At 36.3% G+C, this 110,419-nt stretch overlaps 8 protein-coding genes and 1 long non-coding RNA gene across 16 annotated transcripts; 4 read left to right on the plus strand and 5 right to left on the minus strand.

Moving 5' to 3' along the window:
• Nucleotides 1-7,180: 7,180 nt before the first annotated feature.
• Nucleotides 7,181-12,435, minus strand: LOC140173341 (uncharacterized). Its single transcript, XR_011861963.1, has 3 exons — nucleotides 12,031-12,435; nucleotides 7,549-8,511; nucleotides 7,181-7,441 (listed from the first exon to the last, which is right to left on the minus strand). It is a non-coding gene; the product is annotated as an uncharacterized lncRNA (long non-coding RNA).
• Nucleotides 12,436-37,713: 25,278 nt separating this feature from the next.
• Nucleotides 37,714-38,718, minus strand: LOC112805417 (zinc finger BED domain-containing protein RICESLEEPER 2-like). The gene has a single exon (XM_025847806.1). The coding sequence runs from the start codon at nucleotides 38,716-38,718 to the stop codon at nucleotides 37,714-37,716; it is 1,005 nt and encodes a 334-aa protein (XP_025703591.1).
• Nucleotides 38,719-41,782: 3,064 nt separating this feature from the next.
• Nucleotides 41,783-42,910, plus strand: LOC140173636 (uncharacterized). The gene is made up of 2 exons (XM_072198130.1): nucleotides 41,783-42,473; nucleotides 42,720-42,910. Exons 1-2 carry the CDS (start codon nucleotides 41,783-41,785, stop codon nucleotides 42,908-42,910), a joined length of 882 nt encoding a protein of 293 aa, XP_072054231.1.
• Nucleotides 42,911-65,813: 22,903 nt separating this feature from the next.
• On the plus strand, nucleotides 65,814-67,912 carry LOC112696405 (glutamate-1-semialdehyde 2,1-aminomutase, chloroplastic). The gene is made up of 3 exons (XM_025749161.2): nucleotides 65,814-66,320; nucleotides 66,395-66,568; nucleotides 66,675-67,912. The coding sequence occupies exons 1-3, from the start codon at nucleotides 66,138-66,140 to the stop codon at nucleotides 67,740-67,742; spliced, it is 1,425 nt and encodes a 474-aa protein (XP_025604946.1). The 5' UTR covers nucleotides 65,814-66,137; the 3' UTR covers nucleotides 67,743-67,912.
• A 344-nt stretch (nucleotides 67,913-68,256) lies between these two features.
• LOC112696404 (calcium-dependent protein kinase 29) lies at nucleotides 68,257-72,710 on the plus strand. 3 transcript variants are annotated; one of them, XM_025749160.3, is made up of 9 exons: nucleotides 68,257-68,820; nucleotides 70,066-70,254; nucleotides 71,150-71,293; nucleotides 71,377-71,529; nucleotides 71,613-71,728; nucleotides 71,829-71,996; nucleotides 72,089-72,216; nucleotides 72,302-72,401; nucleotides 72,472-72,710. In XM_025749160.3, the coding sequence occupies exons 1-9, from the start codon at nucleotides 68,352-68,354 to the stop codon at nucleotides 72,562-72,564; spliced, it is 1,560 nt and encodes a 519-aa protein (XP_025604945.1). In that variant the 5' UTR covers nucleotides 68,257-68,351; the 3' UTR covers nucleotides 72,565-72,710. The 3 variants fall into 3 exon arrangements, with proteins under 3 accessions (XP_025604945.1, XP_025604942.1, XP_025604943.1); XM_025749157.3 differs by lacking the exon at nucleotides 70,066-70,254 and having other exon boundaries at nucleotides 68,258-69,003; XM_025749158.3 differs by lacking the exon at nucleotides 68,257-68,820 and having other exon boundaries at nucleotides 69,219-70,254.
• A 652-nt stretch (nucleotides 72,711-73,362) lies between these two features.
• LOC112805419 (uncharacterized) lies at nucleotides 73,363-74,885 on the minus strand. Its single transcript, XM_025847808.1, has 4 exons — nucleotides 74,684-74,885; nucleotides 74,402-74,518; nucleotides 73,822-73,983; nucleotides 73,363-73,650 (listed from the first exon to the last, which is right to left on the minus strand). Exons 1-3 carry the CDS (start codon nucleotides 74,883-74,885, stop codon nucleotides 73,844-73,846), a joined length of 459 nt encoding a protein of 152 aa, XP_025703593.1. The 3' UTR covers nucleotides 73,363-73,650; nucleotides 73,822-73,843.
• Nucleotides 74,886-81,012: 6,127 nt separating this feature from the next.
• On the plus strand, nucleotides 81,013-84,076 carry LOC112696407 (uncharacterized). 6 transcript variants are annotated; one of them, XR_003150712.3, is made up of 5 exons: nucleotides 81,044-81,667; nucleotides 82,034-82,191; nucleotides 82,840-82,922; nucleotides 83,502-83,620; nucleotides 83,829-84,076. XR_003150712.3 is itself a non-coding variant. In XM_025749162.3 (4 exons), the coding sequence occupies exons 1-3, from the start codon at nucleotides 81,332-81,334 to the stop codon at nucleotides 82,871-82,873; spliced, it is 528 nt and encodes a 175-aa protein (XP_025604947.1). In that variant the 5' UTR covers nucleotides 81,013-81,331; the 3' UTR covers nucleotides 82,874-82,922; nucleotides 83,832-84,076. The 6 variants fall into 6 exon arrangements, 2 of the variants coding, with proteins under 2 accessions (XP_025604947.1, XP_025604948.1); XR_003150711.3 differs by having other exon boundaries at nucleotides 83,832-84,076; XR_003150714.3 differs by having other exon boundaries at nucleotides 83,537-83,620.
• Nucleotides 84,077-89,289: 5,213 nt separating this feature from the next.
• Nucleotides 89,290-91,772, minus strand: LOC140173637 (uncharacterized). The gene is made up of 5 exons (XM_072198131.1): nucleotides 91,553-91,772; nucleotides 91,389-91,507; nucleotides 90,411-90,812; nucleotides 90,092-90,171; nucleotides 89,290-89,614 (listed from the first exon to the last, which is right to left on the minus strand). The coding sequence occupies exons 1-5, from the start codon at nucleotides 91,770-91,772 to the stop codon at nucleotides 89,290-89,292; spliced, it is 1,146 nt and encodes a 381-aa protein (XP_072054232.1).
• An 879-nt stretch (nucleotides 91,773-92,651) lies between these two features.
• On the minus strand, nucleotides 92,652-93,740 carry LOC112805420 (uncharacterized). Its single transcript, XM_025847809.1, has 3 exons — nucleotides 93,268-93,740; nucleotides 93,081-93,144; nucleotides 92,652-93,014 (listed from the first exon to the last, which is right to left on the minus strand). The coding sequence occupies exons 1-3, from the start codon at nucleotides 93,738-93,740 to the stop codon at nucleotides 92,652-92,654; spliced, it is 900 nt and encodes a 299-aa protein (XP_025703594.1).
• Nucleotides 93,741-110,419: the final 16,679 nt, after the last annotated feature.

Genomic DNA, 110,419 nt, shown 5'->3' on the forward strand with positions numbered 1-110,419 from the left:
AATATTGGTGTTTGATGTCTCTATAGAAGAAATGCACTGTTGCTACAAGTTTTAATTTTATTAGCTATTACTTATTACAATAAATGTGGGTTACCAGGTTAGTAACAAATTTTTTATTGACAACAAATCACCAATATTTTTTATGAGAAAATCACCAATAATTACAATCTTATATCTTTTGATAATTCATTAATTAATATAAACGAAGTATCAAATCACATTATCAAAAAAATAAACGAGGTATCAAATCTAAATTTGATTGAAATAGTTTCCTTATATATAAACTTATTTGAATGTTGAATGTACTTTTATTAGATTTGCACCACCCTTTTTTATATGATAAAAAATCATGCTACATTACTAACATTCTTTCTGCCAAGATTTGCTAATTTGAGTTGGGATGGACACCAAGTTCATTCACTTACAAAAGACACATCTAAGTTAATCCAGATTAAACCTAATGTATCCCGTTAAACCTAATTTACCATAGACCCACATTGACTTACCGTGGACGATCTCTCCCAACCTCCCTATATGCATCTAACATCGCATAGTCTCCATTGATGCCGTCTCCGTTGGTCTCCGCTGTCAAGAGAAGTCAACGCCGGCGAACCACCTGAACACGACGTCAAGAGTACGATCTTATAGTCACCGTGAAGCCGCCGGGTCTGGTGCATGTTATCATCGGAGGTGCCTCGAAGACGCATCTGGCTGTCTGGCCTTGAACAACACGCAGCAACCCAGGGCTGCCTCACCACACGCGGCGGCTGAATTCATCGGACTATGTGGGTTCACTAGAAACCCCGTGGCTTTCTGGATTCGATCCTCCCACCGAGCGCCACTCCTTCATTCGCGGATGAGGCCGAATATAAGCGTGACTTCCCTTCGGCACCACCGCGACACTACGAGGTTAGTGAGTCTTTGAGATTTAAATTAGGTTCTTGTATAGATTTCTAATTCTGAGCATTACATTTGGATTGAGAAGGATTAAACATGGGTCTGTGTCTGTTGGCTGTGAAAGAACTTGGAAATTGGTGAATGATGTGGGTTTTTTTTTGTTGAACTTGGTCCCTGTACCAAGGTGGTTTTCTATCAGTTCTTTGACAAAAATGGTGCTATCAGTTATTCAATAGTTTTTGTCGTTGTGACGATTTTCAGGTTATTCCTTGTGGTTGTGTTGTGTTATTTGGAGACTGGAAAGCATTGTTTGGTGTAGTGATTTTGTGGTCACCCTTCCTGTCAAAGTTGTTATCGCTGTCATACTTTTTAGTACCTTTTCCTTATCTTTGGGATTTAATATGGTTTCAGGTACTTTAGTAATATAATGATAATTTATTTATGATAGAAGCATGTGATAATATAATTTATCAAATCTAACATAATTTAGTAAAATAAATTATTCAGATGTGTCTTAATCTTTTTAGAAATTTGGTGAGTGATAGTATTCTATGGCTAAGTTTCTGTTTGTATTATTGTTGTTCAATATGGGTTTATGTTGAATTAGAAAACACAAAAGTTGAAACGTGGTCTTAATCTAATGCATTAATGATTTTTTTTTAATTTTGCATAGCTTATTGTGTCTTATGCTGAACTTTCTTATGACATATAAAACACGAATTTGAGTTACAAATTGGCGTTTCTTTTGGGGCATATTTGGCCTTTTTGAAGAATTGGTGTCTTTCTTGGGGCATATTTGGCCTTTTTGAGGTGTGCGTAAAAGTATTTTTTCGTACTCAAGTTGGACATGTTATTATACAAATAGACTAAATAATTGTTGTCCTCGTTTTTTGTTTTTAAAAAATGCATTAAGATCTATGTTTTTTTATTAAATAGTTGATTTCTTCTTGATTTACCGAGCGAAAGCTATAGCGGTGCAAATTGATTATATAATTGGTGTGGCCTGGATTAACATTTAGCTTTTATGGAAATGTTTATATGAGCTTTTTATTAGCAAATTGAATTTGTAATTTGTGGGTCTATTAATTTTCTATTGAGAGTACACCAACTTAACATCAGATGTGTCTTGCTCAATTTAGGAATATTTTCTGATATTTTTTTCCGGTTTAATTTGCTTAATGTGTCTTATGGTGCATTTTCTTGTGATACACAGAGCAACAAATTCAGTTGAGAATGATTATATATTTTGAGCAATGCATTGAGATCTATGTGTTTTTTATTAAATAGTTGGTTGCTTCTTGATTTACCGAGCTGACAACTGCAGCGGCACAAGTTTATTGTATAATTGGTGTGGCCTGTGTTAACATTTAGCTTTTATAGAAATGTTTATATGAGCTTTTTATTAGCAAATTAAATTTGTATTTTGTGGGTCTATTAATTTTTTGTTGAGAGTACACCAACTTAAGCTCAGATGTGTCTTGTTCATTTTAGCAATATTCCCTAATTTTTTTCCAGTTTAATTTGCTTAATGTGTCTTGTTCATAGTAACTTAATGTGTCTTGTGGTGCATTTTCTTGTGATACACAGAACAACAAATTCAGTTGAGAATGAGTATATATTTTGAGCAATGCATTGAGATCTATGTATTTTTTATTAAATAATTGGTTGTTTCTTGATTCACCGAGTGACAACTGCAACGGTACAAATTTATTATATAATTGGTGTGGCCTGTATTAACATTTAACTTTTATGAAAATGTTTATATGAACTTTTTATTAGCAAATTGAATTTGTATTTTGTGGGTCTATTGATTTGTTGTTGAGAGTACACCAACTTAAGCTCAGATGTGTCTTATTCATTTTAGCAATATTCTCTGATTTTTTTCTCAGTTTAATTTGCTTAATGTGTCTTGTTCATAGTAGCTTAATGTGTCTTGTAGAGCATTTTCTTGTGATACACAGAGCAACAAATACAGTTGAAAATGAGTATATATTTTGAGCAATGCATTGAGATTTATGTGTTTTTTATTATATAGTTGGTTGCTTCTAGATTCACCGAGTAACAACTGCAGCAGTACAAATTTTTTATATAATTGGTGTGGCCTGTGTTAACATTTAACTTTTTTGAAATATTTATATGAGCTTTTTATTAGCAAATTGAATTTGTATTTTGTAGGTCGATTAATTTTTTGTTGAGAGTACACCAACTTAAGCTCATATGTGTCTTGTTCATTTTAGCAATATTTCCTAATATTTTTTTCCACAAATTTAATGGTGCATATTGATTTTTTAATTGGTGAGTACTATCATCACGTTTAGCTTTTATGAAGTGTTTCTAGGGACTTTTTTGCCGCCTCAGTTTGATTATGTTACTATACATCTAGGTGTTACATGGTTGGTATGACAAATTGGATTTTCGCAATCTGAATTTATGTGGGTGTTTTCAGTTTTTTTCACTATCCATTCAATTATAATAGATTCGTATATGATGACTGTGTTTTCCCCAATATTTTGTACTTCTAGCTTAGTTGACTTTGGACAACACAAGTGAAGTTTCTACTTGGAATCAATTTCTACTCTTTTCGTAGAAACCACCTTATATACACGGGAAAGTCAATAAAATTCCATCCATAATTTTGTGCTCTTGTTATAGTTCCTATTCAGTTGTTTGCTTCTGACATTCTCGTGGTATATTTTACAGAAATTACTACAGATAAGATGCTCACCATGTTACATTTCGGACTTGTTCAAAGAACTAGAAACCAATCAGGATCAACAAAGCTTGATGAGATAGAAGAAATTGGTTTTGGTTTCCTGAAGCTTGTCCCAAAGTCGCAAGTGAGGCAAGGCATAATGGTGATGTTGGCCAAAGCCTATGACACTAAAACAAGCACCCTCAAGCTAGAAAGTGGGAACATCTGCATTGTGCCGGAGCTCTTCCAGCGTCTTTTTGGTATCCCGCTAGGGGTGAGTATACCTTTACTTATTACACACCACTGAATTGGTTATATTTGTTTCGGTCTTCATGTTCATTGCTATGTTCTACCTATCACATTGCTCATTTTACCCTATTTTATACATATCCATGTTGCAGTTGACGACTTCCCACCGTTCGACGGCACGAATGCTGCTCGTGTGTCAATTAAAAAAAGGTATCACCGATTGAAAACTGTATAGCTGAGCCATTTTGTCAAGCATTGTGCAATGGATACTGAAGATGACAAGATGGAATTCAGGAGACACTTAATCCTACTGGTGCTGAAGATGTTTTTTTGTGCCTGACCGTGCAACATGTAATCTCGTCGTGGCACATTGACACAGTACTTGATGTATCTGATCTGGCGAGATATCATTGGCCATTGCATATTTTTAATTCTCTAAAACAGGAAATTAGGAAGTACCAACATAAAAAGAACAAATCCTGTGAGGGCTGTATGCTTTGGTTGCTGGTAATATTGTTAATTTAAAATGTAATTTAATGTGACTAAGATGTGCATCCCTGAAACTAATTTGTTTATATAATATTTCTAGGTGTTGTAAGCACGATGAACTCGAGGGTTGTCAATAACCTGAGCCATGGCTTTCTGCGTGGACTGCTAAGGAGCTTAGCGCTATGGCAGAAACTATTCAACCGAAGGTATTCATTGACGCATTGTTATCGGTGTCCTGTGTCCTGCATAAGTTGTTTAATTTTTCAAGTTATTAGTTATGTGTTAAAATCGTCAATTTTTAATTTGAAGCTTGTTTTCGAATGTAATTGAATACAAATGGACTTTTTGAATTCATGAAAATCATGGTTTTGCATTTTATTATTAAGCACTGGAAGATGTCGCTAACGGGTGTGTCGTTTATTATGTCCGTATTTTTATGTTATCGAACATCATGTTGTTTTAGCTGTATATGTTTTTTGACCAGTTAATGGCCAACAACAGGATTACAGCGAACCTAGCCGGAATGAAGATGTGGACAAGGAGGGTGCCACCGTAGAGGACACAAGTGACCTAAGCCCTGAACGAGAAGACATGGACCACAGAAAAGTAAGTTAGGAATAATATTTACTAAGTATTTCTTTTTCATGTTTAAACGTAGATCGAGTAAACTGTTTAGTCAATGTTTTACCTTTCATTTATGTTGAAGTTATGTTGTTGATGTGATTTCAGGAATCTACTCACAGGAAAGGAGTTAGAGAGGTTTTGAAGCACCCGGATACACATGCAGTTGCATCAGACGGTGATGACGATAACGACGAGTTGCAAAGAGATTGCGCCAAAGATCTAATTCAAGGAGGACACCTCAACCACGTATGAGGGATGGGGATGCAGGCACGACTAATAGAAAATGGGTACGTATGTTTGCAGTATAATAAGTTACTATAATCATAGCACCATCACAATAGATTATGTGTTTTTCTTTGTAAATGCAAGTAATATACCTAGTTACAATTGTTGGTTGTGCAGTGGTTTTTCCCTGTATGTATCACCCGTGGGTGTATGCATTTGATGTCCCTGGAAAAAAGGTTGTTCGTACTAGATAGCATACACAGTAAACCTGATACAGCACGGAGCAGGCTAGATTCATATGCGGTACCACAATAGTTCATCACTATTAAGCTCTATTTAACCGTTCTTGTTGTATTCCGTTTAAGTTTAGTTGTTTGTGTCTTAGGCGAGGCTCATTGAAGACATTGCACAGGTGGCTATCCCGACTTACAAGTCCACTCAAAAAGGGTTGCCTTACACTTATGCCTCTATTCCAATACAATCAAATAGGTGATTCTTCCCTCCAAAATCTTGCAATGTATTAATTATTTAGTTACATTGAGATGTTCCACTAATAGAATTGCATTTTTCCGTTCACTTAGATTTGACTATGGTGTGTATGCAATAAAATACATGGAGTACCAGAACAAAGGTGGAAAACTAGATGACTGGCATTATGTGAGCTTCCAAACCTATATACCTTATTACTATATTTTTTATACACAGGTAAATGTCAGTACCTACAAGCAGTTCTTTAACATTGATTTTTATATGCAGGACATCAAGTTATACAGGTTGGAAATAATACTGGACATCATCCTATCTCACAAGAATATAGCCATTGGAGCTGCCTTGAATGCCCTTGACAGCCGTGCTCGACCTCCTGTACGCCGCAACCAACCAAGGAACAAACGTATGGAGGTTAGGACTCCATTCACAGCACCTGATACAAAGAGCATACTTCAGTGAGCTGGAGGAAAGCCGAAAAAAAAGTCCACCAGAAGGAACTAAACATGGGAAGAAATAGGCTCTATATTACGTCCTTGTTTACATGGGGAGGGAATATCATCACATCTATGCTATATTTTGTTGGGACTAGACAAATTACTTGTCTTACACAATGTGACTATTTCTTTTTTATTGTTAGGTTGTTTATGGGTAGTTGCACTTTAGACCTTGACGAATTTTGTTGGTTAATTCAACGATAATGCATGTATTGTTGATATGAATTTTGTCTTTTGCACCTCAGTTTGAGATAATTTTGTGCACATGCTCAACAACCTATGCATTTTGAAGTATATTTTTTTCCAATGAATAAACCTGTTGAGGTTCCTACATGTCTCTGGATGTCTCTACTTATCTTAGTCATGCATTGTTAGTCATACTTTGCTCGTAGCCGACTGAAAACGAAACTGTATTCTGGTGGAGGTGTAACTTCTGCTTTATGTGTCTATTTTAGTCGTGCATCGTTAGAGGTGTCTTTTCGCAGATGTGTCATTCGGGAGAAGTGTCATTTGCCAAAGTGTTGTTTTGGATGTTGTTTAAGTTCGGATGTGTCTTCCACAAGAAGTGTCTTTTTGCTGTGATTTCCTCGGACCTATATATAGACGAATGTGTCTTCCACTAAAAGTGTTTTTTGGGAGAGGTGTTTTTTTCTGTGACTTGTTGCAGGTGTCTATAGATGGATGTGTCTTTTTCATGAAGTGTCTTCTAGCAGTGAATTTTTACAAGGTTTCTACATAGGGATGTGTCTTTTTCAGGAAGTGTCCTCTAGCAGTGACTTTCTAGATGTCTTTATAGGGATGTGTCTTCTGCAAGATGTGTTTTTGTGAGTGTGTCTTTCGTGTCTTCTACGAGATGTGTCTTTTGCGAGTATGACTTTCTAGGAGGTGTATTCATCGGGATGTGTCTTTTACGAGATGTGTCTTTCATGTTTATTCATCAATATCACGTAACATTCATTGGTATTTTGTAAAGTAAAATTCAAACTTAAAAAACTTGTCAGGGTTTGACAATATTAATCAATGAACATAAACTCAATAAATAATGATATATCGTCAGCTTAACAATGTTTATTTCTTTAACAACCTGAATAATTTGTCAATAATAAGTGTAAAAAAGTTACTAATAAAGAAAGGGATATCTCCATACAAATCTATAATCAAAATTCTTCTAAGTAGGCCGAAATGAGTTTAACAACGACAAGAACCCGCCATGTTCCTGTGATTCATTCGCTCTCCCAGCATAACCCCCCACTATATCTTGATTCATTGCTTGATCAACTTCCTAAAAAGAACAAACATGCATAAACAAAAAGTGAATAACAGTTACAACTTTATCCATCTGGTCATGTTAACAAGTGGTTCGAAACTAACGAAAAAAGAAACATATACCGGTGATGGATTCTTTTTCTATCTTCGCATATATTTCTTGATTGAGGTGTCGAGTTCAGATCCAAGCCTCTTCAATCTCGGCCGACCTTTCGTTGAAACCTTTGAAGGACCTTGAATGTCAGATTCACCAAGAGCGGGGTCACGCTGTGTGACCGTGCTATTTTGTATAGTTGGAACACGCCTGGACCCCAAGTTCGCACGATAATCAAGCAACTTTGACCTTAATTGATCAAGACCCGAATGTAACATGGCCGCTTCTTCTTTGCATATCACGAAATCTTGGGCAACATTATAGAAGTGTTAACACAGTCGTCTAAATAAGTTGTGGATTTCGTCAGATCGTTTCTCATCGTGGCTGCTCTTGATGAAAGTGTGTTTTCGCTGTACATTCTTGCTCCATCGAGGGATCACATAGCAAGATGGTATTGTGTCGACTCCATAATAAAAGAACACAGCCAAAAAGTGGCAACAAAGAATACCTCTTGATCCAAACATATTGCATTCGCACCGAACCTTGTGTGTCTCGGGGTCAAACTCGACACTGTATGTCCAGGACCTAGGCTCCCCATATAGTAGGTATTGCTCGTTTACGGTCACCCGAAATAAATCACCCTCTTGAGTGACACCATGGACTAAACAATCCCTTTTTTTCCTAAATTCATGTTGAACTTCCCTAAACTTAGAGGTTGTGTACTCACGCTGAAATTGTCTTTTAATTATAGAGCTCGATGAACATGGGACAACTCCTTTAGAGTCTGCAGCATCGTCCTCCAGTTTTTTTTTACTCTTTGTTCCCAAGCACATTGTCATACTTATGCACGAACTGAATCAGTCCACTTTTGCAATGCAGGTAACCACCGAAAAAGGCGTGCATACTCTCACTCCGTTGGGTACTTCTCATACCAGCCTAAAATTCATCTTGAAAATATATTGAAACCCACATTCGACGCTCATCATAAAGGTCTACAAAACCATAACATATCAAAGCAAGAATCATCATCATGAATAAATAGCTACATCACAACACACAACTAAAGACTTAGTGAAGCAACTATACATCGACGTTTCAAACAGAGATATTGCATAAAAGTATCCAAATAGGTTACCAATCATCTGATGACAACAGAAACTAAAATCGAGTAAAGTAAAAACAGAACCTGCATAACAAACCTACCATCCAAAAAGAACATAAGAGCACAATAAAGCACAAACCTAATAGCCATTTATTTTTCTCTAGGTTAAACTCATTAATGAATGCACACCAATCCTTCTCAAAAGATTCTTCAGAATGGGCATTCCAAGCAGTGTCATGCATTTTAACATCTATTTCTCTGTACTAAGCATATTCTCTGAGCTTATGTGGTATCTTCTTCATTATGTGCCATATTCACCATCGGTGTCTAGTATTTGAGAAGACATTCCTAATAGCACCAAACATGAATTTGCACTGGTCCGTGATGATGGCCTGTGGGTAGTTCCCATCCACTTCAACCAGTGTTTAAAGATCCACTCAAGGCTACGAATTTCCTTATTTCCCAACAAAGCACATCCGAGTAGAGTGGACTTGCCGTGATGGTTGACACTAATGAAAGATGCAAACAGAAGTCCATGCCTGTAATAAACACAACCAAAAACTACTAAATCACAATAGTTTGCAAAAAAAAATAAACCCTTACAATGGAGGCATAGACACAAACATACTTGTTTCTACTGTACATTGTATCAAACGATACCACATCTCCAAAATATTCATAGGACGCCCTGCATCTTGCATCTACCCATAGCGCACTCTTAAACTTGTTAGTTTTGTCCACATCAACTACATATATAAAAGAAATTCGAGTTTATATCTCTCATTCGCATGAAATAGCTAATCATTTCCTTCACATCTGCGTTTACGTCAGCACAGTGCAGATTATTTGTGATGTAGTTCTTCACATCCTTTTCTGAGTAACCCAACTTTGATGACCCACCAACCTCATTCGCTAGTGCGAGATAAGTCTTGTTGGCTCGTATGCCAGCCTCATTGTTGTTCTGAATCACACACTTGGCATGCATGGTCAGTTTCCTGTACTCACTGTAATGCACAGCTTGCTTTGCAGAACACGTGTGGGTGTGTTTTAATTCTAATTTGGACACCATCTAATTATCGTTCTGCCTATCAAGCATCACGTACATCCTTACTTTGCACCCGGTTGTTGTTATTCTCTTTACCCGCGTTGCTGCCTGATAAACCCCATTTTGAGGGTTTATCTTGTGTCGATTTCAGGGGTTTTATCAATGATTCCATACACCTTTCACATGAAAATACAAGACTTTGTGTTCCTTTCCTAATTTTGCCTCATGAATGAAAACATGCTTATTTTGCACTAAACTAGATACATTTCTAATCTTCTCTTGGTACCATTCGATGCCATAACCTGTGTGTTAAGTGGTTTCAGGATATAGGGCAGGGATGAACCGGAAGAGAGAAGGAGAATGGGTGCAAAGGAAAGGAGCATGAGAAATTGAGTTTTGGGAACTTCAGCAAGGGCGCGGGCGCGCCAAGCCGCTAGAAGTCAAAGCTAGAAGCTAAGCCACGAGCCGGCATGTGTAGCGGCTGGGCCCTAATCTCCATGGGCGCGCACGCGTACGTTGCGCCTCCGCTTGCATTGTAAGATATCCCAGTGGCGCGCACGCGTGCTTTGCGCGTGCGCGCCGATGCTCGAATATGATTTTTTTTAGAAGTCACGTGATCTGGGTGTGGAGACACTTGGAGATCTCATCTTGGGGAAGTGCCTTGGCGGGAAGAGCTTAAGAAGACCAAGGGTTGAAGGGTTAAGGGACTTTTTGCTCATTTTTTAGATGTTGCTAGATTTTTTGGTCATTGGTAGTTACATTCTTGGGGGTAGAGAAAGAGAGATTCCAAGCTTTCATTAAGGTTCATCTTCTTCCATTTCTGAATTCTCAATTACTCTTTGGTGAGATCTATTGCAATTCTCAATTTACTTTGTTCATGTTATAGATCTTCTTCTCTAATCTCAATTAGTGCTTGTAATTGCTCAAGTCTCATAGATCCTAGATTCAACTTTGTAGTTTTGGTTAATTTCTTGAGAAGTTTATTTCCATTGTTGTTTTTGGTTAATTTTTGTTAGTTCCTTGTGTTGAAGCACTTTCAACTCTACTTTCTTCTCATTTTTTACTATGCCTTTCATTCTTGCTCATCAATTGTTTGATAAAATGCCAACACTAGTTATGGAGTAAAAGTTCTTACTTGGCATAGGGTTTGGACCATTAGGAAGAGTTGAATAGTTTATGTCAATTGTTGATTTGGAATTAGAAATTGCTAATTAACTTGGAGTGCACTAAAGCTAGATTTCTCTAAGGTAAAACTAGGACTTGTGACTTAAGTTAGTTACTCTCATTTGACTTTCCTCTATACCTAGAGGTTAACTAAATGAAGCAAGGCCTAATTGTTATCATCATTGAAGGAACTATAGGGATAGAATTCTTGATGCCAACCCTAGGCCAAGCTTTCTAAAGATTGATTGTTTGTCACCTATTTTGCTAAACCTTCAAAGAATCATAACAAGACTTCCTAATCAATAAGATGCATTCTCTAGCAATTCCAAGGGAGGACGACTCGGGAGACTAGTACTCTCGGTTATAGATTGTAGGATTGTTTGATACGAAATTTAAGTGTCGGTTAGACTATACTCATGATCATATTCATCATTGAATTCTAAATCGACATGCTAAAATTTCGTTTATCACTGCCTTCACTCGAGACTCCCGATAACCTTCACGACTGCAATGTATCGATTGGTTAATAGGTACCTTTGATTCCTTCTTGGTCTTATCAAAGTTGGTATTCTTAATCCTAGTCACAAACCCAACTTTCTTTACATAATTACAATAGGACTCTTGTGCCAACTGCAATGAATCAAATCTCAATCCTACGTACGGGATTTTCTTTATTAGAATTCCAATGTGATCCGGGAACTACAACTCCATTCAGAAAATGTATCATTCAACACAAAATACAGTAATCTAATTAATTTCCAATATCTCGCTAATTTTGTGACAATAATAAAATATGTTTCACAACTCATTATTACTTACCGTAGCATCATTCTTTTTCTGAATAACGACTTCAAATTCTTTTCCCTAAAATCGATAAATGAAGACATATCACCAAACAAGATAAACATCGACCATTCGACACTCATAAAAACTCTTCCAACCAGGTAACTTTTGATAATACCTACTAATAAACAAACCAAACTAAACTAACAGAAAACATTAATATCCATGGTCACAACCATAAAAAAAAAGAAAAAAATTTACTCAAAGCTGCAAACATCATCTCCACATGATGAACTAAAAAATAATAAAACACAATTCTTGCAAGAAAGTGTATCCTTGTTAATAACTCAAAATTTAAAACATTAAATACAAGTTGCTGGTAGGCATAACCAAATACGCTACTAAAACATGAATTACCTGTTCCACAAGTGGTGTGTCATCTTCACTCAAAGACAGAACATTAACGTTGGTGGAATTAGAATGCTCACTCACGTCGTATGCAATATCGTACAATACTTCTTCAAAAATTAATGTATCCATGGACGTAATGTGATACACTCGCCTTCAATGGAGACATATACACCGAAAATCGGTTCTCGAGGAAGGGTCTGTGTTGCAAATGAAACGACTATTGCAGATTCTTATTGACGTGAATAAAATCAAGACGGAGAGATTACCGGCCGGATATGGTTGACGAGACAACGGTTGTGCGACACCTACATGCACGTACGTCGCATCTATCTTTCACGGGACTGTTGGTGCATCTAATTGGGATCTGGGAGAAGAGGCGGTCACCGCAGACTGGTCACGGCGACGTCTCGGTGACTGGAAATGTTCCACGATGGAAGGAAACACATTCAGCGATGAGAACTAAAAATAGGGTTGCGTGATAAGATTGGTGTCGCGGACTTCTCTATCAAAGTTCTACGTACCTCATGCACGGTCAGAAGTTTCGCACTCTTTCAAAATATTATTCATGGACTCCACATTAAACCTAATTAAGCCATATAAAATTATTTTAATTTTTTTTTAATTTGTGTTAGTAATAGTTGGTAGACACTCCTCTTGGTAACGTATACTTTTTCTATGATAAATTCAATGAAACTAAATCCATCTTTTCAAAGTGAGCTAAATGTTTATCAGATACGTTGAGGAGTAATAACTTTTTCCTTATATTTATCATGCATATTTAGGTTAATATTTTTGTTTTCGCTAAAAATATTAGTATCTTGGTATTTTCCATTGTTTATTCCCCGTTTAAGCAATATGCCGTAAGGTAAAAGGATTTCTAGCTAGTTTCAAATTTGCAAGTTGCTATCCAAATTATTGTTTGTTTGTTGTTTGCATTGTCAAATCGATTAAGAGTCAAACATGCATAAGCAACGACAAGAACACAGCGTTCTTTATACTTATTCAAAATCCGCGGCACTCTGCTTGCAGCAATCGATGGATTACAATGTTCCTTGATCCATTGAGTGGCACAAAGTGGATTATAGCGCCTTTTTTTTTTTTTTTTTGGCTGAAAGGAATCCACTAGCATAGAAAGGAAAGAAAATGTGAATTCCCTTTGTAAAAGCAACGTCGTACTACACTTCAAGTCATGTGAAGTTTGATTGGTTCAAATGGCTGCAAAGGTTTATCCGCACGAGCACAAATTGAAGCAAGTAAACGAGTTGGATGCATGCATGGCTGCAACTTGCTTGCAAGTGATCGTACACTCATGTTTCTTCAACAAAAAGAAACTTAGTACATGTGGAACAAAGAAAATATCTGCCTATATATATATACACAAAAATGCTTTTCGTAAATTAAAATTAGTCACTAAAATTAGTCACTAATGTATTTGTGTATAAATACATATGTGGTTTAGTTTATTTTAAATGTATATTTGTATTTTAATATGTATTTTATACTAGTCGCTAATTTTAATAGCTGATTTTAGTGTACGCATAGCATTATATATATATATATATATATGAAGATTATTGTTGTCTGCTTTCTGAACAACATGAACATCCACTAATCAAATTAAAACACACTACATTTTTAAATTATCCACTTAAAACTTAATATTAGAATAACCATTCACACACCTAGTAAAATGAACATCTAATATATCAATTATTTACATTATTTAATATTTTTATTGTCTATCTATACTTTTTTCTATGCTAAACACCATAAATTTCGGCACTTGTCTTTTAATATATTTGACTACTACTGCATGCAATTGGTACGAAAATTAAAGAAAAACAAACGGAATCTCTATATATATAAAATAAAAAGTAAAAGGAGTTCCCAAATAACGGAATAAACCCTTTTTTTTTTTTTTTTGCAACAACAACTGACTGAATAAAGCTTTTAGTTTATTTTAACGTATATAAGCATATATGAAGACAGATTTATAGAAAAGAATTATATTAGAAGCATAAATTTAAGCATGCATATAGATGTGAATTCAATCATGTGTCATCAGCCTGTAGCTACAGAGAACAATCAAAGCACCAATATCTAACAAGCAAGAAGGCAACGAAATAAAGTTGATAGATCGATAAAAGTTAATGAAAGACATTTTGCGGCAGGCATGGAGATAGAAGAATAATATGTCATAAAGGCATAAACAGATTCGGAATAATGGCATCTCAATGCTTTGGGCTAATTAAGCTACGAATTGCTATGCATTTCTGTATCCACGATCGATCGATGTGCTTATTAGAGTGGATTTGAAGTTACGTTGAAAAACAAAGTCTTTGCTTGTTTGTTATTAACGCACCCAATATATTCTCAGGATGTATACAGTAGCATAATATATAAGCGTCAATCTAGTATGTTGATATTAAGGTGATTACAGGGATTATGATATTTTAAAAAATATTATTAAAATTAAAATAATATTTTTTAATAAAAATGTTATTAAAATTTTAAAAAATATTACTTTAATTTTAATAACACTTACATAGTTACTATATAAATATAAGTATATTAGAGTCCACCGTACCAATATATAATGATACGCGAACATCATATATTTTTATATAAAATAAATAAATAAATAAATTTATTCTTTTTTGAGTTAGTTAAATTGGAAAAAAAAAATCAGCCCAAGCAAAAAGTGACAATATTAGAGAAATGCTAATATTTGATAAGAAAAAGTGACAATTTTTTAATTATAATTGTAAGTTGTTGTACTCTTTTTCTAATTGTTAAATTAGCATTTTTATATATGAATTTGACATCGTCACGTATTTTTTAACGAAATAAATAAATATAAAATTAAACTTTAATTAACTAATATTAATTAATTTTTTATTTTAAATATTTTTAATCATAATGTTTTAAAAGGTTAAAATTTCAAATTTCAAATTTAGAGTATAACATTTATAATAGAAAGTAATTTCAAATAATTAATTAATAATTTAATATTGATTAAAAAGGTTCGCTTAAAATAAACTTTTAGAATTAATTAAATTCAAAAATAATAAAATACAAAGTGCATACATCTTCCTTCCTAATCACAACATCAAACTAAAACTCTTAATAATTTGTATCATATACATCCAATCACATACATACATCACATCACATACGTACTAATTTAAAACCTTAACAAATCATTGTTAATAAAATTTGCTAATTTTTCTTATTCAGCATGTTAATGGGATGTCACCTAAAAATATACTATGTTTAAAAAAATATGTTAAAAGTGATACTTAATTTAACCTATAAAAAATATGTTAAAAGTGAGTCGCGAATCAAAAACCTTTTATTTATATAAAAAATCTTTAATTACTTAAATTATGATCTTTAATTAAAAATTTAATATTTTTATTTATATAAAAATCAAATCTATTTAATAATATATAAATATTAAATTATAATTTTAAAATCTCATTAAATTATTAAATATTATATTTTTTATAACCCGAAAATATAATTAAAGTTGGCATATTATAAATATGTGGGTCAGATAGAATTGAATTTTAATAAAAAATTAAACTCGTAAATAAAATTAAAATTAAATCTAAATCCTATTCTACCCTACTTATTCCTAAGCACGTCTTATTATTATAAGCTTTATATAGTATAGATATCATAAATTAGTATAGAATGGAGCTTTTATTATCCCCACGCAAGAAAAATAAAATCAAAACGCCAAAGCCTAATAATTACCAACACAAAAAGCATTGGTGAAAGAGAAACGTCACTGGAACCTGGCCATCCTCCATTCACACAATTTGGCATATCCTCGTTATAAGAATGGAGATTGGAGAATGAAAGCACGATACTATATAATATTATCAGGATGGGGAAGGAAAAAAAAAAGGAAAAGAAAGGTGGGGCTTGAATGTCAAAAACTGACACGGCTCTGACTCATCCCGCATAACTCAAGGTTCAGAAAATAAAAAATGTACATGATATATAGGGTTTTAAAAGTGTATCTTAATACTACAGTGAAAAACAGGTTGATATCTATGCCTACAATATATGGCCTGCTCTTTTTTCCCTTTGGATGTGGAAACATATGTTTGTGATTGCTCCATAGTCCATACATCACATTACGCATCTATAACCTCTCGGTCTCCCATTCAATTACATATTTTACTTCTAATTCATTCTTAGCCGCTTTAATGTTTAATTGAAAAGAAAATGAGATATTTTTATAACATATGTTGAAAGGTGTTTATGATTACAACAATTTTGCCAGTTTTATAAAGGCACAGCTTTTTACCTACTTGAACTCTAATCATTGTTAAATATAAAAATGAAAGTATCTTGAATGAGAAAGAAAATACAATAGACTAACACTAAAAAATCAACGCTATAATAACTAGTGTCAGTCAATATTATAATAGATTATCAAACAAAATATGAATCTATTAAGATTAAGCTTTTATTAATTTTAGATTTTAAATATTTTTTCTAGTTGAGTTTTAGAAGAGGTTGTTTTTTCTAATGTTAAATGTTAGCTTTAATATTAGCTGTGCATTATTAGCTATGAAGAGTTTCACAATACAGTAATTTGTTATTTGTTTTTTTGTTAATGTATTTTCAATTTGACCATTACCTGAACTTCATTTAAAAATTAAAGTGACAAGTGAACTAGTAACAAGTGTATGAGCCAAAATTGGTGGTTCCATCTCGGTACAATAATATTATTAAGTTGGTAAAGTTGAAAGAGGTCCGCCGCGCAGCCCATGGAAGACGAAAGAGAAAATTGAAGGGTAGATGATAATGATCCGTAGCACGGCCGCGGAAGGAGAAAAGGAAATACAAACAAAAGGGGCCTTCGGCCTTAGGCGGTTTGGCCTTCTTCAGGTTTATACGGGGACCACCATTGAAGAAAACTTCATGCCCTAAGCTATTCAAGCTGTGATGTTGATGGCCAGAAGGGACTGAGAGAGGAAAAAGAATAAGTTGTTCTCATTTTGAAAAGAATGAAAAATCCCTTAAAAAATATTTGAGTTATAACCCCTTATATACTATGTACTCCTTATGTACTTCTACTATATAAAAAAATACAAATAAAAAAAAAATCTAGGTAACACCCTCCCGCAAGCTAGAATTGTATAAATCTAACAATCCTAACTTTGGAAACATTAGTAGAGAAGGGACCCGGTGGTAGAGCTTTGGTAAGAAAATCAGCAAGTTGGTCTTGGGACCGAACCGGCATAAGATGAATGAGACCAGACAGATGTTTTTCACGAACAATGTGGCAGTCTACTTCAATGTATTTGGTTCTTTCATGGAAGATGGGATTGTTGGCAATATGAATAGCTGACTGGTTGTCACAGAATAGGGTGATAGATTTTTGAAGCGGCAAACCAAGAAAATCCATTAAGAAAGACAACCAGCTAGCTTCACAAGTGGCAGCTGCAAGAGATCTATATTCAGCTTCTGCAGAGGACTTGGCAACAGTGGTTTGTTTCTTACTCTTCCAACTGACAAGAGAGCTTCCAAGCATGAAGCAATAACCAGAAACAGAGCGACGAGTATCGGCACAGGTAGCCCAGTCAGCATCGGCAAATCCGGTGAGATGCATATCAGAAGTAGAGGAGAAGAATAAACCAGTTGCAGGTCTACCTTTTAAGTATCGGAGCACACGGAAAGCAGCCTGCAGGTGAGAGGTGGTTGCACAATCCAAAAACTGACTCAAACGCCCCACAGCATAGGAGATATCAGGTCTAGTGTTTGTGAGGTAAAGGAGTCGGCCAATGAGTTGTCTGTAAGTAGTGTTGTCTGTTAAAATGGTACCCGACTCCTTCGTGAGTTTCTGACTATAATCAAATAGAGTGGAGAGAGGCTTGCAATCCAGATAACCAAAATCCTTGAGAAGGTCCATGGCATACTTCCGTTGATAAATGTGAATTCCCGAGTTGGAGCGTGCGACTTCCATTCCCAAGAAGTACTTGAGATCACCAAGGTCTTTTATTTTAAACTTGTCATCTAAAATCTGCTTGATGGAATTGATTTCACCAATGTTATCACCGGTTAAAACCAAATCATCCACATATACTAGGATGGCAGTGAAGCCTTCAGAAGATTTCTTGATGAAGAGAGAATGATCATCAAAAAACTGCTTATAACCAGCATCAACAAGAGTCTGAGTGAGCTTAATATTCCATTGCCTGCTAGCTTGCTTAAGTCCATATAGAGACTTTTGTAATTTGCAGACCAAACCTGGTTGTGACACATCCAAACCGGGTGGTATCCGCATGTAAACTTCCTTGTCCAAATCTCCATGAAGAAAGGCAGTGTTGACGTCCAGCTGTTTCAAATGCCATTTCTTTGCCGCTGCCAATGCCAATATTACTCGTAGAGTAGTCATTTTGACAACTGGACTAAATGTATCACCATAATCCACTCCTTGCACTTGAGTGAATCCTTTTGCAACTAGTCTGGCTTTGTGCCTTTCTATGGTGCCATCGGGATTGAATTTCACCCGAAAAATCCATTTGCAACCCACAGCCTTCTTGCCTTTTGGGAGTTCAGTGAGACACCAAGTTCTATTCTGATCCAGAGCTGCTAATTCAGCTTGTATTGCCTTTCTCCAGCATTCATGTGCAGCCGCTTCCTCATAGGTGCTAGGTTCTGAATTTGAGGTGATAGCTAGAGAAAGAGACTTATATTCTGGGTTTAGTTTATCATATGATAAATATTGTGAGATAGGATATAAAGTGTTAGAGTTGGCAAAGTTGCTAGGATGCGTTGTGTGGGTTATCATACAATGGTAGTTCTTCAAATAAGCAGGCAATCTCTTGACCCTTTCAGATTTTCTAGTGATGCAGTCATGCGGGATGATGTAGTTTTGTGATGCAGGTGCAGTGTTGGTGTGTGGGGTGCTAGTGGGTGCAATGGTATGTGAGGAAATAGGTGAATGCATTGAGCTTGAGAGATCTACAGTTGAATCTGTGAGTGTGGTATGTGTAGGTGATGGCAAATGATGTGTGGATGGTGTATCATATTAAAAAATGTCAATGCATTGTGGAAGAAGAGTGGGTGTCATAGTTTCAGTGCTTGTGGAATGTGAAAATGGAAAATGAGTTTCATAGAAAGTTACATTTCTAGATATGAAAATTTCTTTTGACTTCAAATCAATAAGTCGAAAACCCTTTGTTCCAAATTTGAAACCGAGAAATGCTGCTTTTCTAGCTCTTGGGTCCAATTTTGTTCTTGAATTTGTTAACGTGGAGGCATATGCAAGAGAACCAAATACTCTTAAATCTGAAAGATTGGGTAATGTACCATACAAAACCTTATAAGGACTGACATTATCCAATTTAATACTGGGCAGCCTATTAATTAGGTGAATAGCGTGAGCAACTGTGTATTGCCAAAAACAAAGTGGAATTCCTGATTGAAATAACAGTGCTCGAGCAACACCTAAAATGTGCTGGTGTTTTCTCTCTACAATTCCATTTTGCTCTGGTGTTTCTACACAAGAAGTTTGGTGTAGAATGCCAGTTGATGCAAAATAGGACTTTAGAGTGAATTCTGGTCCATTGTCAGTTCTTATACACTTAACTTGTTTTTCAAATTGTACTTTGACAAAATTTACAAAGTTAATAACCAATTGTGATGCCTCAGATTTTGTTTTCATAAAAAAAGTCCAAGTAAATCTACTCTTGCCATCCACCACAGTCAAAAAATATCTATGTCCTTCATTGGAAGGGAAAGAAATGGGACCCCAGATATCCATGTGAACTAAATCAAAACAATTCTTTATTTCAGTTGTGCTAAGATCAAAAGATAGCTTCTTTTGTTTTGCAAAATGACATGAGTCACAAGGAAATGTTGAAGCAGTGCAATCTATAAAAGGATAATCTTTTTTCATTAAAATTAGTCTATGCATAGGTATATGTCCTAATCTAAGATGCCAAATTTTGTTATGCTCAGTTTGTGAAGATGCTATGTTACGAGTAGTGGTAGAAGCTGCTGCCAATGAAGCTTGCTTTATTGAAGGGGATTGAAGGTGAAAGCATTCTATTTCTCTACTCATTGTATATAGCCCATCTCCGCACTTAGCAATGCCAATCATCTTCGATGTGGATTGATCCTGTATCTCACAACACTTATCATTGATTAACATTTGACAATGTAAATTTGAGGTTAATTTTGACACAGAAATCAATTTGAAATCAAAGGAGGGAATGTACAAAACATTTTTGAGAAAAATTTTTTTAGAAAATATGATTGTGCCAACAATGGTGCTCACAGTTTTGGTTCCATTTGGCAATATCACATTTATTGGAGCAATATTTTGAAAACTTGCAAAATCTTTTAAGTCAAAAGTCACATGATCTGTCGCACCAGAGTCAATGACCCATAGTGCAGATTTTGGAGTTATAATACTCATAATTCTTGTATTAAATTGTAATACAATGATTTTACCTGGAGTGGAGGTCTGAATAGAATTAACCTGATTTGCATTATGAGGTTGTTGCTGCACACTTTTACCTTTGATCAGCTCCAACAAGGCAAATTTTTGTTCTGGAGTGAATTCAGAGCTTGACATTCCAATGTTCTCTTGGAGGCAATTGAGCTGGGGGTGTTTATCATTGAGTACATTAGCAATTGGGGTGGGATGTTGCTGCCGCTGCTGGAAATGAGAGGGGTACCCATGTTTCTTATAGCACACATCTTCTATGTGGCCAAGTTTGTTGCAATAAGAACATACTATCTTAGCTCCACGCCCTCTACCACCTTGACTTGATCTCCCTTGCCCTCTTCCTCTGCCTCTATTAGATGAGGAATTGAGCACTTGTGATGTAGTTGTATTTTGAGTGGAATTGAACAAAATTTTATTGTTGTCCATGTTGGTCAACTGTCTCTCTTGCTGTGTTAGCATAGAAAATACTGTGTTTAGGTCTGGTAGGGGTGACATGAGCATGATTTGTGATCTGACGGTAGAGTATTGTTCGTTCAATCCTCTCAAAAGTCTGACTACTTGATCTTCATCTCTGTATTCTCTTATTTTTGATAGTCTGCAAGAGCATGACTCTGCACATCCGACACAGTTTGGAATGGATCTGAAATTGTTGAGCTCCTCCCAGATCTGTTTGAGCCTTGTGTAATAATCAGTGATGGTCAGATCACCTTGCTTGATGACAAAAAGTTCCTCCTGTCTGCAATTCTGAACCTGTCCCCTTGGTAGTATCTGTGCTTAAGTTCCTCCCACAAATCAACAGCAACATTGTTCCACAAACACTATCACGAATTCCAGGACTTAATGAAAGATTGATCCAAGAAACAATCAAATTGTTGCATCTTTCCCATGCCTCAGATTCAACATTATTATTCTCAGGTTTTCTTATGGTACCATCAATAAATTTCAATTTGTTCTTCAAACTCAGTGCTCTAATCATAGCATGACTCCAACTACCATAATTGTTAGGTGTTAACACGATTGAAATAATCGGTGTACCTGAATTTTCTCCCGGATGGATAAAATAAGGGCTTGATTGATCTTGAATTGGACTTGTGTTGTTCTTCGAAATCTGAGACTGAAGAGTAGTGAGTTGATGGAGGAGATTGGCTAGTGCGTTTACATCCATCTGTACTGCGTTGCTCTGATTGTCAGCCATTGTTGAGAAATCAATGAATCACAGAATAATGGGGATCCAGATCTTCTTCCTTTTAACTCGTTGATCGGAACAGCTATATTCAAACAAGAAAGAATCTTGTGAAATAGCCTCTCATCAAACTCTATTGGGTGAGTCTAAAGGAAGAGGTAAGAAAAGGGAAAAGAAAATTTCGAAAGAAAAATTAGGAAAAGAAAGAAAATGGCAAAATTGGCAACTAGATTCACAGCTTGATTGCTTTCCACGCTCACCGCACCATGAAGAAAACTTCATGCCCTAAGCTATTCAAGCTGTGATGTTGATGGCCAGAAGGGACTGAGAGAGGAAAAAGAATAAGTTGTTCTCATTTTGAAAAGAATGAAAAATCCCTTAAAAAATATTTGAGTTATAACCTCTTATATACTATGTACTCCTTATGTACTCCTACTGTATAAAAAAATACAAATAAAAAAAATAATCTAGGTAACAACCATAATCTTATTTCCCATTGCTATCTGAATAATCACTCTTTTTTCCTGTGGGGTTCTTTACAGTTTTACACTTTTACTTTCCAGTTTACACCACTACTCAACAAAATTCGAAGATCATCAATGTTAAATATTTACTATAAATCATATACGTAATATTATGTTCCTTCATTATATTATTGCATAGAGGTTGTTGAAGCTTCTGAAAATGGACTAGATATTCAATTAAATAAATCAATTCAGTTAATTATTATTAAGCTTTATTTCTCTAATTGTTTCAACTATAATTGGATTGTTAGCTTTAGTAATAATTCAAAGTTTAAGCAAACAAACATGAGAAAAAGAGGGAGGGTGGGGGGAAGACAAATTGACCGATTATTGATTATTGAACTAGCACTATACAGTAACAAACAAGCTGAGTTTTGGTAGTTTCAACACTTAGTTTGGTAAAACTTTTATTTTTTAAAAGTAGTTTATGAAAATTGCTTTTTAAAAGACAACTTTTTAAAACCTATAACACTTGTATTTGGTAAAATCACGTTAAAAATAACTTTTAATAAGTATAAGCATTATAATTGTGTTTGGTAAAACAGCTCTTAAAAGTTAAAAAAATTATAATAAACATATTTAAATTATTTATAATGAAAAATAATTTTTTTTAAATTTTAGAGATCAATAATTTAAATATTTATTTAATTTACTCTTTATATTAATATAAATAGAATTATCATTAGTTAATAATAAAGGAAGATGTTCACGAATACTATTGTACTTACTTAGAATATGATATTTCAATTTTTATAACCATTCAGATTTATATTAAATAATATATATGGTCAAGATTCATCGAATAAAAAATACTGTATACATTAATCATTGAAAGTCCACGAAAAATCTGCAAGGACTTCTTCACTTTTTCAGTTTGAAATGGATGAAAATGTCCAATTTACCCAACTTAAATTGTTGCATCCTATACAATGACATCTGTCTAACTGTCAAGCCATATTTTCTCTTACAACAAATAAAAGCTATTTTTTTCCGGTCAATTAATTTCTAAATATTTTGATTTTAGATTAATTAATTTTTTAAATATTAATTTAATTTTTAAAGATAGTAAATAATAGACATATTATATTTTTTTATTAATTTATCAATTAAAATTTAATAGTGATATTTATATATACTGTTAATTATTTTGATGTACTTATCTATAAAAGATATAGCCATGTAAATAATAACTTTAGAGCAAAATTTTACTTATTTTAATAAAATTTGTGATAAATAAATATGAGTTGATAAAAAAATATATAAAAACTCAAAAGATAATAAATGTTTCACTGTCCAAAATTACATCATTTTCAAACTCACGTGACAATAACAAGACATACACGATAAATAACGAAATACATGAACAATTCTATTTCATTTTGTACTATTCATTGACAAAATGACATATATATCCACCATGTTATTTTAGAGGACCTACTTAATACTTTTTTTCCTTTAAAAATTAATTAATTCAAGGTTAATATTTTTGAGAATCTAATTGTCATTGTATTCTTTTTAATTTTTATTTTTTTTAAATTAATCTTTTAAATGCATGTGTTATAATGAATTTTATGATATTGAAAGTTTATTTAAAAATATACAAAACAATGTTAAAATTCTTAATTTTAGTTTATTTTTTATTTATCTAAATTTATTTAATTTGTGTAAAATTTTAAAATTTATTATTTTATATATAATTTTCATATTTCATTGACAAAATAAGGAAATATATATATATATATATATATTTAAAAATTTAGTCATATTTTGCTAACTTTATGTATGAAAAAGGTAAATAATTCACTTAAATATTTCATTTCTATATACCTGAAATATTACAAATCCAATCAAACTAAATAAAATCGAAAGAAAGAAAAAATTATTTCGGTTCTCATTACAAAAAATTGCATTCCTATTATAAATGTATTTTTTTTATTTCTTATTTTCAATTAAGTCATTTCTTAAACATTACATCAAATAGCTTAAATTGATTATTTTATCTTTTAAAATTAAATTAATTGAGTCATTCAATTTATCTTACAAATCTAACCCTTTCTTATAACTTTTATTTATTATTAAAACCTTTTCATAAGCTTATTAAAACTATTTCCAATATATATCATGTGTTTAATACATGTTTTTTATTTTCATTTTTAGCATATTTTTTTTCTTTTTACGAATAACGGATTTATCTTAATTAAAGTGTATATTTAAGATTAATAATTAAGAAATATTCTTTTTATATAGAATTTGTTGATTTGTTAATTTTCTTTTATGTATTATAATTTATATATATGTGTATACATGAGTGTGTGTAAATAAAGATTATAAAAAGTAAAGTTGTTAAACTCTCAAGTTAATTCTTAAATACTTACTTACAAATTTATGAATTTAAATAAGCTCGAGTCAGTTCGAGTAAATTCAGTAAATTCGTATAACTTGTATAAAATTGATAATCCTTGTGTATACTATTTTAAATTTATTTTGGTCCCTTAAGTATTAAAATTTGTAATTAAAAAAAATTAAAGATATGATATCTATATCTAATAAATTTTAGTTTTTAATATCATATATTTGTGATTTATTCAAAGATTTTAGATAAACAAAAAAATATTTAATAAAATAAGATGAAATTTTATTATTGTATTTGTTTAATTGATATGAGAAAAATAAAATTAGAAAAAAACTTAAAATTGTTTTATAGAAAAATCTATATATATATATATATATATATATATATATATATATATATATATATATATATATATATTGCATGCTTCAAGTGATCTTAAAAATAAATTCAAATTATTTAAGATACGAAATTTTAATTTATACCTATAAATAGAATTAAAAAAAGTATAATAGAAAATTTTAATTCTTCTTTTTATCTAATTCATTTAAGATTATCAAAAAAAAAATCATAAAACAATTACCACATATTAATAACATGTATCAAAAGTAATAAAATAATTTATAATAATTTTTTATATATTTAATTTTATTCAAATACAATAGATTAGATATAATACTTGAGAGACTTTTTTTTGGGTTATAATACTTGAGAGACTGTAATTATTAGAACTAAAACATATTGTCTTCCGATTATACAAAAATACTATCATAGCGAGGCCCAAATTTGCTCAAATTTGCTATTAATGCCTTGATCGATAAATTTTTTAGTTAAATAAATTTTAAAACAGAATTCGAATCATCGATATTTATTTAAGTAGATGATTGAGTTAATCAATTAATCAATTTAAGTTAGTTATTATGATTTTAAAGCTAAAATTTATTGTTGATAGTTAATGAATTTTTTATTGACTAACAAAAATTTAAATTATACTCAATATTTATTTTACTAAACCCCATGGACTTAAGTGTTCAAAAATCAATAGTAAATATTTTGTTAATTACCATAATATATACTTACACATCAAAGAAAATTCTAATACTGGGTTTCTCGTAAAAATATTCTATTGAAAATATATAATAATTATAACCATAAATAGTTATTGTTATGAATCAAAGTTAATGTTCATATCTTTTTATATATATAATTTAATAAATAAGATATATTAATTTTTGTTCAACAAAATTATTTATTATATATATGTAGAGATTTGTATTATTAATATCTTTTTTGATAATTTTACACTTAAGAATAATTTATTTTACATTATAAAATATTTATTTCTCAAAAATATTATTATATTAATTCATTCATTGAATGATACATATAATAATAATAATGAATTGTTTAACACATAATAGATTAAATTATGATCATATTATTAATAATGAATTTTACATTGTTAATATTATTAATAAAAAATATTTATTAAAAATTAATAAAATATTAAATTAAAAAGGACATTAATATTTATTAAAATATTGTTAATTAATATTTTTGGGTGAAAGACATGCTATTAAATTAAAAAAGATATATTTATGTCTAAATAAATAAATGTAAAAAGAATTGATTTGTAAATAGATGATAAAAACCCATCAAGTAAAAAAAATTTCATGATGACAATAAGATATTTTAAAATTTCATCTTAAAATTAGAGAGAAACTGCCCGGCATACTTAAAAACGACAACGTTTCTTAGTCACATTATATTATTATTGAAATGGCTTCCAAATTCTAATTCAACTATCCAAATTTGACTTTTTCAATGCTATTTTAGAGGTGATTTTAGTAATTTCAAGCCTCATTTTAAGACAAATTGCAACTCACAACTTACCCGTACTAAGTAACATCATATTCCATTGTCGTACATGATATGGGGTAATTTTTCAATAATAAAATTTGTATGTAATTCAATATTAGTATTAATACGTCTATTATTTATTTATATATATTGATTCATTTTTACAAATCACATAAAATGGGATATATATATCAAGTAAAATTATATATCTATATTTATATATATATATATATATATATATATATATATATACACGTTGTTATTATAATTTTGACTAATATTCATAAAGTTGGTATACAAAAATTTTATGATTGATTTCTATAAATTAGGTCTCCTTCACATTTTAAAGAACAGAGAAAAACAAATATCTATTAAAATATAACTCACAAAAAATAATATAAATAGATAGAAGTTCATACCTAATAACAACGTAATAGAAATGTATTTGTATTGAAATTGTGAATATTAGGTTGAAAAATAAAAAATATATAAAAATTATGTTAGAATTTGTGAAGGTTAGGTTGAGAAATTAGAAATATATGAGTATTTCAATGGCAATACGATGACGGAAATATATGTGAGAAAATAAATAAAATCTGGTGTTAATAATTAATAATGTTAATTTTGAATATTTATTATATTAGATTTTTTTTAGTTTTGATAAGCACAATCCAACTTTAAAAAGTTCACTCTTAAGTGCTTTTAAAAGCATCCCTAACTTTTAAAAATTACAAGCACAAGCATTTGGACTTTTTAGTTTATCAAACACAAAATAAAATACTTGTGTTTTTAAAAAACACAAACACCCCTTCAAAAAATTTTAACAAACCCAGCCTAACTTTTCAGAAAAATGCATGAATAAATAATCCCTACTATTTCTCCATATAAAAAATTATGGATAGTATTTTGAAATGATGTAGTTTGTATAAATTAATTTCTCACTTAATTTATATACTAAACTCATACTTTTAAAAAATAATAGAACAACTTTTCATTAATTAAAAATAAAGGCTGGTTTGATAAAAAAATTTGTTATAATAATTTTTTTTTTAATTTTAACGAAATTAATTCATAGAATATATATTTCTTATCTTTTTGAATAAAAAATTATTTAATTTCCAATTTGGGTAAAAAACAAAAGTTTTGTGTTTTTATGGAATATGTATTCATTGTGCAGTGTTCAAGATATAATTATTTATATTGCCTTCTTTTATTAGTTTAAATTTTTAAAATGAGTAATTTAACTAATTTTATAATATGATATCAGAATTTTATGATAAAAAAATCTTAAAAAAAATAGTATAAGACAATAACAAAAAAAAATTCTATATAAAAATCAAGCAAATCCAAAGAAGCTGTTGCTTAAGAAGTATTTATATCTCTAACATCAGAAAGCAATATTTAGCAAAAAAAAAAAAATTGCAAAATTTTGGAATAATAGCCTGCAAAAATGTAGCAATATTAATTGAGAATATATGAATATTTGTTTTTTTTTTTTTTACTAGTGAAGATTACAAAAACAGTTTAATTAAATAATAATAATAATAATAATAATAATAATAATAATAATAATAATATTATTATTATTATTATTATTATTATTATTATTATTATTATTATTATTATTATTATTATTATTATCAATGGGACAAGAAACAAAAAAAAAAAGCAATACAAAGAAACACTACGAGAAAAGATAACCTCTTAAAATTCGTAGAGAACAGGAAAAAAATTATAGTAGAAAGAGAATCATAAACAACTAAAAGAAAGTGAGTGTGATCAAATTTTGTTAATGTATATGTATAACTTTTTTTTTGGAACACATGACTAAATGACGCCTTTCAATCTTTCTAAAACAACAACTGGATGCAACAAGAGCAAAGGCTGCATGAGAGCTATTCAAATCTTTTTGGCCGAAGTTCAAAGCTGTCCAAAATTCAACTTGCACATTGTGATATTCTTTTATCGGATGCAATTGAAAGACCAAGGAAGATGCCCAAAATTCAGACAGAGTGATGGAACAAGTTCCCAAACTTACACTAAATGTTTCAATAAAATTTCCATAGCAGTCTCAAAGGATATCACCACAAGTTGTCGAATCAAATTCCCTAACCCAGCCATTTGTGTTGATCTTGATCTAAAATTTTGGTGGGGTCACCAAACAACTTAACGTGGGTAATAGATTATGCCGCAAGGAATTTATTATAAGTAACGCATTCTAATGACTGATATTTTTTTAACTAGGCTCAAGTTTAAACGGAGGCAAGAGTCATGATTGCAGCTTAAACTTTTAAAACTCGGCGGTTACGATAGTGCCAAAAGTTTCAGCAAATGGTTTCAAAGAAAATGTGTCACACAACCCCAGTTAAAGTTTGAGTAACCTCCTTCAATTTGATACCAATTCAATATGAGAGATGGATGGTCCAAAAAGTTTAAAGAAAATTACTAATCTCAGTGCTAGTCCAAAAACTCTTCGCAACTGAACTGTCACGAAGAAAATAAGACATTTATTCCTCTTCACCTATACATAAATCACAATCAACCTCACTAGTTATTATATCTTATATGTTTTCTAATTCATTTTTAATTTGTCAAGAGAACATTATTACTGACTATTGACTAATCACATAAAAAACCTTGCATTTGAAGACATTGAAATAATCTTTACCACTAAGTGGTAAAAAAATAATAATTACCGTTAGTCGCAATAAATAATTTATAAACACGCTTATTTTTAATTAAAATTTAAATAAAAAGTGACGCCAATTGAAAAATAATGAACATTTTTTCAAATTTTCAAATTTATTGTTTTAATTTACTAGGCTCGAAGTGCCATTTTGTTTATAGTAATAATAATAGAATTTATTAACTAGAGTGTTTTCAAAACATTGAATATGATTTATCATTTAACTATGGTGAAAATTCAGGTGAAGTCGACTTCACGTGAAATTAATATCTGAGAGCCGTTAGATGAAAATTTAGTCAAATTAGTCAAATCATTTAACAACTCTCAGACATCAACTTCACGTGAAATCGACTGCACATGAGTTTCCACCCTTAACTATATTGTCTTTCATTTGTCACCAAAAAAAATTATTGTCTTTCGTTTAAAATTGTTATGTGCATATAAAAAATCAGTTATAAATTAGCCATAATAAATTTGTATATAAATATATATTATTTAATTTATTTTTAATATATATTTTATATAAATAGCTGATTTGATAATTGATATTTAGATAAAGTATGATTTTTATTTCGAACATTTTTTAAATATTTTTAAATTATTTCTAACATTTGATTTTATTCAATTTTATCCTTAACATTTCAAATGAGTTTTAATTTTATTCCTACCGTTAATTTTTTGACAAACAATAATTAATCAATTGCTTTTTTTAATTTTATCCTTAATAAAAAATTTTAATCTATTTGTCTCTCTTCCTCTCTCCTTCTAGACTTGCTGGCAGTTCAGTGGCAGTAACGACTCTTCTTCGGTAAGATTTCCTTCTTCCTCTTATCTCTTTTTTTATTCTTTTTCTGATTTTTTTTTCTTCTTTTCACAGCTTTTTCTTTCTGTTTGTGTGTTAATGTATGAAGTTGATGATGGTAAATTTGAATTTTAAAGATGAGTTGATTAAGTATAGGAATGCATGAATAGTTGTGATTGTTAATAAGAGAGTGATGACCATAATAACTAAAGAGAAAGAGGAGATAATAGAAGGTGGATTGATAAGACTGTGGTTAGATTAGATTATTTTTTGGTAAATTATGATTTAATTTAAAATTTTGATTAAGAGTAAGAATAAAGATTGAAAAAAAAGTAATTATTGATTATCAAAAAATTAACATAGAAATACAATTGAAACTTATTTAAAATGTTAAGTATAAAATAAATCAAATTAAACATTTAAGATAATTTTTAAAAATTTCAAAAATATTAGAAACAAATAACATACTTTATCTTTAATATTTCATGTATGCGTAATATATAATTAGTTTTCGTTCAAACTTTTTACTTTAGTAAAGTTAAAAACACTTAGGCAGTATTTGTTTCGAAGTATTAGGACAAAAATTGAGAGACTGAGATTCAGTATATATTTGTTGGTTTAGAGATTGGTATTAAAATTTTTGTTTCTATTTCCAAAATTTCAGTATTTCAATACCTCCAAAAAGTAGAGACACACGAGACTGAAATTTTTAAAGACGGAGACTGAAACTTTAATAATATTTTATACCTAAAATACTTTCATTTCAATTATTTAATTTTAATTTTATCCTTTATACAAATTAAATTAGAGTTTCATTCTTGTTTCAATTTCTGTTTTTCATTTTTTATTTCAATCTCTATCTTTTAGTCTCTATCTCTCAGTCTCGGTCTTTTTATCTCTGTCTCTCCACCAACGCTATCTTTATTGACAAGCTAAGACCAATAATAATAATAAATATTATTATTATTATTTGCTAACAAGTACTTTCAGATTACTTGTTAAGGTGGTTATAAATTTGTTGATTTATTAATCTATAAATAATACTAATATGTAAAAAGAAGTAGTATACTTTGTGAAATTATTTGAAATTTGAACTAAACATTATTTCATTAATTTTTAATAAAAATTCACATATAATTATTTTTATATAAAATTAATATTTAAAAATTTTAAATAACAAATTAATTAAATATATCAAATTATTTAACAATTATCAACTAATAAAATTGATATTTATTAATTGTTTATATTCCTCTCATTGTTGGAATAAAATAATTGTCTTTAGTAAAAAAAAGAAGAGAAATATTAAATAATTATTAGAATTTATTATTTTTTACCATTATTTTTAGTCATCAGCTTAGTTTATAATCCAATAATATATTTTAATCAATATTTTTAAAATATTAATAGATAAAAAATAATAAATTAAGGTATTCCTCAAACATATCTCATCTTTTAAAGTTAGTAATTATTAATTAGTTCGAAGGAGATAGCATAGTGAGAAATATATTGACAACGCACAGTGAGAAATATATTGACAACACGTTTTTTTTAGCCCGAAAAAAAAAATAGAGAGAAAATAACCGTTCAACAAATTCGTAGGCATATAAAATGAAAGGGGCAAAGGCATTTGTATTCACATACACAGCTTCCCCTGTTCTGTCTTCTCTTTCTCTGTTATTCTGATGCTAGAGTAATAGCAGCTCAGAAAAGATGTTGCCTTGCATCTGCCACTCATCCTCTTCAATAGTTCTGTACCAACCACTCCCACCCCCACACTGATTTCTCTCGATTGATTTCTTCTTTCGTTTCAAATTAATTAAAAAAACTGGACATGCTGGACTCAGTTCTGCTGGCGCTGTTCCTGCCGTGCCTGGGCATGAGCGCCGTCTTCATAGTGTACATCTGCCTTCTCTGGTACGCCACCGCACACCACCCCAACCTCCCTCCGCCCCCAGCCAAAACCCTCTCCGTGAAGGGCCTCTCCCCCTCCGACCTTGACAAGCTCCCCAAGGTTACCGGCAAGGACCTGCTGTCCCCTAGCGAATGTGCAGTGTGCCTCGATGACATCGCCCATGAACAAGCTGTTCGGATGGTTCCCGGTTGCAACCATGGCTTTCACCTTGAATGCGCGGATACCTGGCTTTCAGAACACCCTCTGTGTCCGGTTTGTAGAGCCAAACTGGACCTTGAGAATTTGAATTCCTCTGAAAGTGAAAAGAATCCATGCTAATATAAACAAGAAACCCGGTGGCGTGCCTTGGTCATGTTAAAGAAAGAAAGAAGGGATATCATTGTCATGTACAGATTGTGTTTCAGTTACGTTCCTTAGCTTCTGTATGTATGTATGTCTTATGTAGAAATCTGGCGGCTACATAACATCCGAATATAATGCCGCCGCCTCCCCACCCCTCATTCTAATTCTACTTTTTCCTCTTATTATTCATATTCATATTCATTTGTTTGCCTGTTAGAGTTTCGGTCGTGCACATCACATTTTTTTCCCTCAATGTTTCTGGAATTTCCTTTTACCCTACTGTTAATTAATTAATTAATTGATTAAGGAGTAAGAAGAGGAGAAATTATAGTAAGCAGATCGGATAATTATAACTAGAATTTAGTGTCAGGGAGGCAAAGAGGAGCGGGTAACTGACGCTAACACGTACAAAAGAAAGTATTGGTGACGACCTGATGATAGGGTTTGAAGGCCAAGTGGGGAACGGGGATGAGTTGTGTGATGGATTGAACACTTCATGTGATTCTGCTTTCCATGAATTCTTCCTCCTTCATTGTTTACTAAGCACGCATATAGCGCAATAAATAAATGTCACACAAAGTAATTTTCTTTTGATTCGTCCTGCAATCATATTTGTGAAATAATAAAAATTTTGTTCAAACAACTCAAAATTATCTTATTTCATATTTATTAATCATTATTAAAATAATCATATCATTTTAAATATAACTTTTAATATTTTCTTCCTATTATTATTGTTATTCCTGTCAACAACTAGATGCCAGCTACTATTGATGTTTTTGAAAATCGATTCACTTGTATCTCGCCTTTACTTGTGAAACATTAAAAACTAAAAAGGTGTATATATGTTTCCATGGAATATGAAAAATTGAAAATACAGCCTACAATAAAAGTGTGACTGTGCTTTAAAGACCGATGCTAGGGTTGTGTTTGGGCCAAATTAAAAGGCTTAATATTCCTACTTTTTGGTGATATTAGTAACCTAAGTAATATTAATGTGTCCATATTAGAAACAATCCGCCATATTGATTGGGGGTTGGGGTTGGTGTGTGATGGTGAACTTGTGGATGATGAGGCCAACTTCATTCATTGCATGAGATGGTCTTGCCACGTCACGGTGTGAACAGTTACCAGCTTTTGCGATTTCACCAACTTATTGGGTGGTCCCAACCTCGTCCTGTGGCAATTTCCAGTTCATGCAGCTCAAAATAAAATGAAAAGTAACAAACTAACACTATACGGGTACACATTTTTAATTCCGTACCTGCTATTCCCATTGCCAACTAGTTTAATGGATATGCTGCTTCTTTTTTTTTTTTTTTTTAAAAAGCCATGCCGTATTAGTATTTGAGTACAAGTTCATGTTGGTTTGGAACTCATGGAAAGCATTTGTTACCTACCCGATGATCTGCAGTATACGTCGTCAATATATATGAATCTATTTTTCTTTGATTTCTCATGGATGCATCCGGTTAAATAAACCATGACTCATATCTATCATATCTAGAATAAATTAATAGTAATGATCCATATTTTTTAAATATTCTACATTTATAACAGAGCAATGCTACATGAATCTCATATTTGCATTGACATAAAAAATTTATTTTCTAAAATGTTTAAAATATTTTATTGTTTTCTTCAATAGATCCAAAAATTTTAAGTAGCGAAGACAAATATGTAGCATATAAAAATAACAAAAAAATTATTAAACATATAAAAGCATATAAAAAATAAATAATATGAAAATATTAGGAAATGACTTATGGTATCCCCCATTCTTTATCTATAACTCCTACTGTAACCGGTTCTGAGATCTTTTTCCAAGACAAGGAAACCCGCCTCTCTTGTTTTGCTTGACTGCGCGTCTATTTACTTAATATGAACCTCTGTTGTGAGTCTTTACTCTGGAACCAAGGATCTAAAAGTAGGAATGTCAAAACTCCCCGAGACGCGAGGATCCCTGCAGGGACTGTCTCGAATGGGGATTCGATTGTGGAAAATTTTTTCTGCGGGAATGAGGATGGGAGACAAAATTCCTTCGAAGCAAGCGCGGGCACCTGAGCGGGGATCCCCGCTATTCCCCGAAATTTATGAATTTCCTAAATTATCCTTAATAGTTTATTTCTTGCATATGTTTTTTAGTCATTTCTCACACACACATATATATAGAAACTCAAAACTCCTAATCTTTATTTGCATAACCCTTCTTCAATTTAGAGATCCCTAACACTGTCCATACTCCATCCAACCTCTCTGCAGCCACCCTTCTCACCGCATCGTCACACCTCACTGTGTCATCACCCTTACCGCGTCGTAATTTCTATTTGCGGCGTTCATTTTTGTAATTCTGCCGTCGTATTCATTCTCTTCTCTGTTTCCACGTCTCCCACCTCGTCCACTGCTTTGTCCTTTGGCTCGTCGTTGCGTCCTCCCCTCTTACGTCATTTCGAAAGAAGTCACCATCGTGTCATTTAGACTTTTTGTATAAAATCTTGCAGCTTTTGTATAAGATAGATACTTGCAGCTCTATTCATATGAAAATTAATAATTAGTTAGAACTATTATGTAGATGGGGAATGGGATCCCTGCGGAGAATGGAGCCCCGTGAAAAATGGGGATGGGGAGCAATATTTTCCCACAGCGAAAAATGGGGACGGGGATGGGGAGCAAATCTGAGGGTAGAGATGGGGAGCAGGGAGACTTTTCCCGCCTCCGCCCTGCCCCATTAACATCCCTATCTGAAAGAGAAGAACCGTAAAGAAATGGAGCGGAAAAACCGGGAATAGGGTAGGTAAGTTTTTATTTATTCATTATTAATATTGATATATTAATAAGTAATAATATGGTCATTAATTCACTTTTTTATAAATTAAATATATAATAATAATAATAATAATAATAATAATAATAATAATAATAATAATAATAATTAATAAGATGATAAATAGATTATCTTCTAATAAATAATAAAAGTGAAACATATTTTTTTATAAATTATGTACGATAATAATATTTTAGAAAAAAAAATTATACACCAAATTTTTCGTATCCTCATTATATATTTTATATATTACTTATAATTATTCAATCGTTTAATAAAAAAATTAATTTTAAATAATAATAATAATAATAATAATAATAATAATAATAATAATAATAATAATAATAATAGAGATAATTACTTAGATAGATAAAAATACAAATATATTATTGTTTTAATTAATTTTTTAAAACTAATTATTAAAATAGATATCTATTATAAATATTTTTAATTTACCAACAAATATTAAAATTGAGTAAAAAAAAATTAAAGATATAAACTGTAGTGTAACCCTCAAAGATCGGATAAAGTCGAATTATACCTCAGTCAGCCCATGCCAAACCAAAAAGATAAGATTTTCCAACGTATCCAAATCTTCACCGAAGATTTCACCCGCAAGAACACACTCTGTATCACGAGAATCTCGGCACTCCTTCACAAACAAACCGATCTCAAACACACTATAAACCAGACTAGAGGCCAAGCTATACAACACATCAACAACATACTACCACATAAATAATTTATATTCCGAGCATTTCTTTTATATATTATTTTTTATTGACTTGAACATCAGAATCCTTTTTGCAGGTACCATGCTCGAGTCTGAATTCACGAGGATATTCCCAACCCAACCAGAGTCACCTAGCTCATCTCGATCAACGAGGAACCGACGTATAGCTGGACAGGAGTATCTTTACAAAAACATAAACTTTAACTAAATAAATTTATTAATTAAATAATACTATAAGAATATTTTACTTTTTATTAAATTGATTTAATACATATTTTTATTTTATACTTTTAGATACAAATTATAATTTAATTTTTAACAATATAAAATATTTTACATATTTATCTAATTACATCTGATCCATACTAACAACCTCGCCTTCAGTAATTTTGACTAGTAGTGTCAATATGTTTGGCCCTATAGGGCTTTGGCCCTACTTTATAGGGCCAGAAGAATAAAAAGTCCTTTAACTAATAGGGTCAAATTTTAAAAAGCCCTCATGGGCCAAAAGTCCTAGGGCCAACCCATGGGTTACCTAATTTTCTTTTTTTTTTTTTTTTACGTTCTCTACTTCAACAACACACATAAAACTTAAGTCATTAGTTTGTTTTATCCCTTTATCATTTTTATGCGTAAAAAATAAAAAAATAAATGTTAATAATGTACATTGATCATATTAAATCCAACTTTTAACTATATATATATATATATATATATATATATATATATATATATATATATATATCAAGAAATCAAACATGGCATTTACTATCTCATCACCCTTTTTCTTACTCTCTAGAATTACCATCAATAATGTCTCTAGAAAATCAAAATAAAGTTGACACAAAAATTCATCATCTAAAATCATGAATGTTGAGGGAGATGCATCGTTGCTGTTGACACTTCTTCTTCATGAATTTCACCAATTTCATCATCTAAAATCAACCAATTAAAAAACAGTTAGAAATTCAATTTAAAATATTATTTGAAAAAAATAGCATAAATATTTACCATCATGATTTGGAACAAATCCACGTAACCAACTCCTTGTGCAAATAAGCATTTGGACATGCTCATGAAGAGTGAAACTTCTATATTTTGTTAAAATACGTCCACCAATACTGAATGCAGACTCAGATGCTACAGTTGTGATGGGAATACTTAAAACATCTCTGACCATAACTGACAGAGTGGAAAACCTATCCTCGTTAATCTTCCAAAAATTTAGCACATCATACTTCAAATCATCTTCATTGGTGTGAATCAAACCTTCTTTTAGATAAATCTATAATTCATCTTTATCCTTGAAAGTTTGGATTTCACAGTCAAATTTTCTGAACTCCTAAAATATATAGTATAAAGATTATTTAAGTAACGAATAAACATAATAGGAGAAAAATAATACTATATTAAAATTAAATACCTTCATCACTATTTTGCTCTTCTTTGTAAGTCTTCTTTCTTCAAGTGACATAGGAGATTGATTACTACTTTGAGAAATTGTTGAACCACCAAAAGTATTTATGTACTCTCCATACAACCTTTTAAATTTCTCCAATACTTCATTTGCCTTCAATTCAAAGATTGAAGGATCTAGTTTTTTATAACAAAACCTCAAGAACTTTAACTTTAATCGAGGATCAAGAATTGCCCCAAAAGCCAAGACAGTGCTATAATCCTTCCAATATTTATCAAACTTCATCTTCATTCTGAAAGCCATGTTCATAATAACAACATCATCACAAGTTTGATTGTCTTCCAAAAGACATTCAATTTTCCAAACTTGCATAAAATACAAATTTGATGTTGGATATGATGAACCCGAAATGAGGTTTGTAGTTTCATAAAATGGCTCTAAAAATTCACACATTTTTTTTTGCTAAGCTCCATTCTTCATTTGTCGGACAATCTTTATAAGCTCCATCTACAACACTAAGGATGTCAAACACTTTTTCAAGTTTAATTGCACTTTCCAACATCATATATGTAGAATTTCATCGAGTTGGAACATCTAATTTTGGACTAACACCTTCTTCAATTTCTGTTTGCTGCACACAATCTTTGAATTTCATTTTTCTCCCATCAGAAGCTTTCACATATTTCACACTCTCTCTGATTTTAAATAAAGCTCCAGCAGCCATCTTTAACCCTTCTTGTACAATCAAATTTAAAATGTGAGCGAAACAACGCACATGAAAATATTCTCCATCGCAAAGCAAACTATTCTTCTTACATAGATGAGTTTTTAAGATGTTTTGCATGTTGTCATTTGCAGAAGCATTATCTAAAGTAATAGAGAATACTTTCTTATCAATACCCCATTGCTTCAAAGAGTTAAATAAGACTGCTTCCATATTGGTTCCAGTATGGGGAGTAATCATTCGACAAAAATTCAAAATCTTACTCACTAGTCGCCAATTCTCATCAACAAAATGAGCTGTTAGACAAATATATCCTTCAGTGGTAGATGTTGTCCATACATCAGATGTCAAACAAATTCTATTAGGTATCCTAGACATCTTCTGTCTCAATTTCTCTTTCTCTGTTGAATAAATCATTTGAAGATCTGAAACTAAAGTGTTTCTAGAAGGCATTATAATCGTTGGACTAATGTAATTAATCCAATCTCTAATACTCTCATATTCAACAAAGCTAAATGCAAGATCATGTTTTGCTATAGCCTGAGCGAGTTTTTTTCTATGAACATTCTGATCAATTTTAGTTGGCAGACCCTCTATATCATCATCAAATCTAATATTGAGGGGTATAGATTTACAAGAAACTATATGACGACTTAGATGAGAAGTCCCGTAAGCATTCTTAGTTTTCGGATTTTTTTCAATTTTGTATTCATGATGACAAAAATTGCATTCAGCCTTTTCAATACCATCTCTGTCTTTTTTAATCTTCTTAAAAAACCTCCAAACATTAGATTTTTTACCAGAATCAACACTACCAGAAGCTTGAACAGGAGTCTCAGAAATAATCTCATCATCCATGTTTATAAATTTTCTAATTATATCCAAATAATGTGTATTAAAATTCTATAGCAACAACAACAACATTCATTAATTCATATTAATTATTCATCTCTGAAGTTTCAATAAGAAGTAATTGAAGAAAAAACAGTAACAATCAATCAAACAAGCAAAACATGTATTAGGAATGGAAAAGCAAGAGAAAATGTTAACGAAATCTATGGTCATAGGAAAACCCATGGCAGAGAACTTCTAACTATATTAGTCAATAATCAATAAGACAACTAAATTCGCTCTACAACTAAGTTCCAGTAATTAATAGAAAGTATTAAATATTCATTTTGTATGGTCAGATCCATATAAAAGCAGCCATTAAAAGTCAAACACAAATGGATACAAGTTAAAAAAATGATAATAATAATAATAATAATTATGCAGTTACCATTTTGATGTTTAATTAAATGGAATGCATAACAAAACAATTTGTTACCTGTGAGTGCCTTCAATGCAATAACCTAGAAGTCTGGCTAAGTTCTTGTGCCGCACATGATCAATAGTCCAATAGCCTCAACTTCCACTCTAAATTCCTTCTCGGCTTGTCCTCTGCATCAGGTAAGACGATAGTGTTAGTTAAACTAGCTGCATACACACATCCTAGTAAAACAAGACAAGAAAGATTCCACAAAACCAATTTTGATAATAGCCAAAAAAACTGATAAACTAATTCAAAAATCTTACAGATTATTGAGGAGCTTCTTAACAACCACAGGACTCCCATTGATTAACTTGCCTTGATAAACAACTCCATATCCTCCTTCACCGATAACATTGTCTTTCGAAAACCTGTTCGTTGCAACTTCTATCAATTGAAGTTTAGATTGTCCGGGTCTCAGCCTCTCAGGGAGGAGAAGATTTGATTTAGGGCTTGTAGGGCTTATAGGGCTTGTAGAGCTTATAGGGCCAGCCCTATTTTACTTTTTTGTTAGGAGGGCTTAATTAGGGTTGGGCTTACAAAATATCATTTTATAATTTTTAGGGCTGTGGGCTAGAATTTTTTTGGAGGGTTGAGGGCTGGCCCTAAGATTTGGGCTAAATTGACACTTCTAATTTTGACCGAGCATATCTAATGGCTAAAGAATCTTCGGAATATCACTAACAGCCGAGATTCTCACCTCAACAAACCACAGCAGAACTCCCCCAAAATCCGATCAATAGCTCAGTGTAACGGCAAAAAGCCAAGACTCTTTCGACTATATAAACACATTGGCTAACCCTTGTTAGGGGGATATCCAGAAAATACCACTAGCACTGAGAAAATACACATGGCTCTCTCACTTTAATATATTGCTAGTTTATTCATCTTTTCTTAAGAAGCATCACTGACTTAAGTGTTGAAGTCCCTTTTGCAGGTTCCATGCCAAGCTCGTCCCTGTTCCGAGGATAACCTTCCAAGTCGGCGGAGATTCGCAGAGGAAGTGTGCATCCGAGCTATAATCCGGAAGAGTATCCTTTGCCAGAACATTTAGTGCCCACTGTGGGGCCCACTTATTTGACCCACACTCTTCTCTCTGCCATTTTTTCTCTTTTCTTTCAGGACCACCACACATAGCAGACAACGAAATTCAACAGCTCACACCAGCTGAACTGATGATGATGATGGTAGAACTTCAGGCCGAGGTTCAAAAAATAGCCGAACAATCATCCAAGAACCGCGGCATCGACGACCCCAAGAACCCTGGAGGAAGTAATACCCATTCTCGGAAGACGTCATGAATTTTTAGATGCTGAAGAATTTCATGCTACCCACTGGGCTCAAATCATACGAAGAATTTTGGCGACCCCCGCATCTACATAAAAAAATTTCAATCTATGATGCTCTTTAACGGTGCCTCTGATCCTATTCTTTGTCGATCTTTTCCGACTTATTTAGATGGTGCTGCTTTACTTTGGTTTTTTAAGATTCCTGTAGGTTCCATCTCTTGCTTCGAATCGCAGCTTCAAGAATATATGTGCACGGTTCGAATAACCTCAGCACCATTAAACAAGGTCAACATTAAAGCCTAAAGGACTACATGACGAGATTCGCCAAGGCAACCATGGAAATCTAAGACCTCGATCCCAAGGTGCATCTCCACGCACTAAAGATCGGCCTTAGACCAGGCAAATTTCAGGAAACAATAGCCGTAACCAAGCCCAGAACGTTACAAGAGTTTCGTGAAATGGCGGCAGGCCAGATACAAATCGAAGAGCTTAGAGAAGCTCGGCGAGCTGACAAACAGCAACCTCGGCGTGAAGAGGAAAAGCACACCAAAACACCAAATTACAAAGACAATAAGAAGTCATTCAAGTTGACACCAAAATACGACGCGCATATGTAGTTTAATACAAAAAGGGAGGACATCATTAAAGAAATACTGAACGCGAAGATCATCAAGCCACCTAGTAGAGCAGGCTCGTACCAAAACCAGAACTACATTGACAATCGAAGCATTGCGCCTTTCACCAAAAGTTCGGCCACACCACCGACGAATGTGTAATTGCAAAAGACCTTCTGGAACGGCTAGCCAGACAGGGCCACCTAGACAAATACATAAGTGGATGAATATAATGAAATCAACGAAACATAGCTAAAAATCAGTCCGAGCAAGACCCAAGCGCTATAGAAAAGACCAGTTTTCAACCCCCACCAACAAGGGGGGTTATAAATTGTATTGCAGGTGGATTCGCTGGTGGAGGACTCACAACATTGGCAAGAAAGTGCAGTTACCGAGCAATGATGATGGTCCAAAAGATGGAGGAAGCAAGAATCCGACCACCACAGATAGCCACCATCTCTTTCGATCAGTCCGACTACTAAGCAAGAGCAACTAACCTAGATGACCCTGTCATCATTTCTATCCAAGCAGGAGACTTCCTGGTCAGGAAGGTCCTGCTAGACCCCGGCAGCAGTGTAGACGTCCTTTTTTATTCAACCTTTAAGAAGATGAAACTGAGTGAGAACTTAATGCAACCATCCTCAGGAAAACTGGTCGGATTTTCAAGGGAACGAGTATCCATTCTTGGAAGTATATGGATAAAAATAACAATGGGCGACCACCCTATGTCTAATACAAGAGACGTGCAATTTTTAGTGGTCGACTGCACTAGCCCTTATAACGTCATCCTCGGAAGACCCTCTTTCAATTCTCTTGGTGCTATTGTATCCACTGTTCACCTTTGTGTTAAGTTTCAGGTACATGACAACCAGATGGCCACAGTTCATTCAGACCAAACAGAAGCTCGGCGGTGTTATAACGAGAGCCTAAAAATACGATCAAAAAATACTCCCCAATCCGAGTTACCAAGGGAGAGCTTCAATGTGTCAAATATCTCGTATACTGTCAATCTTGACCCAAGAGAGGACCTTTGGGAGGGACCCTCACCAACAGATGACCTGGAAAAGGTAATTCTCGTCGATAATGATAATCACTATACTTATATCAGTCATTCTCTCTTCGCAGGAACCAAAAAACACATCATCAACATACTGCGAAGGAACACTGATCTTTTTGCGTGGACCTCGGCGGACATGCCAGGCATTGATCCAAACTTCATATGTCATAGGTTACAAATTGATCCAAAGGTACGGCTTATAGCTCAAAAGAAACAAAACCTGGGTGACGAGAAAATGTCGGCATGTCTAGAAGAGACACACAAACTCCTAAAAGCAAGATTCATAAGGGAGCTATGTTTCACCACATGGCTCTCCAATGTGGTAATGGTAAGGAAAGCCTCAGGTAAATGGCGAATGTGCGTAGACTTTACTAATTTAAATAAAGCATGCCCCAAAGATGCCTACCCCCTCCCATGCATTGGCAAATTGGTAGATAATGCATCAGGGTATAACGTTTTAAGTTTTTTAGATGCATATTTAGGGTATAATCAAATTTTAATGCACCTAAAAGATGTGGATAAAATAGCTTTTATCGCCGAACTAGGGAACTATTATTATAAAGTTATGCCTTTTGGACTAAAAAATGCAGGTGCAACCTACCAACGACTGATGGACAAAGTCTTTAACAAACAAATCGGAAGGAACCTAGAAGTTTACGTCGATGATATGATAGTGAAAACAACACAATACCGAGAACACGGAGCCGACCTCAAAGAGGTATTCAGGCAAATCAGAAAGCACAACATGAGACTCAACCCTGAGAAATGTGCCTTTGGGTAAAGGGAGGCAAATTCCTCGGATTCATGCTCACCTCTAGAGGGATTAAAGCAAACCTCGAGAAATGCGACGCAATCATAAAGATGAGAAGCCCTCGGACAATAAAGGAGGTACAACAATTGAATGGCAGACTTGCTGCACTCTCTCAGTTCCTACCAGCAATATCCAAACATTCACAACACTTCTTCAACATACTCAAAAAGCAACGAAATTTCAATTGGAGCTCAGAATGTGAAACAGCTTTCCAAAACGTAAAGGCAATACTATCCTCCCCACCGATCTTGCAAAGACCAAGCACAGGTAAACCACTAATTATATACATGTCTATTTCCCTTAACGCAATCAGCTATGTCCTAGTAACAGAAACAAGGGGAAAACAAGAGCCAGCCTACTTTGACAGCAAGACGTTACAAAATTCCAAGCTTAGATACTCAACACTGGAAAGATTGGCTTAAGCCCTAATAATGACAGCAAGGAGGCTACGATATTACTTTCAAAGCAACACAATTGTAGTCAAGACAAATCAACCCCTGAGACAAGTTTTAACAAAACCTGAGGTCTCCGGAAGAATGATGAAGTGGTCAATCGAGCTGTCTGAGTTCGACATCATTTACGAACCCAGGAAGGCAGTCAAAGCACAATTTCTGGCCGACTTCTTAATTGAGCTTGCAGAAGAACAAGAGGAGCAATACATTTGGGGGTTATACGTCGACGACGCCTCAAATGCAGAAGGATCGGGAGCAGGTGTCTTGCTCACCAATAAACATGACCTACAAGTCAAGCAATCAGTCAAGTTCACTTTCCAAACAAGCAACAATCAAGCCGAGTATGAAGCATTGCTCGCAAGATTAAGGCTAGCCCAATCTCTGAACATTACAAATCTACAGGTATACTGCGACTCACAACTCGTCGTGCAACAGGTAATAAGACACTTCCAGGTAAAAGATCAAATGTTAGAAAAGTACCACTCGATGGTAAAAGACCTTATTTCTCAATTTCATTCATTCCAGACCACACACATAGCTCGGGAACAAAATACCCGAGTAGATGCATTATCAAAATTTGCAACAGCTAGAAAAACTATGAATGAATCTGCTATATCTCAACTAGCCCTTGTTGAACCGAGTTTTAGCAGCAAAGCTATTTTATCTATATCACAGGAACATGACTGGAGGACGCCATACAAACAACACTTGAAAACTGGGAACATGCCACCAGGAGTAACAGACCCCAAGGCATTCAGAAGAGGCGCAACATCCTTCACACTAATCTGTAACGACCTATACAAAAGAGGCTTCTCTCAACCACTATTATGATGCTTGGACGAGGAGGAAGTTAAAGTCGTCATGAATGAAGTCCACGAAGGAGTATGTGGCAACCATATAGGGGGAATGAGTCTAGCATCAAAGATAGCTTGGGCTGGATACTACTGGCCAACAATGAAACAAGACTGCATTAATAAGGTCAGGAGGTGTGACAGTTGCCAAAAGCACTCCTCGACAATACACAATGCTGCCGAGCTATTACATACCTCGGAGGTAAGTTGGCCCTTCCATAAATGGGGGCTAGATATTCTCGGGCCTTTCCCAAAAGCACCTGGTCAGGTAAAATATTTACTCGTAGCAATTGATTATTTCTTAAAATGAATAGAAGCTATTCCACTTGCAAACATAGGAGCAGACAAGGTTAAATCGTTTACTTGAAAAAATATTATTTGCCGTTTTGGATCACTTCATGCTATCGTTACTGACAATGGTCGGCAATTCACTGACCAAAATTTAGCAACATTTTTGAACGAATTTCAAGTTAAACACCACTTTTCTTCAGTAGAACATCCTCAAATAAATGGACTCGCCAAGGCAGGTAATAAGGTCATCCTTAAACACCACTTGGCTCTCATGCGCCGCACTAATCTCCTCGGTGGTGAAAACCTCGGATTTCTCGCTCAGTTCAAATAAATCAACCACCTTCGACGAGACCTCTCCCCTTTTCCTTTTAAAAACTGTATCCTATCTCACCCTGCCTCCCTCACCGACTTCACCAACATTCGTAGACGACCCTTCCCTCCCTTTCTTTTTAACCTTAGAAACACTACTTTCAGGTTCACAGTAGTGAGAGTAAGAGCTTTTTCACCTGCAACATACATAAAAAATCACATATGACCAAACACACCACATAAAATGCAAGACATACACCATGCAGGACCTCTATTACCTAGATACTCATCCATAGCTTCCTTATCCCCTTCAAGCTTCAGTTAACTAGATATAGATAGCAACTCAGACGAGGACATCACAGAGATAAAAAAATTTAGAATACACTCTAAACTTTCTACCCTATTTTTACAATAAAAAATCTGCGTAGGCTCTGAAGACCAAAAGACCGGAAACCTCTCCTCAAGCAACGAATCCAAGAATAACGGATAAAACTCCTCCCCAATATGAACCTTAACAAACATTTCTTTGAAATCTTTGAAGGATTGTTTGTATAAGCTAAAAATACTACGACTTGGATGGTTGTTAAGATTAACCCACCCACCCTTCCAGACACCTTTCGCTTGAAACAACAAAAAAATAAACCGAAAGAAGGATAACATTCAAATGCTCGTACGAACGCCCATGAATTCGGGTGTAACTGCGTTGGAGCACAGTTCAACTGAGCCAACACCCCACATTCGAAATCAGTAAAAGGGAACCTCATGCCAAGTTCAGTCAACATGTAGGTATATATATAAAAATAACTCTAGTCAGACCTTCGCTCGCAAACCCTATCACTGTCATCACAATGTAAAATCCTAACTTCCAAATGTACACCATTCCTCACCCACCTAGCTTGATTTAACTGAGCCACCAACTCTACACTACTAAAAATCGAAACGCGACCCCTCACATCTCCATCAACACAGCTATACATGTCCTTTTCATCCACCACAGCACGCTCCTTTTCCTCTATTACAAGACAGAAAGCAAAAACTAGGTGAAAAGGTACAAGACAAAAGTAAACTAACCTTTCTTACTCATTCTTTTTTTCCTGGGTACACGTACAACCTTCGGAAGATAAACAATTTTCTACACCCACATATAGTTGAAAAGACAAATACAACTCCCTAGAAGCCCTCTATCCCACGATCCATTACCCCACTCAAGGCAAATACCAGACCCGGTAGACAAAAAAAATGTGTATATATATATACACACACACGGCTCTTACGATGCATCCTTTCTGTACAAAGAGCTCCTGAAGTCGAAAATATAGAAGCTCAACCTATTTTTTACAGGCCAAATTTGGGGGGTTGTGATCCATACTAACAACCTCGACTTCAGTAACTTTGACTGAGCATATCTAACGGGTAAAGAATCTTCGAAATATCACTAACAGCCGATATTCTCGCCTCAACAAACCACAGCAGAACTCCCCCAAAATCCGATCAATAGCTCAGTGTAACGGCAAAAAGTCAAGATTCTTTTGACTATATAAATACATTGGCTAACCTTCATCAGGGGGATATCCAAAAAATACCACTAGCACTGAGAAAATACACACGGCTCTTTCACTTTAATATATTGCTTGTTTATTCATCTTTTCTTAAGAAGCATCACTATACCTTTTGTAGATTCCACGCCAAACTTGTCCCTATTTTGAGGATAACCTTCCAAGCCGGCGGAGATTCACAGAGTAAGTACGCATCTGAGCTATAGTTCAAAAAAGTATTCTTGCCAGAATAACATCTATTTTTTCGGATCATCATTTATGCGAATGTAATCATATAAAAGATAGTTATTTTTTATGATAAAATATTATATAATTATAGATGTAGGTGTAAAATTATTTTATATTAATGATATATTAAATTTTAATTTTAAAAGTTAAAAAATATATATAAAAGATAAATATTTTGACACAAAATTTAATAGATATTTTTTAATATGAGAGCAAATATAATTTTTTAATAATATATATATATATACTAATTTTAGTGGTATGTCGGTTTTTATTTGGAAGATATATAAAAATTAATCATTAATATAAAATATATATTAAAATATAAAATATATATTAAAATTAGTGTAAATAGTATTTTTTATTTTAAAAAAATTATATTCTGTTAGCTATAGTGAAAAAGTTTTCAACGAATCCACTAATTCTGATCCTCCCCACAATAGAATGAGATATTACTATAGTAGTAGTTTTTTTTTTTTTTTTTGGTAGATGAGATATTAGTAGTTAACCAATTGATGTAGATAAAGACGATTACATGCATCCAGCTATATACAGGAAAGCAAATAGAAATAGAAGTATTCAAATTAAAGGCATAATATATATATATATATATATATATATATATATATATATGGAATGTATTTTATAAGAATGATATTTTTATATAACATGTGAAAATATGTTATATATATTTATAAGTATTAAATTAATTTAAATAATTAAAATTAAATGTGACTAATAAACAATATATAAATAATGCATTTAATATAATCATTATATTTACGAAAGAAAATACATTTAATAACTATTATATTTATAGCTATTGTTTTTAATTTTTCTTAAAATATACTTTATAAATAAATTAAAATAATTAGATTTCACATAATTATAGAAAATACAACACAACTAAAAAAAATCATATACAAACCATATTTTTAAGAAAATGAAATCTGTTACGGCCTGGTCCAAAAGGGAACGTGGGCCGATCTGACCCACTCACCACCCGACCTGAACGGTAGGATTATGCGCCCATATCCGACCTGCACACGCGTCCGGGACAGCTGGCCACCACAACTGTACAAGGAAACTTTGAAGAAGGTGGGTTCTGCCCTCGTGGGACCCACGTCTGACATCGTATATAAGGGGAGGGTCCTACCCCTCTCCCAAGGTACGTCACACACTCCAAAAAACCATTTCTCACCTGCACACTAACTGACTAGAGCATCGAAGTGTCTTTGCAGGTGGCCCCCCTCCTTCCACAACGAGAGCTCGGCTACCCGGCTGACTGGATCCTAGCACGACCGCGATTGAAGCATTCCCAGCTTCGCAAAACTCCACCCGAACCGTCAGGTAACTGTTCTACAGAACATTGGCGCCGTCTGTGGGGACGCCTAAATGGAAGTCATGCCGGGCTTTGGAGACCAAGGCCGAACAGCCGGCGCAGAGGGGGCAGCCTCTGTCGCCTCACCGGGAGGGCGACGAAGGTCCCCCCGACAACACGCCGAACCACGCACAAGGACGCGGGAGACGCGACCTTTCGGAGGAACTGGAGATGACAGCACCAGAATAATACAGGAGTTACGCCATAGGGTCCAAAACCTGGAACGACAACTAGCCGATCAAGAGCACGATCGACGAAGCACAGATCCTAGCTACTTCCTGTCCCCTGAAAGTTGGGAGAGAGATTCCCACCAGAGTCGCCCCCGGCACGCCTCCGCTTCCAGAATGGAAGCGGAAAGCACCCGAGAAGTTTCGCCCATCCCGAGAAGACGAAACGACACAATCATCTATTCCCGAGGCAAGGAAACGCGTCACACGGGATAAGACCGCGCAGACAGAGAAGGGAGGCCGATGAGGACGCAGCGACCTGTGATAATGGGTGCCACCCCATTCCATCGGTCCATCCTTGAGGTCCGGTTGCCGAAGCACTTCGACAAACCAACGGACATGAGGTACGATGGAACCCAAGATCCTCTGGAGCACCTCACGACCTTCGAGGCTAGAATGAATTTGGAGGGAGTAGGAGACGAGGTGAGGTGCCAGGCCTTCCCAGTCACACTAGCTGGACCCGCGATCCGGTGGTTTAACGGCCTCCCGCAGGGATCCATCTATGGGTTTTCGGACATCAGCCGTGCCTTCTTAGCTCAATTCACAACACGAATAGCAAAGGCAAAGCACCCGATCAACCTGCTCGGGATAACCCAAAGGCCCGGGAAGACGACCAGAAAATACCTGGACTGCTTCAACGACGAATGCTTGGAAATTGACGGCTAACCGACTCGGTGGCCAGCCTCTGTCTGACGAACGGCCTCCTGAACGAGGATTTCCAGAAACACCTCACCACGAAACCGATTTGGACGATGCACGAAATCTAAACGGTAGCTAAGGAATACATAAATGACGAGGAGGTGAGCCAGGTCGTGGCTGCCAATAAACGGCACTCCAGCTACAATCAACCTAGGCAGCAAGGTAACGGAGAGAGACAGAAAGAACAAGGTGGAGGGCCGAGCAAGACACCCAGAACGTTTTCCCGGATCGGGAAATTCACCAACTACACTCCACTCACTCTCCCCATCATGGAAGTTTACCAGCAAATAGCCGAGAAAGGAATCTTGTCGAAGCCCCAACCACTCAAGGACCGAATGGGGGGAAACAAGAGCCTCTACTGTGACTACCACAAGGGCTATGGGCACTAAACACAGGACTGCTTTGACCTGAGGGATGCGCTAGAGCAAGCCATAAGGGACGGTAAACTCTCGGAATTCTCCCATTTCATAAGGGAGCTGAGGAGGCGACATTGCGACCAAGACGAGGAAGGCAAGACCCGGGCGACAAAGCGGCGACAAGAGCCAGAAGACAAAGACCACGGTCTCACCGTGATAAACGTAGTAACCGCCAAAAACACCGCACCAAGGTCGAGATCGGCACACAAGAAAGACGCCAAGATCCTGGTGGTCTCCTCCGCGCCGATGCGAAGCTCTAAGAAGCCCCCATGCATCTCCTTCGGCCCGGAAGATTAGTGGTTCGACGAGGCCCCTGAAAGTCCACCCATGGTCATCACGGCCAGGGTGGAAACAGGCCTCGTAAAACGAATCCTTGTTAACACGGGGGCAGACTCGAACATCATGTTCCGCAACGTGTTCGATGCACTGGGATTAAGGGACGCCGACCTATCGACTCATCAGCACGGGGTCATAGGGCTAGGCGACCACTTCATCAAGCCAGATGGAGTAATATCCCTGCCGATTTCCATGGGACAGGCCCAAGGCCGAAGATCGGCAATGGCTGAGTTCATGGTTCTCCGAGATTCCACGGCCTACAACATCATCTTGGGAAGGAAGACGATTAACGATGTTGAAGCAATAATCAACACAAAGCTACTAGTCATGAAGTTTGTTACCGATGATGGGTCTATAGGGTCCATAAGGGGAGACCTAGAAACGGCGGTCGCTTGCGACAACGCCAGCCTCTCCTTAAGGAAGAAATCCAAAGAGGCATTGGGGGTGTTCCTGGCTGACCTAGACGCTAGGGTAGACGACAAACCCAGACCAGAACCAGAGGGGGACCTGGGAAAGTTTAGGGTCAGTGACACGGAGGAAAAGTTCACGTTTGTCAATAGAAACCTCCCACATGAATTGAAGGAGCCTCTGGTAGAAATGATCAGGGCCAATGGGGATTTGTTCGCCTGGACACCGGCTGACAGGCCGGGCATAGACCCCGAAGTCATGTCACACCACCTGGCCGTCAAGTCGGAAGCATGCCCGGTAGCCCAACGGAGGAGAAAGATGTCGCGGGAGAGAGCGGAGGAGGTGGCCAGGCAGACGACCAGCCTCCTATAAGCAGGCTTCATACGAGAAATAGACTACTCGACCTGGCTCTCGAATGTGGTTCTGGTAAAGAAGCACAGCGGAAAATGGAGAATGTGCGTAGACTACTCCGACCTTAACAAGGCATGCCCTAAAGATTGTTTCCCTTTCTCCAACATAGACGCACTTGTCGACGCGGCGGCGTGCTACCGGTATCTGAGCTTTATGGATGCGTACTCCGGCTACAATCAGATACCGATGCACCGACCCGACAAGGACAAGACAGCATTTATAATGCCCGAGTGAACCTTCTGTTATAAGATGATGCCGTTCGGCCTAAAAAATGCAGGGGTAACATACCAAAGGCTGATGAACAAAATATTCCGCGACCTCATAGGCAAGACGGTGGAAGTCTATGTAGACGACATCCTCGCGAAAACTACGCGACCAGACGACCTCCTGAATGACCTGGCAAATGTATTCGCGTCTCTCCGACAATACGGCATGAGGCTCAATCCCCTCAAATGCGCCTTTGCCATGGAAGCTGGAAAGTTCCTAGGGTTCATGATAACTCAAAGGGGGGTAGAAGCTAACCCTGAGAAATGCCAAGCGATACTCCAAATGAAGAGACCGGGTTGTATCAAGGACGTCCAGAGATTGGCAGGGCGACTTACCTCGTTATCCCGTTTTCTCGGAGCTTCGGCAACAAAAGCTCTGCCCTTCTTTAACCTCATGAGGAAAGGGATAGCGTTTGAATGGACGCCCGCATGCGAGGAAGCTTTTAGACACTTCAAGGAAATCCTGGCGGCACCCCCTGTGCTCGGAAAGCCAAAGAACGGGGAGCCGTTATACCTATAACTTGCCATAACAGGAGAAGCCCTGACCGCGGTTTTGGTACGAGAAGAAGGAAGGGCCCAACAGCCAGTCTATTTCGTGAGCAAAGCCTTACAAGGGGCAGAACTGAGGTACAGCAAACTGAAAAAGCTAGCTTTGGCACTCTTGACCTCTTCCCGGAGGTTAAAACAATATTTCCAAGGTCACCGGATTGTCGTAAGGACGGACCAAGGAATCCGGCAAGTACTCCATGGTCCATTGAACTTTCCCAATATGACATACGATACAAACCCCGTCAGGCGATCAAGGCGCAAGCGATGGCTGACTTCCTGGTAGAAGTGACGGGGGATCCAACCGAAGAGACGCGCACAAGGTGGAAGCTCCACGTGGACGGAGCCTCAAATCAGACGTCTGGGGGCGCCGGGATCATCCTAGAAAGCCCAGCTGGGGTCGTATACGAACAATCGATTAAGTTCGAATTTCCCATCTCGAACAACCAAGCAGAGTACGAAGCCCTCATAGGGGGCTTAGCCCTAGCAACGGAAGTTGGAGCGACAAGGTTGGAAATATGCAGCGATTCACAAGTCGTCACCTCCCAAGTAAACAGAAGTTACCAAGCCAGAGACTCACTATTACAAAAGTACTTGGAGAAAGTCAAGGATTTGAGCCAGAAGTTTGAGGAGGTCATGATCCACCACGTTCCAAGAAAAAGGAACACACGGGCGGATCTCCTATCAAAATTGGCTAGCACCAAACCGGGAGAAGGTAACCGGTCTCTCATCCAAGGTATGATGAGGGAGCCAACGATCACTTTGCACCTGTCAAAGATAAGCCCCTCATGGTTGGACCCCATTACCAGCTTCTTAGAAAACAGTAAACTCCCCGACGACGAAAAAGACGCCAAAAAACTGAGAAGGGAAGCGGCCAAGTACGCGATCATCCAGGGTCAGCTGTTCAGGAAAGGACTCAGCCATCCCCTATTGAAATGTCTACACCCCGACCAAATGAACTACGTCCTCAGGGAAGTCCATGAAGGGTGTTACGGACATCACATAGGGGGCAAGGCCCTAGCAAGAAAATTGATCCGAGCTGGATACTATTGGCCATCAATGATGGTAGACTCCAAAGGATTTGTTAGAAAGTGTGTCAAGTGTCAAGAGAACGCCAATTTTCACAGGGCACCGGCCTCCGAGCTAAGCTTGTTAACGTCTTCCCGGCCATTCTCACAGTGGGGAGTCGACCTCTTGGGGCCCTTCCCGGTTGGTCCTGGACAAGTCAAGTACCTCATAGTCACCATTGACTACCATACCAAATGGATAGAGGCCGAGCCGCTGGCCAGCATATCCTCATCCAATTGCAGGAAGTTCATGTGGAGGCAAGTGATAACACGGTTCGGCATCCCGGAGATCGTCATCTCGGATAACGGGACACAATTTACCGACAGGAAGTTCACAGAGTTCCTCATCGGCCTCGGTATAAGGCAGAAGTTTTCCTCGGTGAAACACCCCCAAACAAACGGACAGGTTGAGTCTGCAAACAAGATCATCCTGCTAGGGCTCAAGAAGCGGCTCGACAATAAAAAAGGTGCTTGGGCCGACGAGCTCGCCTCGGTCCTCTGGTCCTACTGTACAACCGAGCAATCGTCCACCGGGGAGACCCCCTTCCGATTAACATACGGGCTAGATGCGGTAATACCCGTGGAAATCGGGGAACCAAGTCCACGACTACTTTTGAAGGGTGTAGGGGAAGCCGTGGAGAAGGACCTGATAGATGAAGCCAGAGAAATGGCCCACTTGACGGAAACAGCACTGAAGCAAAGAATGGCCCTACGCTACAACACCAAAGTGCTCAAAAGAGAGTTCGAGCCAAACGACCTCATCCTGAGGCGCAATGATATCGGCTTACCGACCCCGGGAGAGGGAAAGCTGGCAGCAAATTAGGAAGGTCCCTACAAAGTTAAAGAAGCGATTGGCAAAGGTGCCTTCAAGTTGGAAAGGCTGGATGGCAAAGAAGTCCCGAGAACGTGGAACGCGAGCAACTTGAGAAGATTTTACTCTTAGCACATGAGGCGACATGCCGACCAATCGAGCTAAGTTTTTAATTCATGGAATTGTACTTTTCGCTATGGTCTATAGACTTTTTGTACAATTACCGACTAAAATACACTTGTGCAAAGTTTTGTTTCTTTTGTTTTGTTCACCTTTGCCGGACGACCCACTGCGCAAACGAATTCCACGTGGCGCGACAACGATACACGGCCCCGGGACTGATCACCCCGGGAGCCCATCAACTACCACAATAGCAACCAGCTACACGGAAAGCCACGACCTGGCTCAGCCGGCTCAGCCAGAATATCATCAATACGGTAGAACGAACGGCAACTATAAACCAATAATGGTGAATATAAACGACGACACAACCAAGCAAATAAAAAAGTATTAACTATGATAAAACAAGCAAACGATCCAAGAAACCAACTGTTCACAAAAGCCAAAACATGATGGCTAACCAAAAGTTTCGTACAGAACAAGAGAAATCATTTCTTAGGAACGTCAACAATCTTGCCATCCTTGATCACCTTGAAGACGCCAATTGCCGATGCGTCGAAATCAGAAGCAACAATTTTAACCTGAGCTTTAAGAGCCTCCTCAGTCACCAGGATCGCGCCCTTCCCCTGCTTAACGACGTCTTTATACTTCGTCTTTAACGCTGCAAGCTCAATTTCGACAGCTTCCTTCTCTTTCTCCAACGCGGACACCCGCCCTTGAGCCACGCCGACCTAACTCTCTAAATTCATTTCCCGCTCGACAAGCCGGGAAACCGTGGAGTCCGACTCTTCTAATTTTTTCTCGGCGGTAGAAGCTTTCTTCTCGGCAGCATCAAGCTTCTCATTGGATTGGGTCGTTGTTCCCGAAGAGTTTCAACTTCGCATTTCAGTTCATTATTGGCCTTCCCAGCAGACTCCAACCTCCTACGAAGAGCTTCCATCCCGGACAACTCAAACTCGGCCTTCCGAGCTATCACTGCGCCGCGCAAGAGGGTACGATACATCCACCTCGCTTGCCCGGTAAGAGATGACTCGTGGAAGTGCTCCTCTGTCCCGGGGATCAATTGAGAGTCTATAAAATTCCCGGCGTCAAAATTTTTCTCCATCACAGTGAGAACCCCCTCGGGACTGCTGGACGTCCTCCTCCTTTTGAGGCTGGACACCTCCTCCACCTCATCGTCGGCAGCGGGGTTGGACGTCGAGCCCCCAGTACCGACCACTTCGCGGAATAGGAAAACGCGCATTTCCTTGTCACTTTGAGCCAAGGCACCCTGAGCCGAGGTACCGGTCTCATCGGCCACAACCCCTTGCTCGGAAGTGGCCTTGCTCTTGTCCTCAGGAGGAGCAGTCGATTTCTCATTAGCCGCCTCGTCGTCACTTGCGCATAAAAAGGTTTGGAACAAGTTAGGGAGACCCGTTATCTCGGCAGACATTCCCACTGTAACAAGAGAAGAAAATTCTTTAGTCGTAATGAAATATTAGGAAAAACAAGAAACTAAAGGCAAAGCAAGTAAAGACTTCTCACAAATATAGTTCCGACTGGCTTCCCGGTCACCCATGAGGAGGTGAGGATTCACGTGATTCCTCCCGAAGATTGCCAGTAACACATCGGCAATCTTCCTATCCACCGCAGACATACCCTTGTAGGATACTTTAACGAAAGCATTGGACCCCGCCCCGAAGCTCCAATAGGTCGGGATAAGGCGTGCCCCCTCCAACAAAAACCAAAAAGGATGACGACCTTTGACGGGGCGGACCTTGAAATATTTATCTTTGAATCTGTGGTAAGAGTCATCAAACAAACCAAAAATCCTCCGACCCTGGGCAGACCGGAAGGACATGAACCCCTTCTTATGTTTCCCTTCTTTCGAAGGGTTTGTAAGGTTGAAAAAGAAAAGAAAAACATCTACGGACACCGGCAGCCCGAGATATTCACAAACCATCTCGTAACAGCGGATTGAAGCCCAACTGTTCGGATGCAGCTGTGACGGTGCCACAGAAACCCGGCCCAGAAGCGCCATTTGGAAAGCGGAGAACGGAATACGAACCCCCACTTGAGTAAACATGGATTTATAGAACCAAATCCAATCGGCAACTCGGAGAGCGTGGAAGTTGATCTCGTACAAGCGTTCGTGAGGAGCCGGGACGAAGACGTCGTAGTTGGACTCCTCGTCGGTTCCTCCGCATAGATACTCGTTTTGACGGAACTCGGTGAGCTCCTCCTCGCCCATTTGATTGGGGGAGTCCCTTACATCAGAAACAACCCGGGCGTAGGGGTCGTATGCCGTGGGAGAAGGGGAAGCCTGGGAAGCGATGCGAGCCATACCTACACGGGGGGACCATCCAGTCAGTCTAAGAGGTCGGGTGCTTAGAGTGAATACAGAAGCTACACCTAGTCTATTCCGCAACTAAGACTAAACACAGTTAAAAACGATAAGACCCAAACAAAGTTACCCTGGAATGGCAACCCCCCTAACACACCTACATAGGACCTAAGATCAGCCATCATGCAAAGATAAATGTACGGCATGCACAAAAAGGAAGCAATGGCAGAAGCAAAAGAATAATTAGAGGACAAAAGAGATTACCTGCACTGATAGCAAAGATTCAAAAGGAAAGCAACAACAACGCCCTGGAACTTCTGAGGGAGAAGAAGATGGAGGTAGCAGAATCGGAAACGGAAAGATAAACGACAAATGAATACCAAAGGCATTGTAGAACAGTTTTAAAACCACCACCAAAAGGAGCGCGAAAGCCGAGGGGCATATTAGTCTTTGCACCAAGGGTTTTAAAACCCATTATGAGCATTTAATGCTCCACACGAAGAACGAGGCGATAACTGATCACCCCAACAACAAACAGACACGCGCGCAAGAGATGCGTCCCCTCCACGGACGGCCGGCTCGGCGACAACGCATGAGATCAGAAATAACACGCCCCCAACAGCCCACACGATTGTTGCTGACGTGTCGGGGGCACTGTTACGGCCTGGCCCAAAAGGGAACGTGGGCCGACCCGACCCACTCACCACGCGACCTGAACGGTAGGATTATGCGCCCATATCCGACCCGCACACGCGTCCGGGACAACTGGCCACCACAGCTGTACAAGAAAACTTCGAAGAAGGTGGGTTCTGCCCTCGTGGGACCCACGTCTGACATCGTATATAAGGGAAGGGTCCTACCCCTCTCCCAAGGTACGTCATACACTCCAAAAAACCATTTCTCACCTGCACACTAACTGACTAGAGCGTCGGAATGTCTTTGCAGGTAGCCCTCCCTCCTTCCACAACGAGAGCTCGGCTACCCGGCTGACCGGATCCTAGCACGACCGCGATTGAAGCGTTCCCAACTTCGTAAAACTCCACCGGAACCGTCAGGTAACCGTTCTACAGAACAAAATCATAATTAATAAAAATATTTTTTAAGAAGTTCTATTTTATATTTGTATACATTTAATTATCAAAAATAATTTTAATTATATTTAGATAAAGAAATATAATTATTTTTATTTATTTATTAGGTATGTTGTAATAAAAATTAAAAATAATGATTATAGATATAATATAATGGTTATAAATATATTCATACATAAATTTAATGACTATAATAAATGTATTACTTATATACTACTAATTAGCTACATTTAATCTTTTGACCATTTAAATTAATCTTATGACTATAAATATATTCTCATACATTCTCATATAAAAATCTTATTCTCGTACAATACATTTCTATATATATATATATATATATATATATATATATATTTTGCTTAGTGTTTATGTTCCTGTTTAGTAGTTCTAATTAAGAAAGGCAGGCTTTTCTATCGTAATTGTTGTTAACTAGCTAGTAAATTTGTTCACAATATATATAACTGTTGTACGTAGGATAAAGTGACGATAAGATATTAGAGTATAAAACAACCAGTCATATATTAGAAGTTGAGATGATCAGTTCCATAATTGATTCATGAAGAGTGCATATCTATATATTTTGAAACAAAATATGGTTTGAGAAATGCGTTAGCTTGCATGGTGGAAGTATGTAGCTTAGCTGCTGGGAATCTAGAATCTATATTCTATCTTTCCACCGGAAAAGTGGGTTTTCTAACTGTGTGATTCCTATCTATTGATTGAAACTTATCGGTCAATCCCTTCAAGTGGTGAATGGATATAAATCATATTTTTATGCTTTGATGCGATTAACAGTTGATTATTTGATATCACTTGCCCGAAAAATTGGAAAGAGAAAAAAAAAAAAAAAGGAGGTGGCCGCGCCGGGGGGGGGGGGGGGTCATATAAGAGAATTTGTCCCATCGTTGCCGTTAAAGCCAAGCCAACACAAAAATGTGATTTTGTTATTTGCGTATAATTTAGAATAAAGACTACGATTCTCTCTATTTTTACAAAAATATAACGTGATTTTTGTCTAAAAATAAACACTTTAATTTTTTTTATTTAGAGATAATATGATCTTTTATTAAAAGGTTTGTTAAATAATAACGATAATTATTTTTATGAAAATTTTATTTGTATTATATAAAAAAAGATTAATGATCAAAGTGTCCTTTTTTTTTAAAAAAAAATCGTTTTATCTTTAGTGAAAAATAGACAAAGATAGACTTGGGTGTTTATTCTATCATTAATATAACGATGATTTCCATTATATATCGTAGAGAAGAATTTTGTTGTTGTCTCCCAGCTGAACGACATTTTTTATTTATTTATATGTATTATCTCTTGGAGCACATATTCTGCTAATTTACCTCATTAATATTTTATAAAAATTAGTAAAATTAATTTTAGAAAATAAATAAATAAATAATAACTAAATAAAATAAAAGATAATAAATAATTTTAGTTTATAATCTTATAATTTTAATGGTTAAAAAAAATTATATATTTCTAATTGATGGATGGTTCATATTAAAGAGATCCACTTATAAATTGAGTTTTTTTTAATTCATTTAAATTAAATTATTCAGATAAAATAATATAATATTTCTTTGAGTAGTTTTTTTTTATATATGATATAAAAAGTGTGTTCACTTTTTGTCAAGAGAGAGTATTATTATAGTCTTCTTATGATAGAGAGAAGTTATAATTTTCAAAGAAAGTTATTCAATTGTTTTCATATTTTATACAAATTTCTAATTTTTTATCTCTATATTTTGCTGTGTCATTTGTCTGGTACCTAACAGTGGTATCAGAGTCAAAGGTTGCTGATTAATATATATTTTTTTTTGCTGCAAGTTACCATCTAAAAAAAATGGCAACAGAGTATGAAATTCCAAAATTCAGTGGGAGTAATTTTTTCGTATGAAAATTGAAGATAAAAGCTATTATGAGAAAAGATAATTGCGTGAAAGCAATTGAATGTAGACCCACTGGAATTACAGATAAAAAATAGAAGGAGATGGACAACAATGCTATTGCAAACTTATACTTGGCACTAGCTGACTCAGTTTTATCATGTGTAGCAGAAAAAAGACAGCAAAAGAAATTTGGGATACTCTCACCCAGTGGCGGAGCCACGTACATGGAAAAGGGGCAATGGCCCCTCCCAAGCTTCCAATTTTTTAGTTTAACTCTCTTTTAATTATTAATTTTTTTCTCTTCTTAACTTATATTTTTTATGTTCGCCCCTCTCAAAAAAATTTCTAGCTCCGCCCCTGCTCTCACCAAATTATATGAAGTCAAGTCACTTCACAACAAGATATTCTTGAAAAGAAGACTTTATACTCTTCGAATGAGTGAGTCCACATCGGCAATGGATCACATCGATCAACAATCGATACGCTATTTTTCCAACTCTCATTGTTGGAATATACCATAGTAGAAAATGAACGTGCAGAGCTCTTACTTCAAAGTCTACCAGATTCATATGATTAGCTTATCATTAACTTAACTAATAATGTTTTGACTGATTATCTTTTTTTTTATGACATGGCTGCTGCGGTTCTTGAAGAAGAATCTAGGCGCAAGAATAAGGAAGATAGATTAGAGAGCTCAAAACTAGCAGAGGCGTTGTTGATGACGAGAGGAAGATCAATGGAGCGTGGTTCCAGTGGGAGCCAAAGTAGACTAAAGTCACAAGGAAAGAAGCAATTCAAATGCTACAATTGTGGCAAGAGAGGGCACTTCAAGAAAAATTGTCGAAATAAGAAGAGTATGGAGAAGGTTCCAGAACGATCAAGTTCTCAAGGATGTGTTGTGAGTACCTCTGATGATAGAAAAATCCTATATAGCGAAGCAACAATTAGTTCTAAAGGCAGCAAATAACTCACTGATGTTTGGATTGTTGATTCAGGAGCAACATGGCACATGACTCCTCATCGTGATTGGTTTTGTACATATGAACCTGTCTTGGAAGGATCGGTGTTTATGAGAAATGATTATGCCTTAGAAATTGTTAGAATGGGTATTGTCAAAATAAAGATGTTTGATGGTTCTATTCGTTCACTTCAAGGGGGTACGATACGTGGAAGGCTTGAAAAAGAATTTGTTGTCGATTGGACAATTGGGTGAACTTGGTTGTAAGACCCATATTGAAGGTGGGATCTTAAAAGTTATTAAAGGAGCTCTTGTGGTAATAAAAGCAGAAAAGATTGCAGCAAATCTATACATGCTTGTGGGAGATACTTTGCAAGAGGCAGAGACATCAGTTGCTTCAGCAAGCCAAGAAGAAATGATGATGATATGACATTGCAAAATAGGTCACATGTCAGAATGAGGCTTGAAGATTCTTGTAGAACGTAATCTCATTCCCAGGCTCAAATCGGTAAACTTACCATTTTGTAAGCATTGTGTTACAAGCAAGCAACATAGATTGACGTTTGGTAGATCAACTGCTCGAAGCAAGCACATATTAGAGTTGATTCACTCTGATGTATAGGAGTCACTAGAGATGTCTCTACGAGGAGCAAAATATCTTGTATCGTTTATTGACGATTACTCTAGGAGGCTATGGGTGTACCCAATCAAGAAGAAGTCAGACGTATTTGTGATGTTCAAAGAGTTCAAAGCAAAGTTAGAACTTGAATTTGGAAGGAAGATCAAGTGTTTAAAGACAGATAATGGAGGAGAATATGTCGATGGTAATTTTCTAACATTTTGCAAGCAAGCATGTATTCAACGGCAATTCACAGTTACATATACGCCTCAGCAAAATGGTGTAACAGAGCGAATGAATAGGACTCTCCTAGAAAGAGCACGAGTTATGTTGCAAATTGCAGGTTTAGCCAAGTCTTTCTGGGCAGAAGCTGTTAAAACAGCCTGTTATGTGATGAATCGGTCACCATCAACTTCAATTGGGTTGAAGACACCAATGGAGATGTGGCAAGGTAAGCCACGTAATTATTCTTCTTTACATATATTTGGTTGTCTTGTTTACGTGATGTACAATTTCCAGGAAAGAACAAAGCTGAACCCAAAGTCTAGAAAATGTATATTCTTAGGTTATGCTGACGGAGTTAAGGGGTATCGCCTGTGGGATCCCACTGCCCGCAAGGTAGTTGTCAGTAGAGATGTGATATTTGCAAAAGATGAATTACAAAAAAGAACAAGAAAATGATAGCACTATTAAAGAGATAACCATTGTTCAAATAGATGAAAAATACAGAGAAGATGATCTTTCTGAAGTAGAACAACAGCACGAAGAACAAGAAATAGAGACCAATGACATAGAAGTTCGTCGATCCACTCGACAAAGAAGAATACCATCATGACACTCAAATTATGTTTTGACAAACCTTGATGCATATTGTCTTTTGACAGAAGATGCAGAACCAACAACTTTTATGGAGGCTATGTGCAATCCAGACGCTTCTATATGGATGACAACAATGCAAGAAGAAATTGAGGCATTACATAGGAACCATACCTGGAAACTTGTTGAACTTCCAACAGGTTAGATAGCCATTGGTAACAAATGGGTTTACAAGATCAAACGAGATAGTAATGATCAGGTGGAACGATATCATGCAAGATTGGTTGTCAAGGGATATGCTCAGAAAGAAGGTGTTGATTTCAATGAAATATTTTCTCCAGTAGTGAGACTAACTACTATTAGATTAGTTTTGGCTATGTGTCCTATGTTCAAGGTTCTGAAAATCGGACCGGTCATCAAACCGCTCTAGTCACTGGTTCAATGATTTACTGGTCCAACCGATCCAACTGGTGGTTCAACCGAAAAAACCATTTTAGAATAAAATAATAAATAAATTATAAATAAACATCCTAAAATATCTTCCAGATTTAAAATATTACACCAAAAATTATCAACCAAATTCATATGATATTATCAAAATACAAACTCAAAAGTTAAATAGTAAAAAAATCTAAATATTAAATTTTGACTTTGAGCGTTAACATGATCACTTAACACCTCAAATTCTAATTTAGAAATGTTAGGAGACAAAGGATTATCAATTTCAAAAGAATGTTGAGCTAGTTCAATTAGAAAATGTTGATCATTCTGTGATATTATGCTAACTGAACATGAACCTAAACCTTGCAAGATGATATTTTCGGTTTAATCTTAGGCAGCATTGCGTTCATCTGTTGTAAGAGAGCTCTCTTAGCAACAGATTCTTCTTGTTGAGCAAGCCATAAACGGAATCTAGTGTTGTTTCCAAGTCGAGATATCAACCTAACAAGTAGTCATTGAATAAGAAAGCATAACATATCACCAACTACCTATACACTTTGACTCTCCTTCCACTACCATCATCATCATTCATCAGTTTATTTATATATGGCATTGGCAGGTAGCTACCCTACTCATTCAGTAACAACCAGCATTTGATTTGATTTCCATTTTTAGCATTCAGCAACAACCATTACAAAACAGCAGCATAACAACAACAATGCCATAACAAAACAGCAGCATAACAACAACAGCAGGTTAACAAGTCATTAATCACAAATTCCAAATTCAAAACACTGATCAGTGATCACACAATCACAGTGCCATAACAAAACGCAGCATAACAAAAATAGCAGCTTAACAAGTCACTAATCAGAAATTCCAAATTCAAAACACTGACCAGTGATCGTAGAATCACAGTGCCATAACATAACAGATATAAAATTAAAAATAGCCACAACACAATGAAAAATAAAAAATCTTCAACAAGACCATATCTAAATTCTGCCTACAACATTCAACAATATTGCAACACAGAGCCATCAAAGCAATTAGAAAATAGCAAAACACTAAAAGAGAGTAACAGTACATAGTACACAGCCATCAGAGCAATTAGAAAATAGCAAAACACTAAAACAGAGTAATAGTTACTATATTAGGTGTTCTGGACTCTAGTTGGTAAAAATGACATAACAAAGTTTCCAGCATTAGCAACCAATCCATATATACAAGTTTCCATAGCAATCAGAAGTTCAGAACCATACATACAAAGAAGACCGAAGACCGAAGAAGAAGAATTGAAGAACCAAACTTCAGAACCAAACTTCAAGCCAAGACCCACAAAGAATTGAAGAAAAATGGAACAAAAATTGAAGAAGAAGTTAAGAGAAGATGAAGATGAGGAGCCACTAACCTGGGTTCGAGAAGCCAGCAAAGACGAAGAGGACCTGCCGAGTTACTGGGTTCCTGACACGGCGAAGAGGAAGAAGCGGTGGTGCTGAGGACTTGGGACGGCGGCGGCGCTGAGGCCCTGAGAACGGCGGCGACGATTGAGGGCTAGGGTTCGGCGACCAGGGGTGAGATGAATATGATTGGGGGAAGAGGGGGTTGGTCACGTTACTGGATCGGGTTTTCTTTTTTTTTTTTAACAAATTTAAAACGCCGTCGTTTTATCCGAACCGGCCGGTCATCGGTCCGGTCCAACCGGCCGGTTCGACTGTTTTCTAACGGTTTTCTCTCGAGCGGTTATAGGAAAAGGACCGGACTACTTGCATCATCGGTTCCCAGTGGAACCGGTTCGTCCAGACGGTCTGGTCTGATTTTCAGAACATTGGCTGTATTTGATTTACATCTAGAGCAATTAGATGTAAAGACTGCTTTTCTTCCTGGAGAACTTGAAGAAGAGATATATATGCTCCAACCAGAAGGTTTTGAAGAACAAGGAAAAGAAAACTTGGTTTGCAGGTTAACTAAATCTCTGTACGGTCTAAAGCAGGTGCCGAGGTGTTAGTATAAGAGATTTGATTCTTTCATTATTAGCCTTGGATATAACATACTTAGTTCAGATGATTATACCTATTACAAAAGGTCTAGTGATAATGATTTCATCATTCTGCTGTTGTATGTGGATGGCATGTTGGTGGTAGGTCCCAACAAAGATCAAATCCAAGAATTGAAGCCACAGTTGGCTAGAAAATTTGATATGAAAGACTTGGAACCAGCAAACAAGTTTTTAGGGATGCAAATTCTCCGAGACAAAAAAGATAAGAAGATTTGGTTATCACAAAAGAATTATTTGAAGAAGATCTTGCACGCTTCAACATGCAAGAGTGTAAGCCAATTTCAAGCCCACTTCCCATGAATTTTAAATTATTCTCAAGTATGTGCCCTAGTAGTGAAGCAGAGAGGATGGAAATGTCTCGAGTACTGTATGCATCAGCAGTAGGAAGTCTTATGTATGCCATGATCTGTACAAGGCTAGATATTACTCAAGCAGTTGCGGTGGTAAGTCGATTTATGACAGATCCGGGTAAAGAGCATTAGAATATTGTTAAGAGGATCATGAGATACATCAAAGGGACCTCGAATGTTGCATTATGTTTTGGGGGATCAGAATTCATTGTCAATGGATATGTCGACTCAGACTTTGTAGGTGATCTTGATAAACGAAAATCTACTACAGGCTATGTGTTTACACTTGCAGGAGGAACTGTGAGTTGGCTATCTAAATTACAGACTGTTGTAGCTTTATCTACTATAGAAGCTGAATATATGACAGCTATACAAGCATGCAAGGAAGCTATTTGGATCCAAAGGTTGATAGAAGAATTCGGGCACAAGCAACAGAAGATTTCTGTATATTGTGACAGTCAAAGTGCCTTGCACATTGCAAAGAATCCTGCCTTTCATTCAAGAACAAAACACATTGGAGTACAATATCACTTTGTTCGGGAAGTAGTAGAAGAAGAAAGTGTTGATATATAGAAGATTCATACTAAAGATAACCTAGCAAATGCCATAACAAAACCAATCAATACAGAAAAGTTTGAATGGTGTAGATCCTCATACGGCCTATGGAATACATGAGCAACATGAATTTTAAAAAGTTATCAAAATTAGCTTTAAGTGGAAGATTGTGAAAATTAGTAAAGCTAATTTTAGAAAATAAGTAAATAATAACTAAATAAAATGAAAGGTAATAAACAATTCTAGTTTGTAACCTTAGAATTTTTAATGGTTGAAAAAGAGAAGAATTATATATCTCTAATTGACAGATGATTCATATCGAAGAGACTCACTTATAAATTGAGTTTTTCTTTAATTCATTTAAATCAAGTCGTCCAGATTGAATAACATAATATATCTTTGAATAATTTTTTTCTATATATGATAGAGAGAAGTGTGTTCTTTTTTTGTCAAGAGAGAGTGTTATTGTAGTCTTTTTGTGATATAGAAAAATTATAATTCTCAAAAAAATTATTCAATTATTTTTATATTTTATATACATTTTTTATTTTTTGTTTCTATATTTTGTTGTGTCATTTGTCTGATACATAACATATTTTAGTATTTCTCAGCTATGCAACTATGGAAGGCTGAAGGCATTATAGTTTGTTATATATATACACTAATAATCCCCTAAGGCCCTAATAATCCCCTAAGGCCCTAATAATCCCCTTGATAAGGTATATTCATAACCATATGGAATGATGATACGTTTGATACTCCACCGTATTATATTTTATGTTCATTCAAAATAAACAAATCCAACGGACCTATTAATATTTACTAACTTACTATGTATTTTTATGACGCCGTAGATGATCAATTTGATTATACTTCAACATCTGATCATACACAAGTACACAACAAACGTAATTTAATAAGCATAAGCTTTAGCTTCATGGGAGGAGGCGTCAAAATGAAATAAAGTTTCACTTTGAAAAGGTAAAAGACAAAAACCTTTTTTTTTTAATTGGAAACATTTTAGATTTCAATCTTGCACTTAGACTCTTGCACAGTTGCACTGCTTTGTTTCAGGAGGAATATTTTAATATGAACTTTATTCCTATGTTTTTGGTAGTATAATAAGTTAATAACTATTATTTTAATGTATGATTTCACTTGAATGTTGTTCAGTCTGATTTTTTTTTTATGGTTTTCACTTTTCGTTTGGGTATTGTGACCTTATTTCTGGGTCAAGGGTATTGAGATTTGAGAGTATATTTGAGTTTACTATAAAGCAATATAAAAGGCTGAAGGTCCAAATTGGTATGTACAGAAATGTGCAGTAAATGGTTTGGGTGAATATCCATATATTTTTGTGTTTAGTACGGATCGGTTAAACCAACCCACACCACAACAACAGATCACACTTAATTGTTAATTCCAATAAGATCACAGTAACTAAAGAGGACTTGGCTTAAAAACAGCTAGAAACCTGCTTGAATCATCATTCATCGCTACTCTGATTGTGCAGGTATCTAGTTGATACTGTTGTTGATTAAATTAATTGCTACTCGGCTTGAATTGAGTTGTTGAATTTGAAAAGCGAGCCCAATCCCATTAACTACCCTCTTCGATGGCCCAATTTGACTTTAGGCATTAGGTGCCCTACCTACTACCATTTTCAATTTGACTGACCAGCTCTCTCTCTCTCTCGCGATCAATCCATGGCTGCTGGTGCTTCTAGTTTTTACTGTATTCCGCAGGCGGGTGCCAAGTCAAGCTCAAGGATGCGATTCTCGCGTGCTTGCAGAATGCAGCAGCAGGTGTCACTCAACAACGACAATAACACCAATAACAACTTGAACTTGTCTCTTACCAAATCCCAACAAGCTTTCACTGCTGCCCTGGTACTAACTATTTACATTCAATTCATACTCAATACTATTACGATGCCACTTTTTAATTAATTTGCAAAAAATAGGATTTGATGCCAGGAGGTGTGAACTCTCCAGTACGTGCCTTCAAATCTGTTGGTGGGCAACCAATTGTGATTGAGTCGGCTAAGGGATCTCGCATGCGGGACATTGATGGAAATCAATACATTGATTATGTGGGTTCTTGGGGTCCTGCAATTATTGGTCATGCACACCCTAAGGTTACCTTTCTTCTGCTCTATTGTTTCCACCACATATTATATCTGTTGACTATGTGTCCATGGAGCAGAGCAAAGTCACGTTTGACTTTCATTTGTTCATCATCAGGTACTTGCAGCATTAGCTGACACAATGCAAAAAGGAACCAGCTTTGGTGCACCTTGTCTGCTTGAAAACACTTTAGCCCAAATGGTCATCGCTGCAGTTCCAAGCATAGAAATGGTTCGTTTCGTGAACTCGGGCACGGAAGCATGCATGGGGGCGCTTCGTCTCGCTCGCGCATTCACGGGGAAGCCCAAGATCATCAAGTTCGAGGGCTGCTACCATGGCCACGCCGATTCCTTGCTCGTCAAGGCAGGAAGTGGAGTGGCCACCTTAGGACTTCCAGACTCCCCTGGAGTTCCTCAGGCAGCCACTTCTGATACCCTTACTGCGCCCTACAACCACATATCAGCCGTAGAGAAACTCTTTCACCTTCACAAGGGAGATATTGCAGCAGTTATCCTAGAACCTGTTGTGGGAAACTCTGGTTTCATTCTTCCTAAACCCGATTTTCTTGCTGCCATTCGCAAGATCACCAAGGAAAACAATAGTCTCCTCATATTTGATGAAGTTATGACCGGATTCCGCTTGGCATACGGGGGAGCTCAAGAATATTTTGGCATAGTTCCTGACTTGACAACTTTAGGAAAAATAATTGGCGGGGGCTTGCCGGTAGGTGCATACGGGGGTAGGAGGAATATAATGGAAATGGTGGCACCTGCTGGACCAGTGTACCAAGCTGGGACATTGAGTGGGAACCCTTTGGCTATGGCTGCAGGGATAGAAACTCTGAAGCTTATTAGGCAGCCGGGAAGTTATGAGTATTTGGACAAAATAACAGGCGAACTTGTTAATGGCATTCTTGAAGCTGGGAAGAGGGCAGGGCATCCCATGTGTGGTGGTCACATAAATGGCATGTTTGGTTTTTTCTTCACAGAAGGACCTGTGAACAATTTTGCAGATGCTAACAAGAGTGATACAGACAAGTTTGCTAGGTTCTACTGGGGTATGTTGGAGGAAGGTGTGTATTTTGCACCTTCTAAGTTTGAGGCTGGCTTCTCTAGCTTGGCACATACTCTTGATGACATTCAGTTCACAATAGCAGCTGCTCATAAGGTTTTGAGCAACATATGATGAATCAATAATAGTAATTATGCAATACTTTATGGTTACATATGCATATACTAGTTTTCAACTCCAGCTTTTGCATATCAATTTATATACAAGTATCATATAGTTTTGTATTTATTTATTTTCTGTAAAACAATTTTAAAGATTTCTTATTAACTCAACTTAGCACGTGATGTTTTGACTCCACTAGGAAATTCTTGGACGGTGATTTACTTATTATTCATTTATGCACCAACAAATATTATCTTAGTAAGTTGTAAGAAACTAAGAATCCCATAGATGCGAAGCGTAGGTTGATGGCATTCCAAGGCGTTTATATATATACCTTTTTTATGAGCGAGGTTCAATGATAGTTAGTTTGGCATAATAGCAATACTCCAACAGCAGTAGTCCAATACCAAGAGAAGAGTAATGGAATCAGTTCTCTTGCAGAAATACAAGCATAGGGGGCTTCTTAAGACTAATCCGAGGGAAGAAGGAAAGCATCCCAAAAATTATTGGTGTATTGTGTATATATATAATAGGCAAGGTCCCAAAGATTTTGAGAAAGCTAAGATACAAGTGAAACTTGGAAACTAAACCTTAATTGGTGAAATAATAATAACAAGAAGAATGGGACTGGGGCTGTTCAGGATGTTCAACTGCTTCAGTAGTAAGCCCCGTGAAATTCCGATTATTCTAGGGTCGGAGACGCCGCCGCGGCCAAAGCAGAGGCAGCGGAAAGAAGAGTTGGGGGGCGGGGGGGAGTCAAAGATAGGAGGAATCCTGGGGAGGCCATACGTGGACATAAATACGATGTACGAGATGAAGAAGGAGCTGGGAAGAGGGCAGTCAGGGGTGACATACCTGTGCATAGAGAGGTCGACGGGGAGGGAATACGCATGCAAGACGATTGCAAGAGGGAAGCTGGTGAGGAAGGAAGAGATAGAAGACGTGAGGAGGGAGATAATGATACTGCAGCACCTGTCAGGGCAGCCCAACATAGTGGAGTTTCGTGGGGCATATGAAGACAGGCAGAACGTGCACGTGGTGATGGAGCTTTGCAGCGGAGGGGAGCTGTTTGACAGGATCATAGACAAGGGCACCTACTCCGAGAGGGAGGCTGCCCGCTTGATGAGGCAGATTGTCACCGTCGTCCATGTTTGCCACTTCATGGGCGTCATCCACAGAGACCTTAAGCCTGAGAACTTCTTGCTTGCCTCTAAGGACCCCCTTGCTCCCCTTAAAGCTACTGATTTTGGCGTCTCCGTTTTCATTGAGCAAGGTAACTAATAGCTCATCTTAAGATAACACTATTCATACAATGAGATGAATCACAAACTATGTCTAAATAACATTTTTGAATATATATATATATATATATATATATATATATATATATATATATATATATATATATATATATATTGAGTGATTGACCGTCTGACCAAAAGGATAGAATATAAGTATAAAAAGCGTGTATAGTAATAAAGGATTTCCTACATAATATTAGGTATATAAATAGAGAATCTCTGGTAGCACTGGAAGCACGAAATCGGTCTCTGGTTCTCTCTCTGTCTTTCTCTCTCTATGTGCAAAATTAAATAAAGCGGGTTGAGCGTAAAGATAAAAAAAGTGAAGGGAATGATGCTATGCTTTGTTTTGGTGTGTGAGGATGGAATGAAGTGAAGGACCATCTCATCCGTTTTTCAAAGCCAAAGCGAGAGCCAATGCAAAAAAGCACCATAGTGTTGGATTGTTTAATCAGTACACACATAACCAACATAACGTAACTAATTAATCTCTGTATCCTCTCTTAGCTAGCTAGCTAGCTTCTCTTTGTTTCGTTGCCTTTTATCTATCTACTGTGCCCAATTATATAATTAAATGGGGCAGTGCTTCACTAAATCCCAAAGTAATAACAGAATCCCAATCTCATATGAACCCGATTCACCGCCGCCGCCGCCAAACAGAAGCAAACAAGGCGTGCCAGCATACCGTCCAGCAAAATCAGAGGCGGCCTCGTCGTCATCCATCATAGGGAAGGCTTTGACGGACATAAACGAATTGTACAGGCTGGAGAGGGAGCTGGGAAGGGGGCAGTTCGGCGTGACGTACCTGTGCACGGAGAAGGCGACAGGAAGACAATACGCGTGCAAGTCGATAGCGAGAAGAAAGGTGACGCGGAAGAACGAGATGGATGACGTGAAGAGGGAGATAATGATCCTTCAGCACCTGACGGGGCAGCCCAACATCGTGGAGTTCAAGGGAGCCTACGAGGACAGGCAGCACGTGCATTTGGTGATGGAGTTGTGCCGCGGCGGCGAACTCTTCGACAGGATCATAGCCAGGGGGAGTTACTCTGAGAGGGAGGCTGCTTCCATATGCAGGCAGATCGTCAATGTGGTTCATGTTTGCCACTTCATGGGTGTCATGCATAGGGATCTCAAGCCTGAGAATTTCTTGTTGGTTAGTAGGGATCACAATGCTCCTTTGAAAGCCACCGATTTTGGTTTGTCTGTCTTCATTGAAGAAGGTTCGTTTCTTTTGCATTATTCTGTCTCCTCTCTTCTCTATCCTTGTTGGATATTCATCATCATTCTATCTTCACATAAATCACATAATATATTTTTCTTACCCATTTTTTATTATTAATAACATCCAAAACTCAGCTTGCAGCCAGAGCATTAAGAACACAAAAACAAACATACAAAATTGACTTAGGTAGGCAGGTTCGTTCTTCACATGATAATTTATTGGCATTGCCAAGTTTTATTTGTTAGAAATTTTTGTATGCTGAGGAAATAAGAATTTCTTTTCGAACATGGTATAATGAATACTTAAGAGTGACGTAAAATGTTAGCAAATAGGGAAGTCAATATATTAGAGCAAGAGATATTTCATATTCCAGCTTCTCAATTATATTATATTATATTGTTTAATGTTTAGTTTGTTTAAGAAACTTTGGTGAAAAAAACTTTAAGGATGAGCATGACCAAGTCTACTATATAAAGTCCGAGTCAACCACCTAAGTAAACGACCTCCTGCATGATAACGACAAGTCAACGGGTAAACGGTTTCCCATTGCAAAAAAGAGCAACTAAAGAAAAGCAGAGAGATAAGGAGAGTGTGTTTTGTGTGTACAGGACACTCGAGTTGAACCCTACAATTTATTAGTAGACCATCATGTCTTGCCATTCAAGTTCCATTACAAGAAGATATTAAGACTTTTGGGACGTGGTTAACAGATACTATATATATAAACACAACAGTAGCAGCAACAAGCCCTTAATTAAAAAGTGTGTTAGCCATGCACCATTATTAAGTGGTGACAATAACAATTGCATAATGGCCTAATGGGCGCCAAATTAATTTTGAGGTTGATAACATAGAGATGCAGCAATGCTTAACGTGTATTAATAATTGTACAGATAAAGTGTACAAAGAAATAGTTGGAAGTGCATACTATGTGGCTCCGGAGGTGCTGAAACGCAATTATGGAAAGGAGATAGATGTGTGGAGTGCTGGAGTCATTCTATACATTCTCTTAAGCGGGGTGCCCCCATTTTGGGGTGGTAAGTAATAAGTGCATACATAACCCTCCCTCTGTCGCTCTGTTTCGGACTCACTCATCACTATCATTGTTGGACAATTTCAGAAACTGAGAAGCAGATCTTTGATGCTATCTTGGAAGGGAAATTAGATCTAGAAAGCGCACCATGGCCTTCTATTTCAGCTGCTGCAAAAGATTTGATCAGGAAAATGTTAGCCTATGAACCTAAGAAACGCATCACAGCTTCTGCTGCCCTTGGTAAATTTCATTCATTTCCAGTATGAAGCTAGCTATGTATCATAATGGTTACTAAGGTTATTCACATTATGAATATGAATCAGAACACCCTTGGATGAAGGAAGGGGGGGAAGCATCTGACAAGCCTATAGACAATGCGGTTTTAAGTAGGATGAAACAATTCAGAGCAATGAACAAGATGAAGAAACTTGCTTTAAAGGTGCCTTTACAATTCCATTCTAAATGTGAAAAATCACTTGATTATAGTATATTATTTCTTGTGTGTGATATGACAAATACTTTATCTTTGGACATGGAAGGTGATAGCACAAAACCTTTCAGAGGAAGAAATCAAGGGCCTGAAACAAATGTTCAACAATATGGATACGGATCGCAGCGGCACAATCACTTTCGAAGAACTGAAATCTGGTTTGTCCAGATTGGGATCCAAGCTTTCTGAAACTGAAATAAGGCAGCTAATGGATGCTGTGAGTTAGTTCAGTCAGAAATAATATTAATGTTATACAAAAACACATGCTTTCTATTTTGCATTTGTATATATGTATGTCGTGCCATGCAGGCTGATGTTGATAAGAATGGAACCATTGACTATTATGAATTCATTACTGCCACCATGCATCGGCATAAACTTGAGAAGGAAGAAAATTTGTATAAGGCTTTTCAATACTTTGACAAGGATAGCAGCGGGTCAGTACGTAAATTATATTCATTCATTTCATCCTCACATTGATATATATGTTGGTCAACACAATTTCCTGACCTTGCTCCTCAGTTACATAACAAGAGATGAGCTTAGACATGCTTTGACTGAATATCAAATGGGAGATGAAGCAACTATTGATGAAGTCATTGATGACGTTGACACTGACAAGGTACGGATATTATTATATACTTCCTATCCGTATTCCATATTATTCATCACTGTGATGCTTCATTTTGCAGGATGGGAAGATCAACTACGAGGAGTTCGTGGCTATGATGAGGAAGGGGACATTGGATAATGAAGGGGTTATCGGCAAAGAGAGAACACGATAATCTGCTGAGTTCACTCTACTTTTATGTAAAATTTGAGAGAACTCAACATGTATTACTTTGTAAAGTTGTTTCACGTGAATACATTGCAACATGTACCGAAAATAAATAAAACTATGTCAAGAGTCAAGACATATGCTTCAAAGTAATTGCACCTTTGTTATTTATTTACATTCTCTTTACTAGTAATTTGCACAAAAATGATAGAAGATTCGAAAGAAGCTTGCATGAATACACATTTAACAACTCATGCTTAAGTACATTCATATTAAAATAAAAAAAAGTTTCACCATCCTTTTTTATGGCACTTGCTTACGGACGCCGCTAACTTCATTATAAACTTATTATATCTAAGAAGTTATCAAATATTTCACTATATTTACTCATTAAAGAAAAATTTAAGTATCACATAAATCAAAAGAAAAATTTAAGTAATCATAGCTAAGATCATGCAAAACCATCGATTTCACTTCTTTAAAGAAGACCACTTTCATCTGCAAGAGATCTCACATGGCTAATTCTTCGACATATGATCAGTTAGACTGGTTTGCGAAGAAAGAAAGGGAATGTCAAAATTTTCACATCTAAAATATTTTATTTTTAGTAGCCGATGACAGGTAAAACACTATCAAATGACCTTCAAATCAAGCTCCAAAACAGGAATTTTCAGACCATCCTTTTCGTTTTCATAGAAAAGCATGCTATGGTAATCTTCTGTTGAGATTAACCTTTCCCTCTCCCAGTTCCCACTTTAAACTCCTTATAAAGACAAACCGAATCCAAGGAGACAAAGATGAGACATTTTGGAATGGGGATGTCAAACATTGATGGGAGACGATATGCCCATTATACTTTGTAATCAAGATAACATATGAAGAATTTCACATAGAATACATGTTTGGAACTTGAAAATCCAATATTCACTTTCAAAACAAACAAAAGACTAATGGAATAAAAATAAGTTCCATCTGGTGTCATCCTTCTGTCCAACCCCTGTGACTGAATTCTCAGAGGAGTTTAGCTTTTACATACTTGTCAGTTCATATTTTTTGACTCATAACTCTTAAGGCCAACGGAATTTGGATCAATCTGAAATAAATGGTAAAACCTGTTAGAGTTTGAAGCAGAAGTAAGCGTAACCACTGCAAAGAACCAAATACTGAAATACCACCACATAGAGGAGAAATAAATAAATAATAATGCAAGACATTACATTATATTATAAAATTTCTGGAAAGGGGGAGAAATTTCCTTTCATACCGGTGCATATTCACTTTGATCATCAGTGACCTTGCATATCAAGCATTTCATCCAGTCGTTTCAATCTTTCCATTCCTTCACTAATCAGGTATCGGATCCTTTGCTTGTCTTTACAATCCCGATTATTTTCCATCTCTTGTCTAATTGTCTGTCTCAGTTCATCTGTCACATTCCATTTGATCTTAAACAGTTTCATAAAACTTTAAGTGAAACAAAGTAAGGCCTGCCAAACAATGCTGACTATCCAACGTAGACATTGGATGACTAGACCAAATTACACAAACATTCCATGTCCCGTAATTTAATCAAGTTCAAATGTAAAATTATCCAAGTATACGTATGCATAAATATATCATTTTATTACTAACATTAGAACCTATTACTCTATTAGGACTATCTTTATATCACAAAATCCGATAAAGAGAATGGCCCAACTCAAGATTCAATGCTTATGCTTGAGTTCCTTTACCAGCGGTCCTAATAAATCACATTACAGTACTTATGAAAACACGAAGCAAGACTACAGAGCTCAAATTTTGAGCTTAATACACTTGCACTAAGATGTCACAGAAATGCTGACCTTTAGCAGCAGTAGGGGCTCGAGCAGAAATCCTCAATGCTTGCCTGTAAAGCTTCAAGACTCGAGCGCGAAGAAGGAAGTCCTGCAGATCCATGGAGATAAGACTATCCAGCACTCACCTCTTCCTACCTAAGCGCATTTATCAGAATCAGGATGCCACAAAGAAAGCATAATGCATTCGTTTGCACATTGCAGCAAACAGATGGTGTGCTCGGACGTTTTCGAGAGTGTTATGCACAATTGAACAATGCCAAAGCAGAAGAGTGATGTAGATTGCAGTACCTGTGATGGTGATTGTTGAGAATATCGAAGTTGGTGTTACTGGGCTGAGAAAGATGCAGTCGGTTACAGATAAAAATACGGCGACCAGCCATCCACGACGGCATGGAAGCTTGAAGCTCAACCACATAAAGGCAAATATCTGCAAACACTGAAGCCCAATAATGGTTGGCGTTATTAGAGCTCTGTCCAATAATAGGCCCATCTAGACTAAATTGGGCCTAAAATATACTAGGTAATGATGTAGTTCAAACCACTACTCCGGTCCAAAAATAAAAAACCGCTTCTGAGTTTTGGAATTTAATAAAAAAACATTGATTACCAAAACAAAATTGGAATTTGATATCATTTTCCAATTGAAAAAAATGTTATATGCTCTACCTTTATAACTATCTCTATTGGATATCGTTTGCTTTTAATATTAAAAGTGATCGATAAAAAATTAGAAAAAACAAAAGTTTTTTTGTACCTAAAAGAAGTTGTACAAATGAGGTGCATAAGATAAGTTGTCACACTTATACTTATTTCTCATTTTCTTTGTGGTATATTATATGCATTTTTTATGTGCACTTATTTTGAATACTTTCGGTATTAAAAATAATGGGTAAGAAGTTAGAGAAATAAAAAAAATTGTTTTTTTATATTATAAAAAATACAAAAAAATGTACACAAATAACATTAATTCTCTCTCTCTCTATATATATATAAAAGATAAATGAGGCCTCTATCATAAGGTAGATTTGGCTGTTTCTAAAGAAGTTTGAAAAATGATATTTACACCTTTTTTTGTTATTATATTTACATTATTTTTTAAACAAATGAATTATATATATATATATATATATATATATATATATATATATATATATATATATATATAGTTTATGGTTATTATTTTAATTTTTCTTATTATATTTACTCTTATATTAAAAAACCGATTTGTCGAATCATCTATTGAATCTTAATATTTTAATATAAAATATTTATATGATAAAACCCAAATTATTGTTAAATCTTAATAACTAGTATATAACTATTATATACTAAAAGTTTTAATATTTTAAATTTTACTAAATAAATATAGTAATTATTTTATATATTTTAATCTTTTATTCAACAAGTGATTCCATAAATCAATTTTTAAGTTATTGAGTTCTATCGTATAAATTAAACAATAATATAAATTATAATTTTAAAAAATTTAAAAGATTTAAATTTTAAAATAACTATTATATTATTTAGTGAGATCTAAAATATTAAAATTTTAAATATATAATCAACAATAATTTGATAAACTTATTTAAATAAAAAAAAATTAATATAAAAAAATCTTACAATAAAAAAAATGTAAAACTTTAAAAAACAAATGACAAAATAATTTATAATAATTTAATTATTTTTATTATTTTATGTAAACAAAAATTTTGTTTATTAAGATCTAAAAATAATATTAAAATTAGTACTATAAAAAAATATTTTAAATTTAATATTATGAAAAAAATTATATAAGGACTAATTTGATTAATTTTTAAAATTTAAGGGATAAAAATGACTTACATTTAAACTTTCAGGGATTATTTTGATTATAAACAATTTTTTTACATGTCAAGTGGCACATGGCATGCTAGGTGTCACTGACCTGACACGTCAACCAATCATCTGGTGACACGTGGCACTTAACGTGACACGTCATCATCTAACTAACGGAAAGACCAATTTGACTTACGTCTTATCTTTCAAGGACTAATATGACTAAAAAATCATTTGAGGACTAATTTGAAAAATAAGTGATCTTTCAGGGACGAATTTAACTATTAACCCTTTAAAAAATTGTATAATCTTGACTCAAAACTAGTGATAAAACTCTAATAATGAATTACAACAAAAGAATTTTACCTTGACCTAAATTTAATAGAATCTGAACTTAGTTTGCAACACTATAAGAATCCTGCTAAGGATATTGTCCTTTAAAAAGGTTCATCAAGATTTATCTTTGGCCAACAATTAAGTCAATTCTTGTTGTTTATTCACGTTTTCTTCTAGCAGCCTGAGTGTTGTCATTGATTTCATCAACAGTCTTCTTAGTGGCAATATAGTTGATGAATCCTTGCTGCGTCTGCTACAAGTGAAGGAGGCAGTCCATGCTTCCTTTTGTAGGATGTCTCCATTGTGTATCCCATTATATCATTGTATGTACATTGCATTCTAGTTCCTCTACCTTTGCCTCTATTTCCATAGTTCATTGTCTTGCCTCTACCTCTTCTTCTTCTGAATGAATCAAATGAATTGATCCTCATAGCCTCAAGCAAAGCTTTAGTATACGAAGATTCTATGTTGCCAAATTGCCTCTTTTATTGAGTGAGAAGCGAAAAAATTGTGTTGACAATCGGAAATGGAACCATAAGCATGATGCATATGCTTGATCTCACATTAGTATATTGTTCATTACGTTGTCTAAAAAGATGAGTGTTAGGAGCCAGCAATATTTGTGTTTTTTAACTATCAATTGGCCATCAATAGTATTTTTAATGGTTTGAGATTACATCCAATGGTGAAAAATCACTCACTTTTTGTTAAGTGCTGGTCACGAAACACAAAAATTGTTGCCCCCTAGACTTTTTCCTCTAAAAATTCTCACTGTGTGGCTCTCTTGTTTGTATTCTCTAATTTTAGCAAGTCCACAATCACATCTTTTAGCATATACTGAACAACTAGGAATAAATCTAAAATTGCTCAATCGAGCAATGTTAGGGGGCAGCAATTTTTGTGATTGTTAGCCATCAACTAGCGATGATTTGATGGTGTGAAATTGGTGTGAGATTTCATCCAATGGCTCACCATCCTCTGCTGGTTATATGCTAGCCAAAATTCAATAAAACTGCTGGCCCTTAGACTTTTTCTTGCTCAATCACTCCAAAATAACTTTTAATTTTGTATAATACGCAATCACACTAAATTCTCTTTGTTTCATTTGGTACATTCCTTCTTTAAATTCTATCACCTTATATCTATCTCTTTGGCAAAATCGATATTTTAAGTTTATTCACATATCAGAAGTAATATTATTTCAGAACACACTCATAAATTTCATTACTCAACAACAAATTAATCCACGAAACAATAAACGTATTATATCTCTTCCAAGCTTCGAATATCATATCATCAAGATCGGGTTTCTTAATAGTTCCTTCAACAAACTTCAGTTTATTTTTTTTATTTGAACACTAAAAGCATGGCTCTACCAACTGTGATAGTTACTTGCATTCAAAGTAATTCAAATGAGAGGCATTCCAGAATTCTCACCAAGATGTATGAAGCATGGACTGGCTAGATCTGAGCTTGAATTTGCATTCGTCTTTGAGATTTCAGCTTGTAATAGTGATTGGGTATGTGAGCAATTTATTGCGGAAAAGTCTAGGGACCACCAATTTTATTGTATTTTGGCCAGCATGTAACTAGTAGAAAAAGGTGAGTCATTGGATGAAATTTCACACCATCAAATCATCATTGATGACTAGTTGATGGCTACCAATCTCAAATATTGCTAGCCCCTAGCATAGCATTGCTCATTTACTGCACGTCCATGATAGATCCAGAAATAATATTTCTATAATAAAAATATTACGTGAACAAATTAGTTATCAAATTATTTATTAATTATTATATATTTATATATAAATACATGTATTATTTAATTTATTTTTAATATGTATTTTTTATTTTAATATATAGGTAATTATTTTCTATATACATATAACATAATTAGTCTTTAAAATATCTAATTTATAATTTTTTTGTGATTATCTAATTTATAAATTAAAACACTAAAATAGTAATTTAAATAATAACATATAATTTAAAATGTTATTATTTAGGTTTCATATTTAAAAAATTAAATAATCTTTTCTTAACAAAACAATCAAAATATCTCTGTTTTTATATAGAATAATATTACACATTCAAGTTTTTTTGTTAACCAAATCCAACCAAGTTAGTCTAAGATAACAAAAATAGTTATGACTAGTATTATTCTAAGTCTTATTGATTAACTTGATTAGACTTAATTCATAAAAATTTACTTTTGCGTACAATTAAAAGCCAATTCTTATTGAGATTCATAGTTGAAAAAATTCTTTCAATTAATATAGTTGTTACGAAAAAAAATTAAAACTAATATAAAAAAAAGATAAATAATACTCTTTCGAGTCAATCTTAAAAAAAAATATAATTTTTTTTAAAATTGAGAATTGATCATTCTAATGACATCTAATATAAAATTCTTAAATTGATTATGAAATACTAAAAACTAAATAAAAAATTATTGTGAAATTAAATTTAATAATTTAATAAAAACAAATAAATATTATTATTATTATTATTATATATTACTAATTTTTTTTTTAATTATAGTGAGGACACTTGCCCCCACAATCACACACAACATCCGTCTGCGTCCATGAATTCAGGTTGTGAATTGTTGAAAGACGAGTTTATCATTTTAGGATTTTGATTTGCCATTCCTAAAAGTTCACACCATAACTATCAACCTGATCGAATTAACAAATTTGAGATTTTGAATTGAGAGATTTTTAAAATGCCAGATTCAAAATTTTTTTCTATCTCAATGGTATAAGCTATTAAGAAAAAAAGAAGTAAAAAGAGAATAAAAGAGATCAGAGAAGAGACTAGGAATGAAGAGTTGAGAGAGACAGAGAAATTTTGTATCATATGTATGCTTATGTGTTTTGATGATAACATGTGATTTCTATCAGTAAGATAATTGGTGTTTTAAAATCTAACGAACTTAATATTTTATTCGACTTTAATCTAATTTCTTAATTGACTATCACTACAACATTTTGGGTCTATAGTCACGGTTTTTTTGGTCACGGTAAAAAATCGTGACCATAGACCCTCTATGGTCACGGTTTTTTAGGGTGACAAAAAAAAAGTTATAGTCACGGTTTTTTTGGAAAGGGTGACCATAGAGTACCTATGGTCACGGTTTTTTAAAAAAGAGTGGCCTAAAAGGGTCTATGATCACGGTTTTGAGGGGTGACCTAAAGGGGTCTATGGTCACGGTTTTTTACAGTGACAAAAAAGGGTCTATGGTCACGGTTTTTCAAAAAAGGGTGACCTAAAATGGTCTATGGTCACGGTTTTGGGAGGTGGCCTAAAGGGGTCTATGGTCACGGTTTTGGAGGGTGGCCTAAAAAGGTCTATGGTCACGGTTTTGGGAGTGACCTAATGGGGTCTATGGTCACGGTTTTTTACAGTGACCAAAAGGAGGCTATGGTCACGGTTTTTCAAAAAAGGGTGACCTAAAATGGTCTATGGTCACGGTTTTGGGGGGTGACCTAAAGGGGTCTATGGTCACGGTTTTGGGGGTGGCCTAAAAGGGTCTATAGTCACGATTTTGGGGAGTGGCCTAAAGAGATCTATGGTCACGGTTTTGGGGGTGGCCTAAAAGGGTTATGGTCACGATTTTGGGGGTGGCCTAAAGGAGTCTATGGTCACGGTTTTTTACAGTGACCAAAAAGGGTCTATGGTCATGGTTTTTCGGAAGGGTGACCTAAAAGGGTCTATGGTCACGACTTTGAGAGTGACTTAAAAGAGTCTATGGTCATGGTTTGTCACAAAATGATTAATTTTTAAAAATAATATATATTATTTTATATTTTTTTATAAAATTAGTATATAATTTTTATTAATAATTAAATTTTAAATATTGACTAAAAATTAATTTTTTAAATTAAAAAAATTAATTGTTAAATATAAATAAAAATAATTAATTTTTGAGTTTTTCATATATTTAAAATTTAAAATTTTAATAATTAAAAACTAATAATAGTTTATGTGATTTATTTTAAAATATTTTTAATAGGGGTTAAGTATATTTTTTGTTCCTAAAGTTTGACAAAAGTTTTAAAAATATCCTTAAATTTTATTTTGTTTCAATTTTGTCCCAAAAATTTTTTATTTGCATCAAATATACCCTTAACAGCTATTTTTTCAAAAAATTTAAGACCAATTCAACAACAATTTCATAAGAAGAACCCTCAACACAAGCAAATCAAACATAATTTTCATGTATTATTGTTAAATTGATCTTAATTTTTTTGAAAATTTAGCCGGTAGAGATATATTTAATGCAAATCGAGAACTTTTGGGACAAAATTGAAACAAAATAAAACTTAGGGGTATTTTTAAAATTTTTATCAAACTTCAAAGACAAAAAGTATACTTTACCCTTTTAATAGAATATATTTAATTTAAAATTATTATTCTATCCATCAATTTTATCAAAATATCTATTCAATCCAAATTTTTTTATAAAATTCTTAATTTTAAACTCTAATTCCCAAATTAAAAATCACAATCACAATCCCTAACCCTAAACCCCCAAATCCCTAATTTCCCAAAATACAAACCCTCAACGCCCCCTCCTCACGGTAACACACGCACACACCCACGGAAACGCAGAGAGAGAGGGAAAACGGAGAAGGGAAGAGAGGGAGGAGGAAGGAGACGGCGCCGACGGAGCTGGCAGCCGCCGTCGCAGTCGATGCTCGCAAGGAAGAGAGGGAGAGTGAGGGCGATCGAGCTGAGAAGAAGCAGGGAATCGGTTGCAACTAACCCTGCAGTTGTGTCATGAACTGCTTCTCCAACCTCTCATCCTACACTGCCGCCATCCTCGCTCGCTTCCTATCCAGCCGTCGTTCCCTCTGCAACTTCCCCATTAAGCTAACTCTTCCTCCTACTCTCTCTCCCCGCTCTCAATTCGTGCTCGCTAGGTTTCCCTCTCGCTGCTGCTGCTACTCCTCCTCCTCTGCCAAGAAAGGCCGCAAGAAGAAGGTGGTGGAGCCTGAACCTGTGGCGTCTGTTATGGAGCACGAGGAGAAGGTCACCTTCTTTGTGGTCCGAAAAGGGGACATCGTTGGAGTATATGATACACTCGTTGATTGCCAGTCTCAAGTTGGATCCTCTGTAATTATTCTCTTTTGGAACCCTATATTATCTATAATGCTCTCTTATTCATGTTTCTAACAACTAGTTTCTCTATAATGCTCTCTTATTCATGTTTCTAACAATTAGTTTCTATTGTTGCTGCTATTCGAATTACTTTTTGTTGTTTCCCCTTTTTAGATAATTATTCTCTTCTCTGCATGATTACAATGGGTGGTGTGGTTACTTTATCTGTTTTATTGGACAGGACACTAGTGGCTATTTATGTGGTTGTTTTGTTTGTGGTTCTTGTCTCCCATGACAATAGTGAAATGTAGAAGGAATATTCAAAGGCTATTGAGAATGAGGTATTGACTTTTCCCATTGTGTTATTGTCTTGCCTTTCAGGTATGTGATCCTCCTGTTAGTATGTACAAGGGATATTCTTTATCGAAGGACACTCAGAATTATCTTGTTTCACGTGGACTCAAGAATGCCTTGTACACAATTAGAGCTGCTGATTTGACAGAGGATTTATTGGCATGCTTGTTCCTTGCCCTTTCAAAGTATGTAACTTTTCCATTGTGTTCAATATTATTTTCATTTTGTCAAATCTGTTACTGAGCCTGACCAACATAGCATGCGAAGAAAGTTAGTATAGCTGTTAGTTGAAGGTATTCCATTTATTAAAATTTATAACTACTTCTAAGTTCTACCGATACTATTTTTTCTCTTGTCCATATTATTTATCATCTTTGATCCCACCGAAGCTTATATCGCATCCTTAACATTAATTTTGAATTGAAGGTCTTGGCCAAGTTTTGATTCAGAATAATTTGAGTTGATAGTCGAATTTGCTCCAAGGTTGTGTAAAATATCTATTACATTCATATTAGAAGGGTATAGATGACTCTTGTGGGACATGGGAGTATTTCATGTATGGCCTGTATGCTTCTATACTCTTGCAAGATAATATTTTCCTGTATGGCTTAAAATTCTTTCTTTTTCATTGATAGGCTCTGTTACTTTTTGATGAGATTAGAAATCCCCATTTTATCATGTATTCTTATATACTCATAGAAGGATTAGGTAGTGGGAAGTTGTATGTTGTGTTAACTTTTTCCTTCTGTAATATATCATCAAGATTTATGGCTGACACTTTTAAATAAGTATGAGGTTTATTCATTAAGCTAATCATGGATTATATGTCTCAGGATCCTGCTTCTATTGAAAGGGCACTTCAAGTAACGATGTATCGAAAAAGAGATATGTAGAGATGCTTGAACTAGATAATGTGGTAAGTTTCCTACAATTTGGAAGTACATGGTTATTAAGAAGCCAAATATAATAGCTACATGCCTAAAAATGTTATTTATGTCAAATATGTTGTAAATTTTAAATTTGTGTTAAAATTATCAATTCTTGAGCAACTTTCATATTGAGAAAAGTTTGGATATCATTGTTACTATAGATATCTGAATTATGTTATCTTTATAATACCCATTACATGTCTTGATATTATGTTATTATAGATATACTGATGCGCATGAATCCTTTTTTTCTTTTTGGTTGCTTGGTGCTACTGTTATTTCAACAATAACTACCATGCTTAAACCATGAGGGATTATAATAATTAAACTATTGAGTGACAGTCTACCAAAGTTACATCCACATGACATGTCACTTTTCTTTTATTTGGAAAAAAGAGGTATTTAAGGGAATGATTGAATGGTGATGCTCTTAGGGTTTTTAGTAAGATATTGACTAAAATGCACATGACACCATGTTAGTTCAGTTGGCTTATAAATAGTTGAAAGTAGTTGCATTTTATATATAAAATATCAAGTGACACACAAGTTACACTATTTCCTTGCAGCTTGAACAAAACATGCTTTAATAATTTCTTTGCAGCTTGAACAAAGTAAATTTGTAAATTTGAGGAGAAGAAGAAACTTGAAAATTAGGGTTTATACAACTATCTCTTCAAGTACTTTGGTAATATATACAACTATCTCTTCAAGTACTTTATATTGTTTTATGATGTGTCATATACTACGATGTGGATGTGTGCTGTATAGTGTGTACTAGCTATTATATGTGTGATGTATATATGTTTTAATGATATGTTTTTTTTTCCTAAGTTGAAGAAGAATAAATGTAGGTGTTTATGTCTAATGTGACTTTACTTTGCATGTTAATGAAGCAGGTGTTGAGCTTTCAAATGTTTAAGTGGCTGAAATAAAAGTTCTCGAGCGTTGAGAAGAAAGAATAGCAATACCAGAAACAATTTATCCTGGCAGAGTCTAAATTGTATTGCTTTCACGCCTGTGGAACAATTTTGTTAATAGTGTCTAGTTAGTGTTAGTGTATATATCACTGTATAAAACTAAGATTGAGACAAGTGTATTCACTCAACTATATTGATATGTTAGCTGGTTACTTTAATCACAACTTATCTTAATTTTTGATTATCATTTTTTATTTTTAGATTTATTTTGTGATCATCATCATTTTGGGATGTCATTATGCTTTAAAAAAAATCTCATAAAACAAAATAGGCTTTGGTCACGGTAAAAACCGTGACCATAGATAAGGCTATGGTCACGGTTTTGTGGGGTGACCATAGATAAGCTATGGTCACGGTGAAAAACCGTGACCATAGATAAGGCTATAGTCACTGTTTTAAGATGGGGGTGACCATAGATAGGGCTATGGTCACGGTTTTAACGAAGGGTGACCATAGAGCTATGGTCACGGAAAAAATCGTGACTATAGATAAGGCTATGGTCACGGTTTTAAGGAGGGGTGACCATAGAGTCTATGGTCACGGCAAAAACCGTGACCATAGATAAGACTATGGTCACGGTTTTAAGGTGGGGTGACCATAGATAAGGCTATGGTCACGGTTTTTACGCGTGACCATAGATTAACCTATGGTCACGGTGAAAAAACGTGGTCTAAAGTGTCAAAATTTGAAAATTGAAACCGTGACCCTAGAAACCGTGACCATAGATAAAAAAACCGTGACTATAGACCTATGGCCACGAGAGAATAGACTACGGTAAAAAACCGTGACCATAGGTCCAAAACCGTGACCATAGATCTATGGTCACCCTTTTTACTAGCTATGGTCACGGTTTTTTACCGTGACCATAGACCTTTTTTTTGTAGTGTATATCGTAGAAATATCATTGCATGACATATATTATATGATATAACATCAAGTTTGATAATCAATTTTGAAGAAAAAGAAGTTTTGACGAGGATTCGACGTAAAATTTTTTTATCTTTTTTACAACGGATAAAAATGAATTTTTACAAGAGGATTCTAATATCAAACTCAAAGACAAGTTTCTCAAGGAATTAATCGTACATGCAACAAAGATTATACGACAAATAGAAATCCAACAAATAAGGTTTAGATGTACAACTTTAGTTTTAAGGTAAATTAAATTTATCTCTCAAGTTAAAATTAAGTTTTAATCAAAGTAAAATAAATTTTACTCAATGATTTTAAAAATACATGATTGCAAAAGAGTATAGATCGTGTTATAATAATCCTAGATTATGAAGAGTATGATTCAATTCAATTTTGCAAAAAGTGTCATAATTCTAAATTTAAATTTGCTGAAATTTAAGTTTAGAGGATTAATCCTTATGTTAAAAAGGAAGATTAATCCTCATTTGATACGAAAAATATTAAGTACGCAGTTTAAATGTTTGAAGTCAGGGATGGACATAAAGAGGGTGAGTAGAGGCTTCGACCTCCAACTTTTTTTAACAAAGTTAATAATAATAAATTATTAAATATGATTTAATTTTAAAAAAATATTTAGTATTTAATTTAGTATAAAAAAAGTCAAGTCGAACTTAAATATTAACGATTTTTAATATCTAAAAAGTAATAATATTAAAAAAATCTGAAAAAGATATTATCACTAATATTTTTTAATTAAATAAAATTTTTCAAATCTCATAAAGTAGATTCTTTTTCTTTTTGTGACTGTCTTTCTTGATTCATTTGATATTAATTCTCTCTATTTCAACTGCTATAACGGAGAGATTTTTTTTCAACTATGAATATTGTGAAGAATAACTCAGAAACAAAATTGTTCTTGCAAGGAAGGGATTGCCGCTGTATACTTCGGCCCTGTGCTGATCTTAGTTCAGTAGATTTACTGGGACCGACGATTTCCTTGTGAACCTGGACTCGAGCGTGGTACCTGCAAAAGGGACTCCGACGCCCAAGTTAGTATGAGGATGAAACAAAAGATCAAATATATATGAAATTGAAAGAGAAATGATTCCAGCAAAAGACTTCAGAAGGTGAAGTAGTTTTCTTAAGGAGAGGTATATGTTTCTTGTCTTGCCTCTGTCTCTTTGCTTATGTGAGCGTTGTTTTTATAGAGTTAGATCTTGAATTTCCCTAACGGTTAATTTGAATGAATCTCGACTTTCCCAAAATTCTTGGGGAGCTAACGTATATGTGCCTAGAGTATCAGATGCACGTGTCTTTTGATCAGGCTGACGTGTCCGAGATATATGGCGATAAGGTCCGTTCTTTGACGTGGCCGAGATATATGGTGATAAGCTCCAAGTAGGCAGGGTACCGTACACAGCCCCTAAGCTTAACTTGTGTCTTTGTTTTTATAGCAAGTTGAGCTTTTGGACGACTTATATCTCGGCGTCGGTTTGTACTTGGTAGCCCCCAAGCTCAACGCTGCGTTTTAAAACTCCATTCATGTTTTTCGAGGCATTTCATTTTGGGGAACGTGCCAGAAACTTGCTTACCCATTTTTTGGTGAACGTGGTGCAATTAAGTTCCTTAATGACCGGATTTGAACCATTTTGACCTAGGGTACTTCAACAGTTGTTCCTTTTGGGTCTCCCGTTTGTTTACTGGGTTTGTCATATCGTTTGTTTGGGTTTCTGTTTCAAAGTTTTTACCTTTTTACTTTTTATCTGGCTTTGGCGGTTAGAATGGCTTTGAAAGGTTAGATTGTTTCTCCTCACTCTGCTCCCTTCTTTTTGTTTTTGATTCTCTGTTGCTGTTAGGAAAAGATGGTTAGGGATAAGGAAAAAGATAAAGTGAAAGTAGTTGAAGTTAAGAAGGATGATCCTTTCCACTGGGTAGATGATGACGTAAAAATGCGTGCTTCTTCATATTCTACTTTTGAGTCGTTGAAGGAGCTTCGTAGTATGAAGCTAGTTAAGGACTATTCTGGTATTGCCGTTGAACTTCTTCCTTGTTCCAGTGAGGAGAGGGTTTGTGAGCGTAGGAGGGATTGGGGATATTTTTATATGTACACCCCTTGCTTTACTGAGTTGCATGTTAGATTTCCTTTTTCACCTTTCGAGTGTGATGTATTAACGCAGCTTAACTGTGCCCCTTCTCAATTACACCCGAATTCTTGGGCGTTTTTACGGGCTTTCCAGTGTTTGATGGACTTTCTTGAGTATCTGCCTTCTTTGGGTATTTTCTTTTCTCTATTTCAGTCAAAAGGGGTTCGGAGGGGTCTATGGATATTTTTGAGTAGCTTCCATGGTCGTTCCATTTTTTTTGCTGTATAAGTCTTCCTTCAAAAACTTTAAACCTTTATTTGTTAAAGTCCGATCTATAGAGACCGAGTATCCTTTTTACCTTGATGACGAGTAATAGAAAAATTTCCATTATACTGGTGTTCCGAGCCCATGCAAGTGCTTGAGGCTTCTAGGAGTGAGGAGGAGGACTTAGTGGTGGAATTTTTAATTGAAAATTTTGCTGCCGACGAGTGTTTGTCGGTTCCTGAGATATTGCATTTTGAGAAAGAAAGTGATAAAGAGGGGTTAAGGACTTATATAGGTAATATAAACATGTACTTTTTTATTAATTGTTCTGTTCTTGTCTAGTCTGTAAGCTCTTATTTCTGTCTGTAGGAGGGCGAGTTTCACATCTGACTTCATCTCGGTTACAGATTTTTCTTGATAAGAAAAAGGATAAGGGTGCTGGTGTTTCTGGCTTACCTAAAACTGGTGCGGGGGAGGTTTCTTTTTCTACTGCTCAGCCAGCTTCTTCGAAGAGGAAGAGGGATGTTTCTGAGGACTCGTTAGAAGTGTTATCTGGGGGAGGTAAAAGGGTTTGCTGAAAATTCAAAGTTGGCATTTGATCGACAGCGAAGTCTTCATGGGTTTATACCGGGGGCGAGTTCTCATTCTCTTTGGAGTGAGAACTTCCATTTGGCTGAGCTTTCTAATAGGGCCTCCCCCTGGACATGTTGCTTACTCGCCGAGTTGGGATGGAAGCTTTGGGAAAATATGTTCAGGTGTGTGAATTTATATTCGTTTTTGTTCGTTTCCTTTTTATGTCGCTTATTGTGTTTGATTTGTTTTCTGTAGACTGTTGTTGTTCGTTTGCTTTGTGTTGGTCGTACCACCGAATTGCTCGGGGCTGAGCAGTAGATTGATGTTGAGAAGTTTGCTTCTTTAGAGCGAACGATTAAAGAGAAAGAAGGAGTTATTGTTGATATTACTGCCAAGATGAAAGAGAAAGAAGAAGAGGTTTCTGAAGTTACTACGAAGATGAAGGAAAAAGAAGATGAAGTGGCTCGTCTTCATGATCAGATTCGTGTACTTCAAAGTGAGATAAGGGATAATGACAAGGTGAAATGTGAGATGACTGCTCGGATCCATGAATTGGAAGATCAAGGTATTGAAATGTTTATGTCTAGTTTTGACCGAGCTGTGTCTCAAGTTTCGCTTTTCATTCCTGAGTTTGATGTCAACCGGTTTGATGTAACGAAGATTGTGAATGATGGAAAGCTTGTTGAAGATGAGGCAGGTGAGGATCATGGTGAAAATATTCCTCCACCTGCCTAAAAGTATGATTGTATTGAAAGTAGGAAAATGTGATACTTTTGTTTAGTTTAAGACTGATTCTGTTTCAGACTTCTATTTAATATTTTGTGATCCAACCTTGACAACGGTTGGTATTTGGAAAATGTTTGGAGCTGTATAAGAAGCTCATGTATGAACGTTAATGTAGCCTTTTCCTGCGTGCTTGAGTGATAGGTATTGCTTTGATATCACTTTTTTGCATTTTGCAATCTTTTTGCCGACTTTAGCAGTCGATAGTGACGTTATTTTGACTTTTGCTAATGATGAGTATCACATATTATGCAGCTGAATATAATTGATATGTATTTGATGTTTTGTTTTACGAAGTGGTCGGCCTCGTTAAAACCTGTCCGAGTAAAACCCTCCTTAGGGATAAAAATCTCGTGATCGGGAAAAAGAGTACCTGGCTAGTTCACGCTTACACTTAAGAGTTAACTGTAATATGTCTTCAAAGATGAAATGTTCCATGTGTTAGGTATGGGTTTGCCTTCTAGTGTTTCAAGAACGTATGCTCCTTTGCCAATGACTTTAGAAATGCAGTAGAGGCCTTTCCAATTAGCGGCTAGTTTGCCGTGTCCATGTGGTTTCTGAGCTTCTTCCATTTGTCTCAGCACTAGGTCCCCTTCTTTTAATGTTCTCGGCCTGGCCTTTTTGTTGTATTGCCTCTTCATTGTTGCTTGCATAGCTTGTTGTCTGAGTTTGGTGAGTTTGCGGTCCTCGTGTATGAGGTCAAGTTCGGCCGTTCTTGTTTCCGAGTTGTCTTGTTCGTCAAAGTACTCGGTCCATGTTGATCATCGGCTGATTTCTATAGGTATCATGTAGTTTGTGCCATATACTAGTCGGAATGGACTTTCTTTTGTAGTTGTGTGTGGAGTCGTGTTATAACTCCACAATACTTCTGGTATAAGCTCGGTCCATCCTCCCTTAGCATCTATTAACTTCTTTTTCAATGCCTGCAAGATAACTTTATTAGCCGCTTCCGCGAGCCCATTAATTTGTGGGTGCTCGACGGAGGAAAAACGATGCTTAATATGCAAATCGGTTAGATATGATGCAATCTTTTTATTGGTAAATTGCCTACCATTGTCGGATATAATTTCTTTGGGTAAGCTGAATCTACATATGATGGATTTCCAAATAAAATTTTGTACCTTTTCGGCTGTAATCTTTGCTAACGGCTGAGCTTCTATCCATTTTGTGAAGTAGTTGATAGCAACTAAAAGGAATTTTACCTGTCCTGTTGAGATTGGGAATGGTCCGAGTATATCCATTCCCCATTTATGAAATGGCCAGCTGATGTCTGATGTATGCAAAAGTTTGGCCGGGTTATGTATGAGTGGTGCACATCTCTAACAGGCATCACAGCTTTGGACTTTCATTTTGCAGTCTTTGCTTAACGTCGGCCAGTAGTAACCTGTTCGGAGTATCTTTGTGGCCAGACTTCTACTTCCAGTGTGGTGTCCGCAAATGCCGTCGTGTAATTCGTTTACCACGGTTTCGGCTTCTTTTTGGCTGAGACATTTCAAGAGAGGTCGAGATACACCTCGCCTGTACAGATTTGATCCTAGTAAAGTATATTGGCTTGCTTTGTACCTGAATGTCCTCGAATTTTCATCTTCTGGTATTTCCCCGTTCTGTAAATAGCGGACATATGGTTTTTGCCAATCTTCCACCTGTGTCACACTCAAAACCAATTTTGCTTCTAAACTGGATTCTGTTAGAGTAATGTGGTGTAGTTTATCTGTATGATCTGTCATTCTATGAGTGGCTAGCTTGGATAAAATATCAGCCCTATTGTTTTGTTCTCTAGGTATATATAAAATTTCGAAGTGTGAAAAGATTTCATAAGCTCTTTAACTAACATCAAATACTTTTCTAGAATTGGATTGCGTACCTGGAATTGGGCATTTACCTGTTGCACCACTAACAAAGAATCACAATGTACTTTTAGGGTTGAGATTCCTGCTTCTTTGGCTAGCCTCAACCCTGCGACCAGGGCCTCATACTCGGCCTGGTTGTTAGTTGCTTCAAAGAGAAACTTGATTGATTGTTCGGCATGGACTCCATTACCGTCTTTCAGCAAAATTCCTGCTCCGTATATATTCTCGTTTGATGCTCTGTCTACGTACAGTTCCCAAAATTTGGTGAGTTTGTCCTTATCTGTGAGTTCAGAGATGAAGTCGGCTAATGCCTGTGCTTTCGGCGATCCCCTCGATTGATAAGATATGTCGAATTCAGAGAGTTCGATTGCCCACTTTGTCAATCGACCTGCTAAATCTGGTTTTGCTGGTATTTGTCGCAGAGGGTGGCCTGTCTGAACTATGATCGGGTGTATATTGAAATAATGTCTTAGACGTCAGGCGGTGATTACTAAGCCAAATGCTAGTTTTTCAATCATTGAGTATCTTATTTCAGCGTCCTGCGGGACTTTGCTTACGAATACACTGGATGTTGCTCTTTCCCTATTTCTGTTACAAGGACGGAGCTGATGGTGTTAGTTGAGATTGAAAGAAATAGTTATAAGGGTTTACCATGCTGTGGTTTCTGCAATATGGGTGGTGATCCCAGAATCTATTTGAATTCAGTGAACGCCTTCTCACATTCGTCTATTCAGGAGAACTTATCTGACTTTTTCATGGTCTTAAAGAAATGGTAAGATCTTGTCGCTCGGCTGGTAAAAATCTTGATAAGGCGGCCAAGCACCCTATTAGTCGCTGTACTTCTTTGATCGTCTTTGGCGATTGCATGTTTAGGATTGCTTGACAGTTATCTGGATTGGCTTCTATACCTCGGTTTGTTAATAAGATTCTAAGGAACTTCCCCTTTTTTACTCCAAATGCACTTTCTCCGGATTTAACCACATGTTGTGTATTTGGAGTTGCTGAAAGACCTCGTTTAAGTCAGATTCGTGCTGTGTTTCTGAACTGGATTTGACGACCATGTCGTCAACATATATTTTAATATTCCTTTTTTTGAATACTTTGTCCATGAGCCTCTGATAAGTAGCACCTGCATTTTTTAGTCCGAAAGGCATTACTTTATAAGAAAAATTACCTTGGTCAGTTATGAAAGCTGTCTTGTCTTCGTCGTTTGGGTGCATTTGGATCTGATTGTATCCAGAGTAGGCGTCCATAAAGCTCAACACTTTGTAACCTGAAGTGTCATCTACAAGTCTGTCAATGTTTGGCAATGGGTATGAATCTTTTGGGCATGCCTTGTTTAGATCTGTGAAGTCCACGCACATTCGCCATTTTCCTGAATTTTTTCTGACCATGACCACGTTCGCTAGCCATGAAGAAAATCGGACTTCTCTTATGAAACCTGCATCGAGTAGTTTTTGCGTTTCTATTGCTGCCGTGTTTCTTCTTTCCGTTCCCAAATTGCGTTTCTTCTAACTTATAGGTCGGACATTGGGGTTGACTGCTAGTTTATGGCAGATGAGGTTTGGATCAATCCCTGGTATGTCGGCTGGGGTCCAAGCGAATAAGTCGGCATTGGCTTTCAAAATGCTCTTCAGATATTGCTTTGTTTTTGTAGAAAAAGCCGATCCAATGTTAGTATACTGATTATCTGTATTTAATTCTACCTTTTCCAGATCGTCCATTGGTGAAAGACAACTGTGGTTGTCTCTGGAATCCATCTCGGTTAGGCGTGGGATGTGCTCCGAGTTGTACACCGAATTGATTCTGGGGATGGCTTCCTTTGTAATCTTCAAGCTAGCATTGTAACATTGTCTGGCCTTCTTGTGGTCGGCGTGGACTGTTGCTACTTTGCTGTCCTACAAGGGAAACTTGACACACAAATGAATAGTGGAAACAATTGCTCCGAAGGAGTTAAGGGATGGTCGTCCAAAGATGACATTGTAAGGGCTAACACAGTCGACCACTAGAAATTGAATATCCAGTGTTTTGGAGTTTGGGGGTTCTCCCAACATTGTTCTCAGCCAGATGTATCCTGATATGGGTACTCTTTCGCTTGAAAAGCCCACCAGTTCTCCTCCTGATGGTTGTAGTGACTTATCACTTAATTGCATCTTTTTGAATGTGGAGTAGAACAGGACATCATCGCTACTTTCTAGATCGAGTAACCCCTTTTTCACAGACAGTTCTCCCATGTTTACTGAGATTACTACTGGGTCATCTAGGTTTGGAGATCATGATTGGAGGTCGGATGCACTGAATCTTATGTCGGCCGGGGAAGTTGTAGTTGGACAATTCTGCCAAGTTCCTTCCATTGTCATCATGGCTCTATAGCTTCGCTTCCTTGCTGCATTTGTTATTCCCCCTCCGGCGAAACCCCCTGATATGTAGTTTATAATCCCTTTGGAGGTGGGGGTTTCTACTGGGTCTCGCCATGTTCCTTTATCCCTTCGTTTCGAGCTATACCTCGGCTTACTCGTGTCAGCTGTTTCCTTCTGGCTTCTTAAACCGATGTACTTGTCTAGCAATCCTTGTCTTGCCAGTCTCTCCAATAGGTCCTTAGCTGCTACACACTCGTCCGTGGTGTGACCAAACTTCTAGTGGAATGCACAATGCTTTCCTTTGTCTACGTACTTTTGATCTTGATATGTTTCCGCTTTGACTAGTGGCTTTATGAGTCTGTTGTGTAATATATCCTTTATAATATCCTCTCTTCTCGTGTTGAACCTGGTATATGAATCAAATTTTGGAGTTAGCTTAAAAGATTTTCTATGATCTTTAATAATCGACCTGCCCGGCTTGTCATCGTCTTTTCATGATGGTAGTTTTTCATTCCTCTGTGTTTCTCACAATTCCTCTATCTCGATCTGTCCTGTGGCCTTATCTCGGAACTCTTCTAACGTCTTTGGCTTAGCCACAACTATGGCTTCCTGGAATTTTCCTGGTCGTAGGCCACTCTTGATAGCATGCAATTGTACTTCTGGGTTTAAGTCGGAGATTTCCATGGCCGCCGTGGTGAACCGCGTCATGTTATCCTTGAGGCTTTCATGCGGACATTGCTTGATCGTGCTGAGATAATCCGAGTCTCTCACATAAATCTTGGATGCTACAAAATGATTGATAAACATTTTGGCAAATTCGTCAAAGCTGGTTATGGACCCTGTAGGCAAATTAGAAAACCACAGTAAAGCAGCTCCATCCAGGAAAGTAGAAAAAGATCGGCATAAAATAGGGTCGCCATCACTGTTCAGAAACATCATGGATTCAAAATTGGTGACATGGACTTTTGGTTCCCCGATCCCCTTGTATGGTGTTAGGGTCATCGGGAGTGTGAAATTCTGGGACATTTGATAGCTCATTATCTCCTCAGAAAATGGATTAACTCGTCGTCTCCCGGACTTGGATGGAGTTTCTACTGTCTTAGCATTGGACTCTGACTGATGTTCCTTGTGCTATTCAGTGTTTGTCCTTTTGCTATCAAACTTCCAATCTCTGTCGTTTTGCATTACTGCTAACAGTTCAGCCATCCGCTAGTTCTCTGCGAGGAGCGCAGCATTTGCGACCGTGAGGTCAGCATTTGTTCGGGGAGGTTGTTGAGTCTCCGAATGATCCGTCATAATTCTTTTCCTGCAAAAAATGAGGAAGGCTCAACAGATATGGGTGAGCTAAAAAGTGGTTATATCCTCGGGTGGGAAGGAATCAATGTCGGCTCCACGGTGGGCGCCAAATGTTCTTGCAAGGATGGGGTTGCCGCTGTATACTTCGGCCTTGTGCTGATCTTCGTTTAGTAGATTTACTGGGACCGATGATTTTCTTGTGAACCTGGACCCGAGCGTAGTACCTGCAAAAGGGGATTTCGACGCCCAAGTTAGTACGAGAATGAAACAAAAGATCAAATATATATGAAATTGAAAGAGAAATGATTCCAGCAGAAGACTTCAGAAGGTGAAGTAGTTTTCTTTAGGAGAGGTATATGTTTCTTGTCTTGCCTGTGTCTCTTTGCTTATGTGAGCGTTGTTTTTATAGAGTTGGAGCTTGAATTTCCCTAACGGTTAATTTGAATGAATCTCAACTTTCCCGAGATTCTTGGGGAGCTAACGTATACGTGTCTAGAGTATCAGATGCACGTGTCTTTTGATCAGACTGACGTATCCGAGATATATGGCGATAAGGTCCGTTCTTTGACGTGGCCGAGATATATGGTGATAAGCTCCGAGTAGGCAGGGTACCGTACAAAAATGAAAGATGAATTTATTGCTAATTAAGTTTAATCATATTATTGGAAAGAAAATTGTTGAAAAATTTGACACAAATTCTATTATCGATAAATTTTAAAACACAAAGAATCGGTCACTTTGTTAGTAAAAAGTACACACATATTTTTTGTATTTTAAAATATTTTTCTATTGATATATTTTTGTAATACATCTTAAATTATATATTTTTTACATAATTTTTTAATATTATATATGTCATTGGCCTTCATAATAATATTTTTAGATCCGTCCAATTTAAAATTTGCTTATAAATCTATAAAAAATATTAAATAATTTAATATATTTAATTAAATATATTTATATTTTAATAATTATTTTCACATAACAAATTAGACTTGATGTGAATAACATTTAATATTTTGTATGTGTGTGTGTTTTTTTTAAGTCTACTTGGGGGAGGGGGATGGGCATTGGCCCCATTATTCACGAAAATTTCCGCAATATTATTTCAGTCATTAATTAAAGCACAATTCATTTGATATGCAATGATTTGTTAACAAAAAAAAATTACTCAAGAAATAGAAAAGCGTCCTCGTGAGGAGGGAAAAAAAGCATATTTGACCAAAAATTAAATAAAAATAAATACATAAGGTGAGATGGCTAAAAGAGAGAATGATTAAGGTTCAGTTTGAGTAAACAGTTTAATTAAATTATTTTTGAAAAACTAACTTAAATAATAAATAAATATATTAAAAGTAGTTTATAAATAAGTTATTTTGTGTTTTAATTTTTAGTTCCAAAAATGCTTATTTTATACAATTTTGATAAAAAGTAATAGTATTATCAGAGAAGTTAGTTTTTTTCTAAAATAGTATTATTAGAGAAGTTATTTTTTTTAACTTCTCTATAAGCTCTTAAATAACTTCTTAAAAAGCTGCAATTTGATTTTGAAAATTATACCAGACATTAATACTATTATTTTTCATAAATAAAAAATTAAAAAATTACTTTTAACAGGCCCTAACTGAGGTATCTATTATCCAACCCATCTAATTTTCATTAATTATCATTTTAAGTAATTTCTTTTTTTTCCGGTTTTACTACGTAGACAATGATTTTTGTAAATAATATGAACAATAGGCTCTAAAATTGACCCAATAAAATAAAAAATACTTTACCTCCTAAACTTTAACATTAGAATAGCCATCTACACACCTAATGAATTGAACATTCAGTTATTATTAACTGTATATTCGAAAAAAAATCATCCAATTAAAAATAATACATATAATCATTTGCATACCTATTAAATTGAACATCCAATATATTTATTATTGACGTTATTTAGTATTTTTATTATTTATTTATACTTTTTGTTTTTTTTCCTGTCTTTGAATTATTTTTTTTAAGAAAAAAGCTCTTGTATGCATTCACTAAAATATTAAGCAACCAACAATTGTCACAACTCACAATCTCTGAATGACAACAGCAAAATTACACATGTGAACGGTCCAATAATAAGAAGTGCTCTCTCTCTCTCGCTAAATCAACTCTTATCGCAACCAATTTAAATTCACTTTTGCGACATCTTACAAAAGATGAAGAAACTCATCTAGACAGCGTAATAGGAGAAAGGAGTCGAACTACCTCTAGTGGGACGCGATTACAGTGAGGAATTGAACCCATCTTGGTGCCACACGAAGGCAATAAGGAATCGAACTCACCTTGACTCTGAAATTATTGGTGAAGCTTTTCCTTTTTTGAAATTATTTCTGTTGCGATGGATTTGGGATTTTTTTTTCATGTGCTATGATTGAAGAATAGATAAAGAAGATGAGTTGGCAGAGGGTGTTAAAGTATGTGCAAGTACTTGTTGGTGATGGTGGAATTGTGCGACTGTAGTTGAATATGAAGAGGGAGAAGGGGTTAATGATAGTGGAAAGATAGAATTGTAGAGTTGAGAAAGTGGTGGTGATGATTGTAAGAACTGGATTTTTCATGGATAAAATCATTTAAATGCCCAAATTAAATTCCGGAAAAAGTTAGGATGAGAATTTGGGGATTTAAATATAATTTTTGGACTCAGTAGGTCCTTTCGAGTCAGAAAATATATTTTCTACAAAAAACTGTAAAATACCACAAACCGACAGTTGAACCGGTTGAATCGGTTCAAGTCTGCTCGGTGTTGCGCGAGAAATAGTGAAAACAGGCGAAAACCTTAGAAAAATATTAGAGATGAAAAACCGGGGCGTTAATGTTAAAAGCTTGGCCCGAAGTTGGGCTAAACGGGCTAAAAATGCTAACGAATTGGACTGGGCCCAAGTTGGGTCCAAACCCAACATATATAAGGGTTCATTTAATGAACCCATGCAGTCACAACACCATTAAAAACACACACACACACAGCAGCAGCAAAGAAAGGGAGAAGAGGAAGAAGAAAACACTATTCACACCTCTCTTCTTTTCGCGATATCTTGAGCTAAAGAGCTCTGATCGCCGCACCGTTTGCGGCTACGCGTTCCTTGTGATGAGCTCTATAAAACCCATCCAAGAAACTCTAGAGGTAATCACGAAATCTTCCCAGTTCCTCTCTTCAAAATTTTGGGTATTTAGGGTTTTTAAGTAAATGAGTTTTTGTGATTTTGGATATTTAGGTTCACTCTAATCCTTGCTTAGCATTGAGTTTTGGCTACCAAAACTGTTATACAAGGTAAGAGGCTTTGTACTCTTGTGAAATTTTGATTTATGTTAAGCCCTAGGTTGATTTGTGATGATTTGTGTATATATAGTTTGATTAGTGTGAGTTTGGAGCTTGTTGGTGCTTGTTGGAGTTACATTGGTGGTTGAATTTTGGTTGAAATCTCATTTGGTTCATAAAGGGAATCGACCATGGTATGGTTTCGGTTTCCTCTATGTAGTATATAATATTCATGGACACTTAGGCTAGTGACCCATAGGATAGGATTGGATTTGAATGGTTGATGAGTTGTTGGATTTTATTGTATGATGATGTTTGATGAAATGATAATTTTTGAGTTGATATTGATGATTAATAGTGATATGATGAGGATGAATGACTTGTGAAGTTGAGTAGTGGATTATGTTGATAAATGTGATATCGGTGTTGATCGATTGGTAATGTAGTTGGAAAATTGTTAATGAAGTTTGATATATGAGATATATTGATGTTGATGTGTGGATGAGGAAAGGTGAAGAAAAATGTGGTAATTTTTGAGTAGTATGACATAGAGGATTGATTTTGATGAAAAGTGGAGTTTGGAATGGTTTGGTTTGGTTTTGGTTATGTTTTATAAAGGAATTGTGGAAATTGTGATTTTGGGAAAAAATTGAATTTTCGGTGAGCTTTGTCTGATCATAACTTTTACCTTGATTTTTAAAATTGATTGAAATTTGCTTAGAATTAAAGATCTTTGAAAACCTTTTAAATTGATATAAAGTTTGCAATATTTGGAATTTTATGGAGGAAGTTATGATCATTCAAAGTTAGTGTTGAAAATTTAAAAATTCTACAAAGTTACAGAATTCTGAGTTTTTTGGTATGTGCGCACGCACACTGTGCGAATATTTTGACCTGTGCGTATGCACAGACCTGTGCGTCCGCACACGCAGAGGCAGACACTCTGCTTGCAGCGCTGGCACAGCTTGTGCGTGCGCACACCAATGGAAAATTGCAACCTGTGCGTACGCACAGACCTGTGCGTGGTCTGTACACACGCACAACTTGGGAAGGCCAGTCTGTTGGGGGCGCTGGTACAGGTTGTGCGAGTGAACAGACCATTTTGAGTTTTGACACCTATGCGTACGCACACCCCTGTGCGTATGCACACTTTTAAAAAACTTCCTGGGCGTGCGCACGCACACCCCTGTGCGGACTCACACGACCTGTTTCTCAAATTTTGCTTTGATTTCAACTATTTCACCTTCCCGACGAGGTTGTAAGCTTCCATGACACTTTTTTAAGACTTTTGGGCATATTTTTGGATACTCAAACATGGGAAAAGATTTTAGGGTTTTAGACGTTATTATTTGGAAAAAGTTAGCAAACGGAGTACTAGGTTTCTGTTGTATTAGGGAAGGGTTGATGATGTGTGATGAATGGTTGATGAATAAGATGCGAAAATCAAGGAACTGAAATGTGAATGAATAGTGGTTGAACAGAGTCGAGGACTCTGAATGAAGTGATAGATCCATCTTGTACTGAAAATGTTTTTGAAAACCACTGCACTACTTTTTCATTGAGATTATGAGACGCTACGCGCCCGACAGGGGTCGAGGTTGGATCCCGCCTGTCAAGGTAGCGGCGGTGGCATAAGGGCGGTGGTTCGTCCCGCTTGCACTTAGATGTGAGGTCGGTGGCAATAAATCCTGCTTGCATCCCTTCGAATCATCAGAGCGTACAGGCGCAAAATCCTGAATAGTGATCCGAGCACTATATCTCGTGGGTTTCCACACCATGAATCCGAAGGGCAGCATCTCCATGGAGATGTGTCGGGTTGGCAGTTGAACCGACAATGTGATATCACAGCCAATAGGGCAGGCATTCATCATATGCATTTTCTACCTATCTGTATGCTTTGCCGCTTGATATTGTTTTTCCTATCTGTATAATATGTCTAGTTGCTATTTGTATTAATTGATATATATGCTTCTACTTGTGTTTTACTTGTATTGTATATACTTGTGCTTTTACTGGGGTTGAGGAGGTTCGGAAGGCGGTGGCGATAGGATCGCATGGCGGATCGGTTGGTGAAGGCTGTGGGACAGCGATGTTTGATTAGAGTAGAAATCCCCTAAGATAGATTATCTTTTTATGGTGCTACGGCTTAAGTTTGTTAAGGTTTTACATATTATGCTTATTTGGTTTAGAATGCTTTAAGCTTGAATTCTTGTGATGGATATGGAGTCTAAGATTGCCTTTGGCGTCCCGGGGTCTTATATCCTATATCACTGGGTACTGTTACTGGTATGCGAAATTGTGATCAATACTTTTCACAACTCAAATAATCCCCGGTAATGAATCCAAAAACTTGGTGTTCAATACCATGGCATAAACACAACTTCGCACAACTGACCAGCAAGTGTACTGGGTCGTCCAAGTAATAAACCTTACGCAAGTAAGGGTCGATCCCACAGAGATTGTTGGTATGAAGCAAGCTATGGTCACCTTGTAAATCTTAGTCAGGCAAACTCAAATGGATATGGGTGATATACGAATAAAACATAAAGATAAAGATAGAGATACTTATGTAATTCATTGGTGGGAATTTCAGATAAGCGCATGAAGATGCTATGTCCCTTCCGTCTCTCTGCTTTCCTACTGTCTTCATCCAATCCTTCTTACTCCTTTCCATGGCAAGCTTATGCAAGGGTTTCACTGTTGTCAGTGGCTACCTCCCATCCTCTCAGTGGAAATGTTCAATGCACCCTGTCACGGCACAGCTATCCATCTGTTGGTTCTCAATCAGGCCGGAATAGAATCCAGTGATTCTTTTGCGTCTGTCACTAACACCCCGCCTTCAGGAGTTTGAAGTACGTCACAGTCATTCAATCATTGAATCCTACTTAGAATACCACAGACAAGGTTAGACCTTCCGGATTCTCTTGAATGCCGCCATCGGTTCTAGCCTATACCACGAAGACTCTGATCTCACGGAATGGCTGGCTCGGTTGTCAGGCGATCAACCATGCATCGTGTATCAGGAATCCAAGAGATATTCACCCAATCTAAGGTAGAACGGAGGTGGTTGTCAGTCACACGTTCATAGGTGAGAATGATGATGAGTGTCACGGATCATCACATTCATCAAGTTGAAGAACAAGTGATATCTTAGAACAAGAACAAGCGGAATTGAATAAAAGAACAATAGTAATTGCATTAATACTCGAGGTACAACAGAGCTCCACACCTTAATCTATGGTGTGTAGAAACTCCACCGTTGAAAATACATAAGAACAAGGTCTAGGCATGGCCGAATGGCCAGCCTCCCAAAGAGGGTTCAATCATAAAAACATGATCAAAAGCTCTAAATACAATAGTAAAAGGTCCTACTTATAGAGAACTAGTAGCCTAGGGTTTACAGAGATGAGTAAATGACATAAAAATCCACTTCCGAGCCCACTTGGTGTGTGCTTGGGCTGAGCATTGAAGCATTTTCGTGTAGAGACTCCTCTTGGAGTTAAACGCCAGCTTTGGTGCCAGTTTGGGCGTTTAACTCCCATTCTTGTGCCAGTTCCGGCGTTTAACGCTGGGAATTCTGAAGGTGACTTTGAACGCCGGTTTGGGCCATCAAATCTTGGGCAACGTATGGATTATCATATATTGCTGGAAAGCCCAGGATGTCTACTTTCCAACGCCGTTGAGAGCGCGCCAATTGGGCTTCTGTAGCTCCAGAAAATCCACTTCGAGTGCAGGGAGGTCAGAATCCAACAGCATCTGCAGTCCTTTTTTGTCTCTGAATCAGATTTTTGCTCAGGTCCCTCAATTTCAGCCAGAAAATACCTGAAATTACAGAAAAACACACAAGCTCATAGTAAAGTCCAGAAAAGTGAATTTTAACTAAAAACTAATAAAAATATACTAAAAACTAACTAGATCATACTAAAAACAATGCCAAAAAGCGTACAAATTATCCGCTCATCACAACACCAAACTTAAATTGTTGCTTGTCCTCAAGCAACTGAAAATCAAATAAGATAAAAAGAAGAGAATATGCAATGAATTCCAAAAACATCTATGAAGATCAGTATTAATTAGATGAGCGGGGCTTTTAGCTTTTTGCCTCTAAATAGTTTTGGCATCTCACTCTATCCTTTGAAATTCAGAATGATTGGCTTCTTTAGGAACTCAGAATCCAGATAGTGTCATTGATTCTCCTAATTAAGTATGATGATTCTTGAACACAGCTACTTATTGAGTCTTGGCTGTGGCTCAAAGCAATCTGTCTTCCAGTATTACCACCGGATACATACATGCCACAGACACATAATTGGGTGAACCTTTTCAGATTGTGACTCAGCTTTGCTAGAGTCCCCAATTAGAGGTGTCCAGGGTTCTTAAGCACACTCTTTTTGCCTTGGATCACAACTTTATTTCTTTCTTTTTCTTTCTCTTTTTTTTTCGAATTTTTTTTTGTATTCACTGTTTTTTCTTGCTTCAAGAATCATTTTTATGATTTTTCAGATCCTCAGTAACATGTCTCCTTTTTCATCATTCTTTCAAGAGCCAACATTCATGAACCACAAATTCAAGATACATATGCACTGTTTAAGCATACATTCAGAAAACAAAAGTATTGCCACCACATCAAAATAATTAAACTGTTATAAAATTCAAAATTCATGCAATTATTTTCTTTTTCAATTAAGAATATTTTTCATTTAAGAAAGGTGATGGATTCATAGGATATTCATAACTTTAAGGCATAGACACTAAGACACTAATGATCACAAGGCACAAACATAGATAAACATAAGCACTAAAATTCGAAAAACAGGAAAATAAAGAACAAGGAAATTAAAGAACGGGTCCACCTTAGTGATGGCGGCTTGTTCTTCCTCTTGAAGATCCTATGGAGTGCTTGAGCTCCTCAATGTCTCTTCCTTGTCTTTGTTGCTCCTCTCTCATGATTCTTTGATCTTCTCTAATTTCATGGAGGAGAATGGAATGTTCTTGGTGCTCCACCCTTAGTTGTCCCATGTTGGAACTCAATTCTCCTAGGGAGGTGTTTAGTTGCTCCCAATAGTTTTGTGGAGGAAAGTGCATCCCTTGAGGCATCTCAGGGATTTCATGATGAGTGGGATCTCTTGTGTGCTCCATCCTCTTCTTAGTGATGGGCTTGTCCTCATCAATGGGGATGTCTCCCTCTATGTCAACTCCAACCGAATAACAGAGGTGACAAATGAGATGAGGAAAGGCTAACCTTGCCAAGGTAGAGGACTTGTCCGCCACCTTATAAAGTTCTTGGGATATCACCTCATGAACTTCTATTTCTTCTCCAATCATGATGCTATAAATCATGATAGCCCGGTCTATGGTAACTTCGGACCGGTTGCTAGTGGGAATGATTGAGCGTTGTATAAACTCTAACCATCCTCTAGCCACGGGTTTGAGGTCATGCCTTCTCAATTGAACCGGCTTTCCTCTTGAATCTCTCTTCCATTGGGCGCCCTCTTCACAAATGTCTATGAGGACTTGGTCCAACCTTTGATCAAAGTTGACCCTTCTAGTGTAAGGATGTTCATCTCCTTGCATCATGGGCAAGTTGAATGCCAACCTTACGTTTTCCGGACTAAAATCCAAGTATTTCCCCGAACCATAGTAAGCCAATTCTTTGGATCCGGGTTCACACTTTGATCATGGTTCTTGGTGATCCATGCATTGGCATAGAACTCTTGAACCATTAAGATTCCGACTTGTTGAATGGGGTTGGTACGAACTTCCCAACCTCTTCTTAGGATCTCATGTCGGATCTCTGGATATTCACTCTTTTTGAGTTTGAAAGGGACCTCGGGGATCACCTTCTTCAAGGCCACAACTTCATAGAAGTGGTCTTGATGCACCCTTGAGATGAATCTTTCCATCTCCCATGACTCGGAGGTGGAAGCTTTTGCCTTCCCTTTCCTCTTTCTAGAGGTTTCTCCGGCCTTGGATGCCATAAATGGTTATGGAAAAACAAAAAGCAATGCTTTTACCAAACCAAACTTAAAAGGTTTGCTCGTCCTCGAGCAAAAGAAGAAAGAAGAGAGTAGAAGAAGAAGAAATGAGAGAGAAGGGAATGGCTTTGTGTTCGGCCAAAAAGGGGAGTAGTGGTGTTTAGGTTGTGTGAAAATGAAGGAGTGAAGATGGGTTTATATAGGAGTGGGGGGAGGGTTATGGTTCGGCTATGGGAAGGTGGGTTTGGGAGGGAAAGTGGTTTGAATTTGAATGGTGGGGTAGGTGGGGTTTTATGAAGGATGGATGTGAGTGGTGAAGAGAAAGATGGGATTTGATAGGTGAAGGGGTTTTGGGGAAGAGGTGTTGAGGTGATTGGTGAATGGATGAAAAAGAGAGAGAGTGGTAGGGTAGGTGGGGATCCTGTGGGGTCCACAGATCCTGAGGTGTCAAGGAAAAGTCATCCCTGCACCAAATGTCATGCAAAAATACGTTTTGAGCCAATTCTGGCGTTAAACGCCGGGCTGGTGCCCATTTCTGGCGTTTAACGCCAAGTGCTTGCCCTTTTCTGGCGTTTAACGCCAGTCTGGTGCCCCTTTCTGGCGTTAAACGCCCAGAATGGTGCCAGACTGGGCGTTAAACGCCCATCTGCTAGCCTTATTGGCGTTTAAACGCCAGTAGGTTCTTCCTCCAGGGTGTGCTGTTTTTCTTCCTGTTTTTCTTTCTATTTTTGCTTTTTCAATTGATTTTGTGACTTCTCATGATCATCAACCTACAGAAAACATAAAATAACAAAAGAGAATAGATAAAATATAACATTGGGTTGCCTCCCAACAAGCGCTTCTTTAATGTCAGTAGCTTGACAGAGGGCTCTCATGGAGCCTCAGAGATGCTCAGAGCAATGTTGGAACCTCCCAACACCAAACTTAGAGTTTGAATGTGGGGGTTCAACACCAAACTTAGAAGTTGGTTGAGGCCTCTCAACACCAAACTTAGAGTTTGACGGTGGGGGCTCTGTTTGACTCTGTTTTGAGAGAAGCTCTTCATGCTTCCTCTCCATGATGACAGGGGGATATCCTTGACCCTTAAACACAAAGGATTCTTCATTCACTTGAATGATCAATTCTCCTCTGTCAACATCAATCACAGCCTTTGTTGTGGCTAGGAAGGGTCTGCCAAGGATGATGGATTCATCCATGCACTTCCCAGTCTCTAGGACTATGAAATCAGCAGGGATAAGTGGTCTTCAAATTTTACCAGAACATCCTCTACAAGTCCATAAGCTTGTTTTCTTGAGTTGTCTGCCATTTCTAGTGAGATTTTTGCAGCTTGCATCTCAAAGATCCCTAGCTTCTCCATTACAGAGAGAGGCATGAGGTTTACACTTGACCCTAGGTCACACAAGGCCTTCTTGAAGGTCATGGCGCCTATGGTACAAGGTATTGAGAACTTCCCAGGATCTTGTCTCTTTTGAGGTAATTTCTGCCTAGACAAGTCATCCAGTTCTTTGGTGAGCAAGAGGGGTTCATCCTCCCAAGTCTCATTTCCAAATAACTTGTCGTTTAGCTTCATGATTGCTCCAAGGTATTTAGCAACTTGCTCTTCAGTGACATACTCATCCTCTTCAGAGGAAGAATACTCATCAGAGCTCATGAATGGCAGAAGTAAATTCAATGGAATCTCTATGGTCTCATTTTGAGCCTCAGATTCCCATGGTTCCTCATTGGGGAACTCATTGGAGGCCAGTGGACGTCCATTGAGGTCTTCCTCAGTGGCGTTCACTGCCTCTTCCTTCTCTCCAAATTCGGCCATGTTGATGGCCTTGCATTCTCCTTTTGGATTTTCTTTTGTATTGCTTGGAAGAGTACTAGGAGGGAGTTCAGTAATTTTCTTGCTCAGCTGTCCCACTTGTCCTTCCAAGTTTCTAATGGAGGACCTTATTTCAGTCATGAAACTTTGAGTGGTTTTGATTAGATCAGAGACCATGGTTGCTAAGTCAGAGGTGTTCTGCTTAGAACTCTCTGTCTGTTGCTGAGAAGATGATGGAAAAGGCTTGCTATTGCTAAACCTGTTTCTTCCACCATTATTGTTGTTGAAACCTTGTTGAGGTCTCTATTGATCCTTCCATGAGAGATTTGGATGGTTTCTCCATGAAGGATTATAGGTGTTTCCATAGGGTTCTCCCATGTAATGCACCTCTTCCATTGAAGGGTTCTCAGGATCATGAGCTTCTTCTTCAGATGAAGCTTCCTTAGTACTGCTTGGTGCATTTCGCATTCCAGACAGACTTTGAGAAATCATATTGACTTGCTGAGTCAATATCTCGTTCTGAGCCAATATGGCATTCAGAGTGTCAATCTCAAGAACTCCTTTCTTCTGATTAGTCCCATTGTTTACAGGATTTCTTTCAGAAGTGTACATGAATTGGTTATTTGCAACCATTTCAATCATCTCTTGAGCTTCTGTAGGCGTCTTCTTCAGATGAAGAGATCCTCCAGCAGAGCTATCCAAAGACATCTTGGACAGTTCAGACAGATCATCATAGAAAATACCTATGATGCTCCATTCAGAAAGCATGTCAGAAGGACACTTTCTGATTAATTGTTTGTATCTTTCCCAAGCTTCATAGAGAGATTCTCCTTCCTTCTGTCTGAAGGTTTGGACTTCCACTCTAAGCTTACTCAATTTTTGAGGTGGAAAGAACTTTGCCAAGAAGGCATTGACTAGCTTTTCCCAAGAGTTCAGGCTTTCTTTAGGTTGTGAGTCCAACCATATTCTAGCTTTGTCTCTTACAGCAAAAGGGAATAGCATAAGTCTGTAGACCTCAGGATCAACCCCATTAGTCTTGACAGTGTCACAGATTTGCAAGAACTCAGCTAAGAACTGATGAGGATCTTCCAATGGAAGTCCATGGAACTTGCAATTCTGTTGCATTAGAGAAACTAATTGAGGCTTAAGCTCAAAGTTGTTTGCTCCAATGGCAGGGATAGAGATGCTTCTCCCATAGAAGTCGGGAGTAGGTGCAGTAAAGTCACCCAGCACCTTCCTTGCATTATTGGCATTGTTGTTGTTTTCGGCTGCCATGGGTTCTTCTTCTTTGAAGATTTCTGTTAGGTCCTCTACAGAGAGTTGTGCCTTGGCTTCTCTTAGCTTTCTCTTCAAGGTCCTTTCAGGTTCAGGATCAGCCTCAACAAGAATGCTTTTGTCTTTGCTTCTGCTCATATGAAAGAGAAGAGAACAAGAAAATATGGAATCCTCTATGTCACAGTATAGAGATTCCTTGAGGTGTCAGAGGAACAGAAAAATAGAAGGTAGAAGTAGAAAATTCGAACTTATCAAGAAAAATGGAGTTCGAATTGTGATTTAAGGAATAGTGTTAGTCCATAAATAGAAGGATGTGAGAAGAAGGGAAGTAGTATTCGAAAATTAAGTAAAGGATTTTGAAGACATTTTGAAAAACACTTATTGATTTTCGAAAATAAAAGTGGGAAAGAAACCAAGTGATTTTTGAAAAAGAATTTGAAATTAGAAATCAAAAAGATTTGATTGAAAGCTATTTTGAAAAATATGTGGTTAAGAAGATATTATTAGTTTTAAAAAGATGTGATTGAGAAGATATGATTTGAAAAACATTTTTAAAAAAAAGATTTGATTTTTAAAAATTAATAACTTGGCTAACAAGAAAAGATATGATTCAAATATTAAACCTTTCTCAACAGAAAAGGCAACATACTTGAAATGTTGAATCAAATCATTAATTGATAGCAAGTATCCTTGAAAATAGAAAGAAGTTGATTTTGAAAAAGATTTGATTGAAAAGATATGATTTGAAAAAGATTTGATTTTGAAAAATTTTGAAAACTTGAAAAAAATTTGCATTAAAAACAAAATCTTCCCTCTTGTGCCATCCTGGCGTTAAACGCCCAGAATGGTGCACATTCTGGCGTTTAACGCCCAAAATACTACCCTTTTGGGTGTTAAACGCCCAGCAGGCACCCTGGCTGGCGTTTAAACGCCAGTCTGTCTTCTTTACTGGGCATTTTGAACGCCCAGCTTTTTCTGTGTAATTCCTCTGTTGTATGTTCTGAGTCTTCAATTCTCTGTATTATTGACTTGAAAGGACACAAATTAAAAATATTTTTGGATTTTTAATAATAAGGAATAATCAAAATGCACTAAAATCAAATAACAATGCATGCAAGACACCAAACTTAGTAGTTTGTATACTACTGACACTAACAAAATGAGAATGCATATGAGACACATAAAACACTCAAGTAAAGAGAATTCAAAGATCAGAGCAAGTAAATCATCAAGAATAACTTGAAAATCACTTAGGACACATGAATGAATGCATGCAATTGACACCAAACTTAAAATGAGACTCTAAACTCAAACAAGAAATTTTTGGATTTTATGACTTTGTAATTTTTTTTTTCGAAAATTAAGTGGAAAAAGATATCAAAATTCTTAATGAGAATTCCAGGAATCAGTGCAATGCTAGTCTAAGACTCCGGTCCAGGAATTAGACATGGCTTCACAGCTAGCCAAGCTTTCAAAGAAAGCTTCGGTCCAAAACACTAGACATGGCCAATGGCCAGCCAAGCCTTAGCAGATCACTGCTCCAACAGCAAGATTGATAGAAATCAACAAGCTCTTGTGATGATAAGTTAAAACCTCGGTCCAATAGAATTAGACATGGCTTCACAGCCAGCCAGACTTCAACAGATCATCATGAAACACTAGAATTCATTCTTAAGAACTCTGAAGAAAAAAAATACCTAATCTAAGCAACAAGATGAACCGTTAGTTGTCCATACTCGAACAATCCCCGGCAACGGCGCCAAAAACTTGGTATGCGAAATTGTGATCAATACTTTTCACAACTCAAATAATCCCCGGTAATGAATCCAAAAACTTGGTGTTCAATACCATGGCATAAACACAACTTCGCACAACTGACCAGCAAGTGTACTGGGTCGTCCAAGTAATAAACCTTACGCGAGTAAGGGTCGATCCCACAGAGATTGTTGGTATGAAGCAAGCTATGGTCACCTTGTAAATCTTAGTCAGGCAAACTCAAATGGATATGGGTGATATACGAATAAAACATAAAGATAAAGATAGAGATACTTATGTAATTCATTGGTGGGAATTTCAGATAAGCGCATGAAGATGCTATGTCCCTTCCGTCTCTCTGCTTTCCTACTGTCTTCATCCAATCCTTCTTACTCCTTTCCATGGCAAGCTTATGCAAGGGTTTCACTGTTGTCAGTGGCTACCTCCCATCCTCTCAGTGGAAATGTTCAACGCACCCTGTCACGGCACAGCTATCCATCTGTCGGTTCTCAATCAGGCCGGAATAGAATCCAGTGATTCTTTTGCGTCTGTCACTAACGCCCCGCCTTCAGGAGTTTGAAGCACGTCACAGTCATTCAATCATTGAATCCTACTCAGAATACCACAGACAAGGTTAGACCTTCCGGATTCTCTTGAATGCCGCCATCAGTTCTAGCCTATACCACGAAGACTCTGATCTCACGGAATGGCTGGCTCGGTTGTCAGGTGATCAACCATGCATCGTGTATCAGGAATCCAAGAGATATTCACCCAATCTAAGGTAGAACGGAGGTGGTTGTCAGTCACACGTTCATAGGTGAGAATGATGATGAGTGTCACGGATCATCACATTCATCAAGTTGAAGAACAAGTGATATCTTAGAACAAGAACAAGCGGAATTGAATAAAAGAACAATAGTAATTGCATTAATACTCGAGGTACAGCAGAGCTCCACACCTTAATCTATGGTGTGTAGAAACTCCACCGTTGAAAATACATAAGAACAAGGTCTAGGCATGGCCGAATGGCCAGCCTCCCAAAGAGGGTTCAATCATAAAAACATGATCAAAAGCTCTAAATACAATAGTAAAAGGTCCTACTTATAGAGAACTAGTAGCCTAGGGTTTACAGAGATGAGTAAATGACATAAAAATCCACTTCCGAGCCCACTTGGTGTGTGCTTGGGCTGAGCATTGAAGCATTTTCGTGTAGAGACTCCTCTTGGAGTTAAACGCCAGCTTTGGTGCCAGTTTGGGCGTTTAACTCCCATTCTTGTGCCAGTTCCGGCGTTTAACGCTAGGAATTCTGAAAGTGACTTTGAACGCCGGTTTGGGCCATCAAATCTTGGGCAACGTATGGACTATCATATATTGCTGGAAAGCCCAGGATGTCTACTTTCCAACGCCGTTGAGAGCGTGCCAATTGGGCTTCTGTAGCTCCAGAAAATCCACTTCGAGTGCAGGGAGGTCAGAATCCAACAGCATCTGCAGTCCTTTTTAGTCTCTGAATCAGATTTTTGCTCAGGTCCCTCAATTTCAGCCAGAAAATACCTGAAATCACAGAAAAACACACAAGCTCATAGTAAAGTCCAGAAAAGTGAATTTTAACTAAAAACTAATAAAAATATACTAAAAACTAACTAGATCATACTAAAAACATACTAAAAACAATGCCAAAAAGCGTACAAATTATCCGCTCATCAGTTACCATACTGAGAACCTCCGGTTCTTATACCATATTTTTGTTGTGTTTTTCAGATGTAGGTTGCAAAACCCACCTCAGTGAGTTGTTTGGTTGGTGACAGAAGTGGAGGATCCGGATACATTTTGAGTCTCTTTGATTTATTTCATTTATATATATATATATATATATATATATATATATATATATATATATATATATATATATACTTTTGTATTTTTATTTTGGCCTAGAGGCTTGTATTTGAGAGAGAACAAAACTTGTATAAGCCATTTAAACTTCAGTTTCCTCTTATCTGTATATTTGGCTAGCTGACTTAAACTCCGGGAACCGTGGCTAGTTTTCTATGATATTACACTATTATACTATTATTTTGTTTATATCACATCTGTCCTTTGTGCTTAAGTTAGACGCTTCGTTAGTTCGTTTTGCGCTTTTAAAATTCTATTTTTGAACTATATTCTTCATTAGGCTTCTAGATAATATTATTCTTTCTATATATATCATATGTGTGAGCTTAGGACTGTCGTAATCCTTGATTAATCTTTGCTTTACGACGCGAGGTAAAGCTTA

Source organism: Arachis hypogaea, chromosome 6, assembly GCF_003086295.3.
Source record: "Arachis hypogaea cultivar Tifrunner chromosome 6, arahy.Tifrunner.gnm2.J5K5, whole genome shotgun sequence".
Lineage (NCBI taxonomy): Eukaryota > Viridiplantae > Streptophyta > Magnoliopsida > Fabales > Fabaceae > Arachis > Arachis hypogaea.

What these genes read in the sequence shown, in the direction of transcription:
- LOC112805417 (XM_025847806.1), bottom strand. Translation starts at nt 38,718, where the DNA reads ATGGATGATGAGATTATTTCTGAGACTCCTGTTCAAGCTTCTGGTAGT.
- LOC140173636 (XM_072198130.1), top strand. Translation starts at nt 41,783, where the DNA reads ATGGGCGACCACCCTATGTCTAATACAAGAGACGTGCAATTTTTAGTG. An exon ending in AATGGTAAGGAAAGCCTCAG is followed by an intron (nt 42,474 to 42,719) that starts GTAAATGGCGAA and finishes TAAAAAATGCAG; the next exon opens with GTGCAACCTACCAACGACTG.
- LOC112696405 (XM_025749161.2), top strand. Translation starts at nt 66,138, where the DNA reads ATGGCTGCTGGTGCTTCTAGTTTTTACTGTATTCCGCAGGCGGGTGCC. An exon ending in AAGCTTTCACTGCTGCCCTG is followed by an intron (nt 66,321 to 66,394) that starts GTACTAACTATT and finishes TGCAAAAAATAG; the next exon opens with GATTTGATGCCAGGAGGTGT. An exon ending in TTGGTCATGCACACCCTAAG is followed by an intron (nt 66,569 to 66,674) that starts GTTACCTTTCTT and finishes GTTCATCATCAG; the next exon opens with GTACTTGCAGCATTAGCTGA.
- LOC112696404 (XM_025749160.3), top strand. Translation starts at nt 68,352, where the DNA reads ATGGGACTGGGGCTGTTCAGGATGTTCAACTGCTTCAGTAGTAAGCCC. An exon ending in GTCTGTCTTCATTGAAGAAG is followed by an intron (nt 70,255 to 71,149) that starts GTTCGTTTCTTT and finishes ATAATTGTACAG; the next exon opens with ATAAAGTGTACAAAGAAATA. An exon ending in GGTGCCCCCATTTTGGGGTG is followed by an intron (nt 71,294 to 71,376) that starts GTAAGTAATAAG and finishes GGACAATTTCAG; the next exon opens with AAACTGAGAAGCAGATCTTT.
- LOC112805419 (XM_025847808.1), bottom strand. Translation starts at nt 74,885, where the DNA reads ATGGGCCTATTATTGGACAGAGCTCTAATAACGCCAACCATTATTGGG. An exon ending in CTCAACAATCACCATCACAG is followed by an intron (nt 74,519 to 74,683) that starts GTACTGCAATCT and finishes GTAGGAAGAGGT; the next exon opens with GAGTGCTGGATAGTCTTATC. An exon ending in AGCCCCTACTGCTGCTAAAG is followed by an intron (nt 73,984 to 74,401) that starts GTCAGCATTTCT and finishes GGAATGTGACAG; the next exon opens with ATGAACTGAGACAGACAATT.
- LOC112696407 (XM_025749162.3), top strand. Translation starts at nt 81,332, where the DNA reads ATGAACTGCTTCTCCAACCTCTCATCCTACACTGCCGCCATCCTCGCT. An exon ending in AGTCTCAAGTTGGATCCTCT is followed by an intron (nt 81,668 to 82,033) that starts GTAATTATTCTC and finishes CTTGCCTTTCAG; the next exon opens with GTATGTGATCCTCCTGTTAG. An exon ending in TTGTTCCTTGCCCTTTCAAA is followed by an intron (nt 82,192 to 82,839) that starts GTATGTAACTTT and finishes TATATGTCTCAG; the next exon opens with GATCCTGCTTCTATTGAAAG.
- LOC140173637 (XM_072198131.1), bottom strand. Translation starts at nt 91,772, where the DNA reads ATGGTCAGAAAAAATTCAGGAAAATGGCGAATGTGCGTGGACTTCACA. An exon ending in AGCTTTCATAACTGACCAAG is followed by an intron (nt 91,508 to 91,552) that starts GTAATTTTTCTT and finishes TAAAAAATGCAG; the next exon opens with GTGCTACTTATCAGAGGCTC. An exon ending in GAAAATTCGAGGACATTCAG is followed by an intron (nt 89,615 to 90,091) that starts GTACAAAGCAAG and finishes CATCATATGTAG; the next exon opens with ATTCAGCTTACCCAAAGAAA.
- LOC112805420 (XM_025847809.1), bottom strand. Translation starts at nt 93,740, where the DNA reads ATGACCCTAACACCATACAAGGGGATCGGGGAACCAAAAGTCCATGTC. An exon ending in CAGATCGAGATAGAGGAATT is followed by an intron (nt 93,145 to 93,267) that starts GTGAGAAACACA and finishes TTCATATACCAG; the next exon opens with GTTCAACACGAGAAGAGAGG. An exon ending in ACAGACTCATAAAGCCACTA is followed by an intron (nt 93,015 to 93,080) that starts GTCAAAGCGGAA and finishes GCATTCCACTAG; the next exon opens with AAGTTTGGTCACACCACGGA.